This window comes from Falco biarmicus, chromosome 3 (genome assembly GCF_023638135.1).
Source record: "Falco biarmicus isolate bFalBia1 chromosome 3, bFalBia1.pri, whole genome shotgun sequence".
Classification (NCBI taxonomy): domain Eukaryota; kingdom Metazoa; phylum Chordata; class Aves; order Falconiformes; family Falconidae; genus Falco; species Falco biarmicus.
In genome coordinates, this window is record NC_079290.1 from 77397295 (window position 1) to 77541473 (window position 144179).

The 144179-nt window shown below is 39.4% G+C and overlaps 2 protein-coding genes across 4 annotated transcripts; one reads left to right on the plus strand and one right to left on the minus strand.

Moving 5' to 3' along the window:
- Nucleotides 1-48432: 48432 nt before the first annotated feature.
- Nucleotides 48433-53888, plus strand: C3H18orf21 (chromosome 3 C18orf21 homolog). Its single transcript, XM_056330152.1, has 5 exons — nt 48433-48602; nt 48976-48998; nt 49745-49944; nt 53070-53278; nt 53696-53888. Exons 1-5 carry the CDS (start codon nt 48523-48525, stop codon nt 53847-53849), a joined length of 666 nt encoding a protein of 221 aa, XP_056186127.1. The 5' UTR covers nt 48433-48522; the 3' UTR covers nt 53850-53888.
- Nucleotides 53889-57187: 3299 nt separating this feature from the next.
- RPRD1A (regulation of nuclear pre-mRNA domain containing 1A) lies at nt 57188-103071 on the minus strand. 3 transcript variants are annotated; one of them, XM_056330149.1, is made up of 7 exons: nt 102735-103071; nt 91796-91925; nt 91001-91107; nt 90828-90922; nt 89772-89898; nt 89497-89672; nt 57188-61833 (listed from the first exon to the last, which is right to left on the minus strand). In XM_056330149.1, exons 1-7 carry the CDS (start codon nt 102883-102885, stop codon nt 61684-61686), a joined length of 936 nt encoding a protein of 311 aa, XP_056186124.1. In that variant the 5' UTR covers nt 102886-103071; the 3' UTR covers nt 57188-61683. The 3 variants fall into 3 exon arrangements, with proteins under 3 accessions (XP_056186124.1, XP_056186126.1, XP_056186125.1); XM_056330151.1 differs by lacking the exon at nt 57188-61833 and adding an exon at nt 86347-86429; XM_056330150.1 differs by lacking the exon at nt 57188-61833 and adding an exon at nt 86347-86441.
- Between the last annotated feature and the right edge of the window lie 41108 nt (nt 103072-144179).

Genomic DNA, 144179 nt, shown 5'->3' on the forward strand with positions numbered 1-144179 from the left:
TAGCCCAGCCTGGCCCCATTCAAGGAGTGCTATGGGGACCTCCATGCTGGCCACGCCTCCTTGGCTCAGCTTAATTTGCAGGGACACACTCCTTCCTGACTACTGGAAGTTCACCCAAGGCTCTTAATGGACATTTCCCCTGCATCATGACTACTTATAAACATTCTTCATTCAAATACTAAATTATTCTCTGCTGAATATATGCAATACAGCCTGAAGCCCACCTCAATCTCCCATTAACTGCATTGTTCTTGCAGCCAAGAGAAACGAGATTTATTTTAGTCAGTAAAGTGAACAAACACCACCTGTGATCCACTCAGAAAGCTGACCTAAGCTAGAAGGTGGCATTTTTACTGGTTTTGTTTGACTATAACCAAGGCTAATGGTGCATGGTTTATTATGCTTCCAGCAAAGCTGTCTTTTTCAGTTGAAAATGAGGTTTTTGTCAATTAAGTTCTCAGTGAAACAAAGACATGTACACCATAAGTATAATAATTCAAATTAAAAAAACATACTGAAAGAAAGGAGCTCTAAAGAATGGAGCTGTAAATGACAGATAAGAATTTCTTTTGTGGCTTGAGCGCAATTGCCACCTTTGTTCATATGCTCTACATAGTGATCACAGACTGAATCAGCCTGCAAATACAAACAGCCCCTTTGTTTTCCAAGCAACTCACTGGCTAAAGTAACTTATATAGTACCACTGTTTTATGGATAAACAAGCTAAGTCAGTTCCTCATCCTGTCAATATGGAGTTCTGACAATCATTAAGCTCATGTTTTGAAGAGGGATGGAGAAAATCTTTCAGTGAACTGTGTGGGACTTTCAAAGCATAAATAGAGTTTAAATGAGGACAAAGATACTTCTTTATTATATCTCTTTTTCAAAGTTAATGCAACTCCTGGAAACTTCAGAGCCTGTAAGAGTGCAGGTTTTTTCCATCCATGTTGCAAAGCAGGTTTCCTCCAGCAAAGTCAAGCTATGAGCCAAGCAGACAGTGCTTTCCCACTTTGCCCTTCAAGATGTGCTGTGCCCGACTGCCTGAACATCACATGAGAGTGTTAAAAACAGTCAGGAATTACATATTAGAGCTCGCATTCTACTACATGCTCTCTGCTGGGATGACTGAGGGTCTGAGTCTTAATACGGCTTGACGATGTCAGTACTCATTAAATCAGAGCGGGGCTGAGGGTGCTCAGAGAAAGGGAAGGATGAGAATGCAGAAGCAGAGAACAAGTGAATTCACTAAAGGTTCAGGCATGCTTGGGATAAATGTTTGTATTTCGTGTCCCGCAGTCAAGTCTCCTTCTCTATCATCCTCTGGGAACACAAGATAAAATCAGAGCCCCCATGGAGAGAGCTAGGTTGATTGTGTTGGCTTGTACTGATCTGTGCAAGAGGCCAGACCAGGTAGGAATCACATGCTCTGCCTCAGGACCCAAAGGATCTGCATACCTCATGTGAAAGGAGAGGAGAGAGAAAAGAGCCCTTTAAACGAACGCTTTAAGTTTGTTCAGGACTAAGCTTTGTTTCATTATTTGAACCAAATCTAGTGAAGCCGTTAAACTATAGACGGTAAGACTAATGCTGTAATGATTATTACCGTCAAAGGCATTTAACTCCTTGAAAACCCCTGTACTGCTGCATGTTGCACTGATGGAGCAGAGCGAAGGCTTGGACTAGTACAGGAAGAAAAAGGTCCCACCATTTTCATGCTTCATCTGTGGTTTCCACAGCAGATCTGGCAACATCTCAAACCCTCCTCAGCCCTATACCTATTATCAGTTACGTTATGCTACAGTGTTGCATTTTAATTTCTGTGTTTTCTGAGACAGAGGGAGCTGAATCTAAATATATCTCAAGCGCCAGCAGTGATATTTAGCACAGCTACTGTAATTAAGTATTCAGCCATCGCCAACAAATAAACTTCTCACTTGAGCAAATAGGTTCACTGAAAAATACCTGAATGTTTGACATAATTCCATTTTCTATTATTTTAAGATCATTAGGAGGCCTTGGCTTTCGTGATTGGTGGGGGGTGCATCTAAACTGCAAAGAAATTACCCATTTTTGATCACTGTTCTTTTATGAATGCAGACGCTGACAGCTCTAACAAAGATGCTCAGCTAGGAAGCTTTTTCTCCTATAAGAGAAATGAAATACGCTGAGTTAAAACCACTAATTATAGTTTATACGAACAATACTTCCTGGGGGGAAAAAAACACAACAAACTATACTTAACTGCTGGGTTTTCTTCTTTAAACTGGGGGTTTGGCTACAGTTTGATGGCTAACTACTTGCAAAAATTTTCTCAACTGGTACAGTCTAGCTGGTAGATTCCAGAGCAAAAAAATGCCCCTCTCCCACAGTATAGACATATTTTTCTGTCGAACCACTTGCTTTGTATTTCTAGTGCAACACTTAATATATGCAACAGGAAGCAAAGAATTTGAATAAAGATAACTGAAAAAAACCCAAAGTACATCCTTCACCTTGAGTATTTTAGAATGCTCTTGGAATTTTTGTTAGCTCATATGGGATACTTTAGAAAGGAGAAAATCACTAGGTATAATGCTTAGGCTGAAGTAAACTGGTGCAACTGCAGAGATTTATACTCTTCCACTTAAGTGCATGTGTCCCTGTTTTCTCCTGTTGTCTCCTCCAAGGTCTTCCACTGGGACTGGGAAGTTTTTCTCACTCCCTTTTCCCTCAGCAAATGTCTGAACATAACTTGTATTTGAGAATATTGAGACACAGCTTCTCTAGCAAGCATTTTCAAATTATCAAGTTTTATGCTCCTGGGATTGAACGAGATGCTGGAGGCAGAGACATGCATACACAGAGATGCAACAGCTGGGCTATTCAATCCAATGGGCATTAACGGGGCAATGGATGGCACTGGAGCATCGGTCCTCCTTGGGTTATTTTGCTAATTCTTTCCACAGACTTGCACCAAAGATCAGGAGGACAAACAGAATAGTGTAAATGGCATTGAAAACTAAGCCAGGAGTACTGACCCAGAAAGCCACTTTCTGAATTAAAGGAATCTCTCTCATTTAAATGGTAACTACACAAAGTGTGCAGGAAACACTAAGCCTGGTCAGAGAAGCGAAGGGAGAATACTTATTTACCTTTCTTATAACTACCTTTTTATTTCTCCCACAGGAAATAACAATCTAAAATGGACTACAAAACCACCAGATTTATCAGGTAAGGGAATCTTCAATAAAATCTGCGTTGGGATGATTAAAAGACTGGCTCCTGCTATTCTTAACCCCTTCAGCAGAGTTTCGTTTTGTGTCCATCACCACTGAAATCAATGAATACAGAATAGGGCAAGGTCTTAATGATCACAGTCACTTAGATCTTACCCCAGTATTTAACCATGTTTATTGCCACATGAGATGACATGTCTTTGTAGCTTCCTAAAAGATGTCAAAATGGAAGGATCGCCATGACAACATCTATGTTATTTTAACAACTCAAAATACAAATTCAGAGCCATCTTCTGGGTATTTTAGTGGCATACACAGTTTTTTAATGCAGAAATTTAAACCATTATATCCCAGCATATCCAGTCTAATGCAGTATTAAAAAGGAAGATTTCAGCTGGATGTGCTTTAATACTTTATTAGATGGGACACAGTGGCATGCAATGTTTTAAACAAGTGGCAAAGTTAAGCCAAAACAAAGAAGTTGTGCTGCAGCTCCTACTATAGCTGAGGCTTACCCTGAAGTCAGTTGCTGAAGAAGTGAAAAATTTGTCCCAGTGGGAAACAAAAAAATTCAATGCTAATCATAGGCATGTTCTCTGCTCAAAACATGTGAGGCTACTTAATTCTATTTCAACTGAAATCTCACACCTACATCTGCTCAAGTACAGAAAACAACACCTGCTTAGTTACAAAAGGGCAGATCACGAGATACTTGCAAAGCGTTTAGTGTTTAATTCAGTGATTCTAGTCAAATTTGCAGCAAGAAACAAGGAGACCAGTGCCAGTGGCATTGTAAGCACAGTAACTTTTACTACCTGATTTAGATCTTTCAATCTGCATTCAAGAACAGGCAGAAAACTGACATCTCCTCTGGACCTAGGAGAAAGCTTCAAAGGCTAATGCCAAGGATCACATTCCTGAGTCTGCTTCTCTCAGATGTTCAGTGAAGTCCCACGCCTGTACCCGTCTCTCACTCTCTCTTTACACCTCTTTCATGTTCATTTCTTCTACTTGTCTCAGACTCAGTTGAAAAGATGTGCCCCTCTGGCTGCAACACAAGACACGAGGGTTCAGAAAAGCTCCCATGTCCTGTGTTGTAGCCGGAGGTCTCACAATAGTTTAGTGCAAAACCTCTGGAGTGCAGGCTCCTTTTGCAGGCAGAGCTCTTTTCCTGCACTTTTTGAATTCAACCTATGTGTCAATCTGCGAAAGAGAAGTGGAGAAGAATGGAAATCAGGTACTTGTGGGCGGCAGGCAGATAACACTGTGTGCTATGGCTACTGTCAACACTGCTAATGGAAAAACAACCCAAGTAGCTACCAACCTAGGGCAGAAAGGTCAAGTTCAGACCCAGAGCTAAAAGCCGCCGTTCAGTTGACCTCAGCAAAGACACATCAGCTCACAGCCGTTTCAATTAGCTCTACTGCCTTTCCAGCGTGATCTCCAGAACTTGAAGACTGATAGCATTCCTTCGGCAACTTTGCCAAGCACCTATTCTTTCAATGGCAAATAAAGCTAAGCAAATAATAAGCAACTGATCACGTATACACAAATTGTACCTTTTGTTTCTTGTTTGCAAATGCCCTTACACAGATCACAACATTTCCAAATCTGTTATGCACAATTATATATGAATGCCTTAATAATTAATAATCCCAGGTCTGCAGATCACTTATAAAGAGTTGTGAACATTTGCAATTCACACTGCATTTCTTAATTATATAAGTCATAAAAACTTATTCTTGATGAGGTTAGCTGTCTAATTAACTGACACTGTGGATACACAGCTCAAAAATTCACTTTTGGTACACATTCAAACTTTTGAATTTAAAATGGGTACTGCTGGGAATAGTTTCTGATAATAAAGCTCTGTGCCCAAGATCCACCGAAAACAACCCTTAGAAATGGTTCAAAGAGTTAAACTGAAATTCACTTATGAGTCTAAGTGGATATTCACAGGACAGCATGTTTTTTACTGCTTGCTTAAGTCATAAATTAATGCTAACGAAAACATTCAGAACCGTTGTTGAATTTCTTATGAGTATAGTATTTACTTGCATGTGTTCTTTTCCTTGTGGACTTACAATTCATTCCCAACTGAAATGCTTTGAGAGGCAGAGCTTGAAAAGACTCATTCTTTTTTTTTTCTTTTTTTTTTTTTTTTTTTTTAAAAAAATGTCAATCCAGTAGAGTACATTGCTGTGCATTACAATAAAGATCAGCAATTTGGAGCCAGGCATACAAGACAAGATTATTGCTATCTCTGTTCAAAATATCTTTGGCAGATTTATTGCTTTTTTGTCCTGATTCTCTACATATCACTTTTATGCTGTTGCTACTTTGTTTAGTACTTTTGCTTCTCCAAACAAACTCGAGGAAGTGGGAGAGGAAAGGAAGTGTACTTAGCTGCTATTTTTATGAAGATGACCCACTGGATGCCTGTTCAGGCACTCTGATGGTAAGTACTCACTTTAATAGAATTTAGTAAATTACATAGACTGTTTGCTCTAAAATGTCAAACTTCTGTTAGAAAGATGTTTACTATTTCTTTTAAAACTTTCCTATCTACTTCAGATAAACTCACAGCTATCAGCTCTTTGTTCATTTCCAGACTTATCTTACACGGAATAAAGTATAGTTCAACCAGTCACAGCTCATATTAGGCAAAGGACAAAGCTATGAATTAAAAGATCTTTCCTTATGAGCACATCAAAAGGAATGCTGTCAGCATTTTTGATAATAACATGGCTTTTAAGGCTGACTAATGACAACAGTTTTCAGCCATTAGTCTGCAACTTGAAGAACCCCCAGATCTTTTTCTGTGTGTATTCTGAGATTTTTGCTATGAATTATACAGTTTATCTAGAACTTAGTTATTTCCAGCCACCTGCCTTTCTTATCTCAGCTGCATAGTAAAAAAAAAAAACAACAAAAAAAACCCCAAGCATTTTTACATTCAGTGTGAAAAAAAAATCATGCCAAGCTCCATCTGTCTTACCAATTCCCTAAACTGTGCCTATATAGGCACTAAAGGAATTCAAAACACAGAGTACTAGAAACTTGGGACCAAGAATTAATCTGCTTTTTACAGAAAAATTATGTTCAGATAAAACTAAAAGATTCACTTCATCCCTATTACAGCAAGGAAATTCAAGGTTAGAGCTGAAATTGCATCCTTAAAGATTTGCTGATGCCCTGTGGAAAAAGCATGAAAATCATTTGGGTTAGAGAAGATTCTGCTTAATTAGTCTGTATTTCCTTCTTTTGTGTCTCCTCAGTCTTGTTCACTGAAGGCATTTCCAAGAGAAGTTACTTGGAGTTCATAAGCCCCTCTGGAATGGTTTCCTTGTTAGCTCTGTGTGAGATCTCAGATAGGAAGCAGGATGCATTAGCACGGCAGCCTGCCCTGTACAACGCATACTTTTACCTGCTCTATACTACCAACAGGGGTAAGTCAATTTATGGATAAATGGGAAGCCTGCTCATTCCTCAGAATTCATTTCCCTAGTCTGACAGCACAATCATCTCTCACTCCATGGCTATAAACTTTGACTCATGGTGAATACTGATGGGATGAAGGGCGAGGGAGAGTTTTGCAAATCACCTCTCATGTGATATTTCACTCCCCTCTGCCCCAGTGTGAGTGGGAAGCTGGCACAGCAAGCTGCAGGGGAACAGTCGTTGAAATTTGGCCTCTCGGATGAGCTGGTCAGCATCATCTTCAAAGCGAGCCATTCCAGAACAGTGAGCAGTGGTATCATTAGCCAGACAGTCATTACTTCTATGGTTTGCAAAAGGAGCAGGAATGGAGGCTCATAGGACTACAGAGATGTCCAGGGGGTCCTTCCCCAGAGTGAGGAGCTGCCATTCCAGACCCAGCCATCAAATCAAACCTCTAAACTGGAGATCGAAGAGGAATTCTGACTTCCACCACCCTTAAAATGTGGTGGTGTGGCTGGACCCAAAATGAGAAGGGGGTTATTCTGGAGTTCCAGAAACACATCACAGGGATACTGAAGCCACAGAATGTGAACTTGAGCCAGTGTGATTTGTCTTCATTGTCAAGCCATTAAATGTAAACTAGCACTTTGCTTGGGATCTGGATACTGCGCTCTTTGCCCATTACTATTATTAGTTACGGGAGGCATTTCTCGCTCTTGCTGGAATCAGTTTTCTTTCCCAGCCCCTATTCTTTGTTACAATTTTTTAGCTTGTGACAAATACCCTTTTGTTCTTCTAATTAAATTTCACATCTGTTCCACACCAGTTCACCTTATTCTTTGGAGAGGACAGTTGCTGGGGAACACTAAAATTTTCATTTTATAGAAAAATAAATGTGAGTATGTGTTACAATTTACTTAACCACTGTGAATTAATTTGGTGTTTAAGGTGACACTGTACTAATTACATATTAGAACATTAATGCAGGCTGTAACCATTTCCCTTTGAATGAACAGTGCACAATTCCAGCAAAGTCCTCAAGAACTGTTTTGGAATGCAAGAAAGCAATAATCAATTCTCTTGTTGATTCTATTTCAATATAAAGGAAAGGATTGTCTAACTTTATTTTTAAGAACATCAGTCTCTGTTTATTATTAGTAAAACATTTTTGACAGACTCTGCCCTTGCATGAACACAAAACCTTTTTGAACCCAATAGGTACACATCACCTCAGGCAGAATGTGGCCCTCAGTGACCTTAAGCTCTCCATGAGCCCAGTCTTCTTCTAATCTGTATTCACTGTGGGCTTTCCCTCATTCCAGACTCCAAAGCCTTATAACCATACACCCTGGGACAAGGCCCCTGCGGGACATGTGGCAGTCCTGCTTTGACATGGTCACGCACAAACATTTGTCATTGGTGACTGTTAAACTTTAAGTAGCATAATTTGAGAGCATGAAGGGAACATTTACTTTTAAACATGGAAACCTTTATATGATATTTTCTGAATTAAAGACTGTGATTTAAAATAATCCTGTAAATTGAAAATCTATATCTGATGTGGCTGAAGGGGGACTTCTAGACCTAACTGTCTTAAATATAGATTTTAAATCAATATGAGTAGTTTTGGAGCATTATCGTTCAAGGATTTTGTGCCACTGCTGCTAAAGCATTATTAATTCATGTTCTTATCTTTCTCATTTCATAAAGTGTAAGGGGTTTTTTTGTGCAGGTCTATTAATGTAGGAACTATAATCCATCTTTTTCTATTTTGCCTTGGTATTGTCTCCCCAGATCAAAGTTAGATTACAACACAGAGTGAATTTCATAAATTATTTTGAATGATTTTACAGAAAAAAAAAGGAATGAGAAAAGAATGCAGGTTAAAGTCAAAAGCACATCACATATCACACAATTTACCAAGAAACAGTCAAGTCTGCTTGAGATAATCTGCTAAAACTCAGCAATAAAAAGTTTGTTTAATTTCTAAAGATGGCAGATGTCATAAAAAAAGAGGCTGATGCAAAAATAAAGCCTCCAGAGTCTGGCAGTTCTGTTCGGATGTCAATAAAAGATAATGTAACCTGTCACATTTTCAAGCATGTTTTATCCAACCATCACATTCTACCTTCACCACTCAAGCGTTACCTTCCAGGAAACATCCGCATCTGCCTGATTATCCTAAAATAATTCTGATGAAGAGTAGGTTGCAAATTAAAAGCATCTTTCTCTTCTTAGCTTTCTCTCCTTCCCTATCTCACTTTTTAATCCTTCATTTTTTATAGTTCAGCTAATTTTTTCTTGAAAGGTTAAGGAGCTAGCAATTATTTCAATGGCTCTTGCAGCTTTAGGGTAAGTGTCTCATCTGGACTTTATTTTAAGGAGCTTCCCTTCATGCTTCATACTTGATGTCTCTTGTTGAACACTGAGATTACTCTAGAGTTGTCGTACAATGGTAACTTGGGAGATATCGAGTCTTGTTCCTACCAGAGCATACAAACTGTGGTATGGAGATGGCCGGCAGTCGCCATGGATGGGTTGCTATGCTTCATGCTATGCTTCACACTCCCTTGAGCTGGTGTTGCATCACCAGACAAAATACTAAAGGCTATTGTTGGCTTTATGCTGATTTAGATGTATTCCCTTCTGGGAAAGATTTGTTGTTTCCTGTATCCATTATGATTTTTCCAAACATTTTAATTTGCCTATTAAGTCAGCCTTCACATTTTCTACCATCAGTTCATACATCGCAACTTTGCAAAGATTTGGAGGTTCCTTGATTGTTTCCATTGTCTATGTTCAATTCTGGAAAGAGGCCCCAAAAAAGCCCACAGTCCCAACAAAATGAGTGTTTATTTTGAGGCTTCTGCTGACAGCCCTCATCACTGAACTGAGGAAGTTTGCATCATACCCCCATGATATCTCTTCCTGTTGTTATGCTTGATGGATTCAATCACTCTGGTCGCTCTGCTGCCCAAATTCTGCATCAGCCTCCAAAGGAAGTCTGAAAGTCAAAAGCTCTTGTTGCTTGCTTGCTTGCTTGCTTTGTACAGCAAAAATGCATAAAATGCATGAATTGAGATCACAGCTATTCCAGGAGCCCAGAAGAGTGGAGCATTGGGTCAAGGTGAAAATGCCTGTGCTAGGATTCTTTAGCATCAGTATTTAGCAAACTCATTTCTGTGCAAGTATTCTCTCTCTAAGCAGAGCTGGTTTATGCTCTGAGGGGGCTGCAGTTCATTATCCAACAGCTTGGGTAGCACTGAGAAAGCCCATCTTCACAGACAAAACCAAAACTGAGACATGCGTTAATCCCTAAACAAAAAAAACCCTGTCTCTTTCCTAAATCAAGGAAAAGAGGTGGGAAGCTGGCCCAGTATTTCTGCTCACTGCGGAAGAAATCCCACAGTACTGCCACTTGCAAACCAGCATTGGCATCAGTTTGGGAGAAAGGCTGTCAATGCAAGCTCTGTCTTGTCTGGCAGTGCTGTCCTCCTGTGGGCTTTGCTCTGCATGGCTGTGCTCCCTGTGCTCCCTGGGAAGCTACCAGCACGTGCCTGCTGCCACGTGTGCGCACCCTCCGATGGGGATGGTGCAGCTTGCACAGTTCAGGCTCCTTTGCCTCCCTGTTCCTGCGGGGTGAGGACACATGAGAAGACTGTCATTGCCATTATGACAGGTTGTACATTTTTTCCCCGCTTCTTATTCAGCTGTGACTTGAGCTGTCCTTCTCCCACAGAAATGCACGTGTGTAACAGGATCTGTGTCCTGCTTGTGTGCACTCAACACCGTCTTTCCACTGCTTTCTGGGTACCAATTTACCAAGCAGAGTTAGACAGTTAGTTATTAAAATTGACCTAAATAATGAAATGAAATAGTACCAAGGGAAGGCATGTGGCTATACCCATGGACTGATATAAAAGTCTCATCTAGGGGTCATGTGACCCTCATGTGACCCTCAGCCAAAGGTCTCCACGAGCTGGAGACAGGCCACTGAAGATTGCTTCCTTGAGAACTGAGCAGCTATTACAGACATTTTATGTCTGGTAGTGCTGCCACTTACTAGCTTATCTACAGTTATATGGAAAGTGTGGGGCAGAATCAGCAGTGAAAATAAGATTTTAAAGCTGGGATTCAACAGGCATCTGTTGTATGTAAAAATCCTGTGCAGATTTTGAGCTGGTGTGCAGAGGGCACCAGAAAACAGGGTTGGAGACAGGGTGTCTGCTGTGCCACACTGACGTACAGAAACAAGCCTCCCAGGTGCCATCAGCTGTGTGCAGCACTTGCCCGCGCAGCTCCTCCCAGGCAGCCTCTGGATCCAAAGTGCAAATAAAGCCTGTAAACTTCACCTCCCCAGAAACTGATTTCCACATTTACTGTTAAGCCCCTGTCAGTGTTGTCTGTTATACGTTACTGAAACATGGTGAATAATGGAGCCCATGATGGATTTAGGGATGTTCTAAATTTGCCAGTCTGTAGGTGGTTTTGTCCACTGTTAATTCCTTCCAGTACTAAGCACTGACTATTGCTTCCAGAATTAAATACTCTATGAAAAAATTGTTCCCACAGCACAACTGACAGAAATTTGAAATGATATAATAATAATGTACAGTCCATTTGCTGTCTAATGTATGTGTGGGATTGAATAGCTCTTTGCGACACATTCCCTTCTTGCTAAATTACTCTGACTTCAAACTGAATTAAAGTAGTTAGTTGCCACTACACCATTGAACTTTGATAGCTGGATCTATTCCAAAACCTGGGACTGCAGTCACTTTTCTTGCAAAAATTCACAAATAAGGGAAAAAGATAAGATTAAAAAAAAAAAAAAAGCAAGCAAGCTTCTTTCATTCTCTAAGCTCTGCTTCGTTCACCAGTCTGGAAAGTGTGATTAGCACTGTGAAATGTTATCAGCTGGAAATGTCCCACCAAGATGAGGGTCAGCTGCATTCCCGTTCCCAGTCTCTTCTTCCACTGCAGTAGTACAGCTACATCTCAGACTGTGGCAGTGTGTTTATCCATGTACTGATTGATACGTTTAAGAATGACACCCCTGCTGGTAAATTTTGCTTACACAATGTCTTCCCAGCTATGCTATGGCAAACCCATGTGGATACCTGCTACCAAATTTCGTGCAAAAGCTTCTAACACCACTAGCTTATGTCCCTCTTTTCCAGTAGTGCCAGCTATGCTGAACTGTGTGGGAACATACAAAATTGTGCCATGCTATTATACCATACAAGTATTGCACCTAGAACCCTACCCACCAGGCACTTGCTAGTTCAAGCTTAATTCCTGCTTAGGCACGTTTGTAACTGTGAGTGTACAAAGTCATGCACTCAGGTACAGCCATTTACTAAAGCGTCTACACTCCAGTTGACTACAGTATTTGCTTTTGAATGGGTCCTACTGTTCCATGCTGGCAAAGAGGCAAAGTCAGTAAGAAACTGTTTGCACTGGACATGTCTCACACCTGTCTGCTCAGCACAGAGCTCCTGTTTTAGTGCATTTGCTTGGTAGTGAAGGATGTAGGCAAATACAGCCTGATGAACTGGCTACCAGAGAATCATCCTGCTGTAATCTGCATGGCTTTGATTATTCTTTAATTCAGTGAAATTTTTGTGCAAAGTCCTTCTGGCTCTGAATAAGCACAAGTATGTCCATTCCAGTTCTTAAGAACATAAAAGACTATTCTACATCCTGTCCATAGACACCCTTCTGTTACCCAGCCCTTTCAGAGAACAAACGCATTCACTTAAGGAAGGAATAACATACAAGGCATTTTTTGAAGTTCAGGCTATTGAAGTACAGTATTTGAGCACTTCATATACTTCAATGACTACTCCAGCTAGCTGCAAAACAAGAACAGACATGCAAAAATAGTAACTAACTAGTCCGAGGTCACACAGACTGTGGCTACAATGTCTTGCAAGGGCAGCATCAAAGCTTAGGTATTCTCAAAACTAAACATGCCTGCTGTACAGGGGTGAGCCTGAAAGCACGTTTGCTGGTAGAGCTTGGAAGTACCCTCCAGAGCATGTGCCCTAGCCAGACCAGCACATTAGTGCATGGCTTTCACAGCCTGCTCACACACATTGTCCACTGCCTGCCTCCAAGGCAGCCACATGGAAGGAGATGAAGAGGAGGCGAAGGATAGCACCTTGTCTGGAGACAACCCTTTCAAAGTTCTGTAGATAGATTGAAGACACTGAACTGGTTCTCTTGAATGTAATTTAATGCTTTCCCCATTTCTCAGGGTCAAAGGTGCTTCAGGTGGAAAACCTCAAATTTTGGGCAACTTCAGGGGCATCATGTTCAATACTGGGAATCAAACGAACAGATAACAGAACAGAAGGTTCCCAAAGATAGCTGTGGGAGCGAAAAAGGGAAAGGAGAAACAAAACAAAGGAATCAAGTCTCTATACATTCCTTATGGGAATCATTCAGCAGTACAGTCTTTGTTTGCTACAGGTGTCACTAGCTTTTCTGCAACATTGTTAATAAAAAACAGTAGCAGCAAAAACTAATTTGGTTGGACTTTGTATTTAAGTTAATTAAAATGGCTTAGATTAATCAGCATCATGCATTTACACAGAATACGTGTACCATCTGTGTAAAGTGTTTCTGAGTAAACCTTGATTAGAGCTTGTGGTCCAATTTTAATTCAAGTGAACTGGCTGTAAATTAATTTAAAGACAGTAAACGGTGACCAGAACATGCTAATAATGCTTAGTGTGAGCCAAGCTCCAGAGCAGAGGCTATCCAGTGATAGCAAATACAGTTCAGTTGGATGCCAAGGGACAGCAGAGAAGTTTTTGGTGGGATGTGACATTAACTTGGAGCTCTGTACACTTCCTACAGTCAGATGAGAGGACATTGCTGGAAAAGGTTTACAGCTATGCATATATGAGAGACAGCAAGAGTAACTAGTAGTTTTCAGCGACACATCTGCAGTAGTCTGGACTGTCTGTGTGTAAGACATAGCACAAGGCAATCAGTGCAGATTGTGGGTGCGTATGATACAGCAGAGGAATATGGTGCTGAGAGCGGACCCTTGTGATGGAGCTGGTGCTGAGCTATACTGCTTCTGTTTTTGCCAGTGCTCCGGTGCAGCAGGGCTAGGCTAAAATCCACCAGGCACCAACATCCTGTCAGCTTCAACAGAAGAGTATGTACTTAAATTATCATGGAGGATTTGTGTATGAAATGGTATTACTGCCATCATCTGTCAATCCACCCAGGGAAGTCTTCATCTCCAGCTTGGGAAATACTACTTATAGAGGTGAGAGAAGGTGGCAGTCTGGGAGATTTGTAAAATGATATATTTGTATAAGCAACAACAAAAAAATTACAATAAAGGAAATACTAGTATTCAGCAAATGAGGACATGTATTTCTCCATAAGATGCCATAGACAGGCAAAATTAGCCCCTGTAGCTGTTCTAGTATTCAGACAGACAGATTGCCTTTGTAGTCCCACATAAAAGAATGCAGATAAAGGAGAAATTAACTATTGAATAAAAACCTTAGCTGGGGTTCAAATGTTCAAAAAATCTTCCTCCTGTAAATACTGTTTTTCTAGCTCAAACCTAAGTTAAAAAGAAAAGCAATCTCCATCACTCAACATTATGCTCATTTACAAAACATATACAGAAACATGCTTTACAACAATTCTCTGTGTCTTGTTATAAGCAGAGAGGCATCAAAATCCATAATAACAGCATCTATGAGAGAAAGATCAATATGGCATCTGGTATTTCAAAGGCAGAAAAGGATTCTATTAAATTTCTACTGGTAGAAAATGCACTGGACAAAATACCTAAAACCCATAGTGGGTTTCAGCCTCTCACACTGTGCCACTGAATAAATCACAGGGAAACTATTATAAAATTCTTTTTAAAAGATGCACTAGGGCCTGCTTCATCCTCTTTTGATTGAAACAACAGCTCTCCAAGACAAGGTTGTGGCTTGAGATATCACTGACCTTCTCCAGCTCTCACATCTTATCAGAGCATCTCTGTTGCCATTGAAATATGAGGGTAAAGCTTAAGGTTTGGGTTTTTTGCCCTGGGTGCCACTGTTTTAATATTGTGTGTGTGTATGTGTGTAATTAATTTAGTTGTGCTCCAGGGAAAAAAATTAAAAGGGTAACAGAAAGTTAAATACTCTGATTTTGATTCCCTTTTTAGATAGTTAAAAGCAAAACCTAAGAATGACCACAGTGGCCTAGACCAAAGGTCTGTCCACTCCAGGAGAAACACTCTGTTTTTTACAAAACTAACATTAAGAGATCTCTAAACACAGTTTTTGCTCCTGGGACTGTTGACAATTTCTTGTTCTGGTGTCTTGATTAAAAAAAACCCAAAGTATGGCCATAAGTGGATGGTTATGGAACAATAAGAACAGGAGAACTATATATGAAACTTCTGGCTAATACTCTGTCGTTAATGAATTCAGCTCAGGACCTATTTCTCTGAATGTGCGCTTTATGTATTTTGCAATGCTCAGTGGATTTGTTTTCATGAGCTTCAGTCATTCCTTGTAAATTTTTACTATCTACCATATCCTTTGGCAAGGAGTTTCACAAGTCATCTACCTGTTGTGGGAAGAACAGAATGAGACAGGCCTAGCCAGTGGGAAGTTACGGTGTCATCCCACTGGCTGCCAGTGTTGTCATGTACTCTGTTGGTAACTCATACATGGAACTACAGAGGAAAATAGTTTTGAAGGTGATGATGATGTAGGTGCTGATGGATACTTGCAGAGAGTAGTTACTCAGCATGAGGCACATCAGAGGAGAAAGTATGGAAGTGTCTGTTTGCAAACCTTAGAGACCATAGATGATGGCCTGTAAGCTGGACCAACCTGCTGGGTGACCTGCAGGGAGGTGGTACCCACGGCTGCCTCAGACCTTCCCAGAATGGGTGGTTCTGTGAATACAACACTGAAGACAGTCTCAGGAAGAGCAACATAGTCAGGCCGCATTTCAAATACAAGACAAGACACATATCACTAGGCCAGGAAGAAGTCGGGAAAGTGGTATCTTTGTTCCTTATCCTTTATATAAGTGATCAATCATCCTGTTCCTTCCATACCTTCAAGACCTAGAATGACTGTGCATGCAGAGAGGGTTAGACCAAAGCACCAGCTCCCTCTTTCCCATTTAAACCTGTGTTTCTGCAATAAACTTGGACACTTTTTACAGTCAAATACAAATACATCTATTCGTGGCACCTGTAAATGGCCTTGCCTTAGAGCAATGCTCAATGCTGAAGCCAGTGACATTAAATCAAGTTGGAGACTGGATTTTTACATGCACCTGAGACAAAACATTGCAACCAGTATGCACCTTCGAAATTTGTACATTGGTAGTAATTAATACCAGTCATTAACCTGAGAGCTATAAGAGCTTATGGTGTCTGAAGGCCTCCAGTGGATGCTAATAAAGCCAAGCTTTTATACAAGGAACAGAGCAGCTATGGATAAAAGCGGTAGGATAGATGTGACAACCAGTAATTTTAACTTATCACCTTGGAGCTTTATTTTTGAAAGCTTTTACTTCCCACTGATTGCAGGCTTCCAATTTTGTGTTGTCATGTAATAAATTACAAAAGTTATCTTTCTTTTTTTATTTTTTATTTTTTGGCATGGTGCTTCATAGACAAAGTGTCTAAAAAGCTTCTTTTTTTAACAGAATGAGTTAAGTATTGCTGCCATGGTGATTATGAGAAGAAATCAGCACCAAACAGTAGCCTAGAAATCTGGATACAGATTCAAAATTCTCAGTAATCAGGGTATTTGATTTGAGTCCTTTCTAGCAGGAGGCTTTTACTGTGTGTACAGAGGGGGTGGGGGTAGAAGGCTGGAGCAGAAGTAATTTTGAAAAGCAGATCTTTAACCCTTTTCCTGAAAGCAAGAGGACTGTCTAACTTACTAATTTGTCTGTAGGAGATCTGAAGGAGTTCACTTGAGCAGGAAGGTGAACGTCCTCCTCTCAGCAGGGCTGTGGAGTAGAAGGCAGTCATCCCTGTGGTGGCTGTAAGGGTGGCACCACTGTGCTGATCTTTCAAAAACTGTCCTGTTTGACCAGGACCTTCCCTACGGAGCACTGAAGTAGTCTTGACTATTGCATATACCAAGTACTAACAGAGTTTCTTAACATTCACTGCCACATTTACTGCCTGATGAATTTATATTCTAAATAAGTATTCTAGATCAAGAGGTCTAGTTTGCTGACAGTGCACATGCTTGATCATAACCATCATAAAAAGTCAGCCATGGATGCAAAGAGAAAGCTTAGAAAAGCCATTGTACAGCTAGTAAAAATGTTTTCAATATTTAATTAATTATCTCTTATGTATCACCCACAACAAGAGGACAAGATGTTGTGGGATAATTAGAGAACTAAAAGCACGAAGCCATAAAAAAAAGGCCTTACTCAAAACCCACAACTTATCTAGAGAAGATATAAAACCAGCAATAGCCTGTTAAGCACCTGACTAAAAGGCAAAGTCTTTTTGCCTTTTAGAAAGGCAAAGATAGTGAGATCTAGGAAAAGATAGTGAGATCAAAGTTGGAAAGTTTCTGACATTAATGTCCCCCATGGCTAGCTTGAGAAGGGAGCCCAGGGACTGAGCTAAACTGACCTCTTCCAGGGACATGGAGATGTAGGCGGTCACTTCAAACTGCCATGCTGGGCATTAAAGATTAGCCACATTTTACAGTCAGTGACATTAAACTCTTTCATAGTGATCCATGTGCTATAAGTTATAATATATTATTTATAATATTTTAATCACCTAAAGTTCAGGGACCTCAAAGAGCATATTAATTAATGCCTATTTTAATTAGCTGTGCCTCAGAGAGAGGGAGAAGACAAAACTCTGCAGCCTTGTTAACACTACACTGCAGCATTATAATTAAACCCAGAACACACAATGTAAGGACATCAGGACTTAAAGCAGTGGAAGGCTGGTCATCAGCATGGCAGCCTCCCACTCCCATAACTTCGTTTTTCCTTAACATCATTCTTCTTTCCTTCCTGTATCTTCCTGTGAATGGTAGTTTCCACAAGAGAAAAGTTCTCTGCTCCTCATGGGCCAAATTCAGCTCTCTTCTTGCAGTTACAGCATCATCTTCAATGGAGTTATTCTATACTCCATTGTACCTGGAAGAATATATAATTATTATGAGGAAAAATCTTTTTGTGCAGGTATCTTCATGTGGAATTTTTTCTTCTCTTTTTGGCTACCAGCCACCACGGATCTGCTCTGCAGGCCTAGAAACCTCTGCTTTGCTGCCTTCAAGCATCCTGTCTCCTTCCATGTCCAAGAATCCCTAAAATCCTTTTAAATTTCACAGCTGCTGGATTCTGAAAGGGAAAAAAAATGGGTTCTTCATATTTTCTGACTCTTCACAATAAATTAACTGTGGGCTGAAGGGGCAAGTCAGTGTGCAACGGTCATACAGCCAGTCGATGGAAAAGCAGCAATACACACTCAGTAGTGCCAATCTCCATCATCCTACCCTTGTCTGCTGAATGACCAAGTTAAGAAATTCCAATCACTGCCTTCAAGCATCTTCTAACATACATTTTAGACATCAAAGACAAAATCCAATAAACTGAGATGCTGATCCTAAATCCCTGGAAGTCAGTAAAAGTTTTCCTGTTGACTTTTAGTTTAAGACCTTAAGAGCTTAATAATGATATTAGAAAAAAATTATCTAACTCTACTGGTACTGTCATGTAGCATTAGTTTTCAAACTTTTTTGCTTGCAGCTCCTTAAAATTTACTCAATAGACTTGATTTTCTTGGTAAAATTCTACAGACATCTTAGGAGTAGTGCTTGCTCTCTCAGATAGGTATGGGTCTTACAGTGAAAACCTCTGCTTAAGGGGAAGAAAAAGGCATTCATATAAAAAAACCCCAAACCTTAACAGTAACAAAATACAGAAATTTTCTGTTTCCCCTTTCTTACTTCATGCTAATTACCAAATTCTTTCAACTATAAATTGCAATAGATTTACCTCAATTTCACCCCCTGCCCCATTCCATAAAATTTCTCCCAATAAATAATGAAATTGAATAGTTAAGCTTGCAGAAATTGCTATTACTTTATCAATGCCTGAGCCAACAAAAGTATTTTTTGTGCACATGCATAAAAGAGAAGGAACTGAATAGCTTTTAAGAAATGTGCTACATTTTAATATGTCCTGGTGACATGCAGAAGAATTTCTACAATGCTGAAAGGAGTGGAAATGGAAGAATTGGTGCAGAGGACTCTGCTGATTATACTATCAGAGCTCAGAGTACTCAGTAATACCAAGAAATTTTGTACACTCATGTTTCTTTGTAATGATTTTACTGATGTTAGAACAGTGGTGCCTTCCTCCAGAAACACGTCTTGGCCAATAAATTTTGCATCAACTCCTAAATAATCATTTTAATAATTTCTAAAAAGCAAACCAATGTAAAATGTTAATGTTTCAGTATCTTTTAATCTTAAATGTTTACTTATTTGTATTTGCTATAATTTTGGTTTACTAGGATTATGATTTATTTTGCAATTTTAACTCATTTTGTCATATATTTAAAGTGTCTTTTTAATTCTGATAGTTTTGTTAACATGACATGACAACATATTTAGTGGATTATAGCAGGTTTCCTTCCACTACTCAGCATCAAGTGACTGTAGAGACGTTAACGTATGCCTAAATTAGAACAAGGCAGCAAGTGAGTTTAGACTGGTTTAACCTTCTCCAAAGTTTTAGAGGAGCTCATTAATGTTGCTCCACAAAGCATCTATAGTCTTATAATGGAGCCATTATGTGATATTGTTATGATACTTTCTTCCCAAGATCCCAATGCCTTGCAAGTAATTGACTTTTTATGCCTTGTTATTCTCACAGGCAGTTTTCAGATTGTATCATCACATTCTTAATTTTGACTCCTCCCATAAAGTTTCCTGAAGTCCTCCTAACATTTTGTATGTTTATCAGAAGAACCAGGGAGAAAAGGGGAAAACAAAAGGGCAGGGTGTTATCACCCTTGTTCACATCTATGAATAATGCTTTGCTCCATAAATAATTCACTGAAGTCATAGCATGAGGTACGTTAGCTTGTCACAGTTCGGCCTCACATGGATATAATCAGTATATTCATCAGTCCTTGGGGACTGGGAGAAGACTTGCTTGTCTTCTGAAGCTGGAAAGAACAAAAATCAAACAAAATTTTAGGAAAAAAGAAATTATAAGGAAAAAAATACACAGGTAGATTAGTGTTTTGGTAGCTGAACCCCAGCCTGATGACTCACTCTGGGAGAAAAGCTCCTCTCAGAACCTCTTGAATTTGGACAGATGCAAAACTGAACTGGGTCCTGGGAACATCTTTAAATAGAGCACAACAAAGTGTTCAGTTTACTGGGGACAAATGCTACAGACAAACTTCATTGAAAGGCTACTTCATTTTTTTCACCCAGCTTCTGCCTTCTTATTAATGCATATCCATGTATAAATTCTGAAAGCTTAATGAAGATTGTAAAGAGAAAACAGAAAACAGACAGGTCAGTCACCTCTGCAGAACATTTGCAGAAACCAGTGAATGCCGGACTAGAATCTTTGAAGTCAAAGATGGGCAGGTGAATAGACACAAAGACTGACACTGCAGATTGACTTTCCACAGAAAGCTGACAGTCATTTTGGAAATGCAGAAAAAAAGAATGTCATTATTTTTCCCCCTCTGTCCCCAGCTTCTCTCTTCTTTTTAACCCCCAAAGAACTAATTTTTTTTTAACCATGAACCCAAGTGCATCAGGGTAACTTAATTTCAATAAATTAAGCACCAGCTGTTCTTTCTAGAGCTCAATTTTTAAAAATTTATTATTTAACTTCAATATTTAATCATTAAATATAGTTCCTGCATGTGTGCATGCTAAAATGCAAAATGCTGGGCCCACTTCTCCGGCTCTCTGCATTCAGGTGGCAGAGGCAGAAGTGGAAACCAGATGGAACACGGCAGATGGGTATTCTGCTGTTGCAAAGAAGTCCCTGGAGCTGTGAAAGGTAACACAGTCCAGCTTCTGAAAATTACATTTCAGGCAAGATGACTAACTAGAACAATCTCAAAATCAGCAACAGAAAGGAAAAATAACTTCCTGCAATAAAATGAGAAAGAGATACAAAGATAGAGACAAACTAGGAGGTTGACTTTGCAACACCTTGTGGTAATGAGCGGTGATCAAGAAAAAATGAGGAGGTTTATGCCTGAAAGCTGGCCTGCTTCTTCCAAGTGTAGCAGATGATCTAATAAAAGATAATCTCTCCTCTAAAACCTTGCCTCTCTTAGATTTTTTAATCCATTGTGAATAGAAAAACTACTGCCATTTCATTTTTCATCTGGAGATTTTAAAGAGCTTTACAAAGAGGTTTACAGATATCACTGGGATTCCTGATATATAAATTACAATGGACTATATCCTCAGAAAGACAAATATTCCTTGATACTTCAACACTTTATAATCCATATCCTGACTTAGAAACTGATGTGCTATTAGATAGTGCATGGGGACAATTAGGTGCCTCAGCATGGGACATATGGAAGGCCAACCTGGTGAGGCTGGCCAAGTGGCACTGCTAGAGTTGGAAGGGCCCCTCTCTTCTCCCCTTCCTCCCCAACATAGCTGCTACCCTGAGCTGCAGCTGGCACTTCTGCAATTCACAGTTATGAACTCTCTCCTGAAGATGAACATTTAAGCCATCTTTCTCACAAAATACAGACAAGATCCTCTCCAGCCTCCTTGAAGCCCTCACTTGAGATCTCAAATCCCAGCTTCATAGCCTTCAAATGTCTGAATGTTTTTGTCCTCTTCTCCTTTATTCCTTGGTACAGTTCATTCATTCTCCCTCTGGTCCCCCAATCCAATGAACATTTAATCACATCTTAGAAATTGGAAGAGCTTCAGCTCTTGACTCCATGTCCCATCACCCTTTCTCAAAGCTTACTCTACATCCTGGTGTTTAAGCTGCTTCCCCCATGAGGCAGAAAGTGCAAATTCCTACCTACTCAGGTAGAGGTGGGATTTGAAGTGGGATCTCCCAAGTACTGGATGAATGCCACTAGACCAGACTGAGGGTGTCAACACCATGCTCAAAGAACAGCTATAACACTTGATCCTGCAGTTGAGCCACTCATTTGTAAGTTTGAAATTGTGACAGGTCTGAGGTGCAAGACAGATGTTGAACTGCTCAGCAGTGTCAAGGATGGAGACATTCCAGGCATGTAGGGGAGCAAGACTTAAGGCACACTAGGAACATCTTAACGTTAGACTACACCTGATACTCAGAGACAAGTGGTTCTGCACATGTGTTACTGAAAATACATACATTTTCTTATCTTGGAAATAAATATTTTCACACTTTCAGCATGTCCAGGCACCACTAGCTTCCAAATCTAGAACACAGAGCACCATGCTGTGAACAGAAGAGGAGTCTGGGGTACATTAATTCAGGCTTTGTAAATTAGTAGTTAAACTGCTCCTTAAATTCTGGATACTATGGATAACATGGAGAACCTGGTGATGGCATGAAGGTGTGCTAGGAGAAAGAAAATGAGGACAAAACTCTGCATACCTGGGATCAAATTTGCCAAGCTGTCTCAGTGGAAGTTCTGGGGTTTTTTCTTACAGCAGTTACACACATGCACTTTATCTGTGCAGCTAAGAACAGCTGGGCATGAATTTGTCTGAATCCATTCCCATTCAACTGCAGGCACAAACCCTGTGGAGACCATGAATTCTATCATGAATTTGGTACAAGTCTCTCTATGTAATTAATTTTACACTCATACAACAGGAGGCTTTTAATATCCTATGCTAGGCAGCTATGGAAATTTCATGGATGTATGAGATGGACACAGTTTATGACCTCTTAACTAATTGTTGTGACATTACTACTCTTAGTGCTTTCTACATTTGCTGACCCCAGACTATACTTACATACTTCACAGGATTTCAGACTGAATATTACTTTCCTCTCATACCCATTTTCATTTAACTCTGATCTGTCCCTTTTCTGAAATTCTGAGCTGGTTTTCATAAAAATCTTATCTACAATCAAAGTTCTGATTCTGTTTAATGCTCTGGGACATGGCTTTATCTCATGTTATTATTAAAAATGGAAATCTCTTTTATGCAGGTATATTTTTGACTTCTGCTCTTCTCTATTTGGAACAAAACCTGAACCAGCATGGCCAAGAATAGAAACAGCATCACTCAGCTCCCAATTCTATACTTTAACCACCAGATGATGCTTCCTGTGTGTATATAAAATTTAATTTAAATGCAAAACTCTATATTTGCTTCCGCTTATGATGTGTTAATATTATTTTTTACATCCTGCTTCTCCTTGACCTCCCTTGTCCTCCTGAGCTTAGCAGATTTTCAAGGTCCATTACAACAGTGGAGGAAGGTGTATGTGGCTACTTTTCACTCAGCCTGTATGTGAAAGGTTCCCATCAAACAGCTGGGGATAGCTATTGCACCATAGCCAGCCCTGTTTGAACAAAAGACTCCAATGACTCTGTGTGAACAAAACTTTTGATAATGCAGATATTTTAGGAAACAAGCAGAAACTTTTCAAGGATATTACCACCAACCAAGCATTTGTATTACTCTAGAGTTCAGCACTTTCAGTATGTGTTGAAATGTCCAAAAGTCCTTTTTTTGCTGTCATGTGTGTAAATTGGGATGCATTCCACTTAAACTGAGGGCATCATATTTGTATGAAGTAGTGTAAAGACAGAGTCAATCCCAGCCAATCAAATAAAAACAACACTGGTTTTGAAGGTAAAGTTACCAGATAAGTGGATAAAGAATTGTTCTTAGTGTATTATACTCTGCCAAGAAATTAAGACTACCAAGAAATTAAAAAATAAGTAGAAACATATGCAAGGCTCAACAAAAAGGCTATATTGCACATCGATCTATTGAAAAAACTTTTAATAGTAAAATTACAGCTTATTTATGACTATGACTTATTTCTGACTGTAGGTCATGAAGTTGTTTTCTGAGTGCAGAAGGAAAGTAAAAGAAACACGTTATTTTCTACAAAAGCTTGAGTTCTATTTAAAAAATGTTGTCAACCAGAAATGGGGAGGAGTGTCTGAGTAAGAGCAACCACAACAACAGTCATTATCTTCTGAAAAATCAAGGCACTACAATGTATTTGACCAGCAGTATGATCATATGTTCATATCATTTTGATCAGGAATGAGAGCTTGCTAAGCTCCAAATTTGCACAGCACTGTCATTGAGTTAGTAAACAGTCACGGTGAATTAAATATTTGCTGCACTGAGAGATGGTCAAAATTGAAATTTCTGTTCTGAAGGAGATCCTGACCTTTCAGAATCTGATTATGCTCTAAATCAGAAAGAATGTCACTACTTCAGATTTTCCCATTAAACAAATGTCTTGAAGAAAAGAGATTTGGGGATCTAAAACAAATGCAGTTTGGTAATGACAAAACAATTTATTTTTATACGATTGAATGGTTTTAGTTTGATTTAGTAAGAAGCTTTACATCAACTGTATCTAAGTGTTATCTAAACTACTTCAGATAACATTTCATGTCACCATAGTAATATGGTTAACATTAATATAAAATGTAAAACTCAGGACGGAATGAAGAACTGGCATTACTACACCAAAAGATTTTTACAAAATGAAGTGATTATTTCTGACATTTCTCCATGTATATCTGCACCGTATCTGTTATAAAATCTTATAATATTGACTACCTTTCATTTACTGGTCAAAACCAAAACAATCCTCCCTTTCCCTGCCCCCAGACTATTCCACTGGAAGATGTGATTAGTTCTGGCCTCACTGAAGTGAGTGGGAGTTTTGGCATTGACATCAATAAAGTCAGCACTTTATTCACTGATTTCAGGACTACTTGTGTACTTGCATACATGCAAACTGAGTCCTATATTGATCTGGAACTTTAACAACAGAACTTCCAAGGAAAATGACCTCATCTCAGTCTCAACTGAGAGCATAAAGCAGGACTCTTAAACATAGTGCATAGACTCTCAAACAAACAAAAACATTGTCTAGCCAGATTCTGAGGCCATTTTCCATGATTTTACATCACCTGGAGCAACAGCAAAAATAGATTATTTCAAAATCAGTATGACCAGTCCACCACTTTTGAAGTATCTTCAACCACAGGAAAATAGTGACACACTATTTTTACCATACACTTAGGAAAAAAATCATTACTGTTACTGCATTATTAAAATCTGCAACTTATAAATAAGGTATTGATTTCTGACATTAAGAAGATACTATTCTAACAGTTAACGTAATAAACCCAAACCATATAGGGACATAAACAAAAGGAGATTTCACCTAATGTGGGCTAATATGACCCAGAGGGCAGATTACTATCATCTAGCTTTATCAAGAGGCTCCATATATTTCTCAGGAAACAAGTACAAGCACTCCCAACAAATCGTGGTGCTAAATATATGTTTGTCTGTGAGTAGGGCATTGTCTTCCATCTTGGTTATGCCTGACAGAGAACTTTTCTTTTTGAGTTCAGAAAAAAAGAAGAGTAGATTCTCTTCTCCGTTCCTACATAATCCCTTGAGCATGTGCATTGTCACAGACTTGAAAAGCCTTGTGGGACCCTTTTGTCACTGAACAGGCAGGGCTTCATTGCCCACTATGGGCTTCTCTACCCATCTACGCTGCCCGTGACTTTTCTGATGGTACCTTGGAGACTAACATTCCTTTGGATGTCCACTGGCCTGGATATAAATATGAAGCTGAAGATCCTTACATCATCTTAGGCCAACACAGTCTGAAGTGACATCCTCACTGCTGCAAATAATAAAAGACTAACAACCCACCTACTTCCAAAACCAACAGCCAGTGCAAAGTAAAAGTTGTCTTAATTTTAAACAACAGAGAAGTATACTTAAGAGATTAAGTACGAAACAATATTTCAAGCATGAATCATGCAATGCAAATGACTGCAAAATGCCACTGAAATTTTCAGAATGATCACTTAAAAGCTTCTTTGTTTTCTTTAAATGAATGTTTATTTTTGGTACATTAGCTCAGTATTTTTGGTATCAGTAGGTGGAATGTACACTCCAATCTAAACTTCATGTGAGTATTAGCCGAAGCTTTGCAACTACTTTCATCCAAACAGATGACTGTATCTAATACTGCAGTACAACCTTTCTTAGTCTCCAAAATACTTTTGCAAAGGGAGTAGAATACTCTGAAGATAATTAATGTGATAGGGAGTTTTCTTTATCTTAATGTCATTATTTGAAACTGACTAAATTAAATTTGTTAAGTAACCTGGGGCACCAAATGGAATAGGACCCCTACTTTCTTGGTACAGAAATATAGTAGGAAACAAAGCCCTGTCACAAAGCACACTACCCAAGCAGTCAGGGTGTAAGAAAAAAGTTCTGTCAGTCCTATTATGACTGGCCCAAGGGCAACTCACCTATATTCCCAGAGCAAATACATAACAGGGATGGAAACTTTGCAGGTGTCTCCCAAGTGCCAATGTCTTAAGTCCCAAATATCACTACGGAAGAACCTGCACTGACTCCACAGGATCTATATTTGAACTATGGCAGCCAGATACAAGACAAAACAGAGATGGGAAGTAAGCAAGCATCCACTGCGATACTAGTCTAAGGACCAGCTCTGTGTTGACAGATGTGTTGTACCATTTTGACAATGCAATTCCACTGAGGTTTTCTAATCACCATATGAGTACTGCTGGATATTGTTAGTAAATTTGCCACGTTTTAAAGACACAAAAAAGGTTAAATAACTTGCTCTATTAATGTTATGCAAATTTTATCCTATGTTTTTTAATTATCTCTATGGACAGCAAAAGCAAATAAGGTGTTTAACAGTAATAAGAATTAATGGCCTGGCAGGACGTGCAAAAGTTGCACAACAAACTTGTGGATAATGGCCAGCAGTCTACATTACCACAAGCATAAACTACAGTAGCTACAAGGATGATTCCAGGCCAATTAAAGTTCAGTAAACATTTAGCAGCTGTGGGTTCCTTATGGTTTTTATTGAGACAGAATGAAAGGGTTAAGCACATAATTCTGTACCCTTTTTTCTTTTTTCCTTTCTGTTTTTCTTTCTTTGTCAAAGAGGAGTCTCCCTAGATGTCTCCCAAAGTCTGAAGCTATCGCTGTGTTTAATCATTTTTGGTATCTTTCCTTCTTCTTTGCAGCAATTTTGCCTGAGCCCTCCTGGGACTGGTGTTGCATTACAGATTCATCAATGATTTGCTGCTTACTCTACATTATCCCACAAGTGCTGAGGCAAACAGTTCTTTGCCAGGATCAAATGATGTTCTATATTTGCCTGCAGTTTAAAATCTTGTTAATGTTGACACTTCTGATGAAAGCTCCACAGTGAAGCTGGAATGAGTAAAACCTGCAGGCTTTGGTAACTGCCAAATAAACAGGACTCAGGGCATAAATTTTCTTCCACGTCCTTTACATGCCCACAGGGGCATCATCAACTTTGGTGACATCTTTACCAGACACAATATCAAATAGGGCACCTAACACCCGGTCTGTGGGTGATGTTGCTGATGGGGGTGACAGGGTGACTGCTACCCTATATGGCTAAACCAGTGTATCTGAGAAAGAACTTTGCTTTAAAGTCAATTAACTTTAATGGAAAGACTCCAAATTACTTCAATGATCTTTGGACCAAGCTCAATAAGAACTAATTAGGTCTCCATTCCAAAGGTTAGTTGTCAGAATTATAAATGGATTTTAGGGTTTTTTTGGTTTAATATTGGATGAGAGGCTCTTTTTTTTTAATTATTTAGAGGTACTGGCAAAGTCATAAATTGCAAATACAGATGTCAGTCAGTGTTTAAAAAAATAATTTCAGATAATGAGACAAATAAAGAAATTTTATACATTGTGCATTCATGGGGATGAAGGAAATGTAAACTACCCTTAGCAACACCTGTAATTTAGTTCTGTGGTATTTACCATACTCCACAGCCTTACCAAACCTCACGTGTGTTCAACATGAGTACAACTAGGTTTACTGACTATAGCTTCCAGTTTTGCCAACAAAATCTAGGACCAGAGCTGGATTTCTCAGAACTCATCTCACTCCCTTTTCTTAAAACTTCTGGCGCAGAAGAAGATTGTATCTCTGGAAAACTTACCACAAGACAGAAGCTACTTGAAGAAAGATGATGATACAGGTTCCTCATGTGGGAGTGATATCACAGCAAATGGCTGAGCAGTCTTGGCACTTTCTAAGATTTATTTATTCTGGCAGCAGATCATGACCTGCAAATCAAATTAAAAAATGCTCAAAATCTGAAAGTCTCAAAGTAGAATGGGGTGAATTATGTGATGTAATTAATCTGATGATTTTCCTCCTAATTTTTCTTCCTTATAAATTGTTCCAGTAGGCCATGATTTTTTTTCTTTGGACTTTCTCCATTAGTAAAAATAAATTGCTAAATCATTTCTACATAATGGTCAAGTAGCTTATTGCTTTTTTAAAGGAAGTTTTCCTGAAAATTGCAGGAAATACTTTAAGTTCAAAGTATAATCAATATAATATGCTCAAATTACATTTATAGCATACAAGACAAGAGGTGTAATTCTTCCCTATGAACTGGTCAGACAACAAAATGATTTAACTTGGAGCGTAGTCTTCAGAAAAAGACCTAAAATCTGTTTTTGCGTACTGGAGTCCAATTCTTTCTGGCACTAACAAAATGTCAAGTCATATTCTGGCAGAATGTGGGCCTGCACCTTTGCTGTTGAGCTCTGAAAACCAAATTACAGGAAAAGAGGAGAGTCTGTCTTTGTGGTATAATGGAGGGGATGAGAGGAAAGACGTAGCTCACACCCGCACATGGTGCATACAAAGGAAAAAAAGCAAAAAGCTCTTCCTGTGGGCAGAGACTGTTCCCTCCTTTCTCCCTGACAGGAACTAATCCCTCTGAAATACAAGGAGGGGGAAGGAGGATGGTTGCTCCGCTCTCCTCCATCTCCCACCTCACTTGTACTCAGCAAAGGGACAAGCTCAAGTGAATTCTGGCACAGAGGTTTTCAATAGGCTATCCCTGACCTGCACCTTTGGCAGAGGCTATGTCAGCTGAAACGTGCATCAGCTCCGTTCCCCCTCCAGGTCACAGGTCACTATCTTAAAGCAGATCAAACATCAGGGTGCAAATGGGATGCACTGAAGGTCACCTGATGGAAGCCATGGTGGGCATAAGCATGTGCACACTCGCCATTTGCTCTGTGTGTGGACATGAACCACTGGCAAACCTGTTTGATCTGAAGTGTTGGTCTGCAGAGGTGGCTTGTAGTTAACAGTACCTTGCAGAGCTATAGGTTAACTGCAGAGCTGTGGTGTACCCTGTACAAATCCAAGCTTTAGGAACGGTTACACTGTTGACTTGAGCTAAAGCCAATGAACTGAAAATCAGTGTCTTGACAGTCTTGTAGCTGCGCTGAATATCAGTTACTCAGATTTCTAATTAATAGACAGACCATATAAAAGATTTTGAGTTTATAAAAACTGGAAGAGACCATATGAACTAAATACCTGTGCTGACGCCAGCCTAAAGGCTCAATTAAGATGTGCAAGTATCTTTGCAACTCGTGTTAAAAATAATAACAGAACTGGGACTAATTTATGCCCAGTCAATCAGAAAGATCTGTAATGTGGAAGTTTTTAACAAGCTGCTGCCCAACAGTTTTGACATGTTTTAAAACAAGCCATCCTGATCAGCCCTGTAGAGGCTAATGCTTCTAAGCTTAATGACTCTCTAAAGAGGAGGAGGCATAAAGATTTAGCAACTCAGTAGACATGACTGCACAGACCTCTGCAGCCAGCTTAGAAATGACAATTTGTTAATAAAGAAGTTTTACTTTTATATCATTTTTTACCAATGAAGTGAAAATAGAGCATTGATTAAGCAATCCAAGCTGAGAGTATTCTATCCAAACTAGAGAACTTTCAGACTGGCAGCTGGTTTCAAGGCTTTGAAATACAACTTCTGGTTGTTGTTCAGTGCTTAAAGATACCTATTCTAGACAGAAATTGATGTCACTTTGACACTATAGTTCACAGATGGATTTCAGTTGTGCGGGCCATGCCACATGCACAACACTTGTGTAAAAAATGCTTTTTGTCTCAACTGCTACAAAATGAGGGAAAGGATTAATAGAGGCATCGACAAAAATGTTCTCCATACAAATGGAGTATGGCTGAAGAATACCAATAGCCCAGCACGCTCTTAACTCACGAACACCCCTCTCTTCTGCCTACCAGATAAGGGCATTTGTATATAAATTCAGACTGAGCCTTTCACATGCAACACTAGTTTTCGGCACAACTCAATTTCTAAGCTCATTTCCTATGAACTAATTTTACTGAAGTCACCATATGTATCCAATAGTAAATGAGAACTAGGTGTCTAGAGATAATTAAAAATATTCGTGTTTTTTTCCTTTGCAGTGAAGAATTCAATTTTCCAAGGAAGCTTTAAATACAAGCTTTTGGCCCTCACAGATATTAAAGTTTGAGTGACTCATATTCTCATTCCCTTGTGTAGCTACATTATTAGATTGTATTTCCCTCAATTCATCAGAGAATAGGCTATGTCCATAGCCATGAAGCAGAGATAGTGGCACGTCACGGAAGGTTAAATCCAGACAGGAAAACAGGCCCCCAAGTAGAACAGAAGCAAGAAACATCTAAATTGTAATACTCAGAAGGTAATATGGAGCCTTTTTGGAATTAAAAATAATATGATTTTGTGGTGAATATTCAGATCTTATGGTGGTTTTGTTTTTAATACAATAAACCTGCAAAAAAACCCATGCCTTTCACTACAAATCTCCTAATGCACCAATGGAAAACTGCTGCAATGAAAAATTTTCACCTTAATCAGGTCAGTTTGTTTGGACAGACTGCTGAGTAAATACCTATGCCATATTATTTGTATTGCAGCTTTTTCTCCACAGCTAAGAAAAATCAATGTAGCCAAGTAAAAAATATGCACTATTTTTAACAAATATGCATTAAAAGAAATGATATGCTTTTTCAACTAGTGATCTGTACATTTTACACATCTGAAAATTAAACTTGTTATTTTTGTCCCTCTGGATTTGAAATCAACACCATCACACTAATAGGCTGGTAACAGAGGGAGTGTCCTTGCTGTAGAAGAACTGTTTTTTTGAAAAGTTCATGCAGGAGTTCAAATCTTAAGGCTTAAGATCCTGTTCCCTGAAAATCTTGTTCAGAAAGCCAGCACATATACTGGAAAGGGAAGCTTTCCATAACCATTATCTATTACCCCTGGTTTACCTATTCCCTCCACATTCTTGATGCCAAAGTTTCTAATTGTTTGAAAGCCTACATCTTCCCTTAAAAAAACCTACCAGAACAAAAGAACAAAGCAAAGATTTGTGTTGGCTCTTTCAGAACTGAGACTGGGGAAAAAACATTACCAGTGGTAAAATTCCTTAGAACTTTTTTTTTCTTGAGATTAATTACTGAGCACGAGATGTGTTGGGTGAATAAATGCAACACTGGTACCAGCCCAAACCCTCTTTTAGTGCTCTTTACAACACTTTGCTGGTACCTGACAATTCTGTAGGTATTCATAGCCTGAGTACCATCTTGATCAGAATTTCTTTGAAATTCCTTAATATAAAGTTATGTGAGCACTTCTTTGAGATTTGTTGCTGTTCTTTTGGTAAATACAGTATGCCGTTTCACTGCCAGAGAGAGAAGTAATAGCTTTGTACATACATGAGGTGACACTCTTCAGAACAGAATTCCGTTTCCTCTTCTTTCCTATGACCCAGCATCCTGCCTTGCTGTGAAGCCGACTGTGGCTGTGTGCCCACTCCCTGACTTACGCCATAACCACCAGTGGGGGTTGTGAAGACTGCATCCAGCTTACTCTAAGCTTTGACAGATGGATGGCAACATGGTAGTCAAGAAGTGTCTGGAATGGTGACCCAGATGTCTTGCTGGTATGCAAATAAGACTATAAGTCAATCGCCTTGCTCTTTAAATAGTGAACACCCCAGGGGGCCTGTTGAGCTCCAGCACAACAGTGGGCTGAATGACAGGATTTCCCCTTGAGTAGGGATGCCCTTCAAGGTTACTCCTTGAGGCTGAGAGATTCCTTATTATGTCAGATACTCGGTAAGTGAATTAGGAATAAACAGCTGAACCTTTGAAATCTTAGCTAAGTGATATAAAGGATTAACCATGCACTACAATCCTTTAGACATAAACTGTTGACCAAGTCTGGGACTATGTCTGGATCCAGCTGCATCTCAGCTCCCCTCTGAGAAGTTCAGAATGCAAGGGGGTCCTTTCTGAACCTCATGGTTCCATGGGAGGGTCTCCCTGACAGTTCCTGTCTCGCCCTGTCCTCTATGCAGTAAATAATCAACTGTACCTATCAACTGAACCTTGTTAAACCAGTCACATTTACTATTGAACTTTTTTAACTCACTACTTTATAGGAATAAACTATATTGTTGCTTCTTTCTTAGGAGTGAAGTGCATCACTCCATCTGCAACACTGACACAGCAGTAAGTACTGAATCAGATACAGATTCCTCACTAATGCTCCTGAATCTTTCTGGAACACACAGGAGTGACATTCCAGCTAGGTTTTGTTGGTCAAACTTAGATTCATTGATATGCTGCTGAAGTAAATGGATGTATTTGTACACAGAAGAGATTTGGAGGTGTGGGTTTTTTTCCATTCCCACAGCAAAAAAATGACACCATCCAAAGCAGCTGTATTCATTAGACTAAAAAGCAAAAACAAACCCCACTTTTTTTCATTAACTCACTATTTTAAATGTATTTCATAATTTATTTGTAGTGGAAAAGGATCTATAATTAGAAAACACAGGAGAGTCATATTCAGGTCACATTTGTGCAACTCACCAGCTAATCTGGAAATCTGAATGTACTGAGATTTACTAATATCTTTTCAGAATTGTGTGTAATTTTACTTATGAATAGGTTTAATCTAAAAGGAAGCCTTTTATATACCAAAATATATTTTCCGCATTGTCATCTACTTCGTTCAGTCATTTCACCACTGTTGCTCAAAATTTGTAAATTAACAGCCAAGTAAGGTTTTGACCCATCCGCTGCCTTCTCCCTGTAACAGATCAATAGCTAATCTATACCCACCTACCGGACTGGCTAAAAAATGCAATGGTACCAGTCGAGAACAAGAGAACACGCTTTCTCCTTCTACCAACTACTTTGTCATACAGTGACAGATTATTACAGTAAGTGCAACAGTAGGAAAATAAATGACATTTTGTCTCTTTTCATTCCCAGTATCCTACTGAAATTTCCTACTTCTATTAATGTCTGTAGTGGATGAAAATAGGAAAAACCTTTCTGCAACTGAGAGGCATATTAATAAGTCAAGGAGACTGAGTCCAGCTACTGGTCATGCCCTAGATGGATGACACTGGCTTATTTCCCACATTTCACAGTGACCATAAAAAAACGTTTGCTTCTTTTGGCTCTGGATGTGTTTTATGCATTTTAATTGCAAGCTCTTTGGGGCAGAGTATGCTGCTGAATATGCTTTTCCAGTGTTAATGCAACACAGCCATGATATATTTTGAGACCTGATAAAATTCCAAGTAATAAGTAGTTACCAAGAAACTTTCTTCATGCAAGAATTTAGTTTTTTGAAAAACTCTTTCCCTAGGCATTCAGGACAGTACAAAGATTTACACATTTGCAAATCACCAGGGTGCCAAAAGAAAATCTAATAATACTTACAAAGACAGAAATAAAACCCGAGTGAAGTGGCAAAAACGCTATTAGAGAAATACTGGGCACCTGGACAAATCCCTGCACCCTTCAGTTTCCAAGCAGTTTCATCTTCCAAAATATCCTGCACTTTTTTCTGATACTGCACATGTGTCGCTTAAACAGCTTTTACAGTTCAGTTAAAAAAGCCACTATTCTGAGCAAATGCTGCACCTAGTAAAAGTACTTGAAGGAATGAAGACCCTGATCTGCAACCCTTTTCTCACACAAATTATCTTCATAACTTTGATTATGAGTAGGATTATTTATGTAAGAGAGAAGCAAGGTAAGCACAGGAACCTTAGTGTTGCACTAGCATAGAAAAGCATTGTAAAACAACAATTGAAAACGCATTTGCGTTCTCTCAAGTGATGTTTATTCTGTAGCACAGAAAAAGGACAGAAAATTGAACTAATGGCTTTTACAAAGTCGCAGCCAGCAACTAACAGGACCTTCTAAGAAGAGATCCCAGGTCTAACCTGAATGAATAACCATGTCAAAAATAAGGTACTGGAATTAAGCCGAGTCCACACAATGCCAAAGGTACTGTGAACAAACTAAAAACATCTGAGAAGTTAGGAAGTACAAAGATAAAGTTTGAATTGCCAAGAACCCAACGGAGTTACATCTTGCAAAGAATATGAAAACAAATAGTAAAAGGCTCTTTGGTAGTATAAATAAAAAAAGACAAGGAAAAATGCTGTGCCACTGGAGGAAGGATGGAGTAGAGACTAAAGACAACACAAGGAAAGTCCTTGAATAAGTATTTTGCCACAATCTTCAATCAGAAGGTTTAAGTTGAATTTAGAGACAAAGACAGGGTGAATAATGAGAATTCAGATATGCAAATAGAAACTACCACAGCTAACACAAAAGCTCAACTCAAAAAGTTAAATGCATCAAGCTTGAAGTCTGGTTAATAACTGTCTCTGACTTCTAAGAATTTCTGATGTGTAATGTTGGTACAGTGACAAATATTTTTAATAGCACCATCAAGTTAGGAGTGAAACTGAAAATTAAGAAATACGGCTTCTCTACATAAAAAAAAAATATCTGTGAAGAAAAGAGCAGAAAAGAGGAAATTGCAAGCTATTTCATTTGACCTCATTAGTATGAAAGGTCTTAAAATACATTTTGAGGGAGGCAGTATATAGACACAGAGATAAATGAAAAATGGGATAACACGCAAGAGCAGTTTACCAACAGGACACCACACAAACTATCCTTATAGTTTTCTTAGATGAGGTAAGTGATTGTCTGAACAGATGAAGTGTAATAGATCTCATCTTTCAGGACTTTAGGAATGCAATTGACACCATGTTATACAGTATTAAGGAATGTGAGGACTAAGGAGAAGACCTTTTTGGTGGTTAAAAAACAGCTAAAGGAGAAGTAGTAACAGGTAAGTGTCATTAACAAGGGATGCATCAAATTAATTGAGATTAGCAGTGATGGTCTTCAGAATCCATCCTGGGCTTCTGCTACCCTTTCATAGCTCTTGATCACTGTGACTCAGGTAGAAGAGTACCTGTGCACTCTTGTACTGTCAATACATAAGAACAATGGAACCATACAAATACAGCAGCTTGAAAATGGGAGCCATAGAAATGCAATAAACACCAAGATCATCTGCAGAAAATTCAAATATAACCTGGGAGATGACCAGGTAGAGACACGTCAGGACTGTAGTTGTGAATGACAGGATGACAAAATGGGTAACATGATGAAAAAGTCAAGTGAAACTGTAGGACATAAGGATGGAGATTTTCAGTAGAACCTGGGAGTCCTCTGTGATCATGTCCAAAGTGTAGGTTGTGCTTCACCCGAAGTCCTATATACATTCAAGGAAGATGAACTCAATGGGGAAAAGTACAAAGAATGGCTTATAAAATGAGTGAAGGAATGGAGATCCTCCATCCAAAGATAGTAAGAGAGCTGTTTAGTCTAACAATAAAAGCGCTAAGTAAGGATATAACTGCTGCCTAGAAATGCCTTGAGAAAAATACCTCCAGGTGGTAAAAGTGTTATTCAAGTTAAAGAGCAAAAAGTGTTGGGGGAGAAGGGGAGGGAAGGCAGTATACATGCCACACATTCACCTAGGCTGTAAAGAAGGGACCTAGCAATAAGCCTATGGGTTTCTCAAACAGTCTCCCTAATAGAAGAGTTAGGGCAAAATTACAGCCTTTAAGTTGGAGCTCGAGATACAAGTGCAAGTATCACATACTGTAATGCCCTCTAGAATGGCCCAGTCCCATTGCTTGCATCTACTGGTCACAAAATGTCCTTTAGCTCTTCCGTGAATAGTGTGGTGGTGATATTTTTACTGCTTTGATGTTACTGGTGTCATTTTGGAAGACATATCCAACAACATTTACCATTCTATTTTCCATTTTTCACATAGAGTCTTCATTACAAAATCCATGTAAAACTAATTATACAGATAAAGGCTTTTGAGATAATGCAGGCTACTTTTAAGTGAAAATAAATAAGAAGAATGTAGGGCCCAAGATTATTTGAATAGCTAGGGCTCGCACAAATACAATCAACAGGAGCTTTAATTAAGAATAATTAAGACTTTTGTGAAATAATCCAGGGCAAGCTGTGGAATTGTTTTAAAATTATTATTAGGCACTCAGATTAAGTTTGTCAGATGGGTTTTCAGTGCTCTAAAGTTGAGAAATTTAATGGACGTAGTATGTTGCTGTATTTTCAGAACTTGTGGAGAGAGAGGCATCTCTCCTGAAGACAGTGAAGATCAGGCTCTTTGTATGAGCAGAGAGGATCTGGCCCAAACATTCCTGTTTGCAGATGATGACTTTACTGTACTATTTGCTTTGTCTTGGCACAGTCAATCAGCAGAGGAAGTGCAGTGGAAATAACAGAGCCTTTTCTCTATTTGGTGATAACATTTTTAGCACATTTACGGAGAAATCTGAAGAACCACAGTAATTTCTGCACCACAGAAAATGTGTTGAGCAGAGAGAAAAAGGACAGAGAGGACATCAGTACTTGTAAAATATAAAACAAAACCCAGGAAAATATCTTAAAAAAGGGAATGTGAAAAAACAACTCTTAAAACACATTTTAAGGAAGTATTTGAAAGAATCTTTCCAGGACATAGTGCCTATTTATACCCATCAAGTTTACACCTATCAGAACACAAATCAGTGGATTTATACTAGGGATCAATCTAATCCGTATTATATATCCAAAATAATAGGTTCAAGGGATTAGCCAGGACAACAGCATTTTTATCAAATAGAATTCTTTTGTATCCATCCTCACATTATCAGAAACATGGCTATCTTCTAATTAGCACATCTCCAACTTTAACCTTTTGTCTTGACTGCAATCTCTTGGATTAGTGGTGATGTTCAGCATCCTCAAAACTTCTCCTTTCATAAATTGACTATTTCCATGGTAACAGCTGCTACTTTCATTCTACAAGCATCAAGAAAATGTGATTTCCTTTATATCAGTGGACCAGGCTGGATGTGCAACTTTGGCCTTTGTCAATGCTCTTTTCAGACAAAACTGTTTATTCCAGAACAAGAGGAAACAGGTGCAAGCACAATTGAAGAGGCAGTTGTTGGCTGATCCATGAAGCAGGATTGGCAACAGTCTGAAAGGGAGCTGTCGGACAATCTACCTGCAACGCTGGTAGGTTCTGCAGCTGCAAGAGGGAAGGACAAGCGCATTCAACAGCAGCCACCAAACTTAAATAATTATTTTCTGTGGGGTTTTCTTTTGTTTGTTTTTCTATTTTTCTTTTCTTTTTGCTTGTTTGTTTGGTGGCTCCACAAACCGTAGCAAGACATCAGCTTAATACCCCCACAACAATAGTTGAGAAACACTTAATGTAAATCAAGGGTTCTCACTCAAAAGCATTGAACTTAACCCAAAAAGAAGATCAATTCATTGCTGAGAAACTGACATAGCTTTCATGATCAGTGTCTTCATCTTCAACACTTACACCAGTCTGTAACTAAAGTCCTAACAGCTTCAATCAGTTCCCAAAGTAGCATCAACTTCACTGGGACCAGCAAACACTCAAAACAAAAGTACTTTGTCTCGTGCCAGTCATGTGATTTTTTTATGGAAGTTTTTCAAATGGGAGACTTTTTCCAGAAAACTCATCTATTCTATATGAACTCACTCTGACACCTTTACCTTCTTTGAAACTGAAGGTTTCCAAGTCAATCTGTTAAGGTGAGAATGGATAGTCATATTCACATGTACTTCTCCAGCAATCCACTGAAATAATCAAGTTTTCCCTTAGCCACAAACGTAAGATTGTGTCAGAAAACAGAGCTGCAATTTCCCAACATTAGTACTGCATGTTGAGTGTCTTAAATTATTCTTTAAAATATATTTTTAATTTTTAAATGAAATTTTTAGCACTAATGTGAAGGACTGGCAGACAGCGAAGAGACTGAAAAATGAAACATGACTCTAGCAGCCTTTTTTTTCTCTCCTTAATTCCTCATTAATCCTTTCAGCACTAGACCAGGTGATTGCTTTCCTTTCCTTGCATACTTTTCATCCCAGGTGTCCCAATACCTGTGAAAAATTGAACCCAGTTTGGATTTGGGCCTACTGTTTTAAACCAAAATTACCAAGTGATTGAGGACAGGCTGCTTTTCTGAAAGTGAACAGTCAATGGCTGCAGTTGTGCAACCTACGTAGACTCCTCTGCCTGTTCCAAGAGGTGTTAAGATTGTTTAGAAATGGGCTCATTTCTGACCCTCATATGTGTTTATCATGCTTCTACATCTGCAGATTTTGTTACCATCATGAAGTACCAAACCCAACACCAACAGTAAAGCCTGACAGCTTCTCCCACCGTATCCAAAAAGGAAAATGCCACCAGTTTGAAATGAATAGCAGGCTGTAGACATACTGCAAGCACTAAGCTAGTACATTTACATGAGTATCACAGAACTTGGATGCCATTCAGATTCAAAATCTAATTCTGTCACTGGTTCATAATCCATAAAGGGCTAATTTAAAACTCTCAGTTCTGAGCTCACATTAGGAAAGCCTGGGTTTGAGTTTGAGTTCAGAGTCCTAAGCTCGTGTTTATTTTCACTTCAGCTCACAAAAAATTGGTGAATAATCCAGAACTGCTCATCCAGGAAAGATTCCAAAGGCTTGCCAAGGTCCAGACAACAGTCCATGGAAAAAAACAAGTCCACAGATCTGCTGGCAGGAGATGCCTCTATCCATGCTCAACTCGCACGTGTTCCTAGGGTGGTTCTCAAAAACAGAACGCCCTTGGGAAAGGAAGGATGAGAGAGTTAATTGAACTGTACCCATGAATACCCCTCAGATTTAATGCAAAGGAACACCAAAGAGATTACTGCAGATTAATGAAAAAGGGGAAATGGTGGGCAGGAGGGGTTGCTTGCATGACTGGCAACAACACAGAAACAAAAGCATTTTATGGGACAACTTGTAGAATCCGCATGTAGATGTTTGCCATGTCAATAGTAGCAGTCCATACTCTGGTGCCACAGTCCAGTTTTGCAGCTATACTACAGGCACCAGGACTGTTAAGGTTTGATACCCCACAGTACTAGCCTGCACCCTGTTTGGTGCCTTCCCTTGCAGTCTGGCCCGACTTCCACCTGGGAGAGTGGTATGACTCTACCTGCCTTGGCTCATGGAGTTAGGGGAGGCACAGGAGGCAAGCAGCACTCATTTACCCCTTTCCTCAAGGGCTGTTCTTTCTCCCCAGCAAAACACCAGAGCAGAGCAGAGTTGCTGTACCTGTATGTTTTACAAGGATCTGTGGATTCTAGAGAGTTCAAGGACCAGATGGGGCCAAGGTGGAAAGGCCCATACTGCAGAAGGATAGAGAGGAGGGGACCCCACTTCCAATGCCTTCCAAATTAAATCCTTAAAGGGTAAGTCCTGCCTTCCCTCCTCCCACCCCTGCAACAACACCAGCTGAGATCTTACAGGAAGCAGGCTAGGGAGGAGACCACTGTCCTGACCCACAAGTCCCAGAAATTTCACTCACTCTTTGCTCAGTAATGTTAACAGGATTGCTATATTTAGTGGTTTTACTACACCTTTTTTTTTTTTTTTAGTGGTGGGGGGGTGGGGGTGGGGGTGCATATCTGTAATATGGGAGATTCAAATGGCATTGCTTTTTCTTCACGTTGTTTGTGTCTCCAGCTTCTGGCAAGCAGTGCATCACAGGCCCTTCCTACCTCATGCCAGGGAGACATAAAGAGCATCCCTGCATCACTGTCTCAGCTTTGAGCTTTTCTGCATGCTTTTACCATATATTAATGGAACTCAGCCCACACCAATTGGTGAGCTAATTACTGTCTGAGCAGATGGTAAGATAGGCCTGAAAAAAATATTTGGTACTTTTTTATCATGTGAGGGAAATGTAAGAGGGAAAGGATGTCTTTTCCCTTTCCCGAGGGCTGTGGCAAAAGATAAAGCAAGCTTTTATGATCAGCAGAGTTTCAGGAACAATTACCCAGCTCCAGTGGATGCATACCTTACATCTAGCTCTGTCTGATTCCCTCCTCTGTGGTTTAGTTTGCCTCCTGGGCACTTCATGTGCTGGGGGTTCATTGACTGCCAGTATGCTAGTTCAATCTGCTCCAGGCACCGGTGTTCAGAGAGCAGTGTTGTGAAGCAATCCAAGATACCAAAACCAGGAGCAAACTCGTAAGGTACACATGATGAAGAGGTAATAACGTTTGTTCCTACATTCTGTGCAGTTATCTTGGAGAGATGCTAGCACAGTAATGCCCTCTGTGGGAAACTTGCTCAGTGCTAACTTTCCATTGGCGGCCACCATACATGTTCAGACAGAGATTTAAATAGCACTGTACTATAAAAATTAAAAAGGGCGACAGAGGTCTGTGTGAGGATCAGACCTCAAAATGTGATGCTGCAGAAGAGATGCTGTATTGGAGCTACTCAGGCAGAAGGCTTCATATTTGGAGAAGGAAGAAGAATAGCTTGCCAGATGGCATTCCAGCAGTTAGTTGCTAGCCAGGATTTTCAAAGTTGCACTTAATACCCCTAGTTTCACAAAGATCACACTAGCAAAATGTTAGGGCTTAGTAGACCAAGGATGCATTTGGCTTATATTCCAGGGCCCTCTCCCTGATTTTAGTATTGATGACAATGGAACAAACATCTCAATAGCTGCACAGAAAGGCCAATGCACAAACGTGCTATACTCAACATATGGAAGAAGTCTGAAGCCTTTCAAACCACTTATGTTTTCATGAGAAAGCTGTGGATATCAACAGCAGAATGAAAACCTAAAATGGGAGGAAGAAGACTGTATCCTACCATACTAATTTGCACTGTTAGAAAGGAAGGTAAACAGCAATGTTAGGTATGCTGAGGATTTTCAAAAGTTGTATTTATTTTGTGTTTCCTTTCAAAAATAATGTTTTAATGAATACGCAGCATGCTGGGTCCATGGCACTGGTAGTGTGTCCATCACCATGGTACTTGAGCACTCAAGCAAATGATTAACCAGCAGAGCAAATGAAACAGAGGTAGAGAGCCAACAGGCACTGTGACAAGCTCTTCATAGAACTGCCAGTACATCTCTATCTGGACCTTTACTCCTTCAAGCTTTCCACTGTCCTGTCTTTCACCCACGCTCTTATGATAACCAAATCTTTTCTTCTAAACAGTGCTAAGGGATGCAGAGATCTCAGATTGGCTTAGGAGGAAGGGTGAGATTAACAAAAAAAAACCCAAACCCCACAACAAAAAAACCCCCCACGAATATTTTCATCAGGAAAACGTTGCTTAAGGACACAGTAAGGAAAAAAATAATTTTCATTTGCACAAACTGATTATGAATTGACAGACTTCATTATGTCTGCCATGCCATCAGTCTGACCACTTGGAAATTACTTTTCTGAAGAGGGAAAACAAGTCTTTTCCTCATTGAGGGCCAAATAACCTTTCAGGAGACTGATGCTAACTACTGTTAGCATTATCTAATAATAATGAAAAGAATACATAAAAACATATGGCTATGGGCCTTCTGGAAAAAGTCTGGAGATGGCACCAGCCCCTCCTCACACTTCAAATAAGTAGCAGGTTACCAGCAACTCTGATGATGCTTGTTTAACGTATGTGCATATAACTACTTTCAGCTTTTTCTGCCTTGGGATGCTTAAGCAGAGAGACCTCTGGGGTTTTGGAGAAAAAGTATTCTGTTGAATCATCTACGCCTTGCTGTTTTGTTTTCTGTACAAAATCTCTGAGGAGTGCAGGAAAGCAGAGGGCCTTGCGTGCAGGCAAACTTTAGAAAGACTATCTCCTTTCAGTATTAGGGAATTATGCAGCTATAATAGAACCCTCACTGAAGAAGTTTCCTGTTTTCCACCACTAGTGAAGGCAATAATACTGTAGTTTAATTAAAGTACTGTCTTGTAGAGTTTTTTCTCTTTACTCTGTATCTGCTTCACACTTACGAAGTAGTTACATCCTCTCAATTTCAGTTTTTCCTTTAAAAGAGGAATAAATGTTGGTGACAATGCCACATTACCAGCAATGAAGACTCAAGTGCTCTCCTCCCTATGCAGGTACAATATGCAGTGCTACCACTGTGCCTCAACAGCAGTTTTGAAGCGCTGCACCACCCGCCCATACTTGACCTTGAAACTCTGGCTGAAAGTTCACTTTAAGCATCAGTCTGATTCTGTTACCTCTCTTGAGTCTAAATTATATCCATCACTGTCATCTCTAAAGATGCAGATCTTCTGCACATTTTATCAGGCTTCATAATCAAAGCTAATGGAAGATACGTTTGTTTAGCGGTTGTAAACGGTTTTGAAGATCTCAGTCTCAGCAAGGGTGATGAATTAAGGATGTCAGCTGGGCAAACAGTTAACTTTTGAATGAATTTAGCCAAAATTGATCACTGAAAAGCTGATATGAAGCTTTCAAGTTCATATTATTTCACATACTTTAGCAGTAAATATTCCGCCTCTTCTTGCCATCTAAGTCACGAAGCATAAAACTGGAAGAATCAGCAATGATGCCACCTTCTCAGACATGAGACCAACTTTTGATACTATAAACAGGTATGAGAAGCCACTTTTTGACTGCAGCAGAGAGTACAGCCCTCAAACAGTTTAGTCCTCAGCTGACTCAATTTCTCCATAATAGCAATTCTGTTAGGCTATCTGAACATGATAGACAAAGCGTTTTATCCAAAAACACAAAACCCAACAACTGCAAAGAACTATTCCATGACACAGCTATTTATTGGAATTACCTGGTTTTTTATTCTCTCTGGTCCATTTCAAATAAAATAAAATAATAACTTAGTGGGGAAAAAGAATTATCTTAAAATAGTTGTGGGTTTTTTCCTCTCCCAGGTAATTTGGAGTCAGGAAGAATTCAAAATTACAGCAATAGTGTTGAAAATTACAGGGTAAGGTTGGAAACCTCTGGAGGTCATCTAGTCCAACCTCATGCTCAGACCAGTGCCACCTTAGAACAGGTTGCTCGGTATTAAAAGGAAAAGAAAATCATCTAAAACAAAAAAAATACAAGATTAAGACTTCCCCTATGCCCATTTGGCAACAGGAAAAAAAAAAAAAAAAAGGCAAGAAATGTTTTCCTGAAACATATAGCTCTTTTGTGTTGTTCATAAGCAAATATGATGAATGTGGAAAAAATCTACAGCTGCCTCCTTTGGTTGACCTAGTTCCCTTTCTTTCTTGATGCAGGTGACGTTTAGCACAGCATGTGGCAAACTCCGGCTCAGTTGCCAGCACTGCTTTGCCACACTCCAGGCCGGAGAAGCCTAGGAATGCTGCACGTTCAGCTCCGGTGACTGAGAAAATGTTCCGTATCATTCATTAGCAGTCCCTTCCAAGCGAAGGAGCCGACAGATGCTGAAAAGGGTTCCACCCCATCTTTCGGCTGTGAAAGCAAGGCCTCTAGGGCAGGCCCTGAACTATACAGCAAAGAACAGGGTGGGAGAACCTTAAGAGATCTGAGTGAAACCCAGATGACTCATCAGAAAGTAAAACGTTCCTTTTTTGGCAAGAGGTTTAAATATTGCTGTGCTGCAGCACAGCAATAAATGACGCCGAGCTCTTGGGACAAACTCCTGTGCACACTGATATATCTAGCAGTAGGGGCTATTTCACATCTCATTAAGCAAAGAGGTTTACATGACAATTAACACGTTAATTAGCAGTGTCTTTTTCACAGGTGGAGCTGGAGCTGCAGCTTGAGATTTAAACACTTTCAGACAACTGTTTCATAAGTGAAAACGAAGGAATAGTTTCTTGTGACTCAAAGTGACAAGGACTCATATCCAGAACTGGCATAGGAGTATTATTTGTCTTACGTATTGAAGGAAGGACACTGCAACCAGATGATGGCCTTTCCCGTAACTTCTGTGCAGGGAGGGCCTCTTTGTATATCTGCAGCCTGCCATTCAAAGCCTAGCCTATAGTGTGGGCAAGATGCCAGGCTGGCCACTTCATAAGCTGACCATAAAAAGCCCTAATGTACCACAAAGTCACAGAGGCAAAGCAAAGCCTGGACTTGAACAAGCAGTAGCTCCCATCTCTCAGCCACTGACCTGCATGGCTGCCCAGTACAAGAACCCCTTTGATTACACCTGTAGAGAGATGACCCATCTCATCATCATCACCAAGAGAGGAAACTCTTCAGCAAACACCAACAAGCAATCACGCTAATTTCACTGAAAATAGGTGTGGGCTATAAGAGAATGTTTATTGCCCTAGAGCTTCACATTTTAAATAAAGAACTAATAATTCCGACTACAGACTACTTAAAGAAGAGTTGGTACACAAGTACGTGTTTCCTTAAACTGCAAGTATGTTTCTCTCTGAGGCTTTTGTTCGATATCATCTTTAATTCATATTATCCTTTGAGAGAATGGATTTGCAGGAATACAAGAAGATCTAGCGCAGTGGAAATGGAATGAAAAGAAGAAAAAATTAGAGACTGGAACTTGTAGCTTTCAAGATCAGGGGGATTCCCTGTCAGATGGATGTTGGCAACTCATGGAAAATAGTGACATGCTTTATATATGTTATCTTTCACTTCACTCAGGTACATACTGCAAGGAAGCTGTGTTCTAAACAGTTTATAACAGACAACTATAATATTAATCTTTTACATATTTTGGCACTCAAAGAACAGAAAAATCACTGTGCCGTAGCCTTACCTATCATACCACTTACAAAATAAATCCAGGGTCAGGAGGAATGCTAGATAAGTTTTCCTTTAATTAGCTTTTCAAAGCTGAATGCATTTTTAAATATAGGATTTATTCCTTTTATTTATCAGCTTGGCTTGTTTCAGATGGGTACTGTCTGACTGACCTCTAGATACCCTTGCACTTGCTCTGTGATATCCCCAGAATGTCAATGCTTCAGTTCTTCATCTTTCATTTCCCAAACGTTTCTTATTGGTCACTTCTGGTACCAGCTGAAGTGGAAGTTTATCCTCTGATAATCTGTACTGCTTTAATGGTTCCCAGCGTCCTGAGGATATTTTCCAAGTGTTATGGTGACACCAGCTGAGATCTTGGCAACAGAAAAGTGTTTCATATGCTTATTTCCTAACTTAGTCTCTTGTTTTAATTGTGCTTTCCCAACCCTCTGTCAGCCCCTTGATTTCTATGGCTTAACTCCTTTTGTTATTGCTGTATTCCTTCTTATCACTTCTCAGTATCTTTCTGATAATAAAGCCTTTGAAGAATCTGCGGGCATTCCCACTATGCATCCAAAATCTCTTAATATGTTTCCCCAAACCTGCAAGTCACATTTGTCCTAAAGCTTAGCAAAATCCCCTCTAAAAGGAACAATAGTCACATCTTCTTTATACATTTCTTTGTAAACTACAGTCTAGGAACTATAGCACACAAGCCTTGTGAAATAATGAGCATGTTTCAAGCAGTTCTAATATAAAATATTACACATAAAACAAGTTACCAGTTTTAGCATGTCTCCAAAATAACGTATGCTTGGAAACGCTTATCCTTGTAGCATCTCTATCTTTTTTTTTTTTTCCCCACAACAAAATTAGTCTTGCACCAGCATGCCTGAAAAAGCAAAATTCTCATATAATTTCAATCACTCAGTTCGCTCACGACTTTTATACAGCTGACTGCACACCTATTATCTCACCTGAAAGAGAAACTCTGAGTTTGCTCACCTCAGTCACCTGCAGGATCTTTGAAATGCCTCCTCTTGCGTTCCTTCCAAAGAGTGCCTTTCTGCATCTCCCAGCCCATTCCCGAGTCCACTGAACATGCAGTCATCAGTAAGTTCTGGCTAAGTTATCCTATGCAACTCTGAAGAAAAAAGGAGAGACTCGCAGATGCTGCAGAAGGTCTTCTTTGCTCTCTTTGAAAATTTTGTTTTCTTGGTGGTCTGTCACAGTCAGGTCTCCAGTAGTAAACTGAACAACCTATCCTCCTGGCTCTTCTCGTCTTTTTCTTTTCTGTAAACACATAATCAGTGCTTCAAATCCTTTAGGTATCACAAACTGTATTTCTCGATTGCCCTCTACTGACTGCTAACTAACACTGCCTTCCTGGAGGATTGGCAAGCAACAGATAGACAGTACGCTTTCCTCCTCTGCCCTCCCTCAAATCAATAATGATACACGATGACCAGAAGTCAACACAAATCATTCTATTTTTTCCTTTGTTAAAAAACACCAGGCAAGATTTACAGTTTGTTGGCCAGCCATGGTAGCTACGAAACACTAAACAACAGAAGCAGGAAGCAGTTAGTAACATAGGTCCGCTAATGTGGGTGGGGTGGGGTTTTTTTGGGTGAACAAAATCCAGGAAAAAGTAGCGACAAATGCATTCTGCCTTGAAATGTGGGTGAGTTCACTCCACTGATGCCATAAATACCGTACCAGGGAGCTGGGGGTTATCTGGTTTTGACGATCTGGTCCTGTCAGTTCTGGATGCACAGAAATACTGACTTTTGATGGGAGTTCTGCAGTTAAGGGGGTGGTAGAGAACCGTGAACTAGAGGCCGTGATTTCTTGGTCATTTTCCCTGCCTCTAGAGCGTGACTTGTTTAGTACATGCAGCACCACACCTAACATGAGAAACATAGTTTCTGCCTCATGGGGGGATACTGGGACAAGACACGTGATACACTGTATATGAATGGCACTGGGAGGTGCTTTCCCCATTGCTGTTGGGACAAGGAGATCTGTAATGCAAAGAGAAACCAGTGAACTTAAAACTGTGAATGGCCCAATGCAGTTTCAGGAGTAGAAGAAAAAGAAAGTATAAGCATTTCAGACAAACTGGAAAAGACAGAAGGGAAAAAAAAGCAGGGGTAAGACGAGTGTAAGAGTAGGGTGGGGGGAAGGGAGAGAAGTAAAAATGAATCCTTTGCATTGTATTAATCACTGCTTAATTAGTACAGTACGCTGCTTGTTAACAAAATCACTCAGGCACTTGTTCTCACAAAGAAAAAATTATCCCGAGGTGTTAGTGCAAGGGCTCTGGCCCACCTGCACCGCTCCAGGGACAGGGAGGACTCAGGTCCCAGCTCCAGGCAGCAGACACCCCCCCACCCCCCAGCGTACCCCCCTTTTGCTAGGCAGAGCCTGGGAGAGAACATGGCACTATCCGGCCGCGCCATTCCTCCTCTGCCACCAGGTCCCCTCGGGGGTAAACATGGCTAAAAATCATAAAAACAGGCCCCCACACCCCCTCCCCCAAGAAGTGTTGGCATTATTTTTGCTTATTTGTGTTTAAAAAATACTTTTGGGGTTTTTCACTGCTACTAAAAAATGGGAATATCTCATTGCCAAAAATCTGTTGACTGATGGACACAGGCTGTGTTTTAAATAGGTATTATGTATCCACTCAGGAAAGGTAGAGTTCACACAAAAATTAATCATCAACAAAGCCAGCAACATGGCAACGAAAAATGTAACATTGGAAGGTCCACCGAAAAATTGATTTTTAATTCAAAAATAAAGTCAGCAGAGGCTCTAATTGTAGCTTTATGAACGTTTCATTAAAAAGCCCAGATTTATTGACTGCACTGTAAAGCTCTCCTATTAAAGGAAGCCTAGAAATTCAATTTTTCTCATGCTTTTCTACTTCTAAACCCCTCAGCTAGTCCATGTTAGAAAATAAGAAATAATTATATTTATTCAAATTCTGTGATAGAATATTGAAGCCTGCTCAGATGAATACCTCTCCTAAATGAACACCATTACCGACAGATCAAAGAAGAAGAATGTCTAGCAAATGAATGGGGCCGAGGGAATTAATAAAACACACATCAAACGTTGAAAAGCCGAGGGTTGGTGTTTTTTTTTTTCCTTTTCCTTTTTAACAGCAGCACATTTGCAGGGTAATAAAGCAAACTGTCGTGGCCAAAATTCATTAAAAAGGCATCTAAATGGAGCGGGGGGGATCGCTGAAGTTCCGCGCTGGCGAACACCAAGCGGCATGCCGGAGCGCTGGTGGCATTTTCCAGGTGACAACTCGACCGAGAAATGTCATTTTCCCCGTAAGGTGGGAGCGTGCTGCTTTGCAGAACCACTCTTTTCGCACGGCGGCCGGTGCTCCGGGACACGGGGCCTCGGGGGCCGCCCCGAGGGGTCTGGCGGTCGGTGTCGGCGGACACGGGGCGCCGGGCGCCGGGCAGGGCCGCTGCTGCCGCCCCAACGGCGCCAGCCCCAGCGGACCCCAGGCCCGCGGAGGTCACAGCAAGGCCACCAGGCACGAGGGCTACGCCACCGGTTCCCTCCGCGCTCGCCGCCAGCGCCCTTCGCCGCGGGCCCGTCCGACCCCGGAACCATCGTGCTGCGACGGCGGGGAGCCGCCGGGCCTCGGCGAAACACTGCACATCCTCCCTTCCCCTCCCCGCCCCCGGCCGCCGGACCTGGCTGGCAGCGGCTTCCGGCGGGGCGGGCGTTGAGGGCCATGGGGTGGCAGAGGCGGTTTCTGGAGGTGGCGGCGGAGGGGCTGCTGGGCGCCTGCCCGGGCCAGGCACGGTTCCTGCTGTAAGCGCCCCGCGGCGGGGCGGCGGCGGCCCTCGGGGCGGGGATGGGGATGGGGATGGGGGGGGGGGGGGGGAAGCGGAGCGGCGAGGGACGGCGCGCGCTGGCTGGAGGAGGGGGGGGGGGGAAGGGAGCGAGGCGGTGACGCGCGTGGGTGGCCACGCCCCCTGCCCGCGCGCCGCCGCGTGGCCGGTGCGGGGTGTCGCGCCGTGACACCGTGCCGTGCCGCGCCGTGACACCGTGCCGTGCCGCGCCGTGCCACAGCCGCGCCGTGCCACCGTGCCGTGCCACTGTGCCGTGCCACAGCCGCGCCGTGCCCCTGTGCCGCGCCGAGCCGTGCCACCGCGCCGTGACACTGTGCCCTTCTCCCGCGCAGGTGGACGCTCCGCAACTCCCGAGGCGAGTGAGGGCCCGGGCGCTGCCCGCGGCAGGAGGCAGCGGCGGAGGAGGGGGCTGCCCCGCGGGGCTCCTGCGGCCGGGGAGCAGCGCGCAGCGGCGGCCTGGGCGGCTGCGGGGAGAACCCCAAGGACGCAGGCTTTCCCTTTTTCTCCGTTTTCCCCAGCCCCCACAGAATAGTGCCAGGGTGGGCTTCGGGGGCTGCTGGCAGAGGTGACGCACTTGCTAAGCAGCAGCGTCCAGGTGTTTCCTCGGCGGGCTGAGATGCTCTAGCCCAGCTCTGGCTGCAGGAGGTGATAACGGCAGCTGCAGAGCATCCCTCTCTTATTAGGGCTGAAATTAAACTCAGAGCATTTCTTCATCCCATGCTGTCATTTTCTTGCACTTAAAATGGACAAAGAGCTTCACAAGGATTTGGTGTCACTGAGCTGGCACAAGAGTGTGCCTGCACGAAGCTCCTTGCAGAATTGTCGGCCTCCATCATTAAAGATTTTTAGGAAGGAATTGCATTCTTTCAGGAAAACCTACAATTGCATAGTGTGTGAATTTATGCTGTGCATAAACTTAACGTGAATTGTGCTCAGCTGAGTGCTGAGCACATACTGGTGCTCAGCTTCCTCTTGTGTTCTAGTTCTGTCTGAAACATGTACCTAGACGATGTTAAAATAGAAATGTATCTTTTTAATGTTTGCCTATAAAACATAATTATTTCATTTAAGTTTTACTCTTTTACCTTTATTAACCTGTAGATAAGGAATCTGGATTAGAAAGGATATGTCCTTACTGCTTCCAGTTCCTGGTTCCTGATAGCTGCCGGGTGCGTCTCAAACCAAAGATGAAAGTGACTCCACAGATAGAGAAGATTCTTAAACAGGAGGCGAAGAACCATAAACTTAGTATGAAACAGACAAAGCTTTTGAAAAAGTACAGAGAGTCAAGAAGTGTTCTGGTAAGGATGTTTGCTTGGAACTGCCAAATACCTGATAATTCCCTGAAACCTTTCAGTGGCATAAAAAAAGATACGGAAATCTTTCTTTTGGAAGAGGAGCTCACACCTACACATTTCATTTTTCATGAGCATATAGCTTTTCCTTTCTTCTGGAATAATTTCTGTTCACAACCAAAATTTTTAAATTTAAATTTAAAATCTATCCTAATCTGCTATGAGAGATCATAACCGCAATGATGAGAACGGTAAGCTTCCCCCCAAAAGAACAACGTAACGTGCAGAGAAGCCACACAAACAGCACTGCCCTCCCTGTGATCTCTTTAGCAGCAGTCCGGGTAGACTCTGCAGATGTCTTAAGATCTTGCTGAAAATTAAATAAGTTCTTCCTGCCACAAAGCTCTGGCATTTCCGCCGTCAGCTGCTGTATCATTTGCATAGCTTTGCAAAAAATGACAGGCATGATAGATTTTTGCCTGTTCCTTTTTTCCCTATGGATGTGGCTAAAGCCAGGCAACTACTCGATGCAGAGCCTTAATACAGCCAGGTAGATCCTAAAACGCATTAGAATCCTTGGAAATCCATTGCTACGAATACCGCAAAACATACCTAAGAAGCAAAACGTGGTGTTGGCTGAAGTCAGGCTGATTTTGCCAGTATGCGTAGCTTGACATTTAGTGCTCCTTTCAGCTCTGAAGAATAGCTTGAGTGATTGAGAGATTGTCAGGATTTTTCAGTTTTATCAGTTGTGTAAAAATATATTTGCTCAACTGAACAAGCTTTACTTCATTTCTCTCAGTAGACTGTCATGGCTACATCAGATTATTGTTACCTTCTGTATGAATTGGATTTTTTACATTTCTCTGAACATTACTGTTTATAGGAAGTCTTTCAAAACTAAACCACGTAGGTGATTTAAACAAGTTAATGTTGCTCTTGGGGCTTCGGTTGTTTTTCCTAAAATTACTGAGGAATGTAAGATTTAATTACTATATTTTATACTAATTACTGTTATTTGAAGAATATAGTATACATTTAATCTAGTGTTGCCAAGGCATGCATTACTATTAAAACAGGTTATGTGAATGGATGTTTTAATAAATGAGACTGCACCCTGTTGGGCCCAGCAGTTGCTAGCACACTTGGCATTTTCTCAGATGAGAGTCTGCTGCTTTGGGGAGTAAAATTTATGAAATCAAATATTAGAGTCCATAATACAAAGTTAACCTGAGGAAATACCACAGAGGTTCTCAGCTGTCAGGGCAAAATAAGGTGCTCCAGAAAGACGGCTTTGCTATTGCTCTTTCCAAACTGTACGTCATAGTTGAGCAGCAGAAAGGGCATCTGAGAAGCTGGAATCTTTGCTTTATTTTCCTGGGGTCACGAATGTTCAGTGTACAGTAAGAACTGTCTCTTGAGACAACTGAGGTACAGTGTCTTACAGAATTATGATGGTTCTTAGATTTATTGTGTAGCTGGATAGGTTTGTAGGATGCACTGTGCAGTCACGAGTAGTTTAAAAGTCAGTTTTAAATAGGTCCAGTTTAAACTCTGGGCAATATTCTAATCTTGAGATGTAATTTCAGTTTGCTGCACTTGTGTTCCGCTCAGTTCTGTTTGCATTTGTGCTGTGGATTATGATTTAAGTATTTCTGGTCTTAAGTATTTTAAGTACTGGCAGCTTTCAAAATTAACAATGTAGATCCCTGTAATCTAGTACCAGACACTTCTGAAAATGAAAATCTGAGGGTGGTTGAAAATTAAACCAAGGAACAATGTGACAGATTGTGCCTTTGATACCTTTCTTAGCAAGTAGAACTTGATTTGAGAATGCTTGTGCTATGAAGAGACATATAGGAACTATTTCAGGGCTTTTTTAAAATTTTTGGAGTTCCCTGCATGTGCAGTTCAGGGAATGGAAACTATCTGTGCAGTGCTATGATTAATCCACTAACTCCTGCATTGTGAGGCGTTCACCCCCATTTATATTCCGTGGAGTGCTAAATTGTCATGTGATGCTGGTTTTTTTTCCCCCATCTGAATTTAATTTACATAAACTAAAAATACATCAATACATGAGATGTATAAGTTAATGATCTTTCTCTTTTTTAGTTTGTTAGGCTGACAAAATAATGTCAAGAACCGTAAAAACAACTGAAAATATTTCATTTTGGCATTTCTAAATGTAATTACTTCTAAGCAATCTGAATTTAGGTAATTTTACACACTTTGAAATGAAGAATTATTTGGTGTAATGTTTTCAAACCTGCTTAGACATTTTTGTGACATTCTTTGAGTATGTTTTTTTAACTTGAAACAGCATATAACTTGTGTTTTCCAGTCAGTGTAATTGTGTGCCTCAAAAAGTTGTCTCTTAATAAGCGTAGTTGCCATGGCAGTAGGGATATTAGGAATATCTGATGGTGTCTGTGACTGACGTTATTTGTTCTGATGCACCTCTGCAACTTACTGTGCTGCTGGAAGTTCCCTGCAGCCTTGAAGTAAACAGAAGAGAAAATGTGCTTTGTTTTGAACCTCCTTCGTATTGTAGTGTTTTCGCACTAATGAAAGCCTTTTCTTTGTTCCCTAAGACTTGCTGTTATTAGTTATGGATGACTGTTTTTGAGAGCTTGGTGATTTAAATATTTTATTTCAAGGCTCCCTGGAAAGCGTGTAATATAACTTAATTGGGGGTAGAATATGCTAATGAATTTAGATCACACTGTATGTCATGGTTTTTAGCAAAATAGAAATACTGCTAACGTATACTCAAGAATATCATATATCCAGTTCAGGTGCTGTTTCATCTTTCTGTTTCGACAGGGTTGTTTTCTGTATTTCACTGTACAACGTTACTTTCAGTGTTACAGGTCTCCTGAAATTAGTTTCTAGGGGACTGGAGTAATTTCTAGAGAAACCCATAGGATGTGTTTGGCTTAAGACGTCTGAGTGCAAATATTAGGTGTAAAGTATATGTTGCTTTTTAATATCTCGTATTTCTCTTCATCAAATATTTAATTTGTGTCATGGCACTTAGAGAATAATTTGGATAATTCTTATGGTGGCTTTATCACGTAAGGATGAAAAGAATGAAAGAATGGTCGGTATTTCCTTTCTTCTCTCCATAGCTGGTTACTTGCAACTCATGCAACAAAACAACAAGACATTATGGTGAAAACAGGAATTTTCTGGCTACAAAGACACGACGTTTTGGCACTCCAAGTGTTAAATCTAGCCTGAGGACACCAGGTGTAAAAATTCAGTCTGCAAATAAAGTAACACCTGTAAGCTGCAGTAGGTGGGGATCGAAAGGGAACAGCCCTTCATCAATTCCCAGGTACCTGTTTCTGTCCTATTTAAAGAGGCATTTTGCTGAGTATATTATGTCTTGCTGGGCAAGGGCTTCAGGTACGGATTTCGGATCAGTCACTTAATAAACTTAAAATTGATAACTGGAGGTTTTTTCTTCAGTGGTCTGAAGGAGATCAGTGTTAACTTTGCCACCCTTAAAATCAAAAGATTCTAATGAAAAGCGACTGTGTGCAAAGAATGCCCAATTATATTTTTGTCATTAATGTGAGATGGCTGGCTTAAAATTTGCATAACAAAGTTATACTTCTGACGGCTCACTTTCACCTGAAAATATACTGCTTTTAGAATTTTTCACTCAAATTACATTTATGTGCACTTTCATAGTTACGTCATGTTAATTCTATTCCTCACCTTTAAGACATTTGAGTCTTTTGTTTTTCAGAACACATGCATCTGGACAGGCGACAACCAACTCTGCTTCCAAGACTCCCCGAAACTCCAAATTTCACTTTTCTAAGCTAAAACGGATGCTTAACCTAGAAGAAAAAGAGAAAAGCCAGAAGGCAGATTTGAAAACCTTCTTGACTTTACTTTAGTTACACATTATTTCAAAGTAATAAAGATTGCAGCAATAAGTATTGCTTCAGTTTTAGTAAATCTACAAAGTGATTAAAGCTCAAGCTAACAGCATGTACTGTGTGAAAGCATAGACCATATTTTTTAGAAGGAATTTCTGTTTCTAAGGGGACCGACTGTCCGCAAGGGGGAGGTGAGAAAATAGCCAGTCTGATATGCTTGGGAATCGTGACATGTTTTGCAGTCTCTAGTGGCCCAAGAATTAAAAGACAGGTTCTGTCCTTTGAGGAGACTGGCAATACTGGATCCATCAGTGGGTCCCGCCGGACCCCTGAAAGCAGTTTGGGGGAGGGGAGGTTACAGTTTGTTCCATCTTACTCTCCCATATTTTTAAGGTAATGCATCACAGCAGAATTTAAAAGATTTCATCCCCACTTTGCATATTTGAGTAAAACAAAGACATTTCCACTAGCAGTTTCTGCAGGTATGGTATTTTCAAGGGTCTAATGTAGTGTCCTGTGGTGTTGCTGTCTTCTGATACGTGTGGTAATTTAAGCACAGCCTTTACAAAGATACCGAAGTAACTTTTGTACAAAGTAATAGTGCTCATGTACCAAGAGAGAGTAAACAGCGTATCACTGTTTAATCACAGATTAAGTTGCTTCATTTTCTTAAGAATGCTCTCTGTGATTTGGACTGCAGATGATACCGGTCCGAGGATAATGCAGAACCTTATACAACTGTACTCTGATGTGGGATGCCCTCAATATGGACTGACAGCTCCATGCCTGCCTGCTAATAGCACCCTGATTTGTTACTGCTATGAGTGGCAGGGTCGTAAATAGGGGATGGTTCATTTCCAGTTGCTCGGGTGCTACCAAAAGGGGTCACTTCTGTCTTGTTCAGAAATTACTAAGGAGAGAACCTCTTTATTAAATGTTTTGGTTTTATAAGGTTTCAGAGTTCCTTCCTTCCTGGACTTCAGTCTGGAAAACCAGGTTTACCCTGGACAGTAGTGAACTTGTTGCACCGATGTGTTTTGATGTGAACAGAAGATTGCAAAGGTTAAAGCAGTCTCCACTGTCAAATTTTATGTGTTCAATTCGGCACAGAGGTGAGAAAGAACAGTAGAAAGTCACCATTCAGGACTGAGTTGGTAGCCTGCCCTGCATATAGGCTGCAGTGAGTTCTGCAAATCATGCTTCAGATTTCCCCTCTGAAAAGAGAATCGGTTAAAAACATTTAAATTCTTGGATTTAAAGGTATTTCCCTTTTCTTCTGTATTCTAATGAATGGTTTCCTTTAAGTATATTCAGACTCTGAACACCGCTTAAGAAATAGAACCACCAAGTAAGCTGGCAGACTTTATAACAATCCAGGGCAGGGAAGAATAGCTTCTTGCAAATTCTACTTACAGTCTCAAAAGACTGGCATGTAACCTTTTTATATCTCCTGTACACTTGCACAATAACTTTGAAAGGTTCACTGCCATTTGTTTCTTACCTACGTGTAGGATCAAATTAACTGTCATTCTTTGATCAAAATACGGACCTCACCTTTTCCAGTACAGAACTTGGCATTACTTCAGCTGTTGTTGCTGTATTTATGATCAAGTCCTCTGGAAAAATACTTCCATCTTGTTGATGGAAGTTGTGCATTATACAGAAGTATTTGAAAAACAAGAAAAAGCAAGAAATCTTTGTATTTAAAGTACACACATTAGGTATTCACCTGCTGTGCTTCCTATGAAGCTTACATGAAACCAGCACAGGCGTCTGCTATGTTTTAAGGGGCACCAACATTAATGTGTTAGATCAAATCAAGGGTATGCTTCTGAAGCAGAGCTTCCAGCTGTCCCTGTTTACTGTGCTTCTTATGCAATGCTCGGTGAGCTCAGAGTACGAGTCACGTCCTTTTGGATAAAACTACAGCTAATGGATAAAAGACATGATCCAGGGCACAACCAGCGTGCTGCGACTGCTAATGGGCGTTCCATCCACTGGATCACAGGAGAGCGCACTGAAGTATGCATCTCCAAAAAGTGTATAGGCAGGCATCGAGCTCCGGGCGTCCTGTGCTCCAGGTGTATTCCTGTTACAATGTGCAATTTGTTAAATGTAGACAGAGTCTTGTTGCGCTCCAAACAACATCTTTGTGACTACCAGAGCTGCTGGACATGTTCAGGTGTGTTGTTATAAGGGATCAGTATTGCAAGCTATCAGACTCTACTGTGGGAAGAAAGGGAAAAAATCATTCAAGTATGTGTCATTCTTTTCTTTTACAACTGTGCTTCCAAATGCTGGGCAGAAATACCGTTGGTGTCTTATATCTGAAGTGGTTTTACATTATTCTTAAGCCTCTAATACAATCTTTTTCTGTTACTGGACTTCCACAGAATCAGTATATTGAAAAACATATAGATAAAACCCCACAAGTATATACATATCTATATATAATTATGCATATAGCTATATAGGTACATATACACACAGCAGATCCATATATATATATATATATATATATGCACATACATATATGCATGTGATGCACTCCTCCCTTCAGAATATATTACATTCCTGCACTCGATGGAACACGAACTATTGCTAAGCCTCCCCGCCAAACCTCTGCTGTGCAGCATTACTGGTGTGCGTTTGAAGAGCTGGAAGAACAACTGTACGGAGAAGAAACAGCCAGCTGATTTCAGCGAGGCCAGAATTTCACTCAGACTTCGTAAAGCCAGACCAAGAAGGTTCTCCGTTAAGCGTACACCCCTGCACACAGGCCTTGAACTACAGTGAGAGTCATTTCCCAGCTCATGCACATTCTGTTTATGCAATGGTATGTGCATCATTCACAGTAATAGCATCACACCACATACAAAGTATGTCTTAATATAACCAGCTCAACTAATGCACATTTTATTTTAAAATATCAGTTTGAGCCTGTTGTGAAATTACTCCGTTCCCCTTTAATGCAACAGAAACATTTTCCCATTTTTAAGTACTGGGAAGCTCAAGCTAGCATATTGCAACTCGTTCCCTCAGCCCTGGCCAGGCCTCTAAAGAAACGCAAACTTCGGCCAAAGCAGATGGTGTATGAACAATATTTCTTTTTAAGAAATTTACAATTCTATACATATGACCTCAGACTTTTTAATGCACTGCTTCCTCACTTAAACTTTTCACAAAAAATACAAATATGAAGAGTAATAAACTTCAAAATCAGTATTGACCGTTTCCCCAGCATTCACTATGAGATTTTGGAAGATACTGCTTCCTAAGTATAGGGAGCAGTTTACAATAAAGCCATTTCACACCACACGATTGCATAGGCAAGCAATACACAATGATTTCAAAGATGTTTTTACAACAACATTTTATTCTATTAAATATGAAAGAGCGTACATACAGGTGTTATTCTGAGGACATAAATTACACAAGGATTACACGTTCTGTCAGAAAAGCACAATAATGAAACATCTTTACATTTCAAACTTGTTAGCTTTTAATAAACGAGTCTATTTCTGTTGCGAACAAATAATGAGTGCTATTGAACTTTTGCAAATTCCCACAAAAACATCATGCTTAGTAGGATACTTTAAATATTGTAAAGATGAAATCAGATTTCTAAATAACAAGATGGAAGAGATTTACTACTTAATCAAGATAAATGACACACTGAAATAGGAGCCGAGGCAAAATTGGTCATTCATTAAAAAAAAAAATAAATTCCACTTCAGACACTATACTTAGGTCTGCTTTCTTTACTTGCAGAAATAGTCACTGTGATCATATGCATGAATGAGCAGAGCTCGCCCTAAATATTTATAAATGTAACCATCAAATTTTAGACGTGCTGGTTGTCTACTTCAGTAATTTTTCCACTGAAAACCCCCCACACTTGTGAATCTATTCGCTCACATTTGAAAAGGCTGAAATCCAGCTCTTCTCTAGAGGCCCAATCCAGCCTATCCATGTCTTCCACGGTCATCTGCACAGGGGGCTACTGCATCCTATGTATGTGTTTTGGGTCATTATTGAAGTACCAGACTGAGTAACCACTGACTTGTGAGAGCAGTATTAGTCTGTGGAAGTCCTAACACATTGTCTTTTTAAGTTTCAGGTAAACAGGAATGTAATTTTATCATAATGAAAGCTCTCAGTTTGACATTCAGACTACTCAGATAAAAATACATAATCATGTGGTTTGGGTTGTGTTACTGGGGATTAACGTGGGTAGTTTAATATATTAATACAAACATTAATGGAGTGAAACAGACAAGCTAATGTCACTGCAGGCTGTAGTTTATTTTTCAAAAGGAGTAATGAAACACAATTTCTAAGAATGGTAATTTTTGTAACTAAGGACTTCACATTTATTTTTAAGACCACAGAAGTGGGGTAATATTCCTGATATCTTTCAAAACATTCTGCAAAAACAGCCTGAGCCTGCAAATGCTAGAATATACAAGCAGTCCCAGTGACCTCCAAGGTAAGCATTCTCACATGGCAAATCTCTTTGCTTTTTTCAGAGAACGTTCAATAAAAGTGCAATATAGTGAAGCAAATAATCTAATTACTAGGCTTTTATTATGAGATAAAAAAGTTCAGATATTTTATAATTGTGCCTTTTGCAGAGTGAGTATTCTGGTTTGAGTAGAGTCAGACCACATTAGAAGAGACCAGCAGGGTACACCCACACATTTTCTTTCCCAGGGTGGTAATGCCCCAAAGCAGTTCTATTGTCTAATCCCACCTACAGCTAAAACATGGTGCTGCCCAGTTTCACACTGTTAACTTCTGTTTTGACAAAAGTTGACATTTGTTTTGCTTTTCATTTCCAGCCGGGGGTGTTCTCCTCCCTTCCAGCTCCTAGGCTCCCTTCCTACCCCCACCCAGCCCCTTTTCTTCCTGAGACATCAGAAGTACGTACGTTAAATTTTGGAACCTGAGGATTTGGAGGTATTTTTTGATACTACAGGGCTGCGTTTGTATCATACCATGTTATCTCCTGCTACACTATTACAGTTACAACATAAATCTTCTAACTAGTTGATACCTGATGCCTTTCCCATATAAATAAAAAACCAATGTACCATTGAGCCACTAATATATGACACTTGCCACAAGAGTGACCGCAAGTCCTCTTTTCTAAACAAAGTTGAGGGATCATTTCCAAAAACCCAGCTATGAAATATTCCTTGAAGTAAACAATTTCACAGTAAAATAAAGTAAAATATATCCAGAAAATAGCACTCTCTCAAAATTAAAACTTATATACATCCAGAAGAAGTTGAGATTTTTCCTCATTCTTTTATCAGTTCCACATTATCTGTAGATAAGCGACATTACCACAAAGAGTTATGTATAGAAAAACAAGTCTAGTGAAGTAAGTGTTGTGTCATTTTTGATACTCTTGAGAGATCAAGGAAATTCAGCATTCAACTTTGTTATTATAATCAATTCTAATTAAGGTAGCAAAAGACTGTTTAAGCTTAATTCCCTATGGTTCTGAGTATCCAAGACTTAGATCCTTCAATGCACTCTAAACAAGTCATGCTGCTGCACTTATAATCACCTCTGGGTACAAATTTAGTTTTCCATGGGTGGGATTCAACCATGAACTACTTATCCTTCTTGTTTTACAAATGGTTCTGTAATTCTTAATAGATTAAGCTGGTTTAATATTTATCACAAATTTGGTGCTATTCTTTAGCAAGACTGAGCTTTAACTGCAGCTGTAATGCACGTACATGTCTATAAGAATTCAGGAGCTGAATGTAACCTACTAGAACAGAAATATTTTACACATTAAAATTGTACCTGAAAATTCCTTTTCTTATCAAGAACCTACACTGAAAGGATGCCAATAAGTGTTACTGAATTTTGCATATTAGACTTTAAAGAAACACTCCTCTGGATTCATTATAGTTAGCTGTTTTTTCCTACAGAGTGGAAAATTGCCACTCAAAATGTACAAATTTTTGGACAGCTAGTGAGCTGTGATGAACTATGTTCAGCATTCCTATCTGTCAGAAATTTTTGATGAAATTAGCATTCTACATTGCATGCTATGGAACGTTATGTCAACAGCTTGTATTTTTATCTTTTAGGGGATTTTCTCTACTTCACTGAGGTCTAATTCATGGCAACTTCCATGAAAAAAGGTAACTGGACTGAGGTGCTTATGTCCAAGTCTGTCCATTTTAATGAGAAAGGTTATTCTCCATTCACATCCAACAAGTATTCTAGTGATTAGCACTGTAGAAGTCAGTAGCTAGTGACAGATCACCATCCAACAATTTCACTCCAGAACTGTTTTGAATTGTGGTTTTTGAAAAGGAAGAACAGATTTTCCAAAAAAAAATGTGCTTTCATGTGAGGAGCATTAAACTTGTAAACTGTGTACTTAACTGATGTAAAAAAAAAACCCCAAAACTGACAAGTGCAAACCCAGGAGCAAAATGCAATCATTAAATACTCCGATGATATATCCGACTCAAACAATTGTAGCCCAGGTTTTTAAGGTCACCTAAATGCCAAAGGTACAGGTAGGTATCTTTTAAATCACTCAACAGTTACGTGCCTCATTCCAATTGACTGAAAAGCCTAAACTTCCTGGCAAACTGCTAGATGCCTGTATCTTTAAGTTTTTAGGTGAACTTAAAAGCTGGAGCATAATATGGTAAAAAGGACTTTTCTCAACTTCAGCTAGCGACCTGTAGACAAATACCACGTTTGTTCCATGCAAAGGACATTTTTATAAACAGACACTTGGCAATAATTTTCCACTGTTTGACTTATATGTAGGCCTGAACTGTCTCCTCCTGCACTGTGAGGAAAAATGATCAAGATCTAGAAATGTTTGCCAGAGCAGGTCGAGGTGGGGGGCTGGAAGCCCATGCTCGCCTCTGGGGTTTCTCAGTGGAAGAGCATGTACAGCATGGCTGTATCATCCTGTTGCTGCATATATGGATGGTACATAGCATTGTCAAATTTTAATAAAGGGAATTTAACAATTGGGACAGTTTTGAGAATGACCTTTCAATTTAATTAAAGTTGTAAAATGGCTTCACATTTCTGGGATTAACCTTTTTAGATGGAGACAGAGGTTCCAGAAAGGGATTAGAGTACAAATGAATGGTCCCTCAATTTAGAAATTAAGCAGCTGTAACAAGAAAGTTAAATTTTTGAAACATAATTAAACTGGTCGACTGTATAGTTTCCTATGCTAACTTTTAAATGATACTGGAATATTGCAATGTTTTGAGTTATTAAAAGATCTGCTCAGTGTAACGTGGTTTATATCTTCCAATACAAAATTAATTACTAACATTTACTTCAAAAAAACCCACCTGACTTGTTTTGGGAGTGGGCAATTTAAATGTTAATGCGACAGGAAGATAATTTTTAATTTTGCATTAAATTGCATCAACCTTCTTGCAAGCATAAGCTTGTGATTTCCACATTTCACTCCCTCACTAGCAACTGAAATGTCTCGAGTTAGAAGTATGTGTTGAATATATGTTGATCTACATTTAATACAGGGTACATAAGAAAAATCTTAGCATGTTTTTTTACAGGGCACCCAACTAAAATCTTTACAAAAGATAAGATAATTATCCATTCTTCAATGTAATAGACACAGTGCCACTTTTATAAATGTACCCTTATCTTCACTCACCAATAAAATAGTAAACAAAGCAACTTTTTAAACCATTTTTTATAAATTATTAGAGTATTTTTACTGACAGTCTCCAACAATATACAAAAATAATACTACAAGAGTACCAATCAGTCTGACCTACCCCTCATTTCACAGAAAAGTAGAGGTTATGGAAGGATATTTTTGTAATCAATCATCGCTGTAGATGTCTCCTGCAAATGGTAGGTGTACGTGGCTGCCCGTGACATTGGGAAGTCGAGAGAGATCAGGCAGGTTCTGGATGCGTGACCTGAGTTCTTTCCGTACTTGGGACACTCTGGCTAGCTTGCGTTTGTACTCCTGTAATGCAGAAGAATTCAACATGAGGCTTTTTTGCTAATACCATCTCTACTACTTACTGCACTTGAGGTTTCCCAAAGAAAGTATTCCTTCTGCAAGTTAGATGACTAAACATCCTTTAACAGGTGAGAACGGGGTATTTTGGAGGCAGAGGCATCAGCTCTAGCATTTTCTCAGCATCTGGCTTCAGAAGCATACCTATGGGATTATTCTGTTTTGAATTGTATGTACATAAAAGCTAAACAAGGAAGACAATCCTAGTTAACACAGCTACACACATTTCTCCATGTGACTAGTAGAAAGGCATTATTCTTAGAAATTGAATTAAGGATAACTGATACACATACTCTGCTACCACTCACAAAGTATGGGACAATAAACTTACTGATGTCAAAGAAGATACTTTCAGCTCATGCTGATGAAAGAATAAAACCCAACCAAATACCACCTAACCAGAGCTGTTGATCAGTCCCACCAAGCTGATCAATTAAGTATTTAGCATTAACTTTTACAATAAAAAAATATTGCATCAGTACATTTATGGATCTCACCACGAATTTTCAGAAACTTTTTGAATTGCGGACTTACAATTTCACATTGTATTGGAATAGAGCTCACATCTCTCATAATTGATATATTTGATGATTATGAGGCACTTTTCACATGAAACATTTTACAAAATGAAGTATTCAACACTGTAAACCAGTGCACTAGAATATAGTTAGTGCTCACCTATTAAGAATACGAGACATAATAGAGAATACCAGCTTGTATAAAATGAAAAAAGTTACTCCAAAATGTAGGAAGATAAGGGTACAATTTACAGGAATATTAACATTTCAAAAACTTGGAAACACATTTCTTTGGAGAGCAGAAGAGACTAAGCGTTAGCAGGCAAAGCAGCACTTCATGAAATTACACTGTAATTGACATGTCAAATGCAGAGACTTTCTAGTGCAGCTGCAGGTTTTGCTGCAGCCTGGGAATGGCTGGAAATAATAAAACATAGTTAACCTACAGCTTGGATAATCAGCCCATGGATAACCAAGATCTCATGATTATAACCACTTCTAAATAATAGTGGGGAAAAAATCTACATCATCTTCTAAAAGTGCCAAATATAAACACTTGAAAGTTCCAGCGAGTATAAAACCACTGTGCAAATGTCTATAAAAGGTAACAGCTTTTTACAAGGTCTAAACATAATTTTAAAAATTTTTCTGTACTGTTAATAGCAGGGAGTAAAAAGGAAGGCCAATGAAAAGAGCTTTTGGTAGTAGAACCCAACACAGAAGTACAAATGTTAAATACCTGGGGCGTGATCAAGATTATTGGACAAGGTCCAACACTCATAAAAGCAAAGTTCATGACTATTATCAGCAGCGTGGCCTTCTTCCCAAGGACGGTAAGAGAACCACAAGAAAACTTAAATTCTTAATTAGAAGGTAATCACAGAATGGTCAGCTTGGAAGGGACCTCCAGAGATCATCTAGTCCAAACCCTATTATGCATAGCTAAAAAAAGTAGTAATGAAATTTTTACATAAAAAAAGAGAAAAAAGTGTCCTTGAATTAGGATAATCAATTCCATGATATAATTTCTATTTTAAAATTAAATACTACATAAAGTTCAGAGTCTTATGAGATACTAAACACAATGAAAATACTACAGATGCCTAGTCAGCAGAACTGTAAATGCCTGGGGACAGCACACAGGGCAAAGCAGTGTTCCTTTTATGATACAGGTCACCAAAAAAGCCTTACGACTGCGGGTCCCTTGGTCCTAGGAAAACTGTCGCTTGCTCACACTTGCCCAAAATGTTCTCTCTGGTGTAAGTGACTTGAGAACATGGCTGTGGAAATGAAGGGCTGTATCCTGAATACTGTAGCCTTACAGTAAAGCCCAAAGGCCACAAATACTTTACAGCTTCATAATGAGTATTACAGCAGCATCCAGAGGCCTCAGTGAGTTGATTCTGTATGTATCATAGTCCTTTGTCAGCATGTAAAAACCCACTAAGAATACTTCTTCCCTTTTTCACTATCTATTTTAGTCTGGATTGCAGACATATACTCCTGACAATTGTTTTAGGGAACAGATTTTAATGTCAGAGGAAAAGATAGGTTTCATTGTTTAGTAAAATAAACAATTTGGCAATTAACCAGAATGACTATTCTCAGAAGCAGGATGGCTGGAGATTGAGCACTGGGCAATGAGGCCCTTGAGCAAGCTTGAAGCTGAAAGACCAGGCATCCGTCATGAAAGACGCACTGCTGGACAGAAGAGGATGAGCAGAACTGTGAGCAGAATCAAAACACTCATAAGGCCCAAAGTCAGTAAAAGAAATTAATGATAAAATCACTCCAGCAGTTAATTCTTGCAAATGGTGTTTGATTCAGCTGAATCGTGAGAAAATTCATTCTCTGTCAATGAAGAATGCGAAGCAGAAAATGGGTATCACTTTGTTAGCTCAAAGCGTGATGCTAGGCAAATGCGTGCAGATCACACTTAGCAGCTTTATTCTCTCAAGACTTTACTCCAAAACCTGAAATGTTGTCTTGCACTAGACTGCCAGTTGCTTGACTCCATTAAAATTCCCTTTAGCTGACAATAAAGCATTTCCATAATAACATCACATTTCTGACATACAGCATTTTCCATATAAATTTTGCCTGAGACTTGTTGCCTAGTGAATATCAGCTTGATCAATATTACTGACAGTAGGTTCCTTTTTCTCACTAAGGAAAATACTCTCATAAATTCAGTCTCCCATATGACACAGCCTTCTTCCTCTCACCAATACTTTAGGATAAAGCACACTCTCAGGGAGTCAACATTTGCTCCCTGCTTCTCAGAAAGGGAGACCTCTGAGAAAGTTTGCTTAAGGTTTTTACTATAGAACCAAATAAAAAATTACATAAAGTTTTATAGTTCATTATATTATTGATGCAGTAGAGGCTACAGAATGCCATTTAAATATGATTTTGGTAATCCAAAGCATATATGAGATCTGCAACTACAGGGTCAATATTCATTATAATCCTCCCCCACAAGTAGAAACATTATTCACCTATCCAGAGCACCTCATTTTCCATGACGCTCTCAAAATCATTCTAGAAATCGCTGAAAATATCTAGTTGTCATGACTGGTGAGCAAGTTCAAAAGAGGGCCGATTTTCAGGTACAGTGACTTAGCAGTTTTGAAGTACTTTCAAAGGGGCTGCTTTTCACAGTTTGGTTCTATTTAAAATCACTAGTCACTTCTGAAAGGGTTTGCTTATATATTTTTAAGTCTGCTAACACAGTCTTGGCATTACCTAAGTAGCCCTGGACTGCTGGAATACAAGTATCAAGTACTCTTTATCAACAATACTCGTATGTACACCCTTTATTATTTTAAAATAATAGCATGCACACGTACCTACAAAGTGTGACTTAAAGCCAAGAAGTGGGAATGGAGATATCTAGGTGTTATTTCTGATATTGTCACTCCATTAGAAATACTGTATATTATATAACCCAGTAACAATTTAACCATACAGTTGACACTTCTAGCTGCAGAAATCCTCATGGAGAATTTAAATTTCATTTTGTTGATTCTAACATATACTTGAAATTATCCCTGCGTAAATGAGACAAGATTCAAGCTATTTACTTCAAACAGTGAAGGACAGGCAGAAGTATCGTGTTTTCTTTTGCTACACTGAGCATAATTTGCATTGCTTGCTGCCTATGGGGAACCTTACTCTTGGGATCTACGGGCAACCTGATGTATGGAATTAAAATCTCTTCAATTTCTTCAGCAGTCTAAGATAACACTACTTTCAAGCAATAATTCTTGTAATTCCAGTCATAATAGTAGGTTTATGAGATAATTAGAAGAACTTATTTTGCGCATTAGAATCCCACTGATTACTACAGTTTCCATTACTTGACAGTGTAGAATATGGATATTTTGTGAAAAAAAAAATGCTAGTAATATATGGATTCCATGGATTCCACACCTAGATTAATAGTAATTCTCTATCAAATAAGTACCAGGCAAAAAAGCCAAATAATTTTTGATTAGACACTACGATCATAATGAATAACAAAAACGTGGGCAGGCCAAACTGGCTGTGCACTGCAGAGAATATTTTCCCTTCCAGCTGAAATAGGCTGAAATAATACAGAGTTTCTGCAATTACCCTAGAGTGGTGCTACAGCTGAAACAACTTGGTACTTCATGGATATGCTTTCCCTTTGCAATATGAATATGACTTTGAATCCTCATCTGATCACTAAGGCTATCGCATGCATCAAAATATTGATGGCTGAAAATGTATAGCCAAATGAAAGAAACAAAGTCTGATTCTGAAGCAAGAATAAAAGGTTTGCAGAAAACACAAATATTTAATCTGTACCCGTTAGCTACAGAAAGGAAGTTAAGGTGGAAATCAGTACTCTCAATACAGAAAAAACAAAACCCAAAAGGCTTAAAAGGCTTTTCAAGTGTTAAGGTCATGTGTGTACACCAACATCCATGGCCTCTATGTACATCATCGTATTTACAACTGAGATCTCTGACTTTCTAGGTCTGTGCCAACCTTCCAGTTTCAGGTGCAGATGTTCGAGCTGTGTCACAGAGCGAAGGCTTCTCATGTGCTCTGTCCAACAGCACAAGAAACCACCAGAAATCCCCAGAGGCTGAGATGAAGGTAAATAGCATGTGATACCCTGATATCTAGACTCTGAAGTTCAGAAACACCTTATTTGTTTACAGACTCCACCTTGCTGAAATCTCATGCCTCACCCAGTCTAGGTATTTTTCTGCAAGGAAGACTGACAACTAGACTTGAAGGAGTCAGATGAGCCTCACTATCACTCTGGAAAACAGGTAAGTAGGGTTAAATTTTTTACTGCCTTTAGAAATTTAGCATGGCTCATGTTCTTCACCAGTATGACTAAAGGCTCAACCTATTTACTGGTGTTAAGGATGAACAAAACCTTGAAATAACTTTTATTTAAGACACTGAACAGTCTGAACACATCTATATGCTTCACACAAGGTTGAAAAATCAAGGACAGTTATGACAAGCTCAGGAAAGGACTGACTTGGCTAACATTCCATTATACCTTTTGGTTAACTAGAAACTAGATTTTTGGAAGAAAGCTTCAGCTTCTCGGTGTGTTAGAATCTATCAGTTTTCCATTAGGTCTTACGACATTTAGAGCAAAATAAATAGCACTGAAGCAATGAGCACCTACCTAGTGACTGCTTTGTTTATTCCGTATTGTTCTATGCATTGCACCGAGCATTACTTACTTTATGCATTACTCTGTACACAGATTACTAATCTTCTCATAGGTTTTCTAATGGCATACTTTACTGTTGCAAAATGCAGTTTATTCTTCAGAAAACTTCGAGCTGACAGATCAAAATGAAATGCATTCTCTTGAGTATCCCATTTTTCTTACTACTTAAAATTACCAAGAACTTAATGCTTCAAAGCAAATTTTCCAAATTAAGTTAAAAACTTAAGAGACTCCTCAGCTTGTCTGCAAATGAAGTAACAGGAACCAATGACTTCGGAAGTTTGAAATGCACAGACTAAATGAGTGATCACCTGAAAAAAGCTTGATTAAATGACTTTATCCACCACCAACTACTTTGCTGTTGCACAAACAAAAATACACTGTAGATCTTCAAATCAGCAGTAGTAAATAGGAACAAAGCATTTTACCAAGTCATTTCCCATCGGAAGGGTGATTATCAGAAATGTGAAGTCCTTCACAGTGGTCACATTTGTCCCATTCCTTGAAAACCCAATTCCTTGAAAACCCAGCTCCTTCCAGCCTAAACCTGGGTCTCAAATCCTGTTCACCCCAGTCTTGACTCCTGGTCTGCATCTTCATTCCTTGAACACTGTTCCTAGAACCCACCTTTGTCCAGCAAGGCTGTTCCATGCCTCTCAAGACTCCTGTCATGACTGCATTCGCATGTAATACAAACACTCACAACTGGTTCAAATTTCCTTCCTTTCTGGCTCCATATGCGAATTCCTCCCTCTCTAATCCTTGTCTGCACTTACCACTTTCTCTATAGTTTTGGCTACATCTGGTTCCAGTTCCACCTATTTCTCCCTAGTCCTGTACTCAGTCTGTCCTTGTTCTCTGTCTATATAATATCTCCATCAGATCTACCACCTCATACCAGTTTTTGCTTCCATTCTTTTAGTCCAAAGGAATTCCAGTTCCTCCCATTTCAGTCCTACATGACATTATGCTTTTATGGCTGGTCACTCCCTTTCTTCTCAGCCACCTGATCTCCTATCCATTCTTCACTGTAATGTCTAGTCCTGGATCCCTTCTTAATCTCTGCAGCTTTTGGTGCCAAGTTCCAGTGGAACTTGTCCAAGTTTTGCATTCAAACCTATCAGCTTCCACCTCCCCATTAGTTAAGCCTCACTAGAGCCATGGACAACCCACCCATGGAAGTTCTCTGCTTTCATGTCAGGTGCTTGCCCCACGATGAGCTTAGAGAACAACTGCATACAGTTGCAATTGCAGAAGTTTTCTTCAGCCCATTCTGGTTATGTAATTTCAAAGAAAAGGTCATTTTTTAAGAGTGTTTTATTACAAACTTGTCCTTAGTTTTATTCTTGAAGATTTTGTGGGCAAAAAGTTGGTCAAAGCTTAGAGAAATTAAAGAAAACAGGGACTTACAAGCTTAACTACCAGGAGTATTACCAGGCTTACTTAGTTTATATTTACCTCCATTCAATCCTAAAAGGTACACAGTGATTAATATTAATTTATAAAATGAATTACTATTTAAAGACATTGATTTCATTAGAGAATCTCTCCAGGACAACGATTTAATTTAAAGCATTTCAGGATGGCAGATATTAGCAGCAGCTCCAATGAAAGATGCCTGCTTGAGGTTCCATTTGGTCTCCTTGTGTTTTATTATCTGATGCAGCATTTTTATCTGGTTGAAAATTTAGCCATTATAATAAACACACAGCTACACACTTCCAAGAGATGCTTAACTTACACTGAATGCTTAAGTTTCAAATCTTGGCTGACAGAATGAAGCTTTTGAGAGCTTCTGATGACAAGCAATCAGGCACTTCAGAACAATTCTGAGAAATTGTGCTCAAACATTCAAGTTAAGACAGACTTACAAGCAATAAAGCAGAACAATTTTGAAAATAAGACAATTAAAAAAGAAATGGCTGCAGGCTTAGGGATAGCTTCTTAAAAGTTTCACCTATTCACAAATGATCTGAAGGAAATCCAAATTAAAGCATATCAGGGTCTAATTTTAAAGGAATCTATGAATGAAAAAATTTGATGATCTATTAGAAGCAACATGCCTTAAGCAATGCATTGAAGAACAGTTGTCTTCAGGCTCAAATATTTACTATACCTAACAGATGAACTGTAAAAATTGTTTTATTCTGACGCACATCCCTCATTTCATGCAACCCTTGCCTGCAGGTCTACAACAGTCTCAGTTCCAATTTCAGATTCCACATGTGCAACTCATCTTTCTAAAGCTAATGCTGTGGGTGTCGAACCACAAAAACATGGACTTTGATGTTCATTATTTAACAGAGACAAACAGATATCTGAGAGTATGAAAATTCTATAAACTCAAGACTACACATAACTATTTTGAAGATGAAAAGTGAATCTGAGAATGAAAGAAACACTGCAGGTAACTAGGTAGGGGATTTATTTATAGCTAGCCAAGAGACAATTGTTTCAGATCCCTTTCTTTTGTCAAAGACAGATCTAAATAAAGTAGAAACCTGAGACCCAGCTTTATTATAGCAAGGCTAAGTACTAGTGGCAGTCAAATCCAAGAAGGAGAGAGCTTAAAGCAGGCTAATGTGTATAGCTTTTGCAACCGCAGTGTAGAGCCACTGCCGTGTTCACCTGTGAGCACAAAGAAAATCAGTGAGAGGTGTTTGAATAAAATAGTGTTTTATTGACCTAAGGTTGAGTATTAGCTATATTTCAAGTGAAATAAAAGATCTCAACTTTCTGCTACAGGCTGTTGACCTTGTTAATTTAAGTAATATTTCTGTCTTTTATTTTTTCAGTTCATAAATGACTCCTATCCAACCTGAAGAAACAGCTGTGAAGGACAATCATCTTACAATTACAGAATAGTCTTACCTGAAGAGCATGTGACTATTTCTTAAAGAGATTTCTAAAGAATGGTTCTCAAATAACCCAAGAAATGCCAGGGGGTCATCCAATGTGTGTACAGTCTAATACATTTTATCAGCTAGACAGTTTCATATTACACTTGTCAACTCATTCTCACAATTTCATTAAGTAGGTTGAAATATCCATTTTAGAGACACGGATTCTAAAGAACAGGATTTAGTTACAGCTCAAAGAATAACCACTCACAAGCCTGATTTGCTTTAATCGTAGATGAAAGTGCTCAGCATCACTTGAGAATTGTAACTATAGTTTATGTGACCAATGAGAATAACTATCTGTGCAAGACAAACTGTTGATATGCTGCATGGTAATTTTGTTTTTCTCTCCTTTCATGACTGTGAAATAGAAACTTCAAATGCACTGTTCAGCGGTGGGGATGGGAGCATGAGACTGGTAAAGCTGGGAGAATTACACAGCAGTAGTAGATATTCTGACTTCGTTCTTGAAACTGCTCCTCATATGTCCTCTGGGAATATCTCCAATGAAAATACTACCATGCATGAAGCAAACAAGCAACCATACCACTTCTACAGCCAAGAAGAAAGGAGCAGAATCTTAATTTCCTAACAATGTGCATAGATAGAAGTTCTATCATTGAAAAAACATTGCTTAGCCTAAAGCTTTAGCATTAAAATATTATGATGAGGAAGCTTTGCAAAAGGGAAACAATACCAATACAGAGCACAGAGCAACTACAGAAAAATTCACAATGTGAAAGTCTTTTATCAAACAACCAATTTCAGGCAGGAGATTTGGCACACACACACATTTTTGGCATTATTTACCCAATTCTGAATTGCTCAAATAGCTAGTTTTATTTTATAATAAAAAGAGGTTGTCAGGGCAGAAATCATAAGCAACTAGAGAAGAAAAAGTCTAGAGAGAAAGCAGAACATAGAACAAGTAAACAAGATTAAAAAGAACAAGGAAAGACATTTACAGTGTTTTTCCTGAAGTTTTCATTCCCATTATGAACTATTTTCCTCCCAAAAGCCTACAGTTTGCAATAACCCCACTAATGCACATCTTTCTGTGATCTATTGATAAAAGAAAACATGTATCAGAGGTTAGTAATCATTTCTATTTATAATGTCTTAGCTTGTTAAAGCATCTTTCATCCATGCAGTCCACCTGTATTTCATTAAAAAAGGTCTTTAAAATCATTATATTGATTTATATAGAAGCTCTAAGAGCACCTGTGGGGTCTTCTGTTTTGTAGGTCTGTATTTCTATCCAGTTGTGGATGAAGTGACCTTGGAAGATCAGGTCATCAGGAAAGCATAGTAAGATAAATGTTGTTAAAGTAATTTATCGCTAAGATATTTACAAATTAAATCATGACTAACGTGGTAGATATATTACAGAGGAAAAATGCAAATAATGTAAAAAATTATTTCAATTTTCACCCAATTTTTAATAAATGTGTAATTTTGGAATGAGGGGAACACAGGGAAGAATCATTGCAAAGTACAGCATTTCAGATATTCCCAATAAAGATTCTGAGATTTCTGACTATTCAATAGGGAGTAATAAAACACCTAAACACAGTTCTTCATCCATTCTAAACTCTTCTTCATTAGTTCCTTTACCGTATTTCCTAAACTAGTTATTTGGGTTTCCAGTGTTGAAAAGAAAAGAAATTACACAAAGTAGTAAATCACTTAAATTCCCTGTTTTGCCACAGGCTTCTTGTATGTCAGTATGCAAGGCACTTAGGTACCTGTTGACAAGGTACATTACCCTTGGTTTTGTTGTATGACAGACATTCCGAATTTCTCTCTTATTTGTACAAAATCCAGTCTCACAAACTTGAGACTGTTTTAAATTTGTATCAAAGGTTCCAGGGAAAAACTCAGGCTCTACTTCCATTTATACAGGCTAAAATAGGAACCTGAGATCTTCTGAAGTGGTGTTTTTCCTTACACCACCTCAGGAAAATAGGGAAATATGTGGGTTTTTTTTCAGATTTCATGTCCAAACGGCAAAATAATTACATGTCTCATTTTGATGGTGAGCTGCTTCAAACTCCCTGAGAAAACAAGACCTGAAGTAGACATGGAGACTCTACCCTTGCTGCAGAAAAGGGCTTACCATTGTGGCAAATATTAACGGAATACAAATTTAATATATATGGCTTGTATGGCGATTTAAGAACTTTTTAGATACCTGTCCATCTCTTCCCTACTTGTTCAGTAAACCGTTAAGACTGGTCTGTCCATAAGCTCATGCTTCCAGATCTCTTGCAAACATGAAGTTTGAAAGAAAAAATAAACCAAATCTACACCTAGCATTTGACGACTGGGACTGCATTAAAGCAAAACAAAACCAGCAGGTCTGAGCCTGCAGCTGAAGGTCAGGCAAGAGCTGAATCGACTGGCTGACACAGCAAAACCAGCCTGCCAGCACGTGTGTTAAGATTTCTGGTCTGCTGGACATGATCATGTGCAGGGTAAAGAAAGTGTTTATGAAGAACAACATAAATGCCCTCTGGGTATATGTTTCCAGCCTGCTATGAGGGCTCGGCTATGCCACTTTGCTTTCACTCTGCAGTGGAACCATCATGCAAAAGGGCAACATTTCCCCCACCTAAGAGGGGAACAGCACCAAACCCAAGGTACACTTATGGTAAACGATTTATGATTTAATCGTGACTTATAATAAAACATAAAGACTTGCCAACTTCAGAGACCATCTTAAAGAGTGACTGTAGAAGTCACCATGCATTCAAATGTTTTGTTTTGTTTTTTTTATAAGGCTCACCCTGTAAAGCAAAAGGTAATTTCTCTATTGGTACCCTGTAAACCCACCTGGAGTGAAAAAAATCAAGCTAGCAAGGCACTGCAAGTTGAAGGGGCTTAGCAGCCCAAAGGAGTCCCTCAGCGACTCCCAGCCAGTTCTCGCACATCCTTGATGTTGCAACAACACGGCAAGAGGAGCCTCCACCGAGAGAGAGCAAGCACCCAATGGTGCTGAAAGAGCACAACTGTCCCCCCTTTCACAGCCGAAAACAACAAACTGCAAAACCAAGCTTTTCCCCCGTTCAGCGTAAGTGACGCTCACAGCTACATTTTCAAGAATCAAGAGAAAGGGGCCAAGTAAAAGCAGCAATAAAACCCCTCCTCACAGTCATTCATACGTAGGTTGAAACCTGCAGCTGTGCAGGGTGCATGTTTCCAGACCAACTGAAGTTTGAAGAAAGTTCACTATGCAACATGGCAAAAGCTGTATGGCATAGCATAAAAACATGCTAGGTACTCAAACACTGGAAGAAAAAGTATTGTTAAACATACATGTGCTGTCAAAAAGTGGCAACATGCTTTAACAAAAAAGTCTGTATATAGCAGAATAAGAGAAAGCTTTTCTGCCATTAAGCATTTTGCAGGCTGAATAGAACACGTCTACTGCTGAAATTGTTTTAATGCAAGTTTGGACCTCACAGAACTGTCAGATTTGTGCAGTATCGCTCCCTCCCATGACAGCACAGCAAGCCTGCCTGCTGTTCCTCACAACAGTTCATCTCTAGTTACATTTTTCACTGATAGTGTTGTTTTTACTGGAGCTCTAATGAAATTCAGTATTTTTCAGCAACTTTCTCCTACTGAAACTTGGGCACTGGCTCACATGCAGAAAATAAATTTGCTCTAAATCTTAAATCATGTAATACAATTGATTTCTTAAATTAACAAACACATATTTAAATGCTAAGCCTTTATCAATTGCATTGAAAAATGCAAACCTGGAGTTTGTGCTCAGCATTTTATAACTGAGGATAGCTAAAACCTACATTATACATCTCAGTCTTTTTTACTTCTGGTATTTTTAAAAGTAGCTTCTGCAAACTCTCTTGCTCTTTTAGTTATTACTTAACTGGATGTTAGCTATTCAGACAACAGAAGACAATGAATACTTACAGGTAACTCCAAAACTGAAGTTCAAGTAATCAAGATAATTCCACAGCCCACATATGGAATTAGCCTCAGAAGCCCAGGAATTATTGCTTACTGTTTAACAGAAGTATAAATTTAAAACTTACAGCTGCTACTGAGTTTGTACAAGTTTTCTGATCATGCTGCATGAAAAGAACATTAATTTTCCACTGACTACAGTGGCTGTTATCCAGCATGGCTTCAAGGATCTGGGGCTAGGATATTTGCCAAGTTGTGCATGAGGACACGAATGGAATAAATGAGATGTTTCCAGTCAGCACTGACAGGAAGCTTCTCTATCTTGAACCGTGAGATCTGAAAAAACCCCATGCTAGTAATCATTTTACGTTTTGCATATATATCAAAACAACAATTTTCCACTAGCTGGTTTGAAAGCAGCTGCATGATCCTTTGGAGTCCAATCTTAGTAAAACCGATTAGCCCAACAATAAAGCAGCACTCCTCTAGGACTCAAGGATTAGCACTAAGTGTAACAGCTCTCCTGGAATGTGGATTGGGAATAAAGGAAGATCTTGGTGTTCTACAAAACTGGCTTGGATTCTTCTCTCCACACAAGGCCAAAGACACCCATCAGCCAGGAGGTAAAAAAATAAAGTTTCAAGGTGCTTCTGTCTAGAAATGCTGAGAACATGAGTACAAAGCAGCTGCAGAAGAAAGAGCCTATGACATTTTTAATGGTATTAGGATAACTTTTGCTTACAGGCATTGCAGCAAGAGAGCGCGTTGACAATCCATATAAATTACAGGTGAGAAGCTAACCAGGAAACCAAAGTGGTTTAAAGACTACTTTCTGGAGGATAGCCTAGTCACATAAAATTTCTTGCTGCTGCCTGTGTTGTAAGACAGCACTATTGCACAGGAAGAAATCCAGAAATTAGGATTTATTAGTTCTTGAGAAGAATGTGTTGTCTGAAAGAGTTCACGCAGGTTCCCTAGAACCAAGCCAGCATGTAGCGACTGTACTTTCTGCTTTAGGTTTGTACCTGCATTTCTGTTTGCACTTTATTCCACCAACTTTCAGCCTTAAGATACAAAGGCTTTGAGATAACATTGCTCAACAAGAATATCTGATTTCTTCTGTAGATAAGAAAATTATAAGTAGGGACTTTCCATTCCTGCATCTTCGGATAATACCATAGCTAAGCATGGTAATTGTGTTATGGCCAAGAGAGCAAATTAATAGGTATACACACAGACAGAATTTAATTTTCTCTACAGAGGCTACATCTAATATCACCCTATGCCAAATAATGGGTTTCTATACTGGAAATGGCACTCAATTCACTACATGACCTGTGACAGCAAACACAAGAAATGCCTGGCTTTCAAGGTGGCACGCTAAATTATTTTGCTAAACAGTCAGTGTACACACAATACTCGTTACAGTGGTACAGCTTCTAGATCTAAGCAGTTTAAAACTAAAGGTTGTTTAATGTACCACTGATTTAAAAAATAGCAGCAGCAACAAAAATCACCACCACAAAAAAATTTTCTTAGGGCAGAAGGCAGAAAATGGAGAAAGATGAACTCAGGATTTACTGCCAGCCATGCGGTCTCTGTCGCTTCCATTGGTTATTACGGAATCACAGATGAGTGAAAGACCGAAGATATGGCTGGAAGCTACCCATCAAATAACTAAACAATTTTTCTGAATGCCAAATAATTATCAGTATCTGGGAGGCCAAATACTCCAGAATAAAAGTTGCTACAATGATGGCACACCTCGTTCCGTTTATCTATCAAATATACTGACCTTACAAATGAGCCATCACTTTTTGACCACAGTTCAATATGGCTGATAGATGTAAATTATCTGCATCAGAAAATAAGTAACTTAAAATGGGAGATTTTATGATGTTTCCAGAATACATCTAGAGTTTGACCAGGTTTCACCTTGATACTCTGAACTTAGGCAACAAATTGCGCCAGATTCAGCTTCACCGTTAAGCCTTGATGTGTAGGATAGCAAAGATGAGGTAGAGGGGAGGAAAAGGAGATTCTATACAGTGTTTTCTTAAGGACCGCATTTTGAGGAGAAAGCAAAGTGATAACGCAGAAAGAATAAAGCAATGGGCCAGATTACCAATAGTGACTTGGGACGTGATGCAGGAAACAAGTGATTTCCTATCTACTGCCCTTGCAGAATCATTCCTCCTACTCTGGTAGTTACTAGCAACCTAGAAATAAATTACATTAAAATTCTGTGTGTTTGAAACATTGCCAAAAATAACAGTTGGGGGAGTTATACCGTCTGCTCAGTCTTCTGCCTTCTACCATCTTCATGATCAAAGGGCTCACATTTATTGAGATCAGGATAGCTATGAGGCTTGTTTTTAAAGAAGTTTTAAGGAGCTCAGCACTCCACATAAAATCCAAGAACTTGTTTACAGGCACAACTCTGGAACAAATGAATTACATTGTCCCTTTACCTCCTTTGCTGTCTGATGAATGAAGTATGTGAGCTAGAGTAAAATGAACCTTATGCGAATGCTATTGACTGAAGAGAAACAAAGGACAGAAAGAAATACATAAGTAGGAATGGAAAGGGATAATGATAACCTAACACTTGAGGAACTAGAGCAAAGTAAGTATCTACTTGACTTTTAGGACCAGTCAGATCTAAATCTTGTTTCTCAGCCTTCTTCACGGTGTTTTATTGCTATTTTTGACATGTTATTAATGTGCCATTTTCAGAAGTGACTTCACAAAAGTCTTTTGAATGGTGGAAGTCAAAGATTAAATGCTCCAACTTTCCATTCTGTCTTTCAAAACCTGACCCTCATCCTCTTGCAATGTAATAACTAACAAAGCAGCCACTACACATTTCCTATCCCCAAACTCTGCATGCAGCACAGCTTTAAAACGTTTCCTGTGCTGACTGCAAAACTTAATTTCCACATCTGGTTTACAGGGCCTCAAAGATGGAGCATGATACAAAAATCTGGTTTGGATGCATAGGGAAGAGAGGGAAAAAAAAAAAAACCCAAACATAACCCAAAACACAGAGGGAAATGTTTAACTTGCAGGAAGATCAAAGGCTTCATTTTACAGTGATTTGTATTAGTTAACACCGGCTTACACTTAAGTAATCAGACTTGCAGAATACCTTCAAATACTTCAGGACTTGTGCTAAATCACGAAATACTGATTAACATTACAGCCCTCTAGTGCGTATCTACTATAACTTCTGCAATTATTTTAGAAAGCACGTGGCATTCTTCCTACTTCATAGCACCCTCCCTCCCCCCCACTTAGAAATGACATGTATGCTATGGCAAACCAGCCCAGCTATGGAGAGAGAACTGATGTTGTTTGCACCGAGAACCAGCCAGATTCAGGGAGAGGCAGCTTGGGCCAGATAATGCCATTACCAGTGATTTATCTCCTCAGAGTCCTTATTTTGTCCACTAATAACCATGTAAAATATATTTGTGCCTTACATTCACTGATTTTCTGCCTAAAGTCACAGTACATTCCTTTCCCACCTATGCACCTCAAATATACCACTCTCATTGGCCTAAAAAAACGCTAGTTTTTTTTTTTATTATTATTATTTTTAATTTGGTAGTGTCCAAGTGTGGAAAAACAAGGAACTAAAATTCCTTTTTGACAGTTAGGCAAGTGTTTCAAATATTCCCATTTAAATATATACTGTCCCATTTCAAATCCTGAAGCTCTTCTTCAATTTGAAGACAGCTGATTTTTTATTTTTTTTTAAATTTTCTTAGTGGAGCAGTGTACTTTATTTGGTAAGAATGCAAAAGGGTGTTTTTTGGTTTTTTGGGGTTTTTTTTACATCAATTTGAATTCATAATATGCTTCTAAATTACCAAACCACTGTGAATTTAGAACCTGCTGTGAGGTCAATTTCACAGATGATGAAAATTGAACAGAAAGGTGCTTTTGTGAAAAGTAAGCATTTAAAGGTGAATCAGGCAAGAAAATAAAACAGTTGGAGAAAGCAGCTCAAAACACTGGCTCTTCAGACTAATACCTTCAGAGAAATAGTTTCAATCCTATTATCACACGGAAGTATTTTACGCCCTCAATGCTACTATTTCTTCAAGATGAGGTAGCACAGTGGTACAAGGATGTTCAGTGAATGGTGATGCTATTTGATCTCTGTGAAGAAATGGCCAAACATCCCAACTCCACCCATCAGCCCAATTCTCCAGCCCACAGCAAATCCATCCAGTGTGCCCCCTCCAAGTCTCCCCATCACAGTATCCCCTGACATCTTCTACATTGCACAGCTGTTGTGGCAAAGAGCAGCGGAGGTTATGGCTGGTTCCACAGCTGACTGGATAGCAGGCTGAGGGGAGAAGAGCTACCGCAGCATCACTTTGGGCCTCCCTTCTATCCACATATTCAGAAAACTAATTTTATCAAACTTTTAAGGAACTGAATTATATTAAGAGTGTTTCCCTGTCAAATGAAAGAAGAATTGATAGACTGGCATCATGACTGCAACAGTTAAAAGTCTCTCAGGAAATCAGACTAGCACCATACCTATAAGCCTTCTCTAACAGCAATTCACTCTTTCCTCTTCCACTGATCACTGCCAGCAGTAGCTGAGAAGTGTTAGAAAAATGTGTTGAAAAATGTGTTGCCCTCTCTAATCAAGTCAGCTTAATACACTTTTTATCTGATACATCTTACTATATTAGTAGAATGAAATTCCAAGGCAACAGAGTTCATTTACAGGATCTATATCACACCAAGTTGTTCCCCTGCATTCTATTTCTCCTTATTTCCATCATTTTTAGTCCAAGCATTCCAGATTTTGGTAGTAGAAAAACTTTACCAAAAATTCCAAAGCAGAGTAATCCGGTATTCTTTTAGTTTTGGCAGAACTGCACAATATCTCAATTGTTTCAGCCTGAAAGCAGAACTAAATGTAATTTGGCCATTCCTTTACTCTCAAACTAATTTTTAAGGCAAGGCTAAGGACCACTTCACACCCTTACCAGATGATGGTGAGCACTCCCGTGACAAAACTCTTTCCGTTTCTCCCCAGCAAAGAGATTAATTCTCAGCAAGCACAACACATGTGGAATACATTCTTTCCTCACTGCTGCCCAAACAGCTCTCCCAATTGCTCTCTTACAGTTCCATTACCCCACCCACAATAACTAATACACACAGCTTCAAGAGACAAGTCAATGAGACTTGGTGTTTTCACACGGTTGAGTACAATGTTTTAATTCATAGCTTCCAAGTTGTTCTTCCCCTCTGCAGAGACCTGTATCATACCACACTCAGAGAAATCTAGGTATGAAGAAAATAATAAGATGCTGGGGGTGTGTGGTGGTGGTGAGCAACAGTTCATATATACACGCGTGTGTGTAAGCATATACACAATAATAAATCTAAATTTCTAATTCCAATCAGCACAAGCATAAACGCTTCTACCAGGTAGCTGTAGCATCACATGAAAGCCCCGCAGCTCTCTCCCTTTTCTCCCTCAGCATCTGGATTCAAGAGTACACACATTGTGCGTGTGTTTCAGTATGGAGATCAGCCTTCCAGATTGGATTCTCCAGGGAACAAGGCTACTGTTATTCTTGGAGATTAATTTTCAGAATCAGGCCAGTATTAGCTAAACTACAGTTGCTACTAGCTGAAAGGAAATGTTAATTCACATCTATTTCACCTGCCTGCTTTAATAACTGTCTTTATCCTTCTGTTACAGACTAGATTTTTCACCAACAGCCCAGCTAACAGAAACATTATTTTCCTTAAGTTTTCATCCTTTCTCAGCTGGGGCTCCTGGAGCTTTTTTTAAGAACCAGGAGTACCCAATTTTATAAAATGTATGGGTTCCTTTTTTTTTTAAAAAAAAAAAAATTATATGTAAAACTCCCCAGGTTTACTACACTGACTTAGACATTGCTGTGATGTTTTTGATCTATAAAACTCAGTTTCACTTTAAGGCCTACTAAACAGTATTTCTTCTCTCTGCATTTAACTGAAGCTGAAAAGATAATGAAGTTACTAACTTCCACGATCTGCTTATTTGTAGAACTACTGGTCAAGTAAAAAGACCTCACTAACATGATGTGTTAAAATTCTACCTGTGGCTAACGTTTGTCTACTTACTTGTACCTTTATTAAGAACTGCAAATGGAGAATTTGTAATTAATAGAAAAGTTGAAGGTGTGTTTCAGATCATCAGTAGCTACGTGAAAGGAGCACAGAGACCACAGAAGATGTATGAAATGGTCACAGTAAATGTTGTGACTACTTTAGTAGTACCACTACATAATATCATCATGAATTTAAAGTAGGGAAACAAAATAGTTTTGGTGCCTGATTGAAGAAGCACAACCATGAACTTACTCAATTTTGATTCATATGAACTCACATCATTCTGATTCAACAGAATAATTATTAAAACTAAAAATGATCCTTATCTCAGTCATGCAAGATTTGTATGAATTCTTCAATGTTCTTATTTCCAGTGATGTTTTACCCACAACTGATGGACCTTGTAATAGATGAATTTCTGTTCAAACGGGGATTAAAAACCCAAAACAACAAAAAAACAAACCAACCACCATGGAAACTGCACTGTCCTTACAAACCACAAAATGTTGATGTGTTCTAAAAATATTTCATCAATACTTTTTTTTAAATGTAAACAGGTTTTCATATCACCTATACTTATTAGTTTGCACAAGTTAACATTTCTTCCAGCAAAACCTTTATTTTCCCCTATGCTGACATTAAAATACAACTAATAACAAAGGGTAATAAATTACTTCATTATGGGCTCTGAAAATATTTGCTGCCTCAGACTATAACGGAAGCTGAAGAATTATTTTCCTATGTGTATGTGAGGACATAGGTAAATATGAGCACTCTGTCCAAGATCTACAGTAACTACACTGGATGCAAATTTTCTTTAAATGCAGTCTCAAACAACTAGTTGTTGCCAGTTGGTAGACTTTTAACTTGCTGTGCATATTCAAATTCTTCAGAAAGGTATCAGCCCTGTCCACAAATCATCAGATTTTATGCCACTGTGTTACACTACACTGGTTTTAAGTAGAAACACTGAAAATTCATAAATGAGATAGAATGAAATTTGCTTTGTTTTGTTTCAGCAAGGCTGAGAGTAAAAGCAAGCTGATGTTCTAGCCATTTATCTTCTTTCTTCTGTCAGATTCTCGCCAGCCTTTCCAACCAACCAGCCAAATTATCATCAAAAATGCAACAAAAGTATTTAACTACCAGTATATGTCAAAGTAAAGAATAACTTGAGTGTGGTGTGACCTTCTGACTTCATATAGAAGCTTGGTGGACCAAAAATTTTATTAAGATTTCTAGACCTTAACGGTGGCAAAAAAAAAAATTCCAAGTACATTTTGAGTATCAGCCTAACAACACAGGCTGTAGTTAGGACAATTTAAAGAGAACACTAAAGAGCACAGCATTTGAGCTGAACACAATTATCTTTGAATCCACATGGGCTTATTTTCCTGTTAAATGAAACTACCAGAAGACATTAGCTAAACCAACAGATTTCTATTCGGTTTATACAATTAATCTCAAATTGTGCCACAGAGCTGATAGCTTCCTTTCCCTTCTCTCTTCCATGCAACGTTCAGTTTCTTTTTTGAAACTAGATTACAAATGTTTCTTTTGTAACTCTCAGAGTGAGAAAGCCCAATGTTTTAGTCTGTGTAGTTACTACCTGTCATTCCAGCGTAGCCTTACATTTCTATTTAGAATTTACAGTTGCTTCAAGAAATAATTCCAAAAGCAAGTTTCCAGTTGCAGGAGGGATACAAGCAACGTTTACAGTTCTGCTGACTTTGTATTCACAATACAGATTAAAAAAAAAAAGTTCTTAAAATTTAATAAGACTAGCAACACAAGCATCAGGATTTTAAGAAGTCTGACAGCAACAAATTTACTCTTGGAAATTAAAGGCTGTAGAAAAGGGATAGTCTTAACTTGAAAAACTACATTGCTACTACTGGCATAAATAGGCCCTACAGTTTCAGTATTTCTTACATCCAGTTCTTACATCAATTTCTTATATCCAGTTGTTTGGGGTGTTGGTTTTTTTTCTTTCAACAAACATCTGATCAAAGCAAAGGGAACATCTGCTGCAGAAAGTGTCTGATGAAGTCAACTGCCAATCTAGAGCTGTCCAAAAGCTTAAGACGTTCTAGACAGACACCTATTATTCTGCTTCCAATTTCCCACCATCTCAGATGTTTGTTTGCACAAAACCCAAATCCATTACATACCTGCAAAACTCGTTCTTCCGGGATGACACAAATAGGTCCATTTGTTTTGGTTAACAGTATGAAGTTTTTGGCTTGCAACAAGACAGAAAAATTCTGTCTAAAAGTCTCACAAACAACAGAAATCCTACCTAAACAAGACCAGTATCTTCTCTCAGTATTTTTAGAACTAGGAATTCAAAAAGGTACCCTCAAGGCTATTGGATTAAAGTACCCAGTATCTTGTTGGGTGGTTTTTTATTTCCTCTTTTCAAATAAAATGTAATGGGTAAGTTGCAGAGTGAAGGTTAAAACCCCCCACCCTTCACAGAGCAGGGTAAAAATGATAAAAAATGTATAAATACAAAAGTTGTAACATTTTTATTACCCTGTTTCAAAACCAAAGCATTTTCAGTGTGACAAATAATGCTTTAAAACATGATGAACTGAAGCAAAAGGTTATCCTTATTTTACAAGGATGAGCAAAATACAACCTACAACGTGCCCAATCTATTAGAAAAGCCAGGATTTATACTGAAATATCCAGTAATTCAATTTAGAAAGCAGTATTCAAGTGTTTCTGTTGCTCTGAATGACAACAAGAGCTCTGAAGTCTAATACTCCCAGATACAAGCTGAGAAACTGTATTGTATCTGAAGCTGCAGTTGTTAAGTCACAATATAAAAAAGGGGTATTTATTGCTCAAATAAAAAGAGCTTTTAAGCTTGTTAAAAGAAATGGGGCAAATAAGCATTATTCTCATATAAAACTGGTACGGCACAAAGGAACAAAATGCGCTGACCATCTGACTTTGCTGTCTTTGACATAAGGTCTGCTGTTCTCCACTAATTCAGCAAATGACTTCTACAAAACCTAACCTTTACAACTGTATCTCCTGTCACTGACAAAAATACTCATGGAAACAAAAGAACAACCACATTTTAAAAGATGGGTTAGCAACCTGTAAGCATGCTTAGCAAGACTACTTTATTGCAGATAAGAGAAGCAACCTGCGTCTCATTTTAAACACCCCTCCCACATTCTCTAACTTCTACCTTAATAAACCTTAAGGAAAGGAGTACTGCAGTGATTGCTTAATTCTCTCCAGTCCTCTTCAGGTAGATAATGCAAACTACTGAGCTTACTGAAGTTCAGTTCATTTGGCGTTTTTTTGGGGGTGGGGGCTGGTTTTGTTTGGGTTTTATTTTTTAAAAACACAAACCCGCCAGTAACTATTCACTAAAGGACTTGCACCGTGCAACTCAACCTTCAGATGAAAAGTGTATTTACACTACACAATGCATCTCAAATGGTCATTCAAAGCCAACCTATGAGCAAGAGCTTTGAACCTATGTAAAGAAATCTCTACGCTTGACAGCCCGTTTCTGAATTATATTCCATTTCGTACAGGGTAGGATGGGGAGAACTACAATGAAGAAAAATCGTTCATTAGAGATCCTTAGCCTACATTTCCCTCCCAACACTTAAAACCTAAATACATTTTTCTCAAAAACAGTGAAAGTTACTTGAAACTGGCCCACAAAAGAAAAAAAAAAAATCTGGCAAAGGCTCTCCCCTCCCTTTTGAAAAGACGTACAGTCATTATTCTTTCAGCTCAAGAATATCTGGATCAATTCAAACACCTCTTTGACTAGAAGTCATATAGTCCCTGAAATGGAAGCACCATCAACCCAGCTTGAATTTCTGAAGCTGTAATCCTGAACAGAAATGAATGTGGTGGTTCATAATGTCGAGGCTGCACAACAGGGTCTGTTTGGCATCACTGCTTACAGGGAGTCTTTTGCTGCAAAGCACCTATCAGACGATCTTAAATACTTAACAGTATTCATGAGTACAGATGAGGCTTATTGCATACTTCCTGATATTTCCCAGCTACTGGTTCTGTAATCATTACACTGTTAGTAGCAGGCAGCACAGTTCTAAGTCAAGATTAACTTGAGTTAATGTGGGGCTGCCCCATTTAGGGAGTTGTAGATAACCTACAATGCTGCAAACTCCACCCAGAACAAAAAGCAGCATAGGATTCACGCTACAAATCAACCTTCCTCAACTTCAACCAAAGCTCAGTAAAACATTTCAGCTGCTCAGCTGTAAGGTTATGAAGAAATTAATCCCAATTATTTTAAATGGACTTGAAGAAAAGTATGAGGCATGACTAAATGTATTACCTTAAGTTCATCTGGCACTGAAAGAAGCTGGCATACAAAGGTGCTAGGTAAGTATAAGGCATCTAAAGAAAAGAGAAAACCAGCAAGGAAAGCACTACACCCTGTGATAACACAAAGGGCATAGTGGAGGGAAACAGCAGACAATAGTATCAATGCAGTCTTGCATTAAGAAACAAAACCTAAACACAAGAGGCCTGTTATACCACTGTCATCCTTAAATTCTCTGCTTGACATTTTTGCCTGCATTTGAAAACATGTAAGCTGTAACTTGGAGGGGGAGGGGGGGCCCGAAGCCTTTGACTCCAGAGCCATAGACCAGGATAACTAACTGCTCACTGTTTACCCATAAAATCCCATGACAAAACAAAACCCTTTAGGAGGACAAGTCAAGCTATATTGAGCTATAAAGCTCAATAACAAAATAAAAGTACACTGAACATACAATACTCTCGCAACATGCTAAGAAACCACAAGCAATTATAACCAGATGTCTGAGTGTAAGGATATGAATACTGTTCATAAAACTGTAGAAAATAAGGAATACAACACAGCAACATCAATAAAAGTGTCTTAATGAAATGAAAGCTGCTAAAACACAGCACACCTCCCAGAGTAACATTTCCTTCATAAAAATTTGGATTTAGTGACAAGATGTTCCCCAATCTACAGTGGTAAGTTGACAGAAACACTACGTAAGAAACTAGGCCATCTAAGTGTAGCAATGCTGTTTTTCCCTAGCATCAAAATGAAGGTGAGGAGGCCATCTTGCTTTTCTGGAAGAAGGTCATGTTCCCCTGCCCACACTCGTTAATAAGTCCTTAAGATTTCAAACTATCAAAGCTTTTATTTGAGATTCAGTAAGAGTCTGTTTACTCTGTAGTCAATGAAACTGCAGAACAGGCAAAAGCAAAGCAATATAAAAAAAAAACAGTAAATGAAGTATTTCTCTTGTTCATGTCATCCTTATACTTTTAAGGCCATGTTAGTTCTAGAACGTCTACAGGACAGTCTTTATCAAAAGGAGATAAGCGCAGCTGAATATAAATTTATGTATACCTGATTCTCTGTTCCTGCATAACAAAAAGCTCTTTTTATAAGCCGTCAGCGAGATCAACATTTCTGTTCCAAAACTAGGGGATGGGCAGGATGGTAGGAGGTGGACACAATGAGGAAGCAGGGAGGGAAGAGTCAGCCAAAGTAGCAGAAAACAGGAAATTATATTAGTCCTCAAAGTTCTGAGAAAAAAGGATTCCTACAATAATCTTTCTGCAAAAATTTGCATTTTCTCTACAGATAGAATAATATCTGCCTATAAAACCTATACAAGTTTCCAGATACAGCTACAGTACACTGAACCTTAACTATTTATACTACTTTAAAACTTACAAAGATTAAGGGAAAAAATTCTTTGGGATGACCCTAAATTTGAGGGGGGGGCTTTAAAGGGGCATATGAGCAATTATAAGATACATTCGCTCTGTTACCTACGTAAAATGTAAAATAGATGTATATTTATTAATAAAGTTGTTTATTGTGCTTGTGAAGGACAAGTTCTACATCCATCACTTCTCATTTCTGATGTTCATGTAAACCCAATAGCTAGAGTGTAAGTTAAAAAGCAAAGTCTGTAAGTCTTGTTTGCACAGCTCTTTCCTTTTGGTAATGGCAGCTTCAATGCAAGTGACACCCAAACTTCTGCATTTGGAATTTCAAATGATTTAACCAAAAGGACTTGTGAGTTTTAGGAACAATCTTGTGAAATTTTTAATCTTCACGAAAAAGGAATGACACTGGATAAATACTTATGCATCTCAGGCATAAACTCAGTAACATTTGTGAGAATATAGATGAAAATAGCAGAGGTTTGGTATGAGTAGTTACAGAATTCCTCTTCAGTTTTCAAAAACAACAGACAATACAAGATTTTGATTCTTAAATTTATTTTTAGCAGGATGTGTGTACTAATGGATGGTGACATCATTAGAAGATAGGTCCATGTCCACCACCTGCAACAGAAGCTAGACAGATGTTAAAGAAAACAATTTAAGAGTTAAAGATGACACTACTTACCCAGAGCAGACTTATGAAAGCCACCTAATAAACAATACGTTAGCTTTTGGTGCAGACATGATAGCTCATATTTTTCTGTTGACAAAATTGTCAAGATTTAATGCGTACATTACCTTGATTTTGATGGGAATCATGCACTTCTGTTTAGAAATAACTATTAGAGAAACTCTTACTCTTAAAAACCTACTCATGGAAAGATTGGTTATTCAAAGTTACTTACCTGTAAATTTTCCTCAGAAGATAAATGATCTGCACATTTTGGTCTAAAGCTCCCATCTAAAGTTTAAAGTTAGCAAGAATTATCTGAGAATTCAAATACTAATACTATTAAACCAGGTCAACAGCAGGTAACTTTTCCAGATTCCACTAAGACTACAACTTGCTTCTTACTATATCTGGGTGTTTGACAGATCATTAATGTAGGATCTCAGCAATATACTCAGATTGATGATGCTAATTCGAGAAGAAATGAAGACTCTGTATGTTACAACACAGAGACCATGTTATACTCAAAAATGTGGATAGCCAGAAGTCTAACAAAGGCAACAAGCTTGTCTCAAACAAATTTCACCAGAAATTAAGCTTGAGCAGCAAAACCTAGGGACAGACAGTTTAGGAAATACAATCTCAAAGAACTGGGTGACAAGCTCTTTCCCAGTGCTGTTTCAAATGAGAAGTCAAGAAGCAAGGCTCAACTTGAGGTATGCTATTCCCTAAGACTGTCCCAACGGAGGATTAGCAGAGTCCTTGCTTCAGAAAAAAAATGCATCCGGCTACAGGTATTTGATATTTACATTAGAAGACAGCTGTTTGTTAAAAACAGCCAACCAACCTACCTACCTAAGTCAGCTGACCCTACAAGTATCATGAAAATGTCCTCAACTTACATGTCAAAATTTCAGAATGTTTATCAGCCTAGACCTCCCAAACCAAAAGGCACTACTGGTAGTAAGCATAAAGTCACTTCACTCATCTTAATACAACTTCAGAAACTTGGATTTAAGGTTCTTGTTCTTTACAACCTCTTGACTCATAGAACTTTTAGTACCCTGGGTTGACACCATCTTGGCTTGTAATTTCCTTTACTAGTAACCTGCATTTATACCCATACTGATCAGCCTAAAAACATTCCTAAAACCAGCATACCTCAACATCCTAGGACTTCATCTGTTTAAAACACTGCTACAGACACTGTAGACCACCTCCTGCTTTCTAAAGACCAGCCTCTGAAACTAGTCTGAAACTGGAAGCGTGCTGTATTAGAATGATATTCTTTAACAGTTTAAATAATTCAGCCAAGAAATCCAGTTTTAAGAATCATGACAGCCTGGGAATAAGCAATGCTTTCTCTTGCAGTCATGAACTCTTAAACCTAGTAATATTAGGAAATCAAAATGATTTGTATTTGTTGAAAGCAATCAACAAAGGTAGAACCTGTTCACAGCTGCACTTCATTTGTAATTTCTGAAAATTTTAGCTCTCTTGTTTGTACATAAGTATAAATCTGTCTTAAGGACTAAGTCACTGGCTTCCGAGCAACCCACTATCCCAGTGGTCTACTACACTTAAACAGGGTCTAATTGCTGGTAATGCTCAACATAAAGAAGTGTCTCAATCAGTCCTACAGTGGTAGGGAATTGTCCTTCAAACACATTACACACACAAACAGAGGGAAGGTAGGACAGGTGACAAAAAGCTTAAGGCTTCCTGTTCTTTAATCTTCCAGGTTCCATTGTGCAGTTGGATCAGTTGCTACTGCACTCAGCACTACCATGCATACCATCTATCTTAATGAAGATGGCTGATATTCTTCCCACAGGATAAACACAGTGAAGCTGATAGGAAGAACCTTCATCAAATATTTTTCTGTGAGGCATAGGGCAAAAGAAGGAAGTCATGAAATATTGCACAACTGATTTGAGTGATCACCTCAGATACATTGTGAACAGCATTTTCCGGAACAAAGACCACAAAATCTGTAACTGAAGTTACAGAAGGGTAAAGAAACAACTGAATGAAGACAATATTCTTGATAGGCCTACATGGTGAAAACCTGAAAAGCAATTAATTTATGCACCCTGTATGCATATGCTGCAGTTACAGGGCATTGCAACTGCTCAGCTATCAGTCCTTGCAAAAGGATGCAGCTTCAGTTCTATTACTGTAATACCCAAGTTATTGCTGGCACCTCTGTCTCAAAGCTGAGACAAGGGATTTGGGAAGCAATGTACATGAAATTATGGACCTATTTAGAATATATGGGATGTTCAACAGGAGACTTGACAGTATTACATGGCAGGAAGGGAAAACAGATTACTGGTAATAGCAAAGAACAGAATAACTTAGGGGATCATTTGCTCACAATGAGCTGTTTGCTCCACATCCTTCTTTTATTAATCATTTGTCCTGTCCTAATGGTGCCTGTACTGCTAACCAGCTGCGTTAGAGGCTGTAGAAGCTAAAACTACATTGTACTGGGTTTAATGAATGCTTGAATCAGGTTAAAAACTTGTACTGAAACCAGTAATGAAATTCTTATCCTTTAAATGGCTTCACAAACCTATGACTTCCAGAAAGATCATCCTATTCACTAACAGGATTATTACTAAACCATGTAATAGGTAGCTAAGACTTACAACAATGAATGAATGAAAAAAAAAAAAAATCACCCCATGAAGAATTAAGTTTGTACCATTCAAGGTAAGACTTGCTACCTGCACTACTAAAACTAAGTCTGTACATATAATGAAGACTGAATAGGCTAAAAACCAGAAAGACACACACTGAAGTGATTACAGTTCCGACATTACCTAATGTTGAGCTGGTTTAATAGATTTAGAGCACTAGAACCAAAAGAAATTTTGTTAATAGCGTGCTGGAAGCAAAGACTTAACAGTGGCAATTAAATATTTACCTTTGGAGAGAAAAGTTGTTTAGGCAAACTAAAAACATATGCAAGAACAAGCTTTAGTGAAGAATGGACTAAAACAAAAAATTACGCACTTCCAGCTTATGTTCTTTCTCTGCAAGGAATTCTTTTTGACAACGGAGAAAGTCTGACAACATTCGAGTTAGCTGTTTTCTATCATCTATTTCAGCTGCCAACCTGCCATTGTAATCCGCCAGCAACATACATGCATCATCTACCATTTTGGAAAGTTGCTCTCCAGATTCCTTATCTAAAAAAGCAAGCAGAGAAAAACAAGTAAAGCATGATTTCATTATATATTGTTAATTTCTCAGAACAGCATTTCAGTTACTGGGTCCCCAACCCTCACCTGTTATTCTGTCTAACAGGGACACATCTTGGACCTCTATAGGCAAAGAAGCTATTCTCTGATGAACTGCTGCATCCCCAGAGGCAGCGTTTTCTAGTTCTTGTAATGCTCTAATGAGATCTGTGGTCTGAAAAAAGCATGCAAGATTGAGAACTAGTTTAATTCTAGTACAAAACAGTATTTCACAATAAGCTTATGTTAAAGTTACCATCAAATTGTTTCCATAATTTATGCTATCAGCATTATAGCAACATTCTACCCCTCTCAGACTGAAAGCAGAAGAAAACCAAGCCATTAATTCTCAGAACAACATTGCAGCGTTCCCAGTTCTAAAGGTCACCTTCCTAAAATAGATTTTTCATTTAATTTCTTGATATAGGACTACTTATAAATCTTTTATTTTTGACAGTAGTGAATATTTTACAGTACCTTTCATTTTACTATACATTTTTGAAATTATTTTACTTGTAGTTTTGCTTCACTATTGCATCAGACTAGATCACTGCACTTCTTTTGGAAGTAGGGCTGACGTTCATAGAAGCCCAGATGTCTGTTACAGAGAAACATACTAAATTATGATTATTTGAGGACAGTCATCCCTTGCCATAATAAAAAGCCTTTTGAGATGGGGCAATACCATAACAAAACCCCCACAAGAATTATAAAAGCCATAACAACGCAAAGTAGTAAGAACTTTTCCCAGCCACCAGGATTGCAATACTGAGAAATATTTTACTGATAAATTGATAACAATCTTATTCTAATACATGTGTTATTTGTTACCACCCTGGAAACAAATGAGAACCTAAAACATAGAAACTAATGCTGAAAGTCTGATGTGGACAAAGCTGGATATATAGTTCATACAGTGTCAAACAAAGTTACAACATGTTCCATTTGTAACCGAAAGTGCTGCGAGAAAGGTTTCGGGTTTCATCCTTGCTCAGAAACAGTACCTCATTAAAAAGAAAAACAGGGAACATTCAACACCAAGAGTAACTGAAAATTTCTATATCAAAACATATGCAAATACAGAATTTTATAAACTGCTTCTACCTGTGGAGGGTCAGTGGGAGAACTTCGAGGTGAACAGTTATTTTCATCAACTTTTATCTGTTCATATGTGCGCTTCCTCACCTTTCTCTCTCCATCTAAATGAAAACAGAGGAGTCAGGGAAATAGTATTTCAAACAAGAGACTGAATCTTCATACACACACAAAATACTTACACAACGCTTGCCTAAGTTGTTCTAATACATCATTTTCATAAACAGACCTTTCTTCCCAGATAGAGAGCACTCGGCCAAGGTGTTTCTTACAACTCTCATCAGACTCACTGTTACAAGGAAAAAAGCAAAAAATCAGCAGTAGGTAGAAGTACAGCACAGCCATATGGTTATCTTTTGTGGAAGAATCTCGGCATACCTTAGCGATATCAAAGTATCCAGAAGTCCAATAATCTCATAAAATAACAAAATCATCATGTTTTAAGAAAAGAAAGCAAAGGCCAGTTCAAGATGAGTTAGCAAGCACATAAAAAGAAAAAAAGGCCAACAACCAATTCTTTTTTTCTGTTTGCTTGCTCAACCTGTAAATCTGTAGGTCTGTAACCCTGTTATGCAAACACTGCAAATAGGTTTGTGTTGCTTCAACACCTGCATCCCATGTAAAAATAAGGATCTAATGGCTGCTGGGGAAAAGCAGATCATGCAACACCAGTAATGAAACATATTAACCTGTTATAGCATATAAACACAGACTAAAAGCAAGTCTTAATTTAAGGTATAGCTAAGTTTTCTAAGGCAACAGGGACTGCATGCAGATGAGTTTACTATTTAACTTCATCAAACAGCATTAAGAATACCCAAGATCAAAGGAACACTGAATTAAATTAAATTAACATGACTTGAAGTACAGAAATAGCATACAAGGACTGTCTGGGTCAGAAGAGATGAACTGAAGACTTCTCTAAACACCCCTTGAATACAGTATGATGAAGGACACTGCACATAAGTTTACTGTACCTTGAAACATGCTTAAAAGCCTCCACTATTACTGGAGCAAAGTCTTTTGTAAATTCTGGTCCTTTCCTTTTGCTGTTCTGTATGACATCATTGGCCAAGTACAGGAATGTCAGCTTCCTATTTGGTTTTGCTAATAAAAAGAGTGATACACAAGAATAATTAGAAAATTTAGTTCCTCCATCTAACACTTATTTATGCACATTTACACTAAACACAAAACCTCAAATAAAATATGTTTTTCCTATTCTCATTACTGCTTACAACTTTTCACTCAAATATTCTATTTAAAAACATGAACAGACTCCAGTCACCTACTGGCTTTCTCTCCTTTCTGCTGTAACTTTGCTTAGATTCTTCCTCCTTCATAATATGACATTAGTTTCCTCTAGCACACTCTCAAAAAATAAAACAGAGAAAACCATGATATTCCAAAATATTCCTCAGCCCCAGCTATTTTCAGGTGTCTTCCTGAGCCTTATGTGATCTACGGGTTTGGTAGCCTTCAACGATTTCTTCCAAGTGCTTCAGCTTCCCTTTGAGCCTGCACAAATTTCTTACACCCAGGAAGTTCTCCGAGACAAGGAGCTTCACAGATCCACAATCACTCACGTGAAGAACCTCCTTCTTTTGGTTTGAATTTCACTCAGTCATATAACCACCCTTCATTCTCATATGTGAGCAAAATGAGCAGTCAATCCCCAGTCAATCTTCCTATATCATGGTGACACTCCCCTGCTTTATCTCCTAAAAATTAAATCATTCATGTGCCTGCAGCCGTAATATCAAGAAAACATTTCAAAAAAACACTTTCAGGCTGCTGTGATATCTCTCTTCTCCAAGCATCTTACACATTCTGCACCATTCCCACTAACATACAATAGATTACAAGCTTTCAATTTACAAGATGTTTTTAAAAATCTATTTCATGTTTTCTAAGTGTTCCTACTCAGGTATTTTCATTTAACATCACATTTCATCTAATCTTCATTAGTCTACAGGTTTTTTAGAGCTGCAACTCTTGTAACACTTCTAACCCTGTGTTAGCACCAGGAAAAACTTTCACTATCAATTACAACCACACAACCTCAGTATGTATGCTCTGACTTTAAAAAGAGGTTTCTCTTGAAAGACAGGATTTAAATGTTTTCTGCCCTCTCAAGGACAGCAACACTGTGGTAAAGCCAACCTAAGATTTCTTAAAACTTGTGCTTAGTTGCCAATATGATTTAGCTTTGTTAATATCTACTCCAGCTCTCAAACATGCAGAACCACCACCCTCACATACATACAGAAAATTAAATGTTGATATACTTCCATTCAAAGCAAATGTTTTTGAGAATAAATTGTGCGCTACAGAAAAGACTCCTCTGAAGGATTTTCCCCTTCAAGTATTGAATTTTTCCCATCCTCTCGGACAGATATATCCAACAAGTTGAGAGTTCTGGATTAAGCAGGGGGAAAAAAAGAAACAAGACACTGCATTAAAAGTAAAAATGCACCTATCTCTTAGAGTCAAAGCAAACTAAAAAGTGGCAAAAAAGAATTAGTTTGCAAGTGCTGGACACAAGATGGATCTATTAAAAGTCTGCTCCAAACAGTGAAGTCATTACATGCAAACACCCTGGAAATTCATCTATTTGGGTCAAAATCTGGCTAGACTAAAACGTAGATTTTATAAACTTATCCTACTTTATTTCTATATTAAAAACTGACTGACAATATAGCAACACATCCACTCATGTTTCAAGTAAATCATAGTTCTGACACATAGAAAGCTTTGATTTAAAGAGACAATCTCAGAAAACACACCTTGTCTCATATGTGCATGAAAATTACTTAGTATTTACCAAAGATGACTCTGTTCCCCTCTCCCATTTCCTAAATGAGCCCAGAATTAGGATTCAAAAATCTAATGAGCAGGCTGTTCCCCATACTACACCCCCTGAACTGCATGCAGGATAGATCCTTGTCCATCCACCTCACAGAAAAAGCGCCATGTTTTAATCCTCAGCGTTGTAACTCATTTATGACATACCTCAACTTCTGTACTTCCAACAAGTAACCAAATCAGCAGAGCTGGTAAAGACAGGAGATGTATGCAGCGTCATGAAGTCACATGATATTGACTCTCACAAAGGCTAGACTTTATATATTCACTACAGTTAACAGATCAATATACCATGTTTGGAAAAAGCATGCTAAACCCCAGAAAATCACTTTCAAGCTTATTTCCTCTAGTATTACCTTTTCAGCTTCCTACTACAGTTCAACAGAAACAATGCTGCATATAACGAAAAAAAAAAATCCTCAAAATACTATTAAGCTATCTGTTGGCTTTAGTTAAAAATTCAACTCATATTCTACCCTTATGTTCACAAAGAATACTGTGAAGTAGCATTTCACTCCTCTTGCTGCAATCAGGCTCTATAAAATCCCAAAGCTAAAAATTATGCCTAGCCTGAAGAAGTGTTCCCTTTCACTTCACAAATCTTCAGGAGTTACATGCTGGCCTACTACTGCCTGCCTTACACATCAGACTAAAGTGCAACGTAACCTTTAGCAACCGAGGTTGACAACTCAGCTACAAAAACCCTCAGTGTTTTATTGCTACTACGGCTGTAAATTAACTATTGAAGCCTAAAATACAAAATTAAATTTTAGAACAGATAGATCTATTCTGAAAAATCTTACTTGTTTACAGTATCTCTTTTCAGTATCGGTGACATTAACTTTTCAGCCCTGGACTTTGATATATTTTAGAGCACCAAAATGGATCAAAGAACAGTTTAACTATTTAAAACATCTCCTCAACATATGGCAAGGCTATTAGTAAAAGCACTCAAAGTCAGAAAAAAAATGAAAGAAAAAAAATGTAAGATCTTAAGTTAAAGCAGGATCTGAAAGGCACATGCTGCCAGAGTATATAGTGTTAGAAGAAGCTAACCCACAGCATCTCTGGCACACTAACAATACAGTCTACAAACAAAAAACTGCTAAGAAAGCATCCATGTTGGACCGAGTCATCTTTTCAGAAGCTCTGTGCAGCATTCACATAACTCTTCTGCTTGTTACAGTTAGATTTACCATTTACCCACCACAGCAGTCACCAAAGCAGCTCCCTGAAGTGCTGGATTCTGAAATATTTTAACAGGTCAACAATGCTGCTTGGTATAAGGTAAGCAGGTTACTCTTAAAGCATCCACAATGTGGGGTTTTTTTCCGACGAGACTAACTGGGATTGGCATCTTGCAACGGAAACTAAGTCTGTCCCAAAAATGTATCTGACATATTTAAATACCAGTGAATACACTGCAGATATTCATGGAATTTCACCCTCTCTCAGGCATACAGGAAGAAAGCAGAGAAACATATATTTCTTACATCCCACTCTAAGATTACAGACTATTGACCCATCTGAAAACATGTATCAGCCTTTAATCTTCTACAGGCCTGCTCTGCTACACTAGCTGACCTTGAATGAGAATATAATTTAACAGGAGATTTCGAGAAAATGGTTATCAGTAGGTTAAAATCCTACAACAGTTATTAGCACTGAACAGTTCCTTTTTTACTGAAGCTCTCTAATATGGATTCAAATAAAGATTTGGCTCAATTGCGTTCAAATTACGTTAGTTTACCTACATGCAGCAGAATGTCGACACTTCTCCCACAATCCCTGGGACACTTCCTGTGTGATAGCATGCTTCGTGTCTTTGCAAGAGAAGTTACAGGACAACTTTGTAAACACCTGACAAGATTTCAAGCTCCTTATTACAAGACACAACTCATCTTTTTTAAGTCAAGCAGCACTGAAACTTGACTGCAAGATCACTGACCCTTCACACTGAGAGGCAACCTCAATTTTTATGCAAGCTGATTAAGTGCAGCATCTTTGCTAACATAACTGAAAGTGTATCTGTAAAAAGTTACTTGAGAGGCTACCACCAGAAAGGACAATTCAAAGATAATATAATCCATAAAAGGCATGTTGTACAACAAGCAATTAAGAATCTTAACATTTATTAACCTCCTATTATGAAAAAGTTAAGCTAAGCGTTCAACATTGCTGTCAACTGATTCTCCTGGGGAATTTTACCAAGGTTTGAGAACTGATGTTATTTCCTTTTCAAAGAGGAGAATAAGATTACCTATAGAATGTTTGAGGGTCCAAGTATCTTGACTTTGAGTTTGGAGGCTAGTAGACAAAGGGAACACAGCACACAGCCACTGCTGGGAAAGAGGCCATCAGTATTAAATTGCCATCGGGATGCAAGAAAGTTGGTCACAAACCAAGGAAACCATTCCAACACAATTACTCTGCAGAAGCTTCCCACTGCACTTAGCGTATCTTGAATTACGTTAACAGAAAAAAACAATTTCTTTCACTGCCTCACCTGGCTGGTACAATGCCAAGATAGATACGAGTTGACAACAACAACAGTTTCACAATAGAAAAGACACTAAAGTATTCAAAAACAGAATGGTGAAAGACACACAGGTACTGGTAAGATACCAGGACATGAGTAGTACAGCAATAAATGAATAAGGATTTGTACACACTGCATTCTTTCAAGACTAGTATTAGAGAGTCAACTAGTCAGGCTAGATTATGCAGCCCAAATGTGACTATTTTAAGTGAAAGATTCTTGTATTGCTAATATGTTGCTCCTGACTGCAGGTTAAATCATGTATGTAGCAAATACATTTCTCTAACTTGAGTCAACTTCAAAACTGAAGTTTTGCCTGCTGTTGGCTGATCTCCAAATGTTTTTGCACAAATGAGAAGATTCATGGGCATAAGCAGGAAGGTATCCCAATCACATCTGTCTTAAGTATCTTACTGGCCTCCTCAAGAACACCTACTAACCAGTAAGCCATAGTTTTGTTTCTTTTAAATAAAATAAAACATTTATTCTCTCAAGTATTATCACACTGGCCAATGACACTATACCACGTAAGTAAAATAATCTTACAACTACCAGTAGAGAAAGGCTCCTTCTCTTGGCAAAAAAATTATACTACATCGTACAGAAAATAATTGCTTTAAATCAGGGACTAGTTTCCTGAAATTCACTTCACATCTGCAGGGCAATGTATTTCTACCACTTTTGGCTGCGGTTCTGCTCCAAAACAGCTGAGTGAGTATCAGAGTAATTCACATGTAGTACTGCTTTCAAATTTGGTTTCAACATTGCTAGGCCTTCTCAATGTGCCTACTAAGATATATTCCAATTTGCAGCAGCATTGAGCAACTGCCACCACAAGCACTAGCTTCAGAAAACTGTATTGCATCAACGCCAACAGCTATGAGGACTCAAACACTAGCATATGACCCAGCAGTAGAAGCTGTAGATAGACAGCCATAAATAAGCAAAAATAGTCACTTCTTGTACGGCTGAATGACTTCAACACACCAAAATAAACAAAAAAGTTCACACACAATAAACTGGAACAGCAGGTAAACTGGCAGAGTTGTGCTACAAATATGTCACTCTGTAGCAGCCCAGATGTACTTACACAATTGCAGCTGTCTAAAAGACAATATACAATGGTTCTGCTAACTTGTATAAACTTTGCAGTGATGACACTCATCAGTGCAACATGGGTGGGGTGACAGATGAGAGTCGAACCAAGAGGTCAAGTGATTAAGGGGGGTGGAGTGTGTGTTCAGCATCAGTTTCTAGGACTGACTATCTATGAGATGCCATGTCAGGCCCTGAGGAAACAGATACCTGAATTTGAAATTAGGTTTCAAGATACAACACAACAACTACTAAAACATCACTGGGATGTAAATACCTAACAAGTGCCCTAGCAGACCTGGAAAAGCTAGCAGAAAATGAGCTGACAGGAAAAGAAGGTATTACAGACAACTAACTGGAGCTTAAATTAAGAAGTCCCATATTACCAAACTCAAATATTTAGCAATTTCACTTTATTTTAAGTCAGTACAGCAAGAATCACGTGGAGCCTACTGAACAAGCACTTACTATTCATTCTAGATGGCTGGCTGATGCTTTGAATTACAGAACTGAAGTTTTTCATTTCTAAACAGCACACACAAACAACAAACCCCTAGAGCTGCAAAGAATCCTGCAACTAGGGAGCAAGAGATGTATGCGAGAGAACATAACCAATTTGCAAACAAAATTAAGTCAACAGCCTCCATCTCAGAAGACCCTCTTCAAGTAGGTTCCTTGGTTCCTTCAAAGGTTTCTCTTACACAGGCTTACACAACAAAACTGCATGTATAATGCCACTACTTAATTTAAAAAAACACTCACCTGTAAGGCAATCCCTTTATGGACAGACAAAATTAAATAGTTTTAATGGGCCCACCAGCTGCATTTTGGGAATGACTGATATATTCCCATTAATGAATTAGTTGTACTAAACTACTTAAATACTGAGTAAGCTTATGACTGCTAAGTAATTAAATATTTAGCTTTGAGTGTTACATTTCATACATCCAAAATCTAGCCGAAGCAGTATCATTTCCCTCTGCGCACACTTTTCAAGGCTTTACAAAATTCTCCCTAATTCGAAAGGTCTCTGTAAAATACTTACGTGATGTGGCAACATTATCGCAAAAGTTAATGCACACAAGTTACTTTGAAGCAATTATGAAACTGCCACAAGTACCACAGTAAAAAAGCCACACTTTTCTAGAATAAAAATCCAACCTGTGCTAAGTTTTTCACGTAAGACATTTACCACAAATGAAGTACTGAAAGAGTACCCCCCCAATTATTTATTCCATAAATCAACTATGAAATTAAAAAAATGCAGACTCATGATCAGCATCAGCCAATGCTAACACAGGCTGTGGCCTAAAGGGGTGATGATACTATTGTCAGTCTCCTTTGTACCAGCACCAGCTTTCCATCAGGGAACTCATATATTTCAAAACTAACTATTGGTTTTGCTGATTTTCAGCAGCAGCACAGCACAAGATACTGCCAGCAAAAAAACATCAAAAATATTTAAAGACATATTTAACCAACAACAGAGTGGAAAAGAAACTGTTCTGTTGTCATTGTAGACCTCTGCTTATCTGTCAAAACACAAGTCTTTTGTTATTTCATTGCAGTTGTCACTTAAGTTAAAGGTATTCTATTAATCTTTTCTCATCGTTTTACTTATCAATGAACAAAAGATCAGTGAACTACAGAATCTGTTCTCCAATAATCATAACAATAGATAGTAAAAAAAAAACCACTACAGACACTGAAATGTGAAGTACCTTGAGTGACACCTAAGTGGTTTGGCACAACTGCAGCATCAGGAATACTTAACACCCCAGGCAGAGACACCTCAGCACCGATCACCCCACCCCAGCAGCATAATTCATCCATACACTTGCTATTAGCACATATTTGAGGTCAGTCATTAAACAGCCTGTCTCCACACTGAGTCTTTTGAAGCATGTAATATACAACTCCTTATCGTAATTTCATCAAACTACTGGTTGTATAAGACAACATCCTTTCCTTTGAGTATTTGTGACAGTTACTAAGTCACAAATGTTACTAAGTGTCTGGACAATTATCAGTATCAGTACTTTCACAATACAGTAAATTCTAGAATACATCATACAAGCTTTCTTCCAATTTTTTATTATTTCTAAGAATGACCCGATTAATTCTACATGCCAGTACTCTAAGAACTATGTATAAAAGTTATGGTAGTACTAGGAAAAAAAATACACATGAATATTCCTTCAGGAATCAGTTCCATCAACTGACTTGATGTAATTTTAGCTAAACACGAGTTCAGCAAGACAAATCCAATGTTACGTAACTGCTCCAAGTATGACAAAGACATGCAAGTTTTGCCTGTGCTCCAAGTTTATATTAAGTACAAGAATTCATCAAGGGAATTAATGAAAGTTCAACCACAGAAAACCTGTAGATGAAGGTGCATAAAACTGATGATTTGTAGAGATGCCCTAATACGGGACCTGAACACTACCCCAGTAAACCAAGTAAACAGAAAGGGACTAAAATCTTATGTTGCCTAAATTATATGCACATTTGAAAAGCTGCCTTTTCACCTCTACTCCAACAGGATATAAGACAATGACTATTTTAAAAATAAAAACAATCTGAACCAAACATTAATGAACAAAAGAGCTGTGATCCTAGTACTTGTTTTCATGAATAACTAAAGACTGATCTGACACAAGACACAAGGGATCTTTTACCAAAACAAAGCATCCAGAAAAAAAATATAGTATCACACTGTACTGTGTTCAACTCTGTTATACAATGTTCTATGGGCCTGAGAGAAACTAGGCTGGAAGGAAGGTCTGGAAACCGGGTTGACAATAGAAAAAGGGTACAATGAACAGAAGCTAAACTGAGAAAGGCTAGGTTCACTTCTCAGTCCCAGGACACTACTGGCTAGCAACAGAGGCAGACCATGCCAATAATTTTTGTGCCCATATTCGCCAAATAGAGATCATTTTCCTCTCGGGTAGGAGAAAAATCATATTTCTATGGTTTGGATGGCAGGCAAGTCAGGAGCCTTAAACTTACACTATTTATGGACTCATTGCCAGCATTCTGCTTTGTGATGTTTTATGCAAGTCACTTCACCGCAGCATACCGGTTTTTCTTCTCATCTGCTCCATGCTGTCTGCTTAAGACCACTATACCTTTGGGGATCAGAGACCATCTTATAATTCTGTGCTGCAATTAGCAAAAAGTTAGTACTAAGGCAAATGTAAGCTGATCTATGAAGCTCAAGTACTACTATCAGAGGTGGAAAATTAAAATACATCCTGTGTATATTAACTATGCCTGCTTCAATGAAGTGGTTGAGGAACAAAGGAAAGAAGCAGCACTTAACACAAGGCCTAAAAGCCCAGAAGAAAAGGTGCAGGACCTTGAAAGCAACTAAGCTACTCCTACCACAGACAGACTACCACATGCTTTCCACAGACCCTTGAAGGTTTGCTTCCAAAAAGAAGTCACCAGAAATATCTTCTTTGAAGCAGTAAAAGCTGGACGAATTTAACAAACTGAAGATAAACCCAATTATAGCAGGTATACTCATCTGAAGCTCAAAACAGGCTTAAAAGTGGAAGCCAGACACAGAAAGCATATCCATGAGTTCTTAAGATCATTATCCTGAACTCTCAATGCCATCTTCAAACACGTAGCCTGTGTTTCGAACACAGGAAAATTACGCTAATACTAAAACTCTGGCTCTGTGTCAATTAGTTTAAAGATACTTTTCTGATACCATTCAGAATACCAAACATTTAAGTTGGTTGCTTAGAAGGCGCAGATAACATGAAGTGTTTCAGATGCTGATGGAAGATCCACCCATTTGTTCTCGGAACAGGAAAGAAAGCTTGCAAACATATAGTGAAAATGTTTTGTTCATGAGATGAAATATGCAACCAAATAAGTCTTTCTTTAGGCAACATAAAAAAGAATTTAACTCATCTTTTAAGAGTTAAAAAATAAAACTGCACACAAAAGGCGTATTTTAAACAAAAACACAGTAGCCATGTGAAAACCTACAGAGTTTAATTTCCATACTATACTGTAAAGTTCAGCACTACTTCATACTCAAGATTTTTATTTTAATGATAGTTTGGTCCATTTGCTATGAAGTTATACCCCCTAGCCAAGATGTAGTTATGATCCAGCCACGCACTCTTTGTATTCCATTACACGTAATTTCTGCAAGTTGACTGTTCCTCTTTGTTGTGTGAAACTAAGGGAGTGTCTCCTCTTTTGTGAAATCAGAATTACTTAGGCTAGAAAAGACCTTTAAGATCAAGTCTAACTGTTAATCTGCCATAAATCATGTTTAACTGCCATAAATCATGTAATGGTTTAGTGCTATTCTTCCTCTCTACCTGAAAATCTAGCCTTCTACTTTTCCCACTAAAGATCTACATATTAATGGGGCTCCAAAGGAAGCCACTGGAAGACAGCAACATTTCCTAGAGCAAAGCAGAATTCTAGCAAGTGATTCTGCTTTTACTTAAATGAGTTCACTTAAGATCAAATTACTTTCCAGTCAGCTCAAACAAACTTTTATATGCCATTTCCTCCTTTCAGTCCCTGAACCACTCACTGCCTATAGATGCAAGTTCTTTCCTGTTAAAAGGTAAGCCAAGTAAGTCTGCACACTCAACATCAAATTACTCAATACATTTAAAGAAAAACACATTTTTATTATGCTGACATCGGCATTCGCCACCTGACAAAAACAGAAAGTGAAAATCACTTTGGACACACTACATTGCTCTTCCCCCAGAATATTCCCGTCCTCAGCTGCCCTACAACAATAATTGCTGGTATGAGTGGGCAAAGCCACCGTGTCCTCAAACTCAAACAATATTACAGCTAACTAGCCATCATTGTAGATGATGACAGGCAATGCCTAAAAGGGGTCGTCTTGGAAAAGCCTTAACTACCAGTATTAAAACAAAAAGCACTGAACCCAGTGCTCTCTGCCTTCCTTCCATTTTCCCACCTTCCTCTCTCCTTCCACAAAAAAGGGAAGATAAAACACAACAAGCCTACTCAGAGATCTTACTGAGGGGGGATAGTGGGATGGGATGACGACAAGAGAGCAAAGAGAAAAAAAAAAAAAAAAAAGAGGAGAAGCATCTCCCAAGCCACAGTCATCAAAAAACTGAGACCCGGGGTGTAACACTTGCCCCAATAGCTCTATTCTCCGCAGGCGCTAGGCCAGGGCAGGCCAGGCCGCCCGCCCTCTCTTCTTCTCTTCCTCCTTGCCCGGCCCGGCCGGCCGGGGAGCCCCACCATCCTCCCCTCAGCAGCCACGCACCCGAGGGCGGCCCCCTCCCACCGCGGCCACGCCGGCCGCCGCCTCCCCCACGCCCGCCGCCCCCGAGCAAGGCCCCACCCGGCACCGAGTGCGGCGCAAGGCCCGGCGGCGGCCGTGCCTGCCTCACCTTTTCGCAGCTCCCGCTCCCACACGCTGACGATGAGCGCCGAGTGTTTGCGGTGGTGGATGAGCCACAGGCTCAGGGTCTGCACGCTCTGCTGCGAGTTGCTCAGCTCCGACAGCTTCCGCTCCAGCGCCGCCTCCGAGAACGCCGACATTGCTAGGCCGCGCTCGGCCCCGCCGCCAGCCCTGCTCGGCCGCGCTCAGTCCCCGCCTCTCCGCCCCAGCGGGGGAGGAGCCGGCTGAGCCCCGTCCCTTCCCGCCTCGCCGGCCGCCACTTCCGCGCGCCCCGGCAGCCCGGCGCTAACAAAATGGCGGCGGCCGAGCCTCCCGGAGAGTCGCCCGGCCCCGCCCCCCTTCTCCTCCCTTCCTCACTTCCGGCAGCGGCCCGCCGCGGGGGGGTACGGGAGCCGCTCGTGCCCCAGGAGCGCGCGCGCCGGCCTCGCGTCTCTCCCAGCAGCCTGCGCGCGGCCCCCGGGCGCCACCGTCAGGGCGGGCGGGACGGACCCGGCCCGGGTGGCGGGAGGCTTGGCAGCGCGCGCCAGCCGTGCCTTACCCGGTGACTGCGGAGAGTTCCTGGCGGGCTCCGGGAGGCTGAGGGATGTGGCGCGCCGGAGCAGCTGGGGCCGTAACTAGAAAAGGAGGGGTACGTCAGCGTTTTGCCCTGGGAAATAACGAAAAACCAGACACGAGTAAGGGCCCAGGGCAGCCCAGGCCTGCCCGCGGCCTACCCCTAGCCTGTGAAGGAGCTGCCTGTCACACAGGGTGTGTGGCATTTCACACTTGCAGGTGGACACTTGCTCCGCAAATATGGCTGAGCCTCATTTTTAAAAGCTGCCCCGTTTTAATTTTCACCCCCCTCTTTTTTTCTTTTTTTCCCCAATTTATGGCATTGACAGTATTGTGTAACAGACTTCCACTGTTCAATGGCAATATGAAGCCAAAAGCATTGCCTTTATTGTTTCAAACCTCTCCCTAAAGCTTTATTGAATTCTTGCTAATTCCGCTGTTTTCAAAATGGTGAATAAACATGATTCTCTGCTCACCTTTGCATTCTCTCATATATTTTTATATGGTTTCATCAGTTACTTTTCAAGCTGAAAGATCTAAGTCAGTGCTTACATGGAAGGTGCCCTACGCTGCTGAACATGATGTGAGCATTTCTAGCCTTCCTACTGCTCTTTTAAAAAACACCTGACATCACTTCTTATTTTAAACATTGCCAACTAACACATTTTCAGAAAACTATCTACCTTAACTCCTGTGGGTCTGTCCTGAATCCTGTTTCTGTACCTAATAATTATGACTGCAGTTCATGTCTTTCTCAGATATGTTAGTATTTCTATAAAATTGTCTGTATTAATTAGAAAAATATGTGTATTTGTTACTCTTGGGACAGCCTGGCAATGGTTAAGTATTCACCCTTAAAATGGAGTATTCTTATAATATTTCACACATCCAGTTTGTCCTCACCAAACAACAGAAAGCTAGTTATGAAAAAAAGTTCTTTACAGAATTTTTTAAACTTTAGAAAGTTTTCTCCCTGATTTATGTCTGACATTGAGATGTCCCAGAGGCTTCTTTTCAGGCCATTTTTCCTGATGTTGATTCTTAGTGAAATCTGCCCTTTAAACATAAAACATTGGAAAGGGTGAGAGGGGAGTGTTCGGTTTTCATGTGAATTCTATTTACAAAATAATCTGTAGCATGAATGATTTTTGGGGAAATAGAAAGGATTTTGCAAAAATGCTTTTGACAGAAATTTAAGTGAGGAGCTGCACAGATCGCTACAGAGTCTCTTTTTCTATCATTTCACTGCATTTTGATCATCATGAGTGAAAGAACCTGTAACATATTGCTGTTTTTGCTACGTACAACAGAGGACACTCTGGCATTAAGTAGACTGGCCAGTGAAGTAAAATTAAGACATAGCTAGCTAACATGGATGCAAGCATTAGAAAAATGAAGTATGAATGGTAATCTAGTAACTAAAATTCAAATACCGTTTTCTGGAGGCATATCTTCTGATGTTAGGAGAAGCTTTTGGGCAATTATGGAAAAAGAAACATATCTCTCACATACAAGACTAGATTAAAAAATATGTAGCAACAAAAAGTGATATTTAGATGTTAAAGCAAAAAAGGAAAAAAGAGCAGGAAATCAGTAGAGAATTTTAGTAATGATTGTAGAAATGTTTATTACTGCTTCCTCTGCGTGAGTCATCAAGGATTATCAGAACATTTTACAAACAGAATAAAACCTCTCAGTTAGGTATTTGTTCTGTAAATAAATATATTTAAATTCCGAGTGATTTATCATCTTTGCGTAATATAATATATAGTAAAATTGAGATTTTACTTCGCCGATAAATCTTTATATTGCATTTTAAATTTGTAGTCATAAATGTTTGCATCAGTAATCTAATTCTAAAATCTCTGCTTATCAAGTCAGTGAATGGAAATTTCCCACTTTACTTACTCAAAGTGAAGGGACTCTCAGGAAGTATGCACAATGGCGGGTTTGTTTGCTGTGGAGCTTTGAAAACCTCAGCTTTCATTCAGAAACAATTCATACATTATTCACCTGCCTTTAGAAAATTCGCCCACAGCCACAGGGGCGCAGTTGCCAACAAATGGCAAGTTTTCTTCCACCCATTCCTCTGTTCAAACTGCAGTTACATCTTTCCTCTGATAGCCTAAGAACAAAATTCTGCAGTGCTTCCCTTCTGTCTGATCACCGTGGGTTAATGGTAGTCACCTGTATTCACCCACTCCTGGAGAAATGAGCCCCATGAAATGTACAACAATGACTGTGAATAAATTCCTCGGTTGATGTTTTTGTAGAATATGGGACTGGGAAGCTCTAGGTAATTCAAAGATGCAATTACATTTCAGACTGCAGTCACCAAGAGGCCATACGGCATCCTTTCACTTCATGTGCTGGTCGCAGATTTTTTGCTTCTCTTTTCCCCACACCCAAGGACATCCACATAAAACCTTTTGTAAGAGGGGAATGTAACCCTTGTAACAATTGGAAGTTTTATGTTCTGTTACCTTGAGGGAATCCTAGGAAGTGTTTAAGCACTAGAAGGCTTGATCCTGTGTCTAAAATAGCAATGCTTATAGTGCCTTGTGGGAAAGGTAAAAAACCCAGAACACATCAGTCCACATCTTTGCTTTTTTTTTCTTCTTTTTTTTCTTACACCACCCCCACTCCCCAAATATCTGAGCTTATCTATTATCCAGTCTTAATTCAAAGAGAAGGCTTGCTGCTACTGAAGTGGTGGGGCACACATCTTTACTATAGGGCTCTCTCAAAAGCAACTACCCCAAGGCACAAACCTATATGCACGCTCTTTCTCTGCCTGAACCGCTCCAGCTAATCATCACAACACTGAACTGAGTTTCTTGGACTGCCCTTCAGCAAATACATCTGGGCTTAGCTCCTGGTTCTCCTGGAGGCATGATCAAAAGGAAACTGCCACGAGACAAGAGCATTTTTTTTAATCACTAAGCATTTTAAAGGTAAGATAAAAAAAGATAACAGAGGTTAGGTATTTTCTCTGAAACTGGCAAGAAAAGGCAAAATTTAAAATGACATCAGCATTAAGAAAGATAAGGCAGATTGTCTATACTGTGTATCTCTTGTATCTCTCATCTTTCAGATGGGGCCAAAGGGATGGCAAAGGTGGCAGTCTGTGTTGGTTGACAGAGCGTCCAGAGACCCAAAACGGGCAAAGCCCCAGTGAAACTGGCCGTTGTCTGTGCTCCAGTGATCATCTAGTTTAGTGCCAATTGGCTGCTACTGCTCTACAGAACAGCATTCTACCTGCCAGATCCCAGAGGTACAGACAATGTTAAAAATACGCACCACCGGACTCCTTTGCTGTTCACTGAGCCTATGTATCTCGTTGCATGATTTGTTGATATGAACATGTCTTAGTCTCAGAGTCAATTTTAACTTTAATTGTTTCCTCCAGGGCACTCCCCTCAAACAGCTGTCATCTTTAGAAATCGTTCTCTTTTGAAGCCCAGAGATGTAACTAGATGATTTATTTACCCTTAGTAATGTTGCATGCTTTACTGGAATTGCTTAGGAACCCTTACTCTATACCACTACATAGAGCAGCAGAACAATCTATGTATATACTGGTTTACTAAACATTGCTCATCAGCCATGTGGGATTTGAGCTCAAACCAGCTTTTGCACCAGAACAGACCAGATCTTTCTCTGTATGAGGCTGGCCTTTTGTAATGTTTACCTTTCTTTTGTAACTCGTTCTTAAATAGTCCCACCCAGGAGATGCGATAATATTAAAAGACAAATGAGGTTTCTCTAGTCTTGTTTCCTGTTTAAGAATTTGTGTTAATCGGCATACCATTTGCTGCCTGGATCTCAAAAATGCAGCACTGGCTTATCAGTTCTTTTTTATTATTACAAGTGTGTGGTCTATCCGGTATAACAGTTTCTGAAGTGTCATACTTAAAAATATTTTTCCATCTTTCACAGTACGCTTGTGCATCTCACAATCCAGTTCTGTGTAAGTGATCCTACTTCCATATCCCAGTAAGGGCATGAAAAATGCAGAAACACAAAAAGATGACCCTCAAATATAGCTGTAAAGTGATTCCTGACTGAGAGATGGTAATTCGTCTAGGTAATTTCTTCAGAAAGATTAAACCCCATTTGTTACAGGGCATATCCCTGGCAGAAATTACAAATGAATAAATAAACCCCTAAATAAATAAAAATTGAGTTGAATTACTGTGAAGTCCTACGGGCAGAGAACAAAAGAAAGCTTAAATGGAAGGAAGAAGCCCACTGAAGTAATTTACAGGAGCTGCCTACTGGAGCCAAAAACCTTGGGATGAATAATTGTTCTTTTACATGAGTTTTTGCCACTAAGCACTTCACTTTTTAATGTAATTCATTAAAAGCAGAAATTATTTGCTACTTAGAAGATTAAAAAACCCCACTTACCGAGATATATAAATATGATCCAACAAGGCATTCCCATATTTTATGGAGAAAGATAGACTATACAATCTAAAAAAATATCTCTAGGATTTCTGTGATTTCTTTGGCCCTCTGTGGAGATGTAAAGATGTTTGTAGAAAACCTTCCCTTTTTTTCGAAGTCAGGCATTTAGCCAAACAGCTATGTACATCCGGCTTCTTCATCATTATGCTATTAAGTGAAGTCATACTATGTAAACACACACTGTGATTAATATATGGATGCAATCAAGTTCCAGTTTTCCTTAGCAGAGACAGTGTTGTAACTATGCAAGAAAGCACTCTAGGGTATGTACTAACTCAGGTGTGTAGAAAAGCATGAAACATTAGGCTAAGTAATTTTAAACATCTGAGCAATATATTAATGGATCATTAATATGTGCCCTAGAGTGTATATAGCTCATAGTCACAGCATAAAAGTAATAAAGCACATTCTTAACAATAAATAATGTTATCTTTGCAAGGAAAAGGAAAACTCTGCAATGTATTGATACACTGTGTGAAGAACCTTCTTGAAATTTCTGAAAATGAAAATTTAAATTTTGCTTTAAATCAAAGGAAATGGGGTGATTCACCTTTGTGATCCAATAGAGGACATGGTGCCCCAGAAACCATTCAGCTGTAGAAAGCAGATACTGTTTTTGTTACGGTGTACTCAACTCATGGTTTTGGAGATGGTGGCTGCCAGCATACTGTAGTGTACTATCACAAGCATACCCAGAGGGCTGAGGCTTCGAAGCGCTTACTTACCTTTACTCAGCACTCATTAAACCACATCTGGAATAGTGCACTCAGGTTTGGTCTCCCCTAGCATATGAAAAATATTTATAAGCTTAAATAAGTCCAGCAGAAGGCCACCAAGATGGTCAGATGTTTGGAGCATGGAACCCAGAAGAGTCAGAGGAAACAGGGCTTGTTTAACCTGGAGAAGTGAAGGCTTTGGGGCAACATAATGGCAGCTTTCCAGTACCTACGAGGAGGTTACTGAGAAAATGGAGCAATTCATGGACATGCATGATGACAGGCTGACAAACAGTGGTGGTAAACTGAAATGGAAGGTTCCAACCAGATATAAAGAACAAGGGTTTGTGGTTTGGTTTTTTTTTTTTTTTTTTTCACAAGGACAGTCAGATGATGGAACAGGTTACCCAGAAAGGTTTTGCAGTCTCCATCCTTGAAGATTTTCAAGACTTGGCTGGATAAAGCCCTGACCACCCTGGTCTGACCTCATATGTGACGCAGCTTTGAGCAGGAGGATGGTGGGGTAATGCTCTAAACTATGCCTATATACTATAATATTCACATTTGCTCAGTGATGTACTTGTACAACTTGGTTTGTGCTTGTGCAAGCTCAGGTACAAATCCACACTGTGGGGCTTGGCTTGCTAGGCTTGTGTCAGTTGGCTCCTTGTAGCACAATAGGTTGTCCAGCTACACAACACTACTCTCCTATCATGCAGAGTGATTCAGATTAACTTGCATGTCAGCATGATCCTTCAGGACAGAGGATATTTGTTGTCTTCTGGAGTGTGTGCACCCCTCAATTCCTACAGATCAGTGATTAGGCAGAGTGACATGGGTAAGTCTGCTATTAAGAATTGTTACTACTCAGCCATCAGCCATATCTTCTGCGTGATAGCCGTCAGTTAAGTTGTCAAAAACATAAATTACTTCATTAGCCACAGTTCCCCCAAATGTAGGGGGGGAGTGTCCATGAATAAAATCCAGGTGGTTTTTGATGCATACTAGCTCTTCCCTCTTCCTTACACTGAAAACACACCTGAGAATTGCCAGAGTGGTAGGTGGCTATTCCCAAGGGATGTTTATTTGTTCACCCCAGAACTATTTTTGAGCCCGCTTTTTGATGAAAGAACAATAAATGAGGAGAGGTTATGTAGCAAGGAAGATTGTGCAGACAATAGGGGTTCTTAATTTGCTCTTGCAACATCTTGAGGAACATGGTTCAAGCACAGTGACTTTGCCAGTATTTGTTAGTGACATAGTCTTCTGCTGTACTTGTTTTCTGTGCCATTGTTTTGTCATATTCATTGCAAAACATAGCCAAGAGTTGGTGATGGATAAGCAGTTGTGTGCAGGAGTCAGCTGTGAATGCAATGGAAAGTCCATGTTTCTTCAGACATCTGTGTTTTATGAAGTGGTGATCAGACATGCTGTCATTGTCTGGTAGTGGTCCAGACCACTATATGCTTTATTGCTACGTGACTCTCCTGTCCTGTAACATCTGGGCACAGCCACTGCCCAGGTGGAGTAAAAGCCCCTCATTTCTATGGAAGTGGGATTCTTATTTCTCTTGGGAAGTGATGAGCAGGGGACAGAAAAGTTTGGAAGGAAGGTAAGGATGAGAGTGCTGTAGCAATGCTGGCAGACTTCTGGCGGTCAGAACCTGTACGCTGTGTCACATACTTCTGACCTTCTGTCCCTAACAAACAGAATTTCCAAACCAACATGCTTGTCAGAGATTTGCTCTTGTCCCAAAAAGGAGATTATGACCTTTTCCTGGACAGTCCTCCAGGTCCCAAAGTGGCCATTTGCTTTGCTTTTGTCTTAACTTGAACTGGGGCCACTGTGAGGGAATGGAGGCTCACAGCCTTCCCAGTACTCTAGTGTCTTCTGAGCACTGTAAGCAGAGCAGCTAAAGTCAGGTCCGGCTGAACTGCATCTCTGTGGTCTGTGAAAATAGAACTTGCACAGGAATAAGCAGCTTCCACTTCAGGATTTCCTACCTGAGGAGCCAGGCCGTAGCACCCCCAAAGGTTGTCTCAGTGCACATCAATATGTGCAGTGTGTGGATAACCAGTGAGTCAGTACTTAATGAGAAATGAGTGATTTAGCCTGACAGCAGACACAGACATGGAAATGTCTCTGATACGTCACAGCCTTCTACTGAGAGACCACACTTGCAAACCCTGTGTCCCTTATTGGAACCAAGATTTAATGCACATATTTTTATTATCAAGGTCTATTAGTTTGAGGTTATGCTATCCAGAACCTTCAAATTACTGAACCTGTAGCATCATAAATGCAATCTGATGCCTTTTTCCAAGTTGCAGAGCTGATGTAGCTACTGCTATTGTTCTTGGAAACTAGGTGTCACTGGTGGTTTAGAAATAGCAGAAACAGTTTCACTATCTTCTTTTTTCCTGCAACTCATTTATACCCTCTCAGTCTCTCCCTGTGTGCCTCCAAAAAAGCGTGGAGCTGCCTTCTCTGTAACTGAAGGCTGAAGTTGGATCCTTCTGTAGCCTTCTTTTCATCAAACCAAATAAACTCAGGTCCCTTGAATGTTTGTATGTCATCTTAACTGTTCTGGTGTCCCTTTGTGAGACGTTCCCAGTTTTTTTGCTTTTCTCTCCGTACTGAGGAACCCAAAGCCAGACATGGTTGTCCAGGCATGGTCTTGCTAAGCAGGGCGCAAGAACCCCTTCCCTTGACCTGGCGATGGTGCAATAACACTGCCCAGTACAGCATGATCCTCCATCATCACACGGGCTTACTATTCATGCCTGTTCCACTTTTTACCAGTAGGACCTGAAAATCCTTTCCTGCAGAGCTTCTCCTCAGCCAGCTTAGCCCCAGACCCAGAACTCTGCAGCACCCAGGACTCTGCACTTTTCTCTCTAGAGCTTCATGATGTTTCTGGCAGCCTGCTGAGGCTCATCCTAACGGCTGCCCTGCCCTCCAGTGCATTGACTGCCTTCCCCCATGTCTCCACCAGCCCACCAACGTGCTGTTAGCTGCAAACTTGCTGAGGCTACGTGCTGTCTCCTTGCCTAGGTCAATTAGCAATGAGGATTAGTAGGCAATCACCAGTATTGATACCAATACCGACCTCAGGTCCCTCCTGTGGGACACACCTTGTGACTGCCCATCAGTTGGACTTTGTACCACTGATCAGAAGCCTTGGAGCTTGGTGATCCAGTCATTGCTCACCACCTAGTAGTCCACTTTTCTCATCTATGTCTCACTGAGTTCCTAGAAAGATACTGTCGGATACTGTGTGGCAGACTTTCATGTGCCTGGATGTGGTTTCCAGGAGGATTTGATCCATATTTTCCTGGAGACTGAGGTTAGGCTGACTAGAAGGTAGCCCCTGGATTCCCCCTTCTTGCCGCTTTTGAAGGCATCTTAAGCTCTGTCCTTTTTCATGGTAATCACAGCCAAGACTGTTTTTGAGTATCACATCTTCAACCAGTATTTCCTTATCCATGAGCAGGGAGTCCATCAGAGGCACCTCCAGTGCTTGACCCATCTAGCATCTGTATTAAAGAATTGTATCTAAACTCCAGAAATTTCCTGGATTCTTGCACCCTGCTGTGTTGCCCTTTTAGTGCATACCCAGTAATAACAGTACTGTACAGTGCTGAAAATAAAAAATGTTATATAAAGCATTCTTATTTTCAAGGTAGGTTATCAAAGATCACTTAAAAGTCAGAAAGTGGAAGAAATCCAAGACCTCCATAGTCCTTTTAAGTAAGGAACTTATAATGTAAACTTTATGTAGTAGAATTCCTTCACTAAGTTTCATAGTGTAGGTAGATATCTAGTTTTTAACACTCCTCACAGATTCAATAAAATGTGTGTAACAGTGCTATGGACTGGAGTATTCCGTATGATCAGGGGATAGGTGCGCACTAATGATTTACACTGTTAAGATACATATAATCTATTTTTTCTTTGCAGAAAGGAACTCCACTGCCATGAAGTGCCCAACGTAAACTTCTGTACCTCACAACAACCTCTGCTATCACCAAGCTGTAGTAGTACCCTTCTCATTGTGGTCCAGGCAGAAAATGGCAGAATGTCCCCCAGTGGAACTGAGTATCAGTGATGCAAATTTAAGCAGTTCCTCACATTTTCATCTTGCACAGAGTGATGGTACTGATCATCAACAGCTCAGAACTAATTCTGGATAGTCCTCCCGTCTCTGTTCAGGACTGAGCTAAAAAAAAATACTAAGATTTTAAAGCATATTTAAATAATGCAGAAGCAATTCCTCATTGTATAGTTCTTGGTTACTGTCTGATATATTGAATCAGACCTATTTAGCTGTCATCAAAGTCATTCTTGTTTCATGAATAAATGAATGAACTAATCCGGCTGTCTGACCTAGGAATAACTTAAAGAATTTTAAGGAGGAAGAATCATCAGTTGTATGTTTGAACACAGTCCTCATGGCACAGGTAGATAAAATTTCCTGTAGATAAATACATATTCTAATAAGACAGAACAAAACTTTAGAGTCATATTGTTTTCAAAACACAACAATTGATCACATAAAGCCAGTAATTTCTCCATGTTAAGACAGATCTCAGTTTGCCTGTACACAACAGACCGTCTTTTCGACATCCCTTCGTACCCTGGATATTCTAAAAAGCTGGAGAAAGTCATCTGGGCATTAAGAACATGAAATGGCGTCAGAATAACTTGGCAGGACAGAGAGCTATTGATTGCCAGAACTGCCTGTTTTGCTTCTTTTATAAGAAAGGAACTCTAGCAGCCTTGAGCCGTGTCAGTTCTATTGGTCTCATAAGGTACCAGGACTATGCCAACAGACTTCAGATGATATCACCAAGAATTTTGGCTCACCCCAAACAATCAATGCTTGTTTCCAGTTAGTGTATGATTTGTACTGAAAATGACCTGAAATCCCACCCTGCCAATGACTTCAAGCCTATTTTTTTTTAAATCTGAAGCTTGTTATGTGCACTGAGTGTAACCACACACCGTAGACAATTGTCCTGAGTCAACGTCTCCTGTATCTGTATGGTAAGCACCTCATTTTACTGCATAATAGCTCTCAGGATTCAATGCATGGCTGCCAGATGTCCTCACTCTGATGCGTTTGCCTTTGCCATCATGGTTTTTACTCCTTACCATTCTCTACCTGTCAGCTATACGCTGGCATAACTTCAAGACTTAAAAGGGCCTGCTAGAAATTCCTAAGGATCATCTCCCATTCAGCATGAAAAATACCAGAAAGCTGATGCTGCCCTCTCTACCTTCAAACTTTGACCTTTTAGAGTAGAAAATTTGCCAGCCTAAGACGAACTTGCTGCTTGGAGTGGGAAACATAGGAGTTAGATTAACAGTTGAAAAAGGCTGGAAATTTTATAGATCCCTGTGATGTTCAGATGCATAGCCAAATGCTTTCAGTCTTAGTACACTTTGAGGGTTGATAAAGCACTGAAAACAGTATTTGGCATCAAGTGGCCATCGGACTTGTGTCAGAATGGGCAAGATCTGCATTGTAACTGAAATTTTAATCCATTCTCAGCATGACAAGGACAAACTGAGGCCTCCAGTCCTTTTTGCTCCTTTTTTTAAACTCGTAAACTCATGGTCTGAGTTTCTTTTTTATGGCAAAATTGATTCCCATCTTTCTTACACTGGCACCAAAGAGGATATATACCATCACTGACCTCAACAGAATGCCACCAGTGTATAGCAGCTCTACAGTGGGGTTTGGAGTTCACCTCCAGTTTGCACAGCTCATTCCACGCTCACTGATAACACTGTGCACTCAGTCACTGGCAAGTGTACGTCTTAAATGCATATCCTTTCCCACCAGATTTAAGATAAAATGGAATTCAACCAATGCTGCTGGAGGTATCTCTGCATTCAAGATTATAATTCTGATCTGCATGTGGATAAGCATGTGATGCTGTGAGCACTGCAGTGCGGTGCATTGCACATTGAGGCACACTGGGTCCTGCTTTTGCACTGCACACTGATGGCAGTGATGCCAAGCGAGTAGGAACAAGCTTTTCATATAAATGTTTATTGATTTGAGTGATTGTCTCTACTATTTTGCAATTGCATTGTGCATAATCTAAGAAATACTTCCCAGAGGTTCAAATTACATACAGCTAATATTCACTGATTTTTTACATTTACCTTTGGTCTTGATTACAAACTACTCTCAGTTTAAAATTCAGCTTTAATATTACAGTATATGTATTGTCACAGTAACATTGCTAGCAATATGTTTCTTCCAGTCTGCTGTAAAAAGATTCACTTAACTCCATATTCTCTGGACTGCAAGATTCTTCTGATAGAATACTAAAAAAAAGGAACAGCAGTCAACATGCCATTAACGGCATTGGTGCCACAGAACAGATTTTAATGTCATCTTGACATAAAGGTAGCTGCCAGTGAAAGAATTTCTGAAAAAAATGACTGTGAAACAAATAAGTTGCACAGAAGCCAGAGCTGGTATCATCTTAAAACTAAAAAGAAAGAGAGCAAAATGCAAGCCAGGCAAAACAAGATTATATTTTGCGATTGTTTTCCCAGCTGATAAGAATAAAATCTGCTTTCCTGTTAGGCTTTCAACAGTCTCCAGGATAAATCTTCCAATTTCTACTCTTATTTATTTAACAGATGCTTTTTACTCTGTCTGTGTGTGTGTGTGATAATGAGGGGTTCTGATGACACATCTCAGATAAATGCTTTGTGTGCCACCAGGTGCTACTCGTGTAGAACCTCAGATTGTAGCTCCAAGTTACCATTTGATAAGTGAGATGTGGCCACTGGATTTTATTTTTCTTAAGGGGTGCTGGATGGAAAGTTGATGTCTATAGTAAGACTGGTTGGTATTTCACTTTCTTCTGCAAATACAGGTTTATAGATTGTAATTCTTGCCTTTTTATCAATTATTTACCTTTTTCCATTAATAAGAAAATTGATCTTCTCTGGGTTGTAAGTGCTTTTCTATGCTGCTAGAAAAAAATAGCGTAGAAGAAAAAGCCATTGCTTTATTCTGTTGCAAACAAGTATAATAAACCAATGAGCCTGAGATTAAATCAATCCCAAACTGTAATTACCTTCACTAGTAAATTCCAGACCCTATCACAGCTCTCCCAAAGTGCAGGCAGATCTTGCAGCATGCCTGGAAAGTCACTCCTGAATGCATGTTTGGTCCAAGGAGAAAGCAGGTGCCAAAACAAAGCATCTACCCCAAAGCAGCAGAGAAATGAGCAGCTCCCGTATAACTGTAGTCAGATCATCTCTGCTGCCTGCAGCTACCTCTGTTTACAGCTTCGCTAGGGTTACAGTCTTCCCGTTAACACCCTCTGGGATGACCATTTGGTCACACCTTCTGGCAGAGCAGTGCTTTGTTTCCTCCACCCCATTCCACCTGTAGCCAACCCCACTGGCAGAGCGACTGGGTGTTTCTTCTGGGATCAGACCTCAGAGATTCTCTTAACCCTTGTGTCTTGGGCAGAGCAATGCAAAATTATGCTTTAAGAAAGGTGAGGCTATCCTAGAGAAGATCTTTCATGGTGAAACAGTAGAATAGGGACCCTAATAGCAATCTTTGGACAAAATTTCCCAGAAGAAAACCAAGAGCTTCCAAGCAAACCCCTTTGAAGACAGCAGATTCAGAAGCAAGTTTTTTCTTTATTCTTTAACCAGGGCTGCAATAGCTGAAGATATGTAATGAATAACCATTCAGTTGAAAGCTTAAGTTATTGACTAACTCTTCTGCATCTAGATTGTTTTTAGAATATTTTAGAGCTTGCTGTGTTAAAGTTTTTCACTGGAATTGCACCTTGTGGTGGTGGGAGCTCCAAGAGCTAGGGTACAGAAATATAAAAATGACTCCCTATTGGAGGGCTGTGTGATAGGGCTATCGATTTATTCTTCCAAAAGGAACTACCCAGATACCTTAAAATTACAGTGAGATAGCCATGCTGGCAAAGATCATGACAGGACAACAACAAAGTTTGTTTTCTGTCATGAACACCAGCTGTCAACAACACTCTTGGTGGCACATGACTGCCAAAAAGACAGCAAAAATGTGAGGGTTTTTTATGTTTTTGGTTTTGGGGAAGGGGACATGTAAATGTAAAACTAAGCCTTTTTACTCTTTCTCCCAACCCTGGGGCAGCAAACAAGAACAAGACCTTGCCCCTACCAAGCACCACAGCAGGGTTCTTGTGGTTTGCTCTCAGGAGAGTAGGTCTGCTGGCTGGGGATCAGGAGAACATCTCAGGTTCTGCCCTGCCACTCCTAGCTTTACCCTTCACACTTACCTCAGAAGAAAACTTTGCTCTTACGAGAGGCAAATTTTCTCTGGCAGGAGGGTGGCCTCCTTACACAGGGCAGGTGTGAAGTTCTTTCACTTCTCTACTCTAGCAATTCAAGTGGTGCAGCTGGCTCCAGCATGACATTTAGTCTTTGTTCCAGATGGACCCTTCTCCTCCACCTCTTCTCCAGCCATTTTGCTCAAAGTTATTTCTGTCTTTCCACAGGACGAGCTTCACTGCTTAGTTCACTCTGGTCTGGATACAAGGTTTACCAGGAATTTTAATACAGAATGATTTTAGAAGAAGAGCCGTGCGCCATATGCCAGGAGAACAATTAAGGAATCGTTAGACTGCAGCTGAGTTTGATGCTGTGAACATGGAGTGCCTTTGCTTTTGCATGTCTGCAGAACATCATTAATCATGGTGTTTCTGGCTCCCGCAGCCCAGTTCTTGTCGTGTTCCTCTTCTGCCTCTTCTGAGCAATCTGTTTACTAATGACTAGCTACAGTGTGAGAGGTTTGAAGGCCAAGAGGCTGAGATCAAGACCCTGTCAGGCCACATGCTTTTATCAGCTTCTCTGGGGATTGTTTTTTGACTGTGTCTGTCTCCTCTCTCTTCCTCTGTCAATACTGATTGAGTTACAATTTCGGCATCTCTCTTTTGACTGCAGTTAGGAATGGTTGGCTAGGACTTTCCCCTGACATCAGTACCATTATATTTCTTTTCCACTGTGATTTTCTTCAGTTTTCTAAAAAAAATCCCATCCTTGTTTTTGTGCCTTGTGGTAGCTTTAACCCAGTCACAAATTTTTGGAAAAAACAAATTGCCAAAAAAATCCACCCCAAAACCCAAAGCAAACCAAAACCAAGAAAACAGGGAATAAAATGGTACAAATCAGGGGGAAGAGAGAATAAGAAATATTCTCCTCTTTGCATTCAGTAGCAAAGATGAAAAAAGATGAAAGAAAAAAAACCCTGTCCCCAGAAGGCAATTTTAAGAAATATATTCTATTAGATATTAGAAATGTATGTAATTATAGAAATGTATGATACAAAAAGATCTATACCTAGTGTGAAGCAGTTTTAGGAGCAGCTATACTCTAGTCACAAATAGAATATTTTTTTTTTTTTTATTAAAATAGTGTGTGCAAATACCATTTCAATAACAAAATATTTCCTGTCTGAAGTTATATCCTTGTGTTCTATGGATTTTCTTCCTTGAATTTTTCTGATTCCTTCTAAATGTGATTTTACTTTGATGTACAGAATTATGCTATAGTAATGGATTCCAGAGTTTAATTTTACTCTTGAAGACTTAATTCCTTTTGTGTGTTTTTAAGTTGCTGATGATTTCAGTTAATTCCCTTTATTTTTTTGTATTGCAAGAAACCATAAATAATCACTTCCTACTAATTTTCCTTCTTCCTACTGCTGCTCACAGAATTGTTATCACCACTCTGTCATCAGTTTTCCAGGCTGGCTCAGTTTTCCAGGCTGGCAAATCTTGGCCTTGTCAGTTTTTGTCATAAAAACTAAAATTATACTAAACCCCTGTAACCTAAATATCTCACACAACACAAACCACCTGGAAGACTAATTCCAATTCATTTACGCTTGAGACCCTAAGTTATTTTAGGTAAGTCACTCTCTTTAACAACTGCAGTTATTTTACCCCTCAGAATATGACCTCTTACGTGTCAAAAGCTGCTGATGCCAACATTATCTAAGGCCCTTAGTTCATTCCCAAACAATAACATAATTTTAGATGCTCACACTTGCTCCTGTGTTGCTACTGCTGGTACTCAAGTTGGTGTGATGTACAGTACAAGATATGTCTGTCAGCTTGAAACCTGAAGGCACAGAGTGTGTGCTACTGTTATTCCAGACCAGTCAATTTGAGAGATATATCCTGTCCTCGATCCTAAGACTTCACGTACCTGAGTGGATAAAAGTGTGACACAAAGAGCTTTTGCAGGATTACCATCACTAGGAAAACTATCTTGTTCTTGGTAAACAAATTCTGCATTAGCTCTTCACTAAAAACATACAATTTGGTAACAATGTGTTGAGTAATCATTCTTATAAACATCCTTAGCTGGATTTTTCTCTAGAAAACCAACAAGGAAAAATGTCACTTTTAAATGAACAAGGACACCCCCACCCCACCTCCCAACTTTAACATACTTTAAAATTGTGACTGCTGTAAATTAAATACTGTGTTTTGACTGGGAGAGTTAATCCTCTTCCACTCTCATTCACAAGTTGTTCCTCCTTGTGATGCTGTAGTCAAAATATTCTATCATTTGCATGTGTGCAATTTCATTAATTTCAGCAAGACTACATGGAAATGAAAAAGAACTACCTTTTATGGAGGAAATTTTCTACTACATGCTCTACTTTAAGTGAACACATCCCATCTTAGTCAAAGGCAGACATATGCACAGGGTAGTTGCAGAATGTGTTCTGCCAAACCACATTACTCACATATGAATTTGGTTTTATCTGCATAGAAGATGGAGTGCCAGATCCTGCTAAGCTTACTTATGTGAATTGTACTATTGATTTCATACCTAGCTATACAAGGAAAACTGGATTTAGCCCACTGTACTTTTAATACAGAAAGAAAAATATTTCTCCATTCCCTACTAGTTTTATTTCAATGTAAGAATACACAACCAAAAAGGAATTTATTTTCATGAGTGTGAAAGAGCAGATAGTCTTTAGCTATATTTTGCAGCCAGCATTTCTTTGATGTTTGAAGGAGAAGAATAATTAGTAGAAGAGGAGGAAGATGAAGTACTTTTAATTCTACATATCACACTACCCAGTTCTCCCAGCACACACCTAAGCCATTGGAGAGGGCAGTGTAGGTCAGGTCTCATTTAGACGTGTTTTCAGGTAGGACCCCCCATATGGTAACTATGCTCCCTTTTTCTTGCAGTGCAAACCAGAAATGTCTAACCAGTTAGAGCTGGGCAGATACCATTCAGGCCTCCTTTTATCTGAACGGTGCTTTTGGGCAGAGATCAGGCAGTGACATACCTTCCACACTAACACTGGCCGAGTCGGGGTCCCATCACATGCTGCTGACAGCAGCTGCGGTTCTGCATGGTGTTAATACTGGTTGTTAGCTATTACATTGAGCTAGGTAAATAGGATGAATCATTGTGTTCCTGAAAAATGCTCTGGCACAACATGTGTTGTCACAAAATATTGTTAAATGGATGCTCAGACAGTTTGGAGCTGTCTTCCAGGTTCACTAACTCTGACTGATTTCAAAACATCACATCGATTAGCATCACAAAGTAATTTGCAGAAGGCATTACTCAAAATAAACAGGAATGTGTCAAATTTACTGAGACGTGTAATGCTTTTTATATAGTATACCATTTAAAAATAAACATGCTTTCAGCTCATCTGCCTTCCAATAGCTCCAAAGTATTATAATTCTTTTTGGATGGTTGGCCTACAAACTGGGATAGGACATTTCAAACAACTTTTCTCTTTAAAAGAATCACATTATTTTCATGCCTTGGCATGATTTCTCACATAGTGACTGAGCCAGGTATTTCCAGTACAAAGGTCCAACTGATGAGCTGACAGAATATTATCATGTCTTATTGGAGTCACACATGGCTTGCTTTATATAGAGTTCTATATCAACAGGAATCCAAATCCTACAAGTATTAGAAATCCGTATTATTTACAAGACGGAAAGAAGATTACAAAGTTATTTGCACCAAAAGCCAGACTTGGTTTGTTTGGATTTCTAAGCTGTTCTTTCTGCATTTTTCCATGGGTTTTTTGTGTTATACATTGTAATCAAAATTGTTTTGCTGTGAATTCCTAACAGGAATAATGATAAATAACTGCTAACATATTATTATAATTCAGTTATATGAGTTTTCAGTTTGTCCTTATGGATACTACTGCCTGATGACCCTTCTGAAATGGCAGAACTCCAAAATCCTTTTGGCAAAGAAAATGCATGATTAGAGGCATTCCTGCCATCAGATATACATGTAGCTTTCTGAAATGTAGCTTGATTTAATCCTGGTGTTCATTCATCTAGAAAAGCCTGGGTGTAACAGATGCAGTCTACGCCCATATTCTTTGGACTTCAGTGGCAAAGTTAATAGGACCTTTCATTCTTCATCCATTTCTCTGATTGTCGACCAATTCACAGTCATGCACAGTTGTATTTTTTGTGTAACTTTAATACAATGAGGCTCCCCAATTCCAAGTGAATCTTGGAGTGAAATTCTTTCTCCATTGGAGCACATAATAAAACTTCCACTGATTTCTGTAAGGTTCATGGACTTCACCTGTGTTTATTTTATTAGGCTTGAGCTGTGTAATTCAGATCTGGTTCTGGATTTCAAACACTGCAATATTTGAGGAAATCTAAATCCCAGGTTTAACAGTTGCCCATCTTGCATGAATCTGTACTCATTAAAAAAGGACGTTTCGGGACTGAACACGCACAATACTATTTTTTCATTGATATCTGGTTGGGCTGAGGTTTTTTTCGGATGGGGACTATTCAGCTTACTGCGGTGTCTCTATGATTTAGAGTATTTTAACACAACATCCAAACTCTTAAGTCCTGCTGGCAGGCTACACAAAAGATATCATACCAGTTACCTCACAATTGCCCCAGCATTCTATTAACTTCTCTGCACGTAATAAGGTATAAATCATAATATGATTCATACAAGTTTTCTGACCATTAAACATTACTACAGTGGTTGATGTGAGTTTTGTTCAGAATTGAACATTCAGTCCTGACCTGGTTCAAATCATGGAAAATTAATTTTGCAAAATGTATTGCTGTTCTGAAGTTTCTTTGATTCTGAAGGCTTAAGAATTGAGACTTCAGTTTTTCCACCCACATGTTTGTGACCTTTCAGAAAAGAATATTCAAATAGTTATTTTTTCCTGTTTCTGCTTCTTTCCATTGAGTGGAAAAAATGAACAAGTTCAAGGTTTATTTTGGGTTATTTGTGTTCCCCCCCCCCCCCCAACTACTTTTCTTCTTTGCTATTCTACAACTATTCAGACTTGCTCCAGTTCTGAAACAGTTATCAGATCTGCACTGACATATTTTTCCAAAGATATGGAAGTGCTGAAAAATTCCCAGTGCAACAAAGTAGTGTTTATAAAAATAAAGGAACATAGGGAAGATGGGAGGCAAAAATTTCTTATATGAGGAGGCAAAAAAGAGGAGAAAAAAGAGAGAAAAAAAATCTGTTTGACATGCAAATTAAGTTTATTTCTGTGAAAAATAAAAAAATGAGGAAAATGCAAAGTAAATTTTTCATTAAAAAAAGACTTTGTAATGAAAAGCTTGATAGCATTGCTCTTGAGATGATAGAATCAGTCTCACTAGAGAGAGCTACCAGAACCCAAACCAAGCCTTACACCAGTGAATTGCCTTAGCTAATTTGCATAAACCAAAATAAATTGTAATAATAATTTTGAGATAAAGTCTTTTCTATTAAAACAAAGCAAAATTTGGCACCTACTGAAAGGTAAAGCATCCAGCAATGATTGCCCTGTTAGGAAACAGAAGGCATCTGACCACACCATCTCTCTAGGATTCCTTGTCCCTTGGGAGAGAGATGGAGCTGGGAGGGTGATCCTCACTTGCCTCCTCGAGGCACCTGTCATTCTACTTTGCCACAATGGGGATCTGAGAACACAGAAGATCTGTTTCAACGTTTAGTGGTTGTACTGGGAATCAGGAAAACTAACATCACTTTTGGCTACAAATTGACCTCTCTGTATCTTGGATTCACGGATCATAAGACACGTTCGGTAGCGTCCACCTGTGGTTACATCCATTATTGTGCTAAAAGAAATCTGGAAAGTTCAAAATTACATTTTTATTATTTTGCTAACATAAATATAGGTCATCAATAATAACAACAATCTTCCAAGCATTATTGTTCGAATAGTTTATAAATTCTTATTGGATTGCATTGGAAGGATTAGGCAATGCAATATTTACGTTAGTCATTCTTCACACCTCTCTGTATAAGCCCTTTCCAGGTGTACCTTGCTGTAACTTTTTCCAGATCCACCTGGATATGGTGAGGAAGTTTACCTTCTCACTCCTGCTTCAGAACATCATCTTGGAGATGAGTCATTTGTTATTTAGACAATGATAGAGAAGAATGATTTATGATACTCACTCAGCAGCAGTGAAGTTAGCATGGAGTAATGTGGGTTGTACTAACTGAGTAAACCTATTAACTACCTAGGATAACTGCATAATACTCCTGTCAATTAATTGCTTAGTGATACATTTGTAAAAGAAGCTGTCCCAGATGTCTGCATCTTAAAAATTATGCTCAAATATCAGATTTAAGATTTTTTTCTGGTTTTATGCAAGGATAAAAGCAAGCAGTGTGTCAATTTAGTGGCTTAAAGTCTTAATTTACCAAGATACTCAAGCATGTGCCCCGCATAAGTATAAATAGCTCTGCCAAAATCAATGTGACTTAGCAATCATTGCAGAATTGCTCTTACTCTGCAACAACATGGATGCATCTTGCAACAATGTCATCAGAATTCAGAAAGGAGGAGAGATGGAACGAATAAGATAAGTAGTATAAGCCTGCTGTAACAGTACCCATTACTTGGGATGAAGTATATCAATGAACAACAAGTAAACCATATCACTCAGCAAGTAAGCTGAGTGCAAGCACATGCAAATCCAAGTAAGATGATTGATGGTCTCAGATGCCCTCCGGAATATAATGTGAGACATTAATTTGTTTCTGTTGCACACTAATGATAGGCTTGCACTACAGACATGAATGCTATGTGACAGAATGTCCATGTGTCTTGCTTAGGCTGTTTCAGAGCCCATAAAAGAAAGAACAGAGTCAGAGATTACTAAGATTGTTGGTTAAATTCCTCTATCCCTATACTTAATAATTAGGCTCCTCTGAAGTTTCTTTAAATCAGAAAGTAAACTCTTTCCCCAAATTTTGAAACTAGACTTTACAGGAATCATCCTTCTTCCCAAAAATTAGCAGTAAAATTCTCCCTTAATTATAGTCTGAACAAGAGCAGATCCTAGAATGGCTGTTCCTGAAGTGTTTAAGCAGACAGTTCAGTTATACATCTATTTTTTCAGAGATGGTCTTCAGTCACAGCATTCACATTCTTTTCAGCTGACCCCAGAAGCTGGCACTGTACGGGAAATTTTTGTTGCAAAGATGTGATACCAGCTGAAAAGGGCATTAGAAGGACTTTCACACAAACAAGGAAAGGATCAAAAGGTAAAATCAGATATCAGTCCTGGAGAAATAAAACTCACAATAATATCTGGATCCTGCATCTGCCCAGCATATGTAATTTCTGGCAATGAGTAACTACTGTTGGAGAAGTAAATAAAGAAGGATGACAAAAGATTCAAGCTCAACACCATGGCTGAAAAAATCAGACAGGGCCAAGTTAATAATGAAATAACATTGATGGGCAAAGACTGTTACAGTTTTTTTGATTCTTCCTGTTTTTTAGAAAAAGATTCAGTCCTGAACACGATGCAGACAAAGAAATGCTGATATGCCATATGTTCAAAAGCAAAGTCATATTTTGGTCTATCAGAGCTAATTTAGCATAGATATACATATGTCAAAATAACACAGGTGACAATCTCACTCTGCTTAGCAAGTTGACATTTTAGGCTGTTCTTTTCATTCTGCAAAAGGAAAAAATGCTCTCTAAACTAAAAGGCATATGGAAGCCAGACAGTGCCAGAGAAGTGTTTGTATTTAACATGGAAATGCAGTTCTTTGTCATGGGTGGATTGTGAACATTCAGTTCAAAAAGAAATGGAGTAGAGAAACGATGTCCTCATGATTTATCGTTTTATAAAATTCTTCTAAGGTTGATCTCAAAGATATTTTTCAGAGTATGTCTTTTATTCTTTAAAGGCCCAGAAAAAGCATTATGGGATACTGTAGAAAAGTCACATCATATTCTTCTAATGACATTGGGTCGTTTTGGCAATTTAATACAAAGTCTTGTGTTGGCAGAAGGAAGAATTGCTTCATCCCAGTGGAACAGTATCTGCTACCCAGTGCAGTCCTAACTCTGAGATTGCAAGAAGAGTACTCAAGCCTTTTCCAGAACACTTTCCAGGTGTCCGAAGCAGAGTCCTTTCTGAGAGAAAATCAAATTAACAGAGTGAGGATATGATAGATAGCCCAGATTATAATGACCTCTTTCTTTTTTATGGGAATAAACTGCAGAAAGTAGCTTCAGCACTTACTTTCTGGGGTGCATAACAAGCCAAATGGCTTTGTAATTTTAGGGGAGCACAACTACCTTGGTAACTGATAGTCATACAAGGAGATACAGTACCTGAAGCATCTGCATCTCAGCTGATAGCTTTATTTTGGTGTTTAGGACCAACATCTTAAATGTGAGTATGTTACACTGGGAGCTTCATATGGGAGGAAGCAGTAATATGATATTATCCAAGCAACCTCTTCTTCTAGCAAGTTGGCTGCCATATCTCGTAGAGCACATGCGTCTTCCTGAGCTCCTATGGCTTCATAGTAACCATGAATCATTATCGCTAGTTCTGACCTCAATAGGAAATGATGCAATGTCTGGCTCTTTTGTAAAATATTACCATTATTTTTGCCTCTCCATGAGATGTGAATCCACATGACAGTTAAAGGAGTCCAGCAGGTCAAAAGTCTGTACAATGACCCGATCTAAGGACCAGTGCTGGATATAGATGAGGTTTTATATGAGAAAAGTCCCTCTTTTGACCAGTATTGTCCATTAGGTGTTGTATTTCACTAACCACAGAGAAAGCCGGAAGGCAATGCTGCTCATGTTTGAAGTAAAAAAGATGTTGAGTAGTAGATCCTGCCGACACTGGACCTGGTCTGCTCCTCCTGCTTGACTGACGTGGATCTGGACCTGTGTGGGTACAGTCACTGCCTCTGCTTGCCTTGATGTGACTCTTGGCTTCTAGCTCATCTTCTCTTATCTCACAGAGCAGGCCTGCAATGATGGCCAGCTTCAGCTAACAGTCCAGATCACCAGGCAAGTCCATAGGGATGGGGCAGGCTCAAGTCAAGCCAGAAAGTCAAGTCAGTGGGTAATGATCAGGGCCAGAATTAGGGAGGTACAAGAGTGGGCACAGGTGAACCAGCAACAGACAGACAGCAAGGCCCTGAGTCCTTGAGCAAATACCACTTGAAGGAGGGGGGCCCCCACTGCAGCTTTTCAGAGCACTGATTTAAAGCTGGACATCTCTGTTAACAAAATTGGCCCTGAGCCCAGGGTGCCAAACCCCAGGAGGGAGGATGTGGGCTCAGCTCTGTGACAGTACAATTACTGAAAATTTGAAAGTTATCAATTGTTGTAAACAAAGATGAAACAAAGGATGCTAATATTCTTAAAATAACTCATGCTTATTTCATTTCAGATACTTTTAGGCTGTCTTTCTAAACACTGAGAATGTCACGTAGACACCTGTTGTAAATTTAGAGAGGGTGTGCTGTATTCTTCCCATTCAGTTTTACCTTAAGTATAGATGCAACAAAGCATTCTCATAATAAAGGTTTATTAAGACTATTCCAGTGCTCTGGGTGTCTGAGCATTTCACTGCCAAGCATCTGTTTGCTTTTCAGTCCCATGCACAAGCTTCTACCAGCTAGCTACTTATCAAAGAGGCTGTTCTCCAATACACTAAGTAATGAAGTGATTAAAAGAAGTCACTAAGACCTAGGGATGAAGTCCACTTACACTTGCAGCTGTTCTTCTACTCCAGAGTCTTCACTGTGGCTCTCCCCGTGTATGCCCTGTACCACAGTGCTGAAGATCAGTCAGTGAGTCTAGGTTAAGGTTTAATAGTTCCATCTTCTGAAATGAAACATACAGTGCACAGCAAGGATGCCAAATGATCATCTATATTCTTCTGTGGTTATGTTTTAGGACCTTCACATCTTTCTAGGGTGTCTTACAGAACAATCTTAGGTGCCTGAACAACATAAGAGATGACAGTAGCTAGCCAGGCACTTTGTAATGTTACAAGCCCTCATTCATCTCACCAAGCAGGCTCAGAGATCCCCCCCCCAAATAATCAAACTTCAGATAGACTTGCTATCAAATTCCCTCAGCAACCACGTGGTTTTGACATTTGTTTTTGCCTTTTGCACCACCTTTTCCAAGATCAGCAGATACTGATTATAAAAAGTCTGATGTTGCCCTAAATGTGTAATGCTTCCAGAAACCCGGATCTGTCTTAATTTTTGTCATGTGAAACCTGTAGAACGTGTTTCTAGCCAACATGCAGTCCCCAGCATCCTAGGAACCCTTTCTCTTTCTCCCGTGTTATTTCTAGCCATCAACTTATCCTTGCTGGGTCTTTCTGAAACCTAACACCCCAGGCACCTGGGAGTAGAGCCAGCATAGAACATATCATATTTGCCACCTACCCAACTGAGAAAGGCTCATTAAATGCTTGGAAATTAAGAAGGCAGATGAAAAGATAATATAATGTTATTTTTTTAGAAGTATTTTGATTTTAAACCAATCTGAGGGAGTTTTAAGAGATCTGGGGGAGAAAAAGGTCTAAACTATGAATTTGGGACTGACAAAGCAGGATACAGCACTTTTTTGTTCTAAATAAAACCAATGCTAAAGCAAAGCAAAGACTGCTAAATCAAGCAGGCAGGAAATGCAGAGTGAAGTTTGAAAACTCTGCTTTAATTCCAATCTGTGTATTTATGCCTTAAATTAAAGCTATGTTTTATGTATTTAAAAATGATTTATCAAATAATAAGACTCACAATTCACTGCAACCTGGAATTGTTTATATAACCTCACAAACAGCAGTTCTGAGTCCTACAGGCAACAGCTGCAGTCAGCTGTGAGCGAAAGCTCTTAAGTCTGAAAAAGTGACATTTGGAGAAATCCCTGCATTTCCCATCCCAAGGCCTGCAAAAGAAGGTGTTAAGTCAGGACAGTCTGTTGGAAGAGAAACATTTATCTGCTTTCCTTAACAAAAAAAAAAAAAAAAAAAGAAAAAAAGAGAAAAGCCTACCAGAATACCCTTGAGAAATTGAGGGTTGGGGAGGGAAGGTGTTAAGTGTGTGGAAATGTTTATGAAACTGCATATTGATTTTTCTCTCTCAGTTGGAGTTTCTTTCAGTCTTTATTGCACAGAACAGCAGTAGAAGAAAAGTTAGACTGAGTTGAGTAGAAATCAATAAACTCATCATCTATGATCCTTCTGTAGTCAACAGAGAAAGGTGAAAGGTCTTCCAAAGCAAGTCAGTGGAGGAGCTAATTTGATGCACTCTGGGAACCTCTCTTTCCTCGTTGACTGTAGACACCAGGGAGGTCCCTGGAGTGCTAATTTTGGCATCTGAGATGATTACCTGAAGCAGCGAGGTGTGATTATCACCACAGAAAGATTTCTCTCCTGGAGGCTGGGGAAGGTTAATGAGGCTGCATCTTTTAGTAGTGCCCCATGTGGCCCTTCCTTGCTGTGTTTCAAAGAACTGCTGTTTGACCTAGGAAGACAGCGTTACATTTTTCCCTTTTTGAATTGATTGATTGACATAGTCTGGATGGGTGCCACAGGATGAGCCCTGCTGTCTGGAACCAGTCACTGGCTCCCAGAAGTCTCTCCCCATTTCCCTCATACGCAGGAGAACATGAAGGAGCTTTACCCCACCAAACTCAGCTCTTATTCTAATTCTTATTTGCAAACTCTCAGACATCAAGAAAGCAGGAGCCTGAGGTGTTTCATAGTTTCTCATTGCAGCTGGAATTTGGGATCACTTTTCAGCTCATTCTCATTTTGTTCTACCAAGGGCTTCTGATGACTTTGGACTTTTCCAGTGTCCATGCAGCCTTCCGAGATCTTTGTAGGGGAGAAAAGAACACTCTTTCCTTTGGAAAGTCGCCCTTGTATAATCTTGTGTCTCTCCATTTTATTGTGGAAAAGGAGAAATGCTGGGAAAGGTTCAGCAGAACATTTGCAGCCTTTGCTGTTTTGTTAAAAAGCCTTGCAGCATCAGGGAGTTTGAGGCAGGGAGTCAGTGCTTGCTCTCTGCCACTGTTTCCTGACCAAATGCCTAAACTCACTGTGCAAGAGTTTTCCATGCTGCAGTCCCTCTCTGGGAAATTCTCAGACTCTTAAAGGCCCGTTAAGCAGGTTGAACTCCAGCATGTGTTCTGTGCTGTGTTGATTACCTTCCAAATACAGTGGCACCATAATGAAGCCCATCAGCTGTCAGGCTTCAGGGCTTACAATGATTAGGGCCAACAGCACTCTCTGTTTTTTATGGAATTCAACCATGGAAAGCTGCAAAGGAACAGGCACAGGTACTAAAAAAAAAATATATCTTGTGTATTTAGTATTTTCATGGCATTTTTGTTGCTGTTGAGGAGGGCTTGCACTGATAAACTGCAGACTTTGTGATCCTGGCAAACAAGCCGATACGGAGATGAGACTGAAGGTAAATCATTCCTGATTTTTATGCCTGCCCTCTTCTCTGAAATCTTGTTTCGTGGGAGTATTTTTCCTCTAGATAAAAGTCTCATCTGAGATTCAGACATATTTGGTTTGAATTCCAGACACTGACTTGGAAAATCTTGCATTGCACATGGAAAAAGTGATACCTGATTCTAATGGTTTGCTGTAGCTTTAGCATGCTCTCATCGAGTGGCAATGCTTTCTTAGCATACCGTGCTAAACAAAGTTCTCTTTAATGAGAGCCTGCAAATGATTTGCAAGCCTAGTAGGAAGTATTCAGAAGTTTGCTTTACACAGTTTCTATCAGAGCTGAATGCTAACGTGCCGCAGTATGAAAAACTACTTTTATGTATCTGTAGAGCAGCGTGTATATCTGAGTATAAAGACATTGCTTCCTATACTCCGTGGTTATTTCCAAGCGAGACTGCCTTTAAACCAGACTGCACTTTGTATAAATGTAAACCATCTACCTTACCACCTCTGTGCTTTTTATCACTCATCTACCCATCTCCTGCCTGCTTGCCTGTTGATTTTCCAGTCTGGTTTCAATCAGGCTTGCAGCCCGTCAGCCATCTTCAGCATGGACAAAAGGGCTTGGAAAATGATGCACTTGCAGAAAATCACTTACCAGACTTAACGGCCCCTTAGTTTCATTGCCCTATGAGGCTTTCTGTTTTTCCGTATCCTAACCAGTTAGATGAATAGGATTTTTAAATGTTCTTAGAAATTGCTTAAAAATATAAGGAATGAAGGTCATTTAAAATGGCATCTGGAGGACAGGAGAAATCATTAAATGAATACAAGCCTATATTTTCTGTTACTGAGGCGTTTTCTTCTGTAGTGCAATTTTTGGCAAATCAGCTTTCTACTGAAAAATGTGAACAGGAATTGTCAGGACCTGAATCTTTGGATGCTACTTTTCAGGAGCAAAACAGGTTTTGCCAAGGTATCTCTCACATTGTTATGGAGATATGAACCAACAGGTTCAGTTTGGAGCAGGGTGTTTTTTCTTTCCAATGACTATTCCAATAGATCAAAGGAAAAATCTCCCCACAGCACTTGTTGGTCCCGTTTAAAGGGGAAAATCTGTAAACTTTATTTGCAATTTGTCATTTCGATCAATGTCTTCCTGACAGAAAAGCATAGCTGTTGGCTCAGGTGTCTAATGCTGAGGCCAAATGAGATTAAGGAAGGTAATATTAGCTTGCATATCCCAGAACAGTTCATGATTCGTGATAACCATTGAATAACCAGGGTCAAATCAGTGTTATTCTGCTAGTAATTTACTAAAGAGCTCCCACAGAAAACTATTGTGCTGAGCCTGTGATAATCTGAGTGTCTTGGGACAGCATTGCCAATGAGAGAAACTAGAAATCCTGCCCATGCCCGAGTTTATACATTGGTTAAATGGAAAAAATAATGCTTATTTATTTCTTTTACAAGCCTCCTGCAAGTTTAAGTACTGGATATTTCTGAACAATTAAATAACAATAACTGTGGAGTATTTCTGTTATTGTGACTCACACCTGATAGTTTTCTTGGCTTTACTGGTGACTTTTCTCCCTATAACCAGTCATTTTACTGTAGGTATTCTGAACTGTTATATGTAGTGAATCCAGCTGTATGTACCTTTAGCATCTCTTTGAGTGTCATGTTGTTTGATTACGAAACAAAGTGCCACTTCAAATTGAACAAAAACATACATTTATTTTCACTTTGGAGAGACAGTTGCTCTTTTGCTGTCCTGTCTTCAGAATGTCAGACTATAGCTGAGGCTCAACTGTTTACAATGAAGTTCTGCCAAGGCTATATTACCTGTTTCTGGCTCTGCCTGATCTCTTCAATATGGCCTGGAGATTTCTTTGAACTTCAAAGCTTCATTACATTTCATTTCTATGCTGATGGTACTGAGTCATTGATGGCTTTTAATGGATTTGAACTATGTTCCAGTTCAAGGCATGATTGGAATTCCTTTCTCACACCTACTAAATATTGCTCGCTTACAGATCAACTTAACTTCTAGCCTTGAGTTATTGATATAGGCATGCAAATCCTCTAAATGTGGCTATTATTCTTCTTTTCACCATCCGTATATAGGCCTTTATCTGATGATTGCAGGCAGCCAAGAATGTCTGCAGCACATTTAGAAAACCTTTCCAAAACTACACTCTGATCCTTACTCCAATTGCTATTCACATGTATGCCCCATTCACTTTGCTCTTTTTATGGCTTCATAGGTTAGTCCTTAATTCTTTCCACTACTGTGATAAAATACATGCTAACATACAGGGAAGTGAACTTGGGCTCTGTATTCACTAGAAGTATGTTCCTTTTTCATTTTTCAGATTATTCCATCATGGTGCTGAACTCCTAAAAGCCCTTGTGTTCTGTACCTAGACCTTGCAGAGAGCACACTGGAGGACCAGCCATTACATCTTACAGTTTTGATGTCCTTTCAGTCAGCAATTTTTGGATCTTGTGTTTAAGTCAAGACCCAAAAAGGCAAGATTTAAGTCTGGAATGGAAAATAACAGCTCAGTTAATGCCAATACAAGTTTTTACTTGAGGGAATTCACCACTGGCACCTAATCTTACAGATGATTTTGCTTTTGTTATTGTGCTAAAGCATCCAAGAGGAAAGATAGGGATTATGGAGAGACTAGGCACTAGTACATTTATACAACAAGTTGCAATTGGGCAATAATCTCTAACAAATGTATATGATCAGTATAATCTACTTTTTTTTGCTGCAGCACACTAGTGATCTGCTCAGTTCAGCATTTGTCAGTTCACCCCCTCTTCTAATCAGAAATGTAGCTCAGAGCTTTGTGAAATTAATGAAGAAGTAAAAGAACTTTGTGACGTAGGAAGATGATCGCTTAGATCTATTTGTGCCTATCAGGGACCGGCAAGGCTGCTAGTCAAATTTTCCAAGATTATGAGGTGCTTGAAGATTCAGAAAGACTCTTTGCAGAATTGTCAGATGCACATAGGCACTTAGTTCTCCAAGATGCAGGTAGGTACAGAGATTCAAGCCCATTAAAGAACATGGTTACTATGGCACCTGGTACAGCAGTACCCTTAAGCAGAACCCACAGTTCAAGGTAGATGCTGGGACTCTTCACACATTGCACAGAGCTGTGAGCCTCAGATCCAAGAAAATAATTAAACTCAAGAGAAAGCATTCAGGCAGCAGCAAGCCTTAAGTTCTTCCTTCGATGGGCTGATCTTCTCTACTTTGGATTCATTAAATTGAAGTCTTTTGAATACTCATGTGTGAGGCTATACTTCAGAAAACCAAAGGAGAGTCACTCCTTTCTTTCAGAGAATGGTTATTAATTCAGCAGGTGGCCTTCTGGGCACCTGTGAAGCTTTCACATCAGAAGCCTGAGCACTGACAGACTTTTAACACATAAACACCTACTGAGGATTTTGAGAATCTACATTTTAGACTTGCATGTCTAAGCCAATCTTTTCATATCTAAGTCCTTTAAGAACATAAACATAAGTGTTATTTTTGTAATTTCTTAAGGCTTTGAAGTTCTTATTAGGTGCTTATGTACACCTTGGGGTAACAAAAGACTTTTGCAATTCTGGGTATGGTTAGCATGGACAAACAAATACTGAGTTGGGGCAGGCATGTGAACCAAAGGCCCTTCTGATCTGAGTGGTTACATATGCAGTTTAGCTTTCATGAACCCTAATATGTAAGTATAGATGACCTCAAAAATTTGTTTCCACAAACGTAAGTGCTGCTAAAACTCCATCACTTTTATGTTTCCAAGGAAACGAATGTAAAAGGAGTGTGAGATTGACCTGTACACCATTTAAAACTTTATATAGTTATTTACATTAAAAATGTGCAGTATTTGTCCAACTGTAACTGTAAGTGTAGATTTTAAAGTATCTGAGACCCTGGACTAGTTATTTATTGTTCTAGGAAATGACTTTTATGAGAGCAGCACAGAAACTAGAGACTTTTGATTCTAAGTCTAGACTAAAGCTCAGCAAATAGTGCAGAGACAGTGACTTTCTGACTTGTTGCCCAAAGTGGAGAAACAGCTTCAGTGACAAAAAGGGTTACCTCAGATGAGAAAGTTGGCTGGCGCCACTATGAGGTCTATTCTCAGGGGCCATGCGTGTACTGTAATGTCAAGCAAATTTTTCTGAGGGGGCTGCTGCCAGGTTTCCTGATTTGGTGGCCACTGTGTGCAGTATCATTTGAAAACTCCTTGCCAGAAGTATTGCTTTCATCCCACTTTTCACGCTTTTAGCACTCTGAAATTAACAGAATTAAAAAGATATTACTGATCCACAAATAGACAATGCTGATTATTTCTCCAGTTCTTGAAAGAAACAGAACAGGACACGATGTTATAAAAACCAAAAAAAGCCAAAACAGAACTGTAGACAGAGCATGCAACTGGTGATGCAGCTTCCTTGTGCAAGATGATTCTGTCCTGACAGTGCCCATCTATGAAGGCAGGTAACATAAGAACAGCTCTATCAGGACAGACCAGAAATCTCTTTTCCAGTACCCCATCCCTGACAGTGGCTGCTGGTGGATCCCTGGAGAAAGAAGCACAAGAGCAGGACAACCATGTGGTGATACTCCCCAGCACACCTTCTCTGCCTCCACTGATTTACAGCTGACTGCCTCTTTGTACTTCGTAGCCTTCAGTGGATCTTCTAAGACGAATTTCTTCAGTTGTGTTTCTGAGCTCATACCATTTTGCAGCCAGGATTTGGAGTTTGAAAGTCAAAACCAACAAAAGAGCAAGTCATAGCCATCTCAAGTTCTGTGTCTGTCATGAACCCGGAACATGCTGTCTGTTTAGAGCAGTACCCTTCAGTCCTGTTTGATTTGCAGGTCCTTACACATTTTCCAGTGGAGCTGCATAATTGTGTATAGCAAATATAATCCTACTAATAATAGGGTTATTGTTCTTAGTTACAGCTTGTGGCTTGATTACCAATAGTCTGTGGATTCCCAGAAGTCTACTAACCCCTGGTTTTACTTTCTAATGTTCCTAGGACCTCTCTTAGAAAAAAATCCCATTAGTCTACCATACAATTTTCTCAAAGAGACTTATGATTACATCATTGCACCTCTTTGCTGGAACTATTAAAGTTTCCAAAAGACATTCCAGTTATGTAATAATGTTTAATTACCATTAGCATAATGTAAGAATATCAATTATTCTTGAAAAAATTACTCTAACTTAAATTGAGTTTCTTAAAAATAATGACTTCAAAGCAAAGTTAATTAAGAATACACATGAATTTTCCAAGTCAATTTTTAAGCAGGAAGAATTGAAAATGTCACTAGATTAATTTAAGAAACCTGTATTTTATCTGTGATCTATAACACCAGAAGAATTGAGTTGTTCATTTAAGTCTTAGTTTCTATATCCATAAATTTTATTTGGAAAGTATTTTGATATGTGAATAAAAAGTCTTATATAAAGACTCAATACTGTTCTGCTACTTAGTTGGCAAAGGCATACTGTATAAGCATATCAAAATACAGAAATATAAGACTTTCTATGGCAGGCTGAATCATAGCATGAAACTAATTTCTTGAGAAGGCCCCTACCAAATACTTTAGACAGAAATAAATTTCAAATCTAACAGGCAGAAAAGCCTGCTTAATGCTCCATTGCTGTTTTCTGAAGTACATAGTATTTTTGTTCTATTATATGTCTGGCTATAATACTAAAACCATCCTATTTCTAGAACCTTCAGTAGTATCTTATGACAGTGACTTCCACAGATTAATCAAGCATTGTGAAGAAGATATGTTTTTTGTCAAGGGTAAATGTGCTGCCTCCCCATTCATTGCCTTTCTTTACGCCCTCATGATGGCAGAGTGGAAAGCTGGAGGCTTCCAACGTACAAAAAGCATTCATTATTTTCTAAATGGTTTGTGTCAGTTACCTCCTGGAGCTGTGTTATCTTCAGAGCTGTGTTATCTTCAGAGTTGTTTGCACAGAGAAGCCAAAACAAATATCCTGAATAGCAGTAACATGTTTGGTTCTTTTCTATAGCTGAAACCTTGTTGTGTGGTTGAGCTCTGAGTATATTGCCCAGGCAGTGGCTGGGGCAAAGGGACTTCAACTTCACATTGTTTACAGGAAAGCTCTAAGAAAGGTTACTTTTTGTACCAGAAAGGGTTACTTTTTGATACTAAATAATCTATATACTGCCCTAGCATTGGCAATTGTATAATGCTTGACTATGCAAGACATGGAAAGGGGAAAGCTATAATCTGAGTGGGCCAGTGAGGAGATGACTGTGCCCTGGTAAGAGAAGGACAGACAGTAAAGACGGAATAAAAGAAAAAATGTACTAAACAAATGACTCAAAATCACATCACTTATTGGAAACCCCTCTCCATTTCAACAGGCACAAATTCAGGCCAGCTAAAACCTTCAGTGGAGGTAAATCAGCACATCCTTCCATTAACATGAATGACCTAATGATGATTTAATCTATTTGAGGATCTGGCCCTGAGCATTAAGCTGCAGGTTAGATCTGGTTTTGTCAGTTTTGTGGCCTAATTTTTCTGCTTGGACAGTTGGAACAGCTCTCCTCTAAGCACATAGTGTTGTCTGTGTCATCATCTCAAACAGGCCAGCAAGTTCTGTATGGCACCTAAACTAGTGCTGGAATGAGGTGCAAGCCAGAGATCCCGACTCAGACAAGCAAATGCTTCTGAACTGACGAGCTCATTGTCCAGAGTTTGTGCTAAAGAACAAGCCCAGAACACCTGCCAAAAATCACAACACACTACAGCTAGCAAGAAAAAAAAACAAAAAAACCACCTCTAGCAAGAAAAAAAAACAAAAAAACCACCTCAACCCCCCCCCCCCAAACCACATCAAAATGAAACCCCAAATTTTAAAACTATGCTGAAAAAATTAAATAAAAATCACACCAGCTCCAGGCAAAGAATAGGGGGTTTTATTGCCTCTAAAGCAGGTATTTTAAACACACCAGTGCTTTACAATACTGTCTTCCATTATGATCTCTCTCATTTGGGGGGGCAAGGATCTTGAAGAAAATCATCATATCAGACAAGTCCAGATGACTCAGAACTGAATGGGTTGCTTCCAAAGTGAAAGCTCAAGGGTATTTAATGACTGTAAATTCTTTTCCTCTTACACACAGGCCTGTTGAGAACTTACATGAGAGCAAAATGATTCTCATCTTGGACTATCTTTTGTCTCATATTGTCCTTTCAAGCTTATTTGATTTGAAGCAGCTAAAGGACTGCTGTAACAGTGCTTGCTTGGGCAAGCAGCAGATACTGTGACATCAGGTTGAAGGCACTGATAGGGGAAGGCTGGGAGCAGTGCCCTGGGTTGGGTCCTCCCTCTGCGTGTGGAGTACTTGAGTTGCACAAGAACAACCTGGATAGAATGGGCTCACACATTATATGTTTTTGTCTTCATAGGTGTAGTGACTGCAACCCTCAATGCTTTGTGGTCCTGTGCAAATAGGAGGGGTTTGGGTGGGATATGACAGACAACAGGCACTTGGCCTTTACTCACGCAACACTAGCTTCAAACGCCCGTTGGGTATCATGTAGAGAGTTATAACTCATCAGGAGGCAGTTAGTATGATACTAAATAGGAAAGCAAGGCTTTCTCTATAGAGGATCTTAGGCACTGTAACACTACACATTGCAATGTCTAATCTGGGTTCTCAGGTATTTAAATATGTTATTCCCCTTTGATTAATCTCTTTTAGTGCAGTCCCTCCCAGCAGTGTCATTGCTGAATAGTAGAGAGCAGGGAGGAGCTGTGATTATTACCTGCAGGTGTGGACACTCTTCGGGGTGGAGGAATTGAGCAGTGAATGATTAAGGACAATTTGTAGATCATAGTGTTAGTGTAAAAATTTGCAGACAGTATTTGCTTGCTTCTACACTACCAATTGCTAATTCTAAAAGCCCTGCTAATCCACAAGTTGAGAAACCATGACTTTGTACCCCCTGCTCCTGCAAGAGAATTCTGTCTTGTCACAGGCACTGTGTCCCTTCACAATACCATGGGGAGACACACCACCTCAGAAAAGAAAGTGAGATAAGTCAGACCCAAGGAGAGTGAAGATTAGAGCCCTGAAAGAGTCAATATAAACAGTTGTAAAACTTCAAATTAACAGCATTCAGTGGTCTTCTGATGGCAAGCACCTGAGTCCTTCAGTAACCAGGAGTGAGTCATTCCTTCATTTCAAATAACTGTCGGGCTGAAACTCTCCTTCTATATAGGAACACCCAGGACTAACTTTTGTCCTTAATGAGACTCAGGACACTGCGCTGGGGACTGTGTGCTTACTTGTTCAGTAATAGGCTATGCACTAGTGTAATGGCTTTTTCTTTTACTAACATGAATGGAGTAATAAATTGAACCTATCAATCAGTCACAAAGGTTTAGCAAAGGAATGATTTTCTAGGCTGGTCAGTACCGTATTCACCTCACTGCAGCCAATACGGGAACCAAAGCTAGCTTACTTTCTATCCTTTATTTCTAGGATGACTTATTTGCATTTTTCCAAGGGGCTAATTAAATATTTAAAAGTGCTGCTTAAAACAGGGATTTGGGAATAAGTAGTGGTGCGCATGAGAGAGGGAGTAAATAAAACCTGAGTATTCCACTCTGCTTTGGCTTTTATCATTCTATACTCGAAAAATGAGTAAGGCAGGAGAAGTCAACTAACTCAGCAGGTTGATGAAGTCAGAATGTAGGAGTGCTGTGGAAACGAAGGGATAGAAGACTGTTGCAAGAAACGTTTGTGAAATAAATGAAGGGAAAGGTTGTCATGGTAATATCCCAGATCCATAACAAAATCTCTGGAAGGGCTGTGGTTTGTAAATTGGATATTTTTTACATCCTGATGGAACAATTTTGAGTTTTTGACACAGGCTCAGAAAAGAAGCAAAATGAAAATATGAACAGTGACAGGATTATGTGTAACGGAGAAGAGATGCTGGAGAAGACATAGATAAGCCATGTGAAATACTTGAGGTGATATATGATGTTGCTAAGAAAAGTCTTGTGTAAGAAATGAAAATGTCTAAAAAGCTCAAAAATATGTAAAAGCTAGAGAACAGCCACCCTGAGCTAAACGGTTGAGGCCTGTCTTGTGAAATTAGCAAATAGTGAAAGAGGAATTATGAAGATAGACACAAAAGCTGTGAAAACTCGGAGAGCCATCAGAAACCTATCACTGGACATGGAGACAGGTCAATGGAGAAAACACATCTGAAGGCTAACCATGGACGGAATAGACACAGCTGCAATTCATCAAGTAGCACAGAAAAAGCATGAAATTACAAGAATAAGCACACTGAAACAGAATCAACAACTAGGAGCAAATGAGACAAAACTAAGACCTTTATGTTTTCAGTAGAAGGGCTGATATTCATAAATGCCTTGCTTTTAGGTCATGTAAGTGTGGCAACAGAAACTGTGTCAAAGCTCACCAAATGAGAAGAATGCAGGATGCTGAAGGGTGATACGGGGGTTTGGAAGCTGGGATTTTACTCGTAACTGACAGCAGTGCAGTGCAAAGTAGCAAAAACAAACCAGGACCAGAGGCAAAGGAAGACAAGAACATAAAAATGAGGACACGGTGCCTGTGTCCTGGAGAAATTGGTAGCAAGGTATAAATAAAGTTTTCCCCAGAATGCAGCAGGCATGTCCGGACTAGAAGAATACTATTTTGCAAGACAGTGTTTACACCAGAAAAACATGCCTGGAACCGTTCAAGCAGAAGAAACAGTATAAGAAAAGGTAGTAAACTGCTAAGAGAGCATAGTTCAGGAGTCTCTGGTAATTGCTTAATACACCTTCACTACAGTTTACTGATAGGGCAATGCCATAGCTTAGGAGCAGGGAGGAGCTGAAAAATTTGTAAATGAAGTTTTATCCAGTTATCCCCGTGGCATGAAAATACGGTGACAAGGAAGGAAAATGACATTTGCAATGTGATAAAATCAGCATCTAATACAATGTACATAGCAAATCAATATAGTCCAGTTTCTGTGCAGGGGCTAGCAGGAATGTTAGAGCAAACTACACAAAGTAGATTTACAAGTGCCCAGGTCCATCATATTGCCAGAACAGCCAGGCAGCAGTTTTCCCTGCTGCCTAAGGATTCTGGACTCCTAAGAGAAACCAAGTGTTCAACATAGCATCATATACACAAGCACTTGAGTAATCATATCCAGATCACTGAGAAGAGGAATTAATCACAAAAATACTTGTAAACCAGCTCAGAGAAGGGGTGCCACAAAAGCCAGATGCACTACCTAATTTCCAAATGTGATCAAAGCTGACCAGGGTTGTTACATGGAGCAATGCAGGGCAACAGGCAGCAGAGAAAATCCAGACCAACACATCACAACACCTAGCCTCCCTCTCCCCAGCAGACACGGCATTCATAGCTAGCTTTGAAGAAAAAGTGGGAAATCCTCACTACAGTGCACATATTCAAGCTTTGGGGAATCAGACAAGCTGTCAGACGCTCTGCAGCCACCACTAAAGAAAATATTAAAGCTTTTCAGCCACTAAAATAGCCCCAAAAGTAGGACCCAGAAGAATGTAATTCCAGTGAATCTGTAGGGTTTACCTGTGAATGGGAATTCAATCACATCACATCATCAACATACACAGACGGGTAAAAGGCCAAGGTGAACACAGTTACGATTCCTCCAATTCTGTTAATGAGTGCTGAAGAAAAAGTATCAGTAGCCTCTCCAGGATGGAGAAGCATTCCGTCCCAAGGCCCTAGCAGCACTCTGATGGGGCACATTGTGTTAAGACATACATATGGCTTGATGCTTATAGAGAAGCACAAGTACACAGCTACAACCAGAAGCCATGCAATTAGAAAAATTATATCAATGCCTACTGCAACCAGCAAGTAGACAACTCCAGAAACTACAAATGAGGGCAGGATAGTTTGACTCAGTTTTCCTAGGGCAAGCCATGCAATTGCATGGCAAATGGCTATAGAATCAGCTAGTAATCATTAATATAATATGAATGATATCATATGTATTTCTCTGGAAAGTCTACTTTGAAAATACAAGGTAAAAAACATAAACAGAGAATGCTGAACCATATACTTCATTGAACCTGGTTGGTGAGGTCTGGAAGGAATATGGCATCTTGAGCCAATGGTAGATCCTCAGAAGAGTGCAGAGGGAAATCAGGGAGAAAAAAAAAACCACAAAAAAGTCTTTGGTCAGTACAAGAAGGATGCAAAATACTCTTTGGAAGATATACATGATATTGTGGTGTGTACCTTCCAAAACTCTCCAGCAAATGAAGAACTAGTTAATAAAGTTTATTTTCAACTACAATATATGCAGTTCATAGCTATGTAAGATGTAGATTTTGAAATCTGCATCTGTAGGGTGGAACATTAATTATAATATACATGGCCACCATAACTCACTCTCTCAGATAAATACAGCAAAGTAATGCACCACAGACAGGTTTCCAACAGGCACTTTTGCCTATGACTGCATGGGAGACCTTGAAAAATGGCACTTTTAGGAAGTGCTGGATGAGATGGATGTATTTATGGAAGCACAGGCCCTGGGGGACAGCTACAGTGTTTTGGGCCCAGGGTTGGTGCCAGCTGAACTGTGTTCACCTTGCTTTGGGCTCATTCACTCCAGAGGGGCTGTGTACAAGGGGAGGGATAAGAAGCAAGGAAACAGTGTGAAAAGAGGCAGATGGGGAGTGGATGGAAGAAGGATAGAGGAAGAAGAAGCAGCATATGTAGAAACAGTGTGACAGAGGAAAACAACCTGCTGAGCAGAAATTTTGTAGCAAGGTGGGGAATAATAGTTTGCTCAGGAATGGGAGATCAATATGCTGCAGAGCACAGAAAATGGAGTTTACTGATCATAATGTGGGCTGATAGCATATAATCATAGCCTATTGATGGCGTGAAACAGAAAACAGGGGCACTTACACACTTTTTATCTATCTCCACAACCCTGGTGTGCCTGCTGTGGTGCTGTGTGCCAAGTCTGCATTTCCATATGCTGTAAGCCTCCAGGTTGCCATGAGTCTGCTACCTGTTTGTCCTAACCAAGCACCCCTGACTACTTGCACAATTACCATTAAGTGAATCTAGGCTTGCAGGGATTTAATGGAAAAGAGTTGGGCTCTGTAATGAGAACTACAGAGCATTTGAAAAATTATGAGAAAATGAAAGTAGCATATACTCCCGTTTATTTTTGGCTAGTTAAAATCTAACTGTGGAAAAGTTCAGAGAATCTGATCCTGACCCAGAAAAGGGTAAATATAAGAAATAGCTGTTTTGGACCAAGAACAGAGCTTCCTGCGGAATAGGACATTTACAGCCTGTCTTTGCTTTGCAGGAAAAAAAAAAATCAAATTGATTATTTCTTTAACTTTCCTTCCATTTATTTAAAATTAGATGCCTTCATAAAAATATGCATGTTTATATATTGACTACTGCCATTCTGCCTTTGAAGAAGGTCCCATGTAGATTAGTTCCTTTGCTGGGTCATCTAAAAGACGACTCATGGAGGGACCAGCCAGACTGTTGGATCAGAGAATGTTGTGTGGTTTTTTTCTTGTTGCTCCATCTCTTGTCCTTGGTTTCTGATGAAGTATTAACCTCTCTCCTGCTTTCTCTGGGGATGCTGTTCGTTCCCTAAGCTCATGAGACGGGCAAGATTTATCTGCTAAAACATCGTGCTTGCTCACCACACAGATTTTCCCAGGCTGTATTTGCTCTAGTCAAAATATTTGCAGGAAAGATAACTAGACATCAATTCTGGCTTCCTTTTACCTTACATAACCTAAATTAGTACCTAGTTATACTCCTCCTATGATATAAGGCAGTGAAGGCAATTTGTATGCCATTTTCTAGCATGTTTGATTTTGTTAAGAGAACCTAAGAGATACTAAAAGACTTCAAATTGGAGACATATAATTTTACCAGGGAAAAGACCAAGAATCCTTCAAATCACATATGTACATGAAAGCTGTTGCATATGGATGCATTTAAGCTTTTAGACGGCTAGCTATTTCTTTACAATTCATATGTTACTATGACAACAGCAGTACTTACTCTGTTTCTATTTGACATTCTTGCTTTGATAGCTGAAAGCATATTGGGTGGGTTGTTGGGTTTTTTCCCCTCCATACATCACTTTGCCTTTCTAATAGCAGTGAAAATTAAGTATTGAGTCAGATTCTGTTCAAGTTCAGAGGGGTACAAACTTGTTCTTAGCTGAAGGACTGCATAATGTGATCAGCAGCAAAACTTGGCCTGTCTAAACTGTATCAGGAAAATTGTCCAGTGAAGATGAGCACTAACCTTGCAAGCTTTCTGAAATGAGCAACATCAGAGAGCTAAAAATAAAAGGTTTTTCAGCTTTTCCAGAAAATAAGTTTATCTCAGTAAAAGTAAAGCTCAGCTCCACTCTCTATTCTTTGAGAATGTGAAGTAGTTCATGAATACTTGATAGAAAATATGGTTTGGTATCATGATTAGATGTTATCATGCTCACTGCTTTGTGGATTAGAACTTTACGGATGTTAAGAGGTCTAACTAAACAATTTGGGAAACAGCCAGATAATACTTGGCAGAACATGGTGATTAACCCAGAGAATAAGTACTTGCCCCTGAAATGATGTTGATGAACACAATTTGGCTAAGGTGACTGTAATAATCTGCCCTTCCATACTGGGGAGGCTTAGCATTCGCCTAGAACAAAGAACAGGCTATAGGGAAATATTGTAACTTCTACCTGTGTGTATTTTCACTGTTTGTAACAGAGATGTATACAGCTATACTACCTATATAGTTTACCAAATCAAAAAATCTCTAATAATAATTTTTTTTAATAATAGATAAGTGTAGAAGAAGGCATCTGTAAACATACCAAAACACTATCTGTGTATGCGATGTAATTTCAGGGCCTTTTACTGATAACACAGTAACTGTTCTTGTTTCTGGCAGAGCTTTTAGACTACATAACACAGTATAGGAAACAGGTGGGACAGTAATTTAATATTCCTAGTGGCATACTTTAATATCAGAAGAGGCCACTGAGAGTCTTCAAGGAAGTCTCTGAACAAGAACCATTTACTGAGATTATATGTAGTATCTACTGTATTTTGCATCAAACGATGATTTTAAAGACCACTATAAAAGAGGAGAAAACACTACTTTTATTGGGAAACCTATCTGTTCAAAGCAAAAAATGCACCGTTGTTGCATTACCTAGGCAGCAGTGAGGAAGGGTGCCAAGATCTGGGGTAAACTTACAGAACAGTAGGTAGAACATTTAGCCATGTAGTTACATTAACATTGATATCTGTCGAGTGGTGGGCTCCTCTACCAACTTATTGGGAATTGATCTCTTTAATTCTAAAGCTTATATTGAAAATCTTAAGACAAAACCCAGTAAATTATTAAACTGATAGATGAGGAGCTGCATGCCAAATTCCTGTTTAAAAACAGCTGGAGCAGTATGTGTGAGTCTCTGCTGCAGTTACAGTGTCATTGTAACAACGGTGACTTAAGAATCTAAAAGTGATTTGTAGGGCAAAATAATATATTCATAGGCTATAAGGCATAGCTAGAAAAAACATAAAAGGCTTTCAGCCTTTCACCTGTGGCTGCGTGGGATGACAACTACTGGTTAAGTCATGTGAACATGATCTTGTTGGCAACCTGGCAGACTTGTTTGCCTTCAAAAGACAACTCTAATGCTGCCTTCCAAGGCAATGTGTCTCCTGTCCTGCCAGACAGTTTCCTTTAGCCTCAGTTTATATCTCCATAACTGTTCCTACCCTAAAGGAGGAAAGTGTA

Bases quoted from the DNA above. Each gene is read 5' to 3' on its own strand.
- C3H18orf21 (XM_056330152.1), top strand. From the start codon at position 48,523: ATGGGGTGGCAGAGGCGGTTTCTGGAGGTGGCGGCGGAGGGGCTGCTG. The intron at 49,945-53,069 runs GTAAGGATGTTT...TTCTCTCCATAG, and splicing joins GAGAGTCAAGAAGTGTTCTG to CTGGTTACTTGCAACTCATG. The intron at 53,279-53,695 runs GTACCTGTTTCT...TTTGTTTTTCAG, and splicing joins AGCCCTTCATCAATTCCCAG to AACACATGCATCTGGACAGG.
- RPRD1A (XM_056330149.1), bottom strand. From the start codon at position 102,885: ATGTCGGCGTTCTCGGAGGCGGCGCTGGAGCGGAAGCTGTCGGAGCTG. The intron at 89,673-89,771 runs GTGAGGGTTGGG...TTGCTTTTTTAG, and splicing joins CCTGTTAGACAGAATAACAG to ATAAGGAATCTGGAGAGCAA. The intron at 61,834-89,496 runs GTGCGTAATTTT...TCTGCATTACAG, and splicing joins AGAAAGAACATAAGCTGGAA to GAGTACAAACGCAAGCTAGC.